This window comes from Entelurus aequoreus, linkage group LG06 (assembly GCF_033978785.1).
Source record: "Entelurus aequoreus isolate RoL-2023_Sb linkage group LG06, RoL_Eaeq_v1.1, whole genome shotgun sequence".
In the NCBI taxonomy this organism is placed as follows: Eukaryota; Metazoa; Chordata; class Actinopteri; order Syngnathiformes; family Syngnathidae; genus Entelurus; species Entelurus aequoreus.
This window is the reverse complement of record NC_084736.1, coordinates 58,880,417-59,021,523: the sequence shown is the minus strand read 5'-3', so window position 1 is coordinate 59,021,523 and position 141,107 is coordinate 58,880,417. Positions and strand designations below refer to the sequence as shown.

The window sequence follows — 141,107 nt, the reverse complement described above, 5'->3', positions numbered from 1 at the left end:
GACTGACTACAAAAACACAACAAACCGAATGCTGACGGCCATAAGGGAACGCCGCCAAATGGAACAGCGTGGATTTATGCTGTTTGGGTTCACATAGAGATTTACTAAACAGACAAACGCATCTGTATCACATTTTATTGCATGGCTCTGCAGCGGCTACATGGACCACTGGAAGTAAAACTGAACATTTTACCTTTGATACCAGTCTGTCTCTAAACATCTCCTCTTTTGTTGTTTTCTTGAAACAGTGTTCCCTTCTCAGATGTAGATGTGATACAGCCAGGACAAGGCGACACAAATTCAACCAAAAGACCACACACACACACACACACACACACACAAACATTCTTGTATTTGTTACCTTCTTGAGACCTCCGAAAAATGCCTAGGACCACCCTTGCTAGATATATAAAGATGTGTATTTACAACAATAATAACATATACATACTATGCAAGAAAAAGGTCACAATTTCACAAGAAAAACGTAGAATTTTGGCAGTATGATAATAAAAGTCAAAATTTTACAAGAAAAACGGAACGTTATTATGATGAAAGTTGGAATTTTACTCAATAACAGTCGCAATTTTACAAGAAAAGCTTAGCATTTTGGCAATTTTATGAAAAGAGTCGTAATTTTACTCGACAAAAGTCACAATTTTATAAGAAAATTTACAACAATAATAACATATACATACAATGCAAGAAAAAGGTCAAAATTTCACAAGAAAAACGTAGAATTTTGGCAGTATAATAATGCAAGTCAAAATATTACAAGAAAAACTGAACATTATTATGATGAACGTTGGAATTTTACCCAATAACAGTTGCAATTTTACAAGAAAAGCTTAGTATTTTGGCAATTTTATGAAAAGAGTCGTAATTTTACTTGACAAAAGTCACAATTTTATAAGAAAATGTACAACAATAATAACATATACATACTATGCAAGAAAAAGGTCACAATTTCACAAGAAAAACTTAGAATTTTGGCAGCATGACAACAAAAGTCAAAATTTTACAAGAAAAACCGAATATTATTATGATGAAAGTTGGGATTTTACTCAATAACAGTCGCAATTTTACAAGAAAAGCTTAGCATTTTGGCAATTTTATGAAAAGAGTCAAAATTGTATTCGACAAAAGTCAAAATTTTATAAGAACATTTACAACAATAATAACATTTACATACTATGCAAGAAAAAAGTCAAAATTTCCACAAGAATAACTTAGAATTTTGGCAGTATAATAATAAAAGTAAAAGTTTTACAAGAAAAACTGAACATTATTATGATGAAAGTTGGGATTTTACTCAATAACAGTCCAAATTTTACAAGAAAAGCTTAGTATTTTGGCAATTTTATGAAAAGAGTTGTAATTTTACTTGACAAAAGTCACAATTTTATAAGAAAATGTACAACAATAATAACATATACATACTATGCAAGAAAAAGGTCACAATTTCACAAGAAAATCTTAGAATTTTGGCAGTATGATAATAAAAGTCAAAATTTTACAAGAAAAACAGAATATTATTATGATGAAAGTTGGGATTTTACTCAGTAACAGTCGCAAATTTTACAGGAAAAGCTTAGCATTTTGGCAATTTTATGAAAAGAGTCGTAATTTTACTCGACAAAAGTCACAATTTTATAAGAAAATTTACAACATTAATAACATATACACACAATGTAGGGATAAATGCGTTAAAATGTAATATCGGAAATTATCGGTATCGGTTTTTTATTATCTGTATCGGTTTTTATTTGTTTTTTGTTTTTTTTTATTAAATCAACATAAAAAACACAAGATACACTTACAATTAGTGCACCAACCCAAAAAACCTCCCTCCCCCCATTTCTCTCTGTTATCAATATTCTGGTTCCTACATTATATATCAATATATATCAATACAGTCTGCAAGGGATACAGTCTGTAAGCACACATGATTGTGCGTGCTGCTGGTCCACTAATAGTACTAACCTTTAACAGTTAATTTTACTCATTTTCATTAATTACTAATTTCTATGTAACTGTTTTTATATTGTTTTTCTTTCTTTTTTATTCAAGGGAAATGTTTTTAATTTAGTTATCTTATTATTTTTTTTTAAAGTACCTTATCTTCACCATACATGGTTGTCCAAATTAGGCATAATAATGTGTTAATTCCACGACTGCATCGGTATCGGTTGATATCGGTATCGGTAATTAAAGAGTTGGACAATATCGGAATATCGGCAAAAAGCCATTATCAGACATCCCTAATACAATGCAAGAAAAAGGTCACAATTTCACACAAAAAACTTAGAATTTTGGCAGTATAATAATAAAAGTCAAAATTTTACAAGAAAAACTGAACATTATTATGATAAAAGTTGGAATTTTACTCAATAACAGTCGCAATTTTACAGGAAAAGCTTAGCATTTTGGCAATTTTATGAAAACAGTCGTAATTTTACTCGACAAAAGTCACAATTTTATAAGAAAATTTACAACAATAATAACATATACATACTATGCAAAAAAAAGGTCACAATTTCCACAAGAAAAACTTAGAATTTTGGCAGTATGATAATAAAAGTCAAAATTTTACAAGAAAAACAGAATATTATTATGATGAAAGTTGGGATTTTACTCAATAACAGTCGCAATTTTACAAGAAAAGCTTAGCATTTTGGCAATTTTATGAAAAGAGTCGTAATTTTACTCGACAAAAGTCACAATTTTATAAGAAAACTTTAAAATTTTGGCAGTATTATAATAATGATCGGAATTTCACTTCACAAAAGTCATAATTTTACTGTAAAAGCTAACTGTTAGAGCTAACTGTGGCTCTCTATTAGATGCAATGGTTTTCCGTATTGGGACCATGATTTCGGTCCTAACTTGTTCACCGGACCTCATATGGAAGGTACTTTTCCTTGTTGATGTCTCAAGAAGGCTAGAAATACAAGAAAACACACACACACACACACACACACACACACACACACACACACACACACACACACACACACACACACACACACACACACACACACACACACACACACACACACACACACATATACAAACCAGCAGAAAAGGCCAATGTTGTCATCCTCCGCTATGGCTGGGGTCATTACTGCCAGCTGGGTCACAATTACCGAAACGTATCAAAAATCTGAGCAGCAAGTCCATGAAAACACAATTTTAAAGGGAATTTTTGCATGGCCAAATGGCTCTACAGTGCAGTTTTAGTTTGCAATATGTAATATTTCTGCCATAGTATAGGGTTTTTTCCCATTGAATAAAATATCAGTACAAAAAACAGCTTAGGTAACAGGACTGTGATGAGATGTTAACCCCTCCTAGTCATTTTCATAGAGGGCAACATCGCAGTTAGGACTTGTAAGAGTAAACAATTTATGAATATTTATGTTTAAGGGTTCATCTCATTGGACTACACAATTGCCCATGCTTTTATTGTTAAGCAGTATATCTGTTTACGTACATTACGTTGTCAAAACCTAGCAGCTCAATCTTCAACGGTACCACAGCTTTTTTAAGGTAAAATGCTGGCGAGTGTGCTGCCAGTTTTTTTTTGTTTTTTTTTTAACCGCAAAACCCATTGTCCTTTTTACAGTGTACAATTTAATTAATAATTTGCTTTAAAGTCAGAGGCAAGAAGATATGAGTATTTATTTCAATTTTAACAAAAAATATTGTTAGGGGTGTGATATTTGTAAGTATATATTTTTTTACATTTACTAAATATTAAAGTTTAAAAGATGCACTAAATTCATTTAGAAAGAAACAATTAAGTACCCCATTAACTCGTCATTTTTTGCGGTATTTCGTGGGCCACTGAAACATTTGTCCCTTAGGCCTTGAGTTTGATATCTTGTGGTATGGTAACAGGACTGAGTGAAAACACAGGTACATGACTTAAGTGTGAATTTTAACTAAATTGTTGTTTTTATAAAGAGATCAACTTAAAGGCCTACTGAAATGATTTCTTTTTATTCAAACGGGGATAGCAGATCCATTCTATGTGTTATACTTGATCATTTCGCGATATTGCCATATTTTTGCTGAAAGGATTTAGTAGAGAACATCGACGATAAAGTTTGCAACTTTTGGTCGCTGATAAAAAAAAGCCTTGCCTGTACCGGAAGTAGCGTGACGTCACAGGTTGAAGGGCTCCTCACATTTCCCCATTGTTTACACCAGCAGCGAGAGCGATTCGGACCGAGAAAGCGACGATTACCCCGTTAATTTGAGCCAGGATGAAAGATTTGTGGATGAGGAACGTGAGAGTGAAGGACTAGAGTGCAGTGCAGGACGCATCTTTTTTCGCTCTGACCGTAACTTAGGTACAAGCTGGCTCATTAGATTCCACACTCTCTCCTTTTTCTATTGTGGATCATGGATTTGTATTTTAAACCACCTCGGATACTATATCCTCTTGAAAATGAGAGTCGAGAACGCGTTAGCTACGGAGCTAACGTGATAGCATCGGGCTTAACTGCAGATAGAAACAAAACAAATAAACCCCTGACTGGAAGGATAGACAGAAAATCAACAATACTATTAAACCATGGACCTGTAAATACACGGTTAATGCTTTCCAGCCTGGCGAAGCTTAACAATGCTATTGCTAACGACGCCATTGAAGCTAACTTAGCAACGAGACCTCACAGAGCTATGCTAAAAACATTAGCTATCCACCTACGCCAGCCAGCCCTCATCTGCTCATCAACACCCGTGCTCACCTGCGTTCCAACGATCGACGGAGCGACGAAGGACTTCACCCGATCATCCGTGCGGTCGGCGGCTAGCGTTGGATACCGCGTCTGCTATCCAAGTCAAAGTCCTCCTGGTTGTGTTGCTGCAGCCAGCCGCTAATACACCGATCCCACCTACAACTTTCTTCTTTGCAGTCTTCATTGTTCATTAAACAAATTGCAAAAGATTCACCAACACAGATGTCCAGAATACTGTGGAATTTTGCGATGAAAACCGAGCTTTTTGTATTGGATACAATGGTGTCCGAATACTTCCGTTTAACTATTGACGTCATGCGCATACGTCATCATACATAGACGTTTTCAACCGGAAGTTTAGCGGGAAATTTAAAATTGCACTTTATAAGTTAACCCGGCCGTATTGGCATGTGTTGCAATGTTAAGATTTCATCATTGATATATAAACTATCAGACTGCGTGGTCGGTAGTAGTGGGTTTCAGTAGGCCTTTAAAGTTTATAAAAAATGGCGGATTTGAATGATTATATTTCATGGTAAGGTCTCACTTTAGGATGCAGGGGAAGCGACACATGGTTTAGTTAGTTTTTAGTCTTCAAAGTGCCTTAAATTATTATTTTAGATTGTATCAATTAAATATTCCGAATTGTATTGTCATACCAGCACACGAGACACTTGAGATGGCATTAAATTTAATACCCCGAGTCTCATATTTAACCCAATGAGTACCAAGAAGGAGACCTTAACTAACCTCAACAATGGCCTCCTTATATTGCATATTTAATCACATCAACGTGCGGGACGCTTTGCTCGATTAAGAAAACGTTTTACAGTTATTTTCATCATGCATGTATGTATTTTATTTCCTGCACATAACACCAATTCGGAAATGTTCTCCAAGAACAAACCCTGAATATATCGATGCATGCAAACTCAAAGTAAAACGTGGTGGATTCAAAAATGTTTATGACTAAAATACATAATAAATGGTATACACAATAACGTTATCACCCATGTGTCAGATTTGACACACAATACTGCCACTAAAACTACATGCATGCTTTAATTACTAGTATTTAACAATATTACCTATAGATTATAAGTTTAAATACCGTATTTTCCGGACTATAAGGCGCACTTAAAATCCTTTTTTTTCTCAAAACTCGACCGCGCGCCTTATAACCCGGTGTGTCTAATGGAAGGAATCATTTTGGTTGATCTCACCCAACTCGAAGCTATTTTATTTGGCACATGGTGTAATGATAAGTATGACCTGTAGATGGCAGTCAAACATAAGAGATAAGTGTAGACTGCACTGTGATGGGTCTCAAGTAAACAACATCAACATTTTAAATGTTCCATTGAAAATATAGAACATTACACACGGTGCTCAACAATCTATCAAAATGTTTTAGTACGACTTTTGTAAGCTATGAAGCCGCACCGCTTGTAGGATTGTAGGCGCATTAAACATACGAGTATTAAGATGGTGTGTGTAAAAGGTAACACATATTATCTGGCGTTTTGTTTCGCAATATTATGCAAAAGCAACTTTTCTTACATTCTGGTACCTGCTGATCTGTATTTTTGGATATGCGTGAATCCTAAAAAATTGCGCGGATCCGCCACTGTAGTCCGCGCCAACAACATAGTGGATAAGCTTTTTCTTTTTCTCTTTCTCCTTGTTATGGGACATTCATCCTCCGCTGTTGCCATTTCTAATATAAAGTAGTGTAAAGTTCTTACTTACATCTGTCAGTAAACTCGCCATGAAAGCACTAAAACATACCGGTGTAGTGAGTTTACATTATTCACCCAAGGAACTTTAGTTATTAGAGAGTTCCGGTCGCACTCATCAGCCACAGATGAGGCGATGCTGCTCCGTTATTGATTTAAGTAAAGTCTGAATGTCATTAAAACAGTTAGCTTCATCTTTTGAAACTTCTTCCACTCCCGTCCTTGCACGCTACACCGCTACAACAAAGATTTCGGGGAGAAGACGAACATAATCTATGCAACATTTTGACCAAAGAACCACCATTACATGTTATGTAGACCACCAGGAAGTGTTTTACATTTAGAAAAAAAGAATAATAATATGACTCCTTTAATGCGCCCTATAATCCGCCTAATATATGAAAAAAGTTTAAAAATAGACCATTCATCTGCAGTGTGCCTTAGAATCCGGTGTGCCCTATGGTCCGGACAATACGGTAAGTGTATCTCTGAATGGTTTCTTGTGAGAGACTAGCAATAGCAACGCTATCTGACTGGTTAGAAAACACAACTCCTTACTATTAAAGATATAAGGCCAACAGCAAAAACACAGAACAATTGCTGTCTAAATCCTTCTTGCAGCTGAGGTGAATACTCCACATACCATATCTTCCTGGATGTGGCGGCCCCGGGAGGACCAATAGGACTTCATGCATGGAGCGACATGTTTTTCTTGCTGCTGGAACACAACAAAAGGTCAGAAAGCAACTAGTATTCACCTGGCACAAATACGATATGTGGGTGAGAAATATTTATCTTGATGCCTGTACTCTTTCATGGAAATGGCGCTCCGGCACGGAATAACCTTCCACACCAATGCACACTATTACCCAGCATCCTGCTGGCGCTTCCCTCCTCGGTCTGGTCTGGGAATGGAAAAAATAGCCGATGCGCATCAATGCCTCCTCATAATTGTCGAAGACAGTTGAAAAACCGAACACACACATCATGAGGCATCTCTTCAAACATTACAAATGTAGCCCGAATAGAAAACGCTCTTAAGCTCACAGACTTTTTTTGGGGCTCTGGGAATCACTAATAAGCCGGAGTTCTTAGAACGCAGATTTCTGGCCGGGACATATGGTACAATACAATCAGCAAGATAGGACGGAGCTAGACCGTTTAGTATCTTATACGTAAGAAGTAAAACCTTAAAGTTGCATCTTAAGTGCACAGGAAGCCAGTGCAGGTGAGCCAGTATAGGCCTAATATGATAAAACTTTCTTGTTCTTGTCTAAAGGTTTGTTCTCCCGGGATGCAAACGGACGACTCCGGACAGGACTTGCAGGTAGGAACATGATTTAATCTTGAACATATCAAAGAGGTACAAAAACAGAAAAGAACCGACGGAACAAGGTGCCGATAGCACTTGAAGCTAGACTTAGCATGAGCTGGGAGGCAAGCAAAACTTTCGTAACAGTAGCGGGAAGCAAACAAAGAAGCCAGGACGAGTGACCGGCAAAGGCAGGCTTAAATACTGTCTCTTGATTAGAACCTGGTGAGCGTCCCGAACACCAGAGGCAGGTGAAAATCATAAGTAGCCATGGTAACAAACTCAGGAGGTGCACAAACAGGAACTAAAGGAGTCCAAAACTAACCGAAAACACAAAACGATCCAGCAGCCGCACTTTGTACCAACTGTAATCTTTTAATGCTAGACATAGGGAGGCCCAAAAATAATACGTTACAGTAATCGAGACGAGACGTAAAGAACGCATGAACAATGATCTCAGCGTCGCTGGTGGACAAAGTGGGACAAATTTATCGATATCACGTAGATAAAAGAAGGCTGTTTTAGTAACACTCTTAAAGGCCTACTGAAACCCACTACTACCGACCACGCAGTCTGATAGTTTATATATCAATGATGAAATCTTAACATTGCAACACATGCCAATACGGCCGGGTTAACTTATAAAGTGCAATTTTAAATTTCCCGCTAAACTTCCGGTTGAAAACGTCTATGTATGATGACGTATGCGCGTGACGTCAATGGTTGAAACGGAAGTATGCGGACACATCGAATCCTATACAAAAAGCTCTGTTTTCATCTCAAAATTCCACAGTATTGTGGACATCTGTGTTGGTAAATCTTTTGCAATTTGTTTAATGAACAATGAAGACTGCAAAGAAGAAAGCTGTAGGTGGAATCGATGTATTAGTGGCTGGCTGCAGCAACACAACCAGGAGGACTTTGACTTCGATAGCAGATGCGCTATCCGACGCTAGCCGCCGACTGCACGGATGATCGGGTGAAGTCCTTCGTCCTTCCGTCGATCGCTGGAACGCAGGTGAGTACGGGTGTTGATGAGCAGATGAGGGCTGGCTGGCGTAGGTGGAGCGCTAATGTTTTTATCATAGCTCTGTGAGGTCCTGTTGCTAAGTTAGCTTCAATGGCGTCGTTAGCAACAGCATTGTTAAGCTTCGCCAAGCTGGAAAGCATTAACCGTGTATTTACAGGTCCATGGTTTAATAGTATTGTTAATTTTCTGTCTATCCTTCCAGTCAGAGTTTATTTCTTTTGTTTCTATCTGCATTTAAGCACGATGCAATCACGTTAGCTCCGTAGCTAAAGTGCTTCACCGATGTATTGTCGTGGAGATAAAAGTCACTGTGAATGTCCATTTCGCATTCTCGACTCTCATTTTCAAGAGGATATAGTATCCGAGGTGGTTTAAAATACAAATCCGTGATCCACAATAGAAAAAAGAGAGAGTGTGGAATCCAATGAGCCAGCTTGTACCTAAGTTACGGTCAGAGCGAAAAATGATGTGTCCTGCACTGCACTCTCGTCCTTCACTCTCACGTTCCTCATCCACAAATCTTTTATCCTGGCTCAAATTAATGGGGTAATCGTCGCTTTCTCAGTCCGAATCGCTCTCGCTGCTGGTGTAAACAATGGGAAAATGTGAGGAGCCTTTCAACTTGTGACGTCACGCTACTTCCGGTACAGGCAAGGCTTTTTTTTATCAGCGACCAAAAGTTGCGAACTTTATCGTCGATGTTCTTTACTAAATCCTTTCAGCAAAAATATGGCAATATCGCAAAATGATCAAGTATGACACATCTGCTATCCCCGTTTAAATAAAAATAAAAAATTTTGTTAGGCCTTTAATGTGTGACTAATGACAGAGTTTGGTCGAAAATAATACCCAGATTATTTACGGAGTCGCTTTGTATAATTGTTTGGTTGTCAAATGTTAAGGTGGTATTAATTAACAGGTGCCGGTGTCTAGTAGGACTAATAATCAGCATTTTCGTGTTCTTAGCGTTAAGATGCAAAAGTTGCTGGACATTCATTGTTTAATTGCATTTAGACACGCCTCCAGGTGACTAAGTAGAACCAAAATAGGAGCACCAGGACAGGAAATGATACAAACCCCAGGGTAATAGCGAAGAAAGTCCAAACTGTCACATGGGATCATGACAGTTAGTTATCTACTAATTATTTAAAAACAAACTGGTATTATGAGTAAACACTGCCAGATTCATTTTCAGGTGCAAAAAAAGACATACAGAGATCTTGCTAGTAAAATTTCGGTCATCTGGACACAACGGGCCCTTTAGGATCTGAACCCTCGGAGCTCCATCGTTGCATCTTGTGTGAAACCTGAACTCTATCAGTATATTTTTGTCACCCACCAGTAGGCTACGGCTCAGCTTGTTCCAAAGAGAGAAATAATGCAACTGTCTGTAAATCCTGTCAAATTGTGTTCCACTGAACACTCTTTCAAGCAAAAAATGAACATTTTTTCTATCCAAACGCTCCTTTCCATCGTTTCCCTGAGACAGAAAAGCCTGCAGGATGCAGATGAACAAAGACAGCTTTGATAAGATAATTAGGTCTATGTAAACCTGGGTGATTAGCACACATTAAAGAGATACAGTATGTCTGCTCGACTTTGTTCATAAACATTTAGTCTGCAGTAATTTATCTTAATTATCATGCTGCTGATACCCTCTAATCCCCTTATTACTGAAAGAACGTCGTCAGCAGCATCTGCCCTTCTCGCGTTAATACAATTGAGTGAATGGTGGATTATATCAGCAGAGTTAGTGATAACGGCACTACAAAGGTGGGTAGGTAGGTCGTTATTGTCATTGCACAAGTACAACAAAACTTTGTTTTCAGCACAAACCCGTTCAAGATGAGACAAACAAACCGTGTACAGGGTTATAGAACAGGAACGGTGATGGGTCACCACAAGGCGCCCCGTAAAAGATGGAAAAAAGGTAAACGCTGGGGGAGGATGAGTAAAAAAAATACAATCTAGACTGGGTTCCTAAGGGGGCCCAGTCTGGAGTGGGAAAAAAACCTCCATAGCAAAGCACATATACATATTACAACATCCATCTCGAGACTTGCAACAGAGGGGAGGGAATGGAGGCTACGGTGGAAGGCTACAGCTCTTCAGGCGCTGCCCAGCCGTCCATCACCCCTAAGGGATTCGCGTCAAGGGCTTTGGATGGGGTGTGGGGTATGTGTGAGTGTGGCGTATAGTTTTTGTGGATGCATGTGTGTGTGTAAGCCTGCCGCATGTCTCTTGGTGTCGTGCAGCCGCTAGTCAGTCCAAAGTCAACAACAACAGGTGTGTGTCCATGGGAGACAAGAAGGGAGTTTGTTGTGTCTTCGCCGCACTGTCCTTCGGGAGAGTCTCGAAGCCAGGGAAACAATCCAAGTTAGAATGTTTTGTATGCGAGTGACAATAACATTTGCTTTTCACTCTATATTGTCTATGACTGGTCCTCAAATTCATCCTGCAGGGCAGACGGTCCGATGTTATCCAAATCACAAGAGTGTCCGCAGTTCTTCCCGCATCCTCCAATCATTTGTGGAAGCTTTGGGGTATTTTGAAGCAACTTCCAATGTGTCGACAAACCAGAGCAACGCTTACTCCAATCAGCAGATGTCCTGTTGTCATAATTCCGAATAGGTGGATATCTTCACGTCCTCGACTGCAAGGGTCGCCAGGCACGGGGCACTCTTTCTTCTCCCAAGATTCCGTCGTGTGTCCAGCAACAACCGCTCCGTCTCGACAAGCAGGTTCCCCCAAACCCAAGATCTTGTCAATTTCGTTGAGGCCAGTTAAATAGTTCCAACGTTTAGATTTGGAGAGCAGTGCAAAAAGAGGCAACAAGAAAGTTAAGACAAGACAAAGAAGAAAGTAGGAGAGATAAGGGAGAGGAAAGGGGAGTGTCCGCCCTCGATGAGTGCCAGTGAGAAATGTAACGCTACCTACTGTTTTCGAGTAACAGGTCATCTAATTCATTACGACAACCAAACCTGTCTACAGCGACCGCTCAAGGAAAACAGCAAAAGAAGTGGCCACTATGCACAGGTGGGCACCCATTTTCATATCAGCTAGCACATAACGTCATATTAGCACATTCATGAAATCCCAACTCTGGCTTCGTGGCCCTGAATTCCTCAGCAAGCCTGCGTGCCAATGGCCCTCTGTCTCAGAAATTGCGTCTGCCCAGCATGACCATGATTTGGAAATAAATGGAGGATGTTCTGTCTTGTGCAGCTGTGAACTAAGAAATGTGTCCCACCACTACACTGCCGACATACTTTTCTGATTGGACAAAGTTGAAAAGAGCTGTGGTTTTCCGATATCAGTATAAGCAGAAAAAAACAAAATATTTGATATTTCATTTTACAAACCCCGTTTCCATATGAATTGGGAAATTGTGTTAGATGTAAATATAAACAGAATACAATGATTTGCAAATCCTTTTCAACCCATATTCAATCAAATGCACTACAAAGACAAGATATTTGATGTTCAAACTCGTAAACTTTATTATTTTTTTGGCAAATAATAATTAACTTAGAATTTCATGGCTACAACATGTGCCAAAGTAGTTGGGAAAGGGCACGTTCACCACTGTGTTACATGGCCTTTCCTTTTAACAACACTCAGTAAAGGAGTAGAGGAGACACATTTTTTAAGCTTCTCAGGTAGAATTCTTTCCCATTCTTGCTTGATGTACAGCTTAAGTTGTTCAACAGTCCGGGGGTCTCCGTTGTGGTATTTTAGGCTTCATAATGCGCCACACATTTTCAATGGGAGACAGGTCTGGACTACAGGCAGGCCAGTCTAGTACCCGCACACTTTTACTATGAAGCCACGTTGATGTAACACGTGGCTTGGCATTGTCTTGCTGAAATAAGCAGGTGCGTCTATGGTAACGTTGCTTGGATGGCAACATATGTTGCTCCAAAACCTGTATGTACCTTTCAGCATTAATGGCGCCTTCACAGATGTGTAAGTTACCCATGTCTTGGGCACTAATGCACCCCCATACCATCACAGATGCTGGCTTTTCAACTTTGCGCCTATAACAATCCGGATGGTTCTTTTCCTCTTTGGTCCGGAGGACACAACGTCCACAGTTTCCAAAACAATTTGAAATGTGGACTAGTCAGACCACAGAACACTTTTCCACTTTGTATCAGTCCATCTTAGATGAGTTAAGGCCCAGCGAAGCCGACAGCGTTTCTGGGTGTTGTTGATAAACGGTTTTCGCTTTGCATAGGAGAGTTTTAACTTGCACTTACAGATGTAGTGACCAACTGTAGTTACTGACAGTGGGTTTCTGAAGTGTTCCTGAGCCCATGTGGTGATATCCTTTACACTCTGATGTCGCTTGTTGATGCAGTACAGCCTGAGGGATCGAAGGTCACGGGCTTAGCTGCTTACGTGCAGTGATTTCTCCAGATTCTCTGAACCCTTTGATGATATTACGGACCGTGGATGGTGAAATCCCTAAATTCCTTGCAATAGCTGGTTGAGAAAGGTTTTTCTTAAACTGTTCAACAATTTGCTCACGCATTTGTTGACAAAGTGGTGACCCTCGCCCCATCCTTGTTTGTGAATGACTGAGCATTTCATGGAATCTACTTTTATACCCAATCATGGCACCCACCTGTTCCCAATTTGCCTGTTCACCTGTGGGATGTTCCAAATAAGTGTTTGATGAGCATTCCTCAACTTTATCAGTATTTATTGCCACCTTTCCCAACTTCTTTGTCACGTGTTGCTGGCATCAATTTCTAAAGTTAATAATTATTTGCAAAAAAAAAAAAGTTTATCAGTTTGAACATCAAATACGTTGTCTTTGTAGCATATTCAACTGAATATGAGTTGAAAATGATTTGCAAATCATTGTATTCCGTTTATATTTACATCTAACACAATTTCCCATTTCATATGGAAACGGGGTTTGTATGTCATAACGGATATTACAGGACATCCATAGTTAGAGTTAGAGTTAGAGTTTGAGTTTATTTCGAACATGCAAGCATACAACAGGATACATCACAATTTCCAGTTTCTCTTTTCAACATGTTCGAAAAGGAGTAGGAAGAAGCAGAGCTTATTTAATCCTACCCCTTTTCTTTACATAACAATTGCTGAAACTTTTTTATTCACTTCCTGTTCTCAATTTATTCACAATAAACTCCATAGGTAATCACAATAAAAAAAAAAAAATACATAATAGTAAGAATTTAATAATAATAATTAGTGAAGAAAGTCATATTTAATATGATGAGATAAGTAAGATTACTTTAAGAATGAATGAATGGATGGATGAAATAAATTGAGAATGTTTGTCATGGTTCTTCTTCTTTGTACTTTGTAAACACTTTAAAATTGAAGAGTTTCTTGAAGTGGATCATATTAGTACATTGTTTGATTGCTTTGCTTAATCCATTCCATAATTTAATTCCACATATTGATATACTGAAGGTCTTAAGTGTTGTACGTGCGTACAAATGTTTTAAATTACATTTGTCTCTAAGATTATATTTCTCCTCTTTTGTTGAGAAGAATTGTTGTATATTCTTGGGTAGCAGGTTATAGTTTGCTTTGTGCATAATTTTAGCTGTTTGCAAATTCACTATGTCGTGGAATTTCAGTATCTTTGATTCAATAAATAAAGGATTTGTATGTTCTCTATATCCAACATTATGTATTATTCTAACTGATCTTTTTTGTAACACCGTTAATGAATGAAGTGTACTTTTGTAATTATTTCCCCATATTTCTACACAGTAGCTCAGATATGGTAACACTAGTGAGCAGTAGAGAATATGAAGGGATTTTTTGTCTAGAACATGTTTTGCTTTATTCATTATTGACGTGTTTCTTGCTACTTTATGTTGTATATTTTTTACGTGAGATTTCCAGTTCAATTTATCATCAATCATTATACCTAGAAATTTGGTTTCATTTACTCTTTCAATTTCTATTCCGTCTATTTGTATTTGTGTTTGACTTTCTCTTCTACTATTACCAAATAGCATTATTTTAGTTTTACTAAGATTCAACGATAGTCTGTTTTTGTCAAACCATCGTTTTAATTTGTTAATTTCTTCTGTTATTATTTGTATTATCTCCTGTGTGTTCTCTCCTGAACAAAACGCTGTTGTATCATCCGCAAATAATACTAACTTTAAATCTTTTGTAACTTTACAAATGTCATTTATATAGAGATTGAATAATTTAGGTCCTAATATTGATCCCTGAGGTACACCACAGGATATATTTAGCGTTGTAGACGTGTGTTCGCCTAGCTTCACGTATTGTTTCCTGTTCGTTAGATAACTTCTTATCCAGTTTAAGACTAACCCTCTGATGCCATATCGTTCTAGTTTTTTGATTAAAATATTGTGATTAATTGTGTCAAATGCTTTAGTTAGATCCATAAAAACTGTTGCTGCACATTTTTTACTGTCTATTGCATTGGTAATTTCTTCTGTAATTTCAATTAAAGCCATTGAAGTTGAGACATTAGCTCTGTATCCATATTGGTTCTCTTCGAGTATTCTATTTTTATTTATGAAACTCTCTAATCTGTTATTAAACAGTTTTTCAATGATTTTAGAAAATTGTGGAAGTAAAGAAACAGGTCTATAATTTGTAAATTGATGTTTATCTCCAGTCTTATAAATTGGTGCAACATTAGCTATTTTCATTTTGTTTGGGAATGTACCTGTTTGAAATGATAGATTACTAATATACATTAATGGTCCTGAGATCTCTTCTATAACCTTTTTTATCGTTTCCATATCAATTCCATTACAATCAGTTGAAGTCTTAGATTTACATTTTTTCACGATTGTAACTATTTCCTCCTGTGTCACATTACTGAGGAACATGGAGTTGGGATTTCGCTCTATGGTATCATTATAGTCCTCAATTGGAACTGGGTCTGGAATTCTTTCTTCCAATTTTGGTCCAATATTTACAAAATAATTATTGAAGCTTTCAACTACTTCCTTTATGTTGTCATTGTTTTTATTTCCGTCTAAAAAGTATTGAGGGTAGTCCCTCTTAGTTCCATTTTTAATAATGCTATTGAGGATGCCCCATGTTGCTCTCATATTATTTTTGTTCCTGTCCAATAATTCACTGTAATATTCTTTTCTACATGATCGTAGTATGTCTGTTAACTTGTTTTTATACTTTTTGTACTTAATTTCTGCCTCTATAGTTCTTTGTGCTATAAGTTCTCTATATAGTGTATTCTTCCTCTTACAAGCATTTTTTAATCCTTTTGTCATCCATGGTTGATTATTCTTTCTCTGTTTATTACTAAGTTGTATCCATGGACAATGTTTGTCATAAAGTATTATGAACTTGTTTAAGAAATGTTCATATGCTTCATCAACCTCTTTTTCATTATACACATTGTCCCAATCTTGCTTTTGTAGCTCAATTTTGAAAGCAGTCATCCTCTTCTCTGTGCACAGTCTTCAAAATGTCCTTTTGTCTTCCATGTTCTTCTTGTAGTGTCCATCATATATTGTAAAAACTGGCAGATGATCACTAACGTCGGTTATAAGTAGACCACTTGTACTGTTATTGTCAAACTCATTGGTAAAAATATTATCAATAAGCGTGGCACAGTGTGCTGTGATTCTACTTGGCTTTGTGATTTTTGGAATAAACTGATGCTGTACATTGTATCAATGAAGTCATCAATAGACTTTTGCTTGTTAGGGTTCAATAAATCAATATTAAAGTCACCACATAAGAACATTTTTCTTTGACCATTATCCATGTAAGTAGCCTTGATCCATTCTTCAAATGTTTCTATACTTGACTTAGGTGATCTATATATACAACTGATGAAAATGTTTTTGCTTTTTTCCTGACATATTTCAATGGTTATACATTCTAAGATATTATCTATAGCAAATGACATGTTTTTTACCACTTTGTAGTTCAGGTTCTTCATCACGTACACAGCTACTCCTCCTCCATTTTTGTTGGTTCTGTTGATGTAGTTTAGTTCATATCCCTCCAGATCAAAATCTATTCCTTTTTTATCATCAATCCATGTTTCTGTGACAGCAATCACTTTGAAGGGTTTGTTGATGTGTTCCAAAAAGTTCTTAATGTTGTTGTAGTTTGCATACAAGCTTCTGCTATTAAAATGAATAATTGACAATTTGTTATCGCATGTAATGTTGCTATTATATTGATCATCTGTATAATAAAAACAATTATTACTGATGTGGGAGAAAAAATTTGTATCTGGATCTATATCATTTTCCAAATCCTGGTTTTTGTAATCTTTGTTGCAGAAATTTTTTAGTTCCATATTTTCTTGTTCAACAATCTTTGATGTTGTTTCAATAATCTCAATAAGTGTAGGTGGATGCAATCCTGAAAGTAGGTCCTCTTGTTTAGTCGTCCCTTGGAACATAGTAGTGTCGATGTTGAATTTGGGTGTTTGTTTTCTGTCAGAGTCCATTATCATCGTTGTTTTGGTAGCTGTGTAAACTTTAAAAATTGTCCAGGTCCTTGATGTCATGGACAACAATTACTCTTGCTTCTGGACCTCCATTCAGCTTGATGTAGATTTTACAGTTGGTGCTCCAAGTTCCCTGGATTTTTCCCTGCTTTCTCAAGTCGCGTGCTTTCTTGGCGATTCCAGCATTGCGTTTTGTGAGATGCTCATTCATGTACACATTTGTTCCCTTCAGCTTCTTTCCCTGTCTCAGCAATGCCATTTTAGATTTTCTGTTTACGAGTTTCACGAGCACGACTGGAGTGGCGTTGTTGTTTCTTCCGTTCAGTGGGATGCATGTTTCGATGGTATTAATGTCAATTTCAATTTCCTTTGATTGCAGAAAGTTGACCACTTGCTGTTCTGCTGAGATCATATCCATTTCATCTGGTTCACCTTCATTATTCACAGCTTTCGCATAGGATCTTGGTTTAATTCGGTGCCCAGTCACGATGATATCATTCATTCGTTTGTCCTGATCCATTTCATCTATGATATTCTTCAACATGTTGTTGTCTTCTTGAAGGGTCTTCATTCGTTTGCCCATTTCAGTGGCTTCATTATTTCTTCTGTTGTTCTGAGATTGCAGATTTTCTATATTTTCCTGCAGACTTTTCACATCTTGTTGGTGTTCTGTTGTTACTTTTCTCAGATATTCTTTCAATTCTTTAATTTCTTCTTTAATTTCTTTCATTTCTTTTTTAATTTCTTCTTTCATTTCTTTTTTAATTTCTTTCATTTCTTCTTTCATTTCTTCAAGTATTTGTATTATCACTTCTTGATTCCCATCATGTCCTGTGTCCAACCTCAAATCTTGTTCCCAGTTGTGTTCTGTAACAGCTGACCCCGAAGGTTTCGGGATTTCAATCTTTCCTTTACCTTTTCGCATCGCGGCAGTCACTGACGTCAATGCCTCTTGCTTGTGTCTTAACGGCAGTTGCTTCTTTAGCGACTTGCGGCACTTTAACTTGTTTTTTCCAACAATTTCGTATCTTGCGCCATTCAGAGATCAAATTGAGGTGTCAGCCTGTCAACTTATATCACTCTGCGACGTCGGGATCACTTTAAAACAGCTGTAAACTCGCCGTAGCTTTTGGTTGCTAGGCAACCGCTTTGAACTGCGGCAAGGCGCCTTTGGCTAGAGTCTAACGGCTCTCCCAACTCGCCTTCTTTCAGCGTATCAGTGCCTCTCAACTGACCAAAATCAGATTGAAGATGCCAGGGTACTCTCCTGTGGCTGTGATCGCAAATCAGTGGTCAAAATCTTCAGATTTAACAAAAAACTCCGGTAGCAAGAGCGGAGCCTTTCTCTTTTGCGTCCTTTCTCATTGACAGGAAGTGACGAATTTTGTAATCATAGTAAGTCATGTCTTTAGTGTAATTCGTGTTAGAATTGCAGTTCAGCTTTGGAAATAAAAAGCACAATTGACTTCAATTTTAAAATACTTTAATGGCCAAAGTGGTTCTTAAAGGATTTCCCATAAAAACGTCCATCACAGAAAATTAAAAATGCATTGAAACAAAACACATTTGTTGAACAAGTTCAGCCCAAAAGTCAACACATACAGTTTTACAACTGTAACTGATTAATAAGGCAAAGTAAACACTGATGTGAGCTCTCAAAGGCACTTCTACATGTAATTATTTTATCAGGCAACTGGAAGAATCACACATAGGCAGATTCTCTTACAAGTTACACAAATACAGTAAACAGGGCACAGCAGTCTAATAAATAAAACTACAAAATATATATCATCTACTGGATTTGTGGAAGAGCTGATTTGTAACATGGCTGAATAATTTAAATCTGTGTGTATAAATATTAGGGCTGTCAAATTTAACATGATTAATCACAAAAATGATTGCTTTAATCATGTATAAACACAGATTAATCATGCAATTTATTTTGACCGCAGGCACATGCTCCTTTACTCGAACTGTGAATTGTTTTCTGAACAGTGATGCGGGTTGCTATAAAGCGGGGGTGTCACACTCATTTTAGATCGGGGGCCATATGGAAAAAATATCTACTCCCTAGAGGGCCGGACTGGTAAAATAACAGCACGATAACTTAAAAATAAAGACAACTTCAGATTGTTTTCTTAGTTTAAAAATAGAACAAGCACATTCTGAAATTGTACAAATCATAATGTTTTTTGTTTTTTTTTACACTTACATGTTGCGGTTAATAGTATTCTATCTTTATTTGTGGTTATTTATACTTTCTGAATAAATTATGTGATAATGTTCATCAGTCAACTCATTGGTGTTAATTTTCAATCTATCAAGAAAAAAAAAATATCAAAATCAAATTACAGTATGTTATTTATGTAGTTTGATCATGTTGTTTATTTTGTACATATGTTACATCATCTACAAAGATACAACAAATTGCTATTGTGACATCCAGTGGACACATTTAGAACAGCAGTTGCTTTCATTCATTCATTAGCAAACTCATCCCGCGGGCCGAATAAAACCTTTTCGCGGGCCTGATCCGGCCCCCGGGCCGTACCTTTGACCCCCCTGCTACAAAGTCAGTGATCAAGTCGAAGCATACTTCAGTCAGTGCAAAGATGAGTGAGGTGACTCCGTGGAACTTTAGATAAAACTGCATTTGGGTAAAACATTTTAAAAATGTTCGCAAATGACATCCTGAGAAAGAAATTGGGTCGGTGTCAAAACATTGGGGTCCTTTTTAAAGTTGATTTAAATTATACATGACTGTAATTTGGTGGGATTAATCAAAATTTAAAAGTGTGATTAATTTGATTTAAAACATATTTTTTAAATATCAATATGCGACTTATACTCAGGAGCGACTTATGTGTGAAATTATTAACACATTACCGTAAAATATCAAATAATATTGTTTAGCTCATTCACGTAAGAGACTAGACGTATAAGATTTCATGGGATTTAGCGATTAGGAGTGACAAATTGTTTGGTAAACGTATAGCATGTTCTATATGTTATAGTTATTTGAATGACTCTTACCATAATATGTTACGTTAACATACCAGGCACGTTCTCAGTTGGTTATTTATGCGTCATATAAGGTACACTTATTCAGCCTGTTGTTCACTAATCTTTATTTATTTTAAATTGCCTTTCAAATGTCTACTCTTGGTGTTGGGTTTTATCCATTCTGATTCTGATTCTGATAAATTTCCCCCAAAAATGCGACTTATACTCCAGTGCGACTTATATATGTTTTTTTCCTTCTTTATTATGCATTTTCGGCAGGTGCGACTTATACTCCGGTGCGACTTATACTCCGAAAAATACGGTAAGTTAAAGGAGCATTTGTGGTCATAATACATTGCGTGGTTAATTTCTGTGTATAAATGATTAATGCAATGCTGTGATTAATCACAGAAGTTAACTCGTTATTTTATTTAAAGATGTACTTCTTAATTGTTTTGATGATCGTGCTTACAGCTAATAAAAAAGTTCATTACTTCAAAGCGCAAAAATGCCCAGAATTTTTATTTGTCTGACTTAAAATCTTGAAATTGATTAAAATGTACACAATTTTCGAAATTACTGAGATACACTTGAGTTCATAATGCAATTCACCACCATAGGTGATTTCTAAGAGATTCTAGTCAGTTCAACCATTTGTCATTGGAGTGTAGGTTGTTGCCCTCAGTCTCTCCTTATTGAGATTAAAATGCACTACAGTACTACACAGCATAGTACAGTGTAAAAAAAAAAGTATCACATTTTAAGGCCAATATACTGTGGTTAAGAAATAATACAGTACATTTAGCACACCTCCAAATGGATGTATGTTTATAATAAATCACCTAAATTGGAGTAAATCCTGCTGTTTCACGGTTGGCAATAGAAGTGGTTAGAAAAACAGATGAAAGATAGAATAAAAACATATAGATACCTTGTGGCACCATCGCAGGTCTAGTGCAAATGTAGGCAACAGAGTAAACAGACATGATGGACATCCTGCATTATGTCCATTTTCCAGCCACGCGGTCTCATAAAAATCATTCAAAGAGAAAAACAGAACCCTCAATAATTTGAGCGAGCGCAGAACTTTTTGCTTTGATTAATAAGTACCTATTTACAAGACTTTTTTTGAGTGGCTCGACAGGAAACAGGCAGGTGATATAGGTCACGTCAGGGTCATGATGACATGTGTCTTTGCCTTTGGCTTCCTGCCCTGCTCCTCTGCTTGTCATACTTGACAGAGACGATAAGGAAGATGAGGAGGGTGACGCCCTGAATCCCCGCCAGGAGGAAGAAGTAGTAGTGGAGCGAGCAGTCGTTGATGTTTCCTAAGGCGAGAAAAAGAGAGGAAATTATTCTATACCTCCGCTGAGACTCCACGCAGGGCGGTTGATGCTTTAGTGGAATGACAACATGACACATGTAAATGGTGCAGAACAAAAGAGGCAGTCTTGGCCTATTCAGGCGCTACTTGTAGTGAAAAGAATACCGCAAAGGAAGGTAAATGACCGCACGCTTGTCATGTTTCTGACAGATAACATTCACGTTTGTAGTTAAATGTCAAAGAAAGACGAGCGGATTCTACGTGTTACTTCTCAGCCTGCCACGCAGCACGACAATCTGAAAACAGAGACGCTTGACCTCCCACTTTGGTGCTGAGACAGGAATCCGAGCATGCAGATCAATGTGAGTTGTGTCGCAAAAATAGTTTTTGATTGCTTTTAAAGGGAATGTTTGTTTTCCAGTGGGAACGGGAGGCTACAAAGGCTTCCTTTTGTAATGTTGAAAGTGATGCTATATGGAACTGAGGTATTGTACATGGTATTATTACCGAGGGATGCTGGTGCTGTTTGTCCTTATAATTCAACACAAACCTGGTTGTTGCCACCTAAATGTACCCCGAGGCGTTGGCTCTTGTTACACATCCAAACTCAACACAAATACTGCTGGGAAAAGCTATTGACTACAAATGTATTTTAAGAGATTTCTGGGACTTTTTTGGTTCATAAGTTAAAGTTAAGTTAAAGTCCCAATGATAGTCACACACACACTAGGTGTGGTGAAATTATCCTCTGCATTTGACCCATCCCCATGTTCACCCCCTGGGAGATGAGAGGAGTAGTGAGCAGCAGCGGTGGCCGCGCCCGGGAATCATTTTGGTGATTTAACCCCCAATTCCAACCCTTGATGCTGAGTGCCAAGCAGTGAGGCAATGAGCCCCATTTTTATAGTCTTTGGTATGACCCGGCTGGGGTTTGAACTCACGACCTTCCAGTCTCAGGGCGGACACTCTAACCCAGGGGTGTCCAAAGTGCGGCCCGGGGGCCATTTGTGGCCCGCAGCTAATTGTTTACCGGCCCGCCACACATTCTGCAAAAATGGCAAAATTGATAATATTGCAAAAATTAAAAAAAAACATTTTTAAAAAGTGGAATGAGGTGAAATCTAACAAGAAAAAGTTGCAATGTTGACACGAAGCTGCCATGCAGGCTGTTTTATTTCTTTTGTCTTTGTTTATTTTTCTTTTTTGCCATTGCTAAAAAAAAAAAAAAAAGACTAAAAATCTATGTTATAATGAATTATTAGTTAAAAAATATCACTTTAAAATGTTTTATGTGGAAAAAATATTGCATATATTGTGTGGTTGCCATATAAAAACATCAAAGTTTTATTCGACAAAAGAGCATAAAACAAACAAAATAATAGTTCAAACGTAAAATCGATAGATATATCTGAAGTCGATCTCGTAATTTAAGTGTTAAAAGTTAAAAAAATAAAAATAAAAATGTATCACTTTATTAGTGGGGGACCTTTTGGATCCCAAATATATTTAGTAGGATTTTATTTAACTTTTCACTGTGATTACTCAAAAATATTAAAGAATTAAAATCAATGGTGTCCTGCATTATGGATCTTTTAAGGCTCTAATGCAGGGGTGTCAAAGTCATTTTAGATGGGGGGCCACACGGAGAAAAATCTACTCCCAAGTGGGCCGGACTGGTAAAATCACGGCACGATAACTTAAAAATAAAGACAACTTCAGGTTGTTTTCTTTGTTTAAAAATAGAACAAGCACAAATGTACAAATCATAATTTTGTTAGGTTTTTATTTTACACATACATGTTGCGGTTAATAATTTATTTGTCATTATCTATATTTTCTGAATAAATGATGTGATAATGTTCATCATTGGTGTTAATGTTCAATCTATCAAGATAAAAATAAGTATATCAAAATCAAATTACAGGATGTTATTTATGTAGTTTGATCACTTTCCTCGACTGATGTACTAATGTGGTTTATTTTGTACATATGTAGCATCATCTACAAAGATACAAATAATTGCTATTGTGACATCTAGTGGACACATTTAGAACAGCAGTTTCTTTCATTCAAACATTTCAGGTAAATTTTTATACTTTGCAAACTCATCCCGCGGGCCGGATAAATCCTGTTCGCGGGCCTGATCCGGCCCTCGGGCCGTACGTTTGACACCCCTGCTCTAATGACTAAATACTGCATATTTCAGTTTTACTATAAAAAACAAAGTTGTCTTTGACAGAAAACCTTTTTTTTTTTTTTTACTTTATATCAACCTCAAGTTGATATAGCCTTAAAAAAATAATAATAATAATAATTTGACTTATTTTTAACAGTTTAATGACTGAGACCCTTTATAGTCCCCGGGAGCCCTAAAGGTTAAAAAAAAAATCCATATATTTTGTTAAGGTTTGAAAATGAAAAATATCAAAATGGCCCCCGCAAGCTTAAATTTTTCCGTGTACGGCCCTCAGTGGAAAAAGTTTGGACACCCCTGCTCTAACCACAAGGCCACTGAGCAGGTGGTAAATAAGCATCTTTAAGTTTAAATGGGAACTGCATTTTTTTATTCTGTCCATCATCCACAAACCCTACGTAAAACAAGAATGCATTCCAAATCATAAATACTAGGGGTGTGGGAAAAAATGGATTCGAATTCGAATCGCGATTCTCACGTTGTGCGATTCAGAATCAATTCTCATTTAAAAAAAATCTATTTTTTATTTAAAAAAAATTTATTAATCAATCCAACAAAACAATACACAGCAATACCATAACAATTCAATCCAATTCCAAAACTAAACCCGACCCAGCAACACTCAGAACAGCAATAAACAGAGCAATTGAGGGGAGACACAAACACGACACAGAACAAACCAAAAGTAGTGAAACAAAAATGAATATTATCAACAACAGTATCAATATTAGTTACAATTTCAACATAGCAGTGATTAAAAATCCTTCATTGACATTATCATTAGACATTCATAAAAAAAAAAAGAACAATAGTGTCACAGTGGTTTACACTTGCATTGCATCTCGTAAGCTTGACAACACACTGTGTCCAATATTTTCACAAAGATAAAATAAGTCATATTTTTGGTTCATTTAATAGTTCAAACAAATTTACATTATTGCAATCAGTTGATAAAACATTGTCCTTTACAATTATAAAAGCTTTTTACAAAAATCTACTACTCTGCTTGCATGTCAGCAGACTGGGGTAGATCCTACTGAAATCCTATGTATTGAATGAAAAGAGAATCGTTTTGAATCAGGAAAAAAATCGTTTTTGAATCGAGAATCGTGTTGAATTGAAAAAAAAAAAATCAATTTTGAATCGAATCGTGACCCCAAGAATCGATATTGAATCGAATCGTGGGACACCCAAAGATTCACAGCCCTAATACATACACATTAGCAAAAGTCAGCTAATAATGTATTCAATGGGAGCGTGTTGGAAATCGTACTCAGAAAGTCTAATACAGTTTTTTTAATGCTCTAGCTATGTGAAGTGAATTATATTTATATAGCGCTTTTCTCTAGTGACTCAAAGCGCTTTTCTCTAGTGACTCAAAGCGCTTTTACATAGTGAAACCCAATATCTAAGTTACATTTAAACCAGTTTGGGTGGCACTGGGTGAAGGTGGGTAAAGTGTTTTGCCCAAGGACACAACGGCAGTGACTAGAATGTCGGAAGTGGGGATCGAACCTGGAACCCTCAAGTTGCTGGCACGGCCACTCTACCAACCGAGCTATACCGCCCCATCATCAAATATGAAAATATTTGATTTAAAACCTACTTTGCAAAAATTTATTTATCCCAGTTATCCAACCCTGCATTTTCTACTGCTTGTCCCTCTCGAGATCTAAACTGAAAAATCAGATTTGAAAATGAATCGACTGTAATCCGTAATAAAGACTGTAATAAAGGAGTTGTACAAAAACCGAAGCAATTTTTTTCCATAAGAAATCATGTAAATCCAATTCATCTTTTTCAGACACCCAAAAACATGAACACAATACACATTTTACAGAGAATAATTATCATTTTACATGCAGAAAACAATGTGACATACAGTGTTACCGTAACTTAAAGAGTAATTTGAGATACGAGCTGTCGCTCAGCTTTTTGTTATGCTTTAAATTGCGAGCATACTTTGAGCTATGAGCATTTTCACTCTCGGTTGAAATAATATTATAGGGTTGCGCTATTAAAGCAAATATGTGTTAATATATTGTCACATGTTGTTGTTCTAGCTTCACTGTAATGATTTTCAAACAGCATTTATTAACAAAAAGTTACTTTTTCTTATTAAAAGGCATTTTATATGTTAAAACTGTGGTCTTTTGAAAGAACACAATTCAATTCATTACAATTCAATGCAACACTACATTGGCCCTAGTGTGTGAATGTGAGTGTCAATGTTGTCGGTCTATCTGTGTTGGCACTGTGATGAGGTGGCAAATTGTCTATGCATTCCGCCCGAATGCAGCTGGGATAGTCTCCAGCCACCCCTGCGACCCCGAGAGGAACAAGCAGTAGAAAATGGATGGATGGATGGACGGGGGCTGCTCTGAGATACGAGTGTTCTGAATTACTAGCTTGGTTGTGGACACAATGTGCTTATAGGTTGAGGTACCACCGTACATATAAATCCATCCATTTTCTACAGCTTGTCCCTTTTGAGGTCGCGGGTGGTGCTGCAGCCTATCTCAGCTGCACATGGGCGGAAGGCAGGTCCAGGTACACCCTGGACAAGTCGCCACCTCATCGCAGGGCCAACACAGATAGACAGACAACATTCACACTCACATTCACACACTAGGGCCAATTTAGTGTTGCCAATCAACCTATCCCCAGGTGCATGTCTTTGGAGGTGGGAGGAAGCCGGAGTACCCGGAGGGAACCCACGCAGTCACGGGGAGAACATGCAAATTCCACACAGAAGGATCCCGAGCCCGGGATTGAACTCAGGACTTTCGTATTGTGAGGCACGATGATGAATGAAATTGATAAATTAGCGTTTAACATCGACAGCGACCAGCAAAGATGGAAAAGGGGAGGGGAGGGGAGAGGGGAGGCCACCTTTGTAATTTGCTACGAGTTACTTTTTTAATGCAATATTTGTTTCTCAGCTTCTTTATCAAAGGGCTGGCACTCATCTAGGGCTGGGCGATATATCGATATACCGTATTTTTCGGACTATAAGTCGCAGTTTTTTTCATAGTTTGGCCGGGGGTGCGACTTATACTCAGGAGCGACTTATGTGTGAAATGATTAACACATTACCGTAAAATATCAAATAATACTATTTAGCTCATTCACGTAAGAGACTAGACGTATAAGATTTAATGGGATTTAGCGATTAGGAGTGACAGATTGTTTGGTAAACGTATAGCATGTTCTATATGTTATAGTTATTTGAATGACTCTTACCATAATATGTTACGTTAACATACCAGGCACATTCTCAGTTGGTTATTTATGCGTCATATAACGTACACTTATATAGCCTGTTGTTCACTATTCTTTATTTATTTTAAATTGCCTTTCAAATGTCTATTCATGGTGTTGGGTTTTATCAAATAAATTTCCCCAAAAAATGCGACTTATACTCCAGTGCCACTTATATATGTTTTTTTCCTTCTTTATTATGCATTGTCGGCCGGTGCGACTTATACTCCGGAGCGATTTATACTCCGAAAAATACGGTACTCGATATATCGCGGGTTTGTCTCTGTGCGATATAGAAAATGACTATATCGCGATATTCGAGTATACGATCTCACACAGTTGCTTTTAGCTGCGGGCATTACACTGCATGCGTTTCCCACTCTTTCTTGTCTCTCCTTCTTACAGAGACTTAAAACAAGCGCACCTTCTTACATACGTCATGTGTGCAACGTCACACGCTCCCGCGGAGCAGAGAGGTAGCGACATGGTAACGTTAGCTGTGATGCTAACGGTGCGGTGCGGGTGGTAATACAAGAGAGAGAAGGTGCGAATCTGGTAACAAATGGAGGAAGAATTAATTCCCAAGAAAAACCATCGTCTGGCGGTGGTTTGGCTTCAAGCGGGAAGATGTTGAACAATTATGCGGCAAAAGCGTTGCTACAAAAAGTAGCACCACTGCTAATGTAGCATCATTTGAAAAGTCACCTGCTAGAGAATGAAGAGTGCTTGAAACTCTGCATGTCAACATCTCCGGCCGGTGCTAAACCAACAAAATGCCGAAGCAACCATTTCCAGATCAACACCGTATGAAAAAAATAGTCAACAACAGAAGGAGATAACGTCCGCAGTAACCTACCACATAGTGAAGGACATACACTATTTGATTTCCTATTATGCAGCTCATTTTTATTTGACAGTTATTGAAATATCTTGTGTGACATCATGCACAAAAGTGCACTTTCTTTGTTTTAAACTATTGTAGTGGCGTTCTGTACAAAAAGTGCACTTTAATTTAGTGTTGTTTTTGATATGTCATCTTGGTGACATCATGCACAAAAGTGCACTTTATTTGTTTTAAACTATTGTAGTGGCGTTCTGTACAAAAAGAGCACTTTAATTTAGTGTTGTTTTGATATGTCATCTTAGTGACATCATGCACAAAAGTGCAATCACAACTTGTTTTAAAATGTCTCTGACAATCTTGCACTTTCTGTTTTGGAAATGACATGAATGTTTGTGCCACTGCTTAATAGCTGTTTAATAAATACAGTTTTGGTAAATTGACTTAGTTGTGATTTCCCTCTCTGCACGAAAGTTTAAAATAAGCATATATTAATGAATATGAACAATAATGTTTTAATGTAGACACATAGAATCATCATACTGCTGTGATTATATGCATCAAGTGTTCATTCAAGGCTAAGGCAAAATATCGAGATACATATCGTGTATCGTGACATGGCCTAAATATATCAAGATTTTAATAAAAGGCCATATCGCCCAGCCCTACACTCAACTGTATTTTGCTCCATTGTAGCTTACTTTGCAGTCATACTTATTTTATTAAAAAAACTAAGAGATTGAGTCACTAACACATGGGATTCTTTGGGCAAAGTACACCAATTGGGGCACATTTTTCTCAAAAGTGGGGCGTACAAAAACCCAGATACTGCTGTAATGAGTTTTATTCCATTAACTGTTGTCTCACAGGCTACCTGACTGTAGCCAACATTGGAATATTATGTTACAGGCTGTGCAGTCGGTGCAGTTTCACCTACAGAATATTGCTTCTATCCTGTACTGTATTTATGTCAAAATAAAAATAGAGCCCCAGGAGCGATGTGTTGTCTTCTTCAGAAAGCGCCTATTAGCTTCAACAAGTAGAACTGTCAAAGCGAATACCGCCAAAGACGAGGAGAAGCAGGTTTGATTTTAATTAGATATGTGGGCAACTGCTGCCTATTCACCGTCATGATAGGCAGGCTTGTGGGGGAAAGGGATAAAAGTGTATAGTTTAATTTCACATGCCCATTTATGACTCCAGATATGATGCTTATTATCTGAAAGGTTACTTAAACATGACATTGTTCACTTCACCTCTTCATATATTTTATAAATGGTTTGTAGAGCTATTTATGTATTTAGTATTATCCCTTAAGTTGTTGTAAAGGTACACACCTTTCAGAGCAATGTATTTTTTGTTTTGTAGAGAAAAATGTAATTCAAAACATTTGTATGCACGTACAACACTTAAGACCTTCAGTATATCAGTATGTGGAATTGAATTATGGAATGGATTAAGCAAAGCAATCAAACAATGTACTAATATGATCCACTGCAAGAAACTCTTCAAACTTAAAGTGTTTACAAAGTACAAAGAAGAAGAACCATGATAAACATTCTAAATTTATTTCATGCAGCCATCCGTTCATTTTCAAAATAATCTTACTCATCTCACCATATGAAATGTAACTTACTTCACAGAGTATTATTTATTTATTTATTTTTATTGTGATTACTTATGCAGTATATTGTGAATAAATTGAGAACAGGAAGTGAACAAAAGTTTTAGAAACGGTTATGTAAAAGAAAAGGGGTAGGATTAAATGAGCTCTGCTTCTTCCTACTCCTTTTCGAACATGTTCAAAAGAGAAACTGGAAATTGTGATGTATCATGTTGTACGCATGCATGTTCGAAATAAACTCAAACTCAACTCAACTCAATGTGCCTGGGTTCAATTTCTGGCCGGGGTTGGATAAGGAAGGGCATCCCGCGTAAACATTAAGGCAAAACCATCCATGTGATTAACACACAGCGTTACCCGCGAACAAGAAAAAGCCTAAAGTGAAAAAAAGTATATCCCTTATGTATACAGAGGTACCTCGCTTTTCCTATACCCCCCTTTTCGTAAGATTCACACATTAGTGACTCAGAGACGTGACTTAGTCTCTGTGCTATTCTTTAATTGAGTACAGCTGATAGAAGTAGACACCATGAGGTCTAAGAAAGTTGCACTTTGATAAAGAAGGTAAGAAACACATTGAATTCCAAAAATAAGTTGTAGCAAAGTACGAAGCAGTAGGGGAGATTCTATGTAACTCTCCTCTACCCCTCTCCACCAATGGCTGTCTTTGCAAAACAAGAGTTTTCAGTAAAGACGTTAAATATTAAAGTATTTTTTCAGCATTTACACTACCGTTCAAAAGTTTGGGGTCACCCAAACAATTTTGTGGAATAGCCTTCATTTCTAAGAACAAGAATAGACTGTCGAGTTTCAGATGAAAGTTCTCTTTTTCTGGCCATTTTGAGCGTTTAATTGACCCCACAAATGTGATGCTCCAGAAACTCAATCTGCTCTAAGGAAGGTCAGTTTTGTAGCTTCTGTAACGAGCTAAACTGTTTTCAGATGTGTGAACATGATTGCACAAGGGTTTTCTAATCATCAATTAGGTAGATATTGCACCAAAAAACAGACATTTGCAGCCAGAATAGTCATTTACCACATTAGCAATGTATGGAGTGTATTTTTTTTAAAGTTAAGACTAGTTTAAAGTTATCTTCATTGAAAAGTACAGTGATTTTCCTTCAAAAATAAGGACATTTCAATGTGACCCCAAACTTTTGAATGGTAGTGTATTTGTGTTTTGCATTGTTTTCTACATGTAAAACTAAAAATATCCTAGGAAATGTAGGGGTATCTTAGATTAGTTGACAATTCGACGTGTCAATGGATGTTCTCATTCATTCAGGTAATTGCATTCTCAGGGCATTAAATCGATCGCAATTGGACTGTTTGGTTTGTCTTAGAAGACTTTTCCCCTCTCATCCAAGTAGGCTTTATCAGTTCATGCTCATAGACTTATTAATTCGATGATTCGATTTTGGGGAATCTGATTAGACTATCAATCCAATAACCCCTAACAAATTAAGTACAGTTGAACCTGTACGAACTGTGGCAGATATTGTTGTAGTCTACCAACAGATTATAGCACTCTTGTTTAACTTTAATGTCAACTTTAACACGACAAAAGCAGTGCTGAGTTCCAACATCGTATAGAAACTTCAGTGAGATGCGTACACGAACATCAAAATTATAAACATTAACATACTGTAGCATGTTATAATATTATATCTTCATCAAATATGAAGGATATGTGTGGCTGGTGGGAGAACATTTGAAGTCTTGTGCTGAAAGAAGTGTTACAAACAAAGTGTAAAGTACCGTATTTTTCGGACTATAAGTCGCAGTTTTTTTCATAGTTTGGTCGGGTGTACGACTTATACTCAGGAGCGACTTATGTGTGAAATTATTAACACATTACCGTAAAATATCAAATAATATTATTTAGCTCATTCACGTAAGAGAATAGACGTATAAGATTTCATGGGATTTAGCGATTAGGAGTGACAGATTGTTTGGTAAACATATAGCATGTTCTATATGTTATAGTTATTTGAATGACTCTTACCATAATATGTTACGTTAACATACCAGACACGTTCTCAGTTGGTTATTTATGCGTCATATAACGTACATTTACTCAGCCTGTTGTTCACTATTCTTTATTTATTTTAAATTGCCTTTCAAATGTCTATTCTTGGTGTTGGGTTTTATCAAATAAATTTCCCCCAAAAATGCGACTTATACTCCAGTGCGACTTACATATGCTTTTTCCCTTCTTTATTATGCATTTTTGGCCGGCGCGACTTATACTCCGGAGCGACTTATAGTCCGAAAAATACGGTACATGTTCCGAGTTAACACAGGTTGCATGGGGAACGGTTTAAATGAAACACACAACAAAAAGTGAGCTAACTTTAAGTTCGTTTTGTAACGGACGGTAGTCAAACACGTAACTTCCTCCTAACTCCCCCAGTCTCGCCGACAAAGTAAAGGATTTTATTGTTGTTTTTCTAATACATTAACCTAATGTTATGCTTAATTATTATGTACGCTACTTTTATTAACTCTGTGAGGGTTACATTACCATTGGGTTCTTAGTTATTCTTTCCCCTCTTTCCTGTCGCGGCTATTTCTACATCCATGTGACGTTACTGACACAATCATGGGGGATACAGTCCCATCAGCTGTGCTCTTAAAAAAACAAAAAAACACAACTAACAAATCAGATTTGACTATGAATCGACTAAGTTTAATACAGCCTTAATAAAATGTGATTTGTGTTATTATTTTTGAGTGTCTGGAACGGATTAATTGGATTTATGTTATTTCTTATGGGAACATTTTCTTTGGTTTTCATACAATTCAGTCTTTGTCTGACATTTTGGAACAGATATTACTAACAAAAACTAAGGTAAACTACATTATAGGGCAAACAAATGGCAGTGCAGTGGTCTCATCGCAAAGACTCTAAATTGTCCATACATGTAGGTGCGAAAGAGAGTGCGCTTGAAAAATACTTGTATGTACAGTCACAGCTTAAACAGTCATGTTGCGTAAAAGTAACATAAACATGTTTAGACAGAAGTAAAAATGCCATTCTTCCTGCTGCTGCATGAGAGACAAGGGCAATAATGCCTCACGTTTACAGTCCAAGTATGTTGCTATTAGCATCTTCGATCTTTTGCTGTTTGATGAATGAATTATTGGCAAGTCACAAAGATCATCTTCTTGGTGCTGACTCATATTGACTGAATTCTCACACGTGTGTGAGGATTGGACTGACAGCAGATGCATGATAAATGACTCCTCTGCAGCGTCAGCAGGGTTCTCACATTTTAAAGCTCATTACAATTTTATCGTCAGAGTGAATGAATCAGCCTGAACCTTTAACTATGAGCTCACTTCTGCATTCTATAATGTATGTTTATATTATTCATTGTCAAAAGCGCAGTGGGGCACTAACGGACAATTGTATTTGGATAAATTAGGCACAGTCGGTATCTATTATTTCAAAAATAAACCATAAAAACATTAGGGCGTGATGGTTGCATGAGTGTCCAGTGTGCACACCCTATAACTTTGCAGAAGCATTTTTACAGCATTACTTTGCATATGCATGTGTGCAAAGTAGCAGCCATAAAATGATCCTTGCCAGTATCAGTTATTTGGCAAAGTAACCTACACATTTCTCAGTAGCAATAACTTAAAGTAATCAACCCACGGCACGGCTTGGATTGTTTCCCTGGCTTCGAGACTCTCCCGAAGGACAGTGCAGCGAAGACACAACAAACTCCCTTCTTGTCTCTCATGGACACGCACCTGTTGTTGTTGACTTTGGACTGACTATCGGCTGCACAACATCAAGGCCGCGGAACAGAGACACACTGCAGGCTTACACACAAACATGCATCCACAAAAATATACGCCACACACATACATACCCCACCCCCCCAATCCAACGCCCTTGACGCAAATCCCATAGGGGTGATGAATGGATGGTCAGCGCCTGAGAGCTGCGGCCTACCACCATGACCCCGCACTCCCTATGTGCTTTGCTGTGGAGGTTTTTTCCCACTCCAGACTGGGCCCCCTTAGGAGCCCAGTCTAGATTGTATTTTTTACTCATCCTTCCCCAGCGTTTTACCTTTTTCCCCATCTTTTATGGGGCGCCTTGTGGCGACCCATCAGTGTTCCTGTTCTGTAACCCTGTACACTGTTTGTTTGTCTAATCTTGAACGGGTTTGTGCTGAAAACAAAGTTTCGTTGTACTTGTGCAATGACAATAAAGACCTATCCTATCCTAGTATCCATACTTACGACTACATTTGTCTGCGTAATACAGTGTTAATTTTTTTGACCAATAGTTTTCGTCTTAGTTATCATCAATAACTAATTTTCCTCTGACTAAAATGAATCAATAACTAATCAAAGCAAATACACATTTGCTAAGATGATTAATAGAAAAATAAAAACGGGACAGAAAGGTTTACAAAAACTAAATCCATTCATATGTAATTTAGTCTTGTAGATGTTTGGGACATAAGCCTGGGTGATATATCGATTTTATGGATAAATTATATTTTTTTGTTGCTTGTGGACGATTAAAAAACAAAAATTCTCCTCTTGCTCAGGCATACTTTTTGCCCCCAGAAGCTTTCGTAGCTTCCGCCCTACCCTCCATCTCCTCAATACCTAGAAAAACATGGCTAATGCTAATGCTAACACGAGCGAGACGTTTGTTCGAAAGAAACATTTTGTCAGTAGTTTTGTTTTGTGGCAACATACATGTAAAAAATTACTGCATGCTGCAAAGTGTGTTTAAAAAAAGGAACACAAAGTTATTCCTGGATCTGAAACTGAAGCTTCCAGAAATGCAACTCTTTACGAGGCAAACAAGACTGCAACAACAAACAAATACCCACTAAAAAGCAGCTTACTGTGGTGGAATCATTTACACCAGGGTATGTGTGATGATACCATGTATGATGACAAAGAAAAACAGTTGAAAACGATCACTAAAGCAAAACCTGCGTTTATCCACTTACTGAAACTATAGTCCTCTCAATGTTTAACTTTAGTTATGTATTTCCATACAATGTATAATACTACATTTTAATTTTGAAACGTTTTTTATTCAAGACAGAAGTTTTAAGTTTGCACTTTATTAATCTCAATGTTCAATCAATCAATCAAAGTTTACTTACATAGTCCTTAATCACAAACATCTCAAAAGGGCTGCACAAGCCACAACGGCATAAAGAATAACAATATTCATATTATAATTTTGCTAAGAGTATGACGTAGTCAGTGTATGCACTGTCATTTCAAACTACTAGTTTTTGATCAAATAAAAGACAAAAAACGCGTCTCAGTCATTTGTATTCATTGGTTTCTTTAAAAAGTAGGGAAACAAATTGGAAACGAATCGTAAATCAAATTTTTTGGTCGGAGGTTTTATTTGTAGGTCATATTGCCTAGGCATAGTGGGGCAAGATTGGGTTGCGTTTTTCCTTGCCCTGATGTGGGATCTGAACCGAGGATGTCGTTGTGGCTTGTACAGCCCTTTGAGACACTTGTGATTTAGGGCTATATAAATAAACATTGATTGATTGATTGAAGATTGGAATATATCGAGTTATAACTCTTACAACGCATGAGAGAGGTGCCTGGAGTGAGTTACGAAGGAGAGCCAATCAGATGCTTTTCTTTGTGAGATAAGGAAGTTGTATTTCTTACTGCCAAAACAAAACTTGTCATGTCTGTGTGATCATGTTTTGTTTTGGTTATGTTCGGTTTGGTTTTTGGACCCTTTCTGCACTCTTGTTTGTTTTGTTTCCATGACAACCCATTAGTTTTCACCTGTCCTCATGTCACGCACCCGTCTCACGTTTTGCACTCGCGCACCTGTCACTAATCATGTCACTGTTATTTAAGCCTGTCTTTTTCTGTTGATCGTCCTGGCGACATTACCTCAGCTCACTTCATGCCATGCTACTTCTGTACCTCCATGCTACCTTTGAAATCTATGCCATAGTTCCCTGCGTTCCAAGTAAGTTTTTGTTTATTGTTCATAGTTTTTTGCCCAAGTGCTAGTTTTGGTTTCATTATTCAAGTTTGTTCTCCGCCTTTGTGCGCGCCTTTTGTTTGTACCCTTTTGTTTGTATTTTGTAGTTAGTGTTAAAATAAAAGATGTCCTTACCTTCACGCCTTGCCCGCGCCAACTTTCCTTTGCATTCCGGGAAAACACAACACCCCAAGGTCCACGTTTTGACAAAACTGTGCATTTAACAAGTACCACATCGTATTATGTGTTCACCTGGGAGAAAGAAGTGGATGAAAGTCGACTAAATTTACTGTAATTTTAGCAGACTAAAAGGTTGTGGAATTTAGTCGTCTAAAACTAAAACAATTTAGATGACTAAAACTAAAAGGTATTTTCGTCAAAAGAAATGACTAAAACTAAATTAAAACTGCTGTCAAAATAACACTGGCATAATAAAGTAATTTAATTATTGTGAGTTTGCTTCTCTGACTAGTAATTCATGACAGCCTTCACCTTCCCTAATAGAAATCATCCACAAGTCAGGATGCTGGAAGTGATTACACAGGCAAATGGGTCAAAGCAAGAATGCTGAGTGCAAGCCAATCACGCCGAAGTCCAGCACAGTACGAATGGCCTTGAACAGTGCTTCTCAATTATTTGCTGTCATGACCTACTGGGTGACAAAAAAAACTTTACAATTGAGAACTTGATACTATTTATCTATACAACACACTGTTAAGTTATTTACCGAGTCATTATCAAGGTAGATGAATAAAATTAGCAGCGATAATATCATCATGCCAGACGACAGTTCGGTCTGTGTGATTCTCACTACACAGAAAAAAAGAGCAAGTGATTCACTTGGTTGTGTATTTTTATAAATCTGACATAGTAACATTGAACATGTTTTAAAAATGTAAACATTGGTCTCCTGTCAAATGTATCTGTTTATTAATTTTCAAAAATAGCTATGACTTGTTTTTTGTCTATTTTGTGCAGAATTTGCAACTATATTGTTAATATTGACTTGAAAAATTATTTTTGTATTCATTTCCAGAAAAAAATATTTTTTGTTTTAATATGGCTTTTGTAGGACAAAAAATGACAAAAAAAACTCCCTAATGGTTGGAAATCCCACTCTTTATGTTAAACATCTTCACTGATGAGCGTATTTGGCGAGCGTCATTTTGTCCTACTAAATTTGACGGTCCTTGAACTCACTGTAGTTTGCACAACTTTTTATGACACTCCTTTGTCTCATTTTGTCCACCAAACTTCTTATACTGTGTGTGAATGCACAAAGGTGAGCTTTGTTGATGTTATTGACTTGTTGGAGGGCTAATCAGGCATATTTGGTCACTGCATGACTGCAAGCTAATCGACGCTAACATGCTATTTAGGCTAGCTGTAGGTACATATTGCATCACTATGCCTTATTTGTAGGTATATTTGAGCTCATTTAATTCCCTTTACTTATGTCCTCTGTGTATTTAAATTATATCTGGATGCACCCCCCGCGACCCTGAAAGGGACAAGCGGTAGAAAATAGATGGATGGATGGATGTCCCATGACATTATTTGTATGTAATATTAGTTAAATTTCTGATAAGTTGTTTGTGTGCGGTTATAGACCACAGCAAACGTTACAAAGCTTGCCTAAGACTGCAATAAATCCATTATAAGAAGACAACCTGTCATTTCCTTTAACTTGGACACACACATCTATACTTTTGGCCATTCTAAGCCAGTCATTTCTAGGAGTTATCTCACCCTCTGAGAAGCCTCCGTTTTACTAATGTGTAGAATAAATATTACATTTACACATTTCTGTCAGCAAAGATTTGCAGCAGTCTGTGACACATAGTCATTTTGATAATAGGCTATTATAGCTAATATAGACACTTACATCATGTGTTGCCTTCATTATAACACTTACATGAGGCTTTTAATTATTTAATTTTTTGGGTATTTTTGGTCCAATATGGCACTTTCAACATTTTGGGTCGCCGACCCCTGTCATAGAGACTCAAACTTTAATAACCTTTCACTATCGGTATATCCTCACTATAATTTAATCGACTCTTTCTTGGTCCATGTGCTCCCCCTCTACAACATTTGATGGAAATTGGTTTTGTACTTTCAATTGAAAAAATGTGTCTTGTCCAACTATTTACTGAGTCAAAATGAGTAGCATATGTCCCTGTGTATCATATATGTATATCTCAAATTGTATACTTTTTTCCCCATAATATTAGCACCTCTACTTGGAGGTGGCGGTGTACCATCCTCTATGCTAACACAAAAACCTTGATGTTCTTGTACATGATTTAACAGGGCATCTTGTGCTGCTGATCAAAGTACAGGACTAACGCATTTGGACATGAGATCATCAAGCTTTGCATGATCAGTTGGGCTCAGAAGAACAGATCACAGCAACACTGCAATGTGCTTGCACAAGGTTATTTTTCAGTCCCTGTGTTGTGAACACATCTTTGTTGATAATTACACATTCAGAGGAATAAACAAAACACTATGATGACAGGATACAACAAAAAGAACTGATGCATCTATCAATGCGGTGCGCAGCGGGCCTGAAAATAGAGTGTGAAATATTTGATCTTGGAGAATAGAGCTGACAGAACTGTGATGTTGTGCCACAGCATTAATAACATGAGATGCAGTGACAAAAATCTGACATGGACTCTAACCTAAGTAGCGGCATTAGAGTTTAACTTCATCCTGTATAACTTTATTTTTAGTTTATTCTAAACTCTATTATCAATTTAAAGTGATTCCTACATGTATGTGCACTTCATGTGTATGTAATGTACTTTCCTTAGTGTGGTTAGTTTTACAGTAACTTCATTGTGGAGAGTATCACTATGCCACCTCAAGTTATTTTTTCATCTCTAATTCAAAAGGAAAATATGAAAATATGAAAATAGAGAAGAACAGAAGAAAAAACATTTGATTATTAAATAACACAGATTTGTTTTGAAACATACATAAAACATTTGTTTAGACTTTCTCAAGAAAATGTACGCATCGTTGCAAATTAAAATTACCATGATGTCATCTATTAATGTCAAATTGACCATGCTCCTAACCAAGGCCCCACCACCACATATACGGTGGAAATCTAGGGGAAACTCTGAGGAAAAAGTCAAATTAACAAATGAAACTATTAAGATACACTACCGTTCAAAAGTTTGGGGTCACCCAAACAATTTTGTGGAATAGTCTTCATTTCTAAGGACAAGAATAGACTGTCGAGTTTCAGATGAAAGTTCTCTTTTTCTGGCCATTTTGAGCGTTTAATTGACCCGACAAATGTGATGCTCCAGAAACTCAATCTGCTCAAAGGAAGGTCAGTTTTGTAGCTTCTATAACGAGCTAAACTGTTTTCAGATGTGTGAACATGATTGCACAAGGGTTTTCTAATCATCAATTAGCCTTCTGAGCCAATGAGCAAACACATTGTACCATTAGAACACCAGAGTGATAGTTGCTGGAAATGGGCCTCTATACACCTATGTAGATATTGCACCAAAAACCAGACATTTGCAGCTAGAATAGTCATTTACCACATTAGCAATGTATAGAGTGTATTTCTTTAAAATTAAGACTAGTTTAAAGTTATCTTCATTGAAAAGTACAGTGCTTTTCCTTCAAAAATAAGGACATTTCAATGTGACCCCAAACTTTTGAATGATAGTGTATACAAATCATATTATCTACTCACTTAAATCAATAAGACAAAGTAGACGTTTTTTTTTGGAAATGTATGTTCTCAAAGGAGTGCTGATTTTCCTTGAGCTGCAGGTAGACAGCAGAGTCTTGGCCTGAAGAGATTGGTTTAGTGGTTGTTTTGTTTCTCCAATATATGAATCAGTGCATACACCATTACACTGCATAACATATGCCAGATTGTTTTTGTGGGTGCTGTTAATAGCCTCCCAGGTGTGTGGAAGCGTCTGGCATCCTTATTGGCACAAGTGGGGGCGATTAAAACCCTAACTTATATGTATAATGAAATTACAGTTGGATTCTGGACAGGAGGACGGATGGTATAAAAGAGGAAAGCCATCTATGTCAAGGTTAAAAAAACATCCCTGAACAGAGGGAGGTGGTCTGCGACACCACCGATCTCCCACATACAACACTGTCCTTTCAACGATTCCTAAAAGACTAGATTAAGAAACATTCTGGTCACAAATGCTCCTTTGTGCCATTTGCCCTTCTGAATGGAATGTTAGCGTGGGTGATTCCAACTATTTTGGGCAATTAGCGGTCGATCCACAGTGATCGTTCTGCCAAACAATACCTCAATGCTAACTAGGGGAAATTGCACTTCAACGACTGTCATTGGCATTGACAGTAGGATTGCTTGTTTGAATCTCAACAGTTGTTTTTCTTAATATGATAGGGCGAAACCCTCCTTACCCAGGTACACCCTCCTGGTATTGGAGTAGAAATGTTTGGCAAGACTATATCTGACCAATCTAAGTGTAAGACTAATCTAAGTCTATGAGCATGAACTGATGAAAACTACTTTGATGAGAGGCGAAACGTCTTCTAAGACAAACCAAACAGTCCATTTGCAACCGATTGAATGCCCTGAGATTCCAGCTGGCAACGTTAAAAAAAGCCCTAATGTCAAAAACATTATGAAATGCCGAGCTATATTTGACAGCGCTTTAACTTCTGCGAGACAGTCAGGTTCAGGAAGTGTTTTAAGACATGACTTCATGTTTTACAATTGTTCTCTGTGAATGTGCCTTTTCCATCATTGACTAAGTAAATGACAGGAGTGTGATTACACAGAGAGCCTGAAGTATAATATCTTGGGAATTGACTTGACCTCCAGAATCCAGTTAAAATGGGTCAATATCAATTTAAAATTTGAAAATGGATCAATTGATCCACACCCACAAATGTCATAACCAAACATTTTAATGCTTCAATGGCTCCAATACCTTCCAGAGCTGCAGAATGAAATTACATAGGAAATCGAAGAAATGTAGTTTTCGCTCGGAATATAGTAGTTTTATGCAGTCCTTAACTTGCTTATATAACTTGATGATTGATGTTGAGGTTTTACAGAACAGTTTAAAGTTGTGTGCTGAAAACTAACCCTGCACTGCTTATATGCATGCCATCTACTTACAGTTTAAGATACATTTTTAAACACAATGCAGCCTGTGTCAGCTTAGTCTACTGTGACCAAGAATTCCGTCATTAAAACACTGACATTTTACTTAATGCAGCCAAAAAACTGCTTCAGCGAGATGTGCGAATGTCATCTTGCTCCGAATGTCTTAAAAAGCTGGGGACATCTGATAGGAGATTGGTGAGAATGGACACTGGTCAAACAAAAGGCCACCTGCTGTCACAGGACTAGAACAGCTCACAAAAGAGCACATTTTAAATTAAAGGTATTTATATAAAGGGGTTTAAAATTAAATGCAAAAAACGACATTTTAGAAAAGGACATGCTTGTTGGCAGGATACAAGGTGGATCTCAACGGATTCCCTTGTGAGAATAAAACCGTATTGTACTGGAGGGCACCGGGGAGTTATTGCACCTTCCAATACAACAACCAGATAGAAAAAGCAATACACAAATCGACATCCAAAGCAAATGGGGGGGGAACAACATAGAATGAATGAGAAGGATCACTAATTTGTGCACACGATCATATATGGATAAATTGATACCAGATATGGAAGAAATAAAAGACATTTCACAACATCTTTATCAGCTGATGACTAGATGAGTGAACACACAAAAGTTCACATTAGCTACACTACCGTTCAAAAGTTTGGGTCACCCAAACAATTTTGTGGAATAGCCTTCATTTCTAAGAACAAGAATAGACTGTCGAGTTTCAGATGAAAGTTCTCTTTTTCTGGCCATTTTGAGCGTTTAATTGACCCCACAAATGTGATGCTCCAAAAACTCAATCTGCTCAAAGGAAGGTCAGTTTTGTAGCTTCTGTAATGAGCTAAACTGTTTTCAGATGTGTGAACATGATTACACAAGGGTTTTCTAATCATCAATTAGCCTTCTGAGCCAATGAGCAAACACATTGTACCATTAGAACACTAGAGTGATAGTTGCTGGAAATGGGCCTCTATACACCTATGTAGATATTGCACCAAAAACCAGACATTTGCAGCTAGAATAGTCATTTACCACATTAGCAATGTATAGAGTGTATTTCTTTAAAGTTAAGACTAGTTTAAAGTTATCTTCATTGAAAAGTACAGTGCTTTTCCTTCAAAAATAAGGACATTTCAATGTGGCCCCAAACTTTTGAACGGTAGTGTATATGAAAAGTTCATCTACCTATATTGACTAAAGCAAAATGTTCTTTTCCACAAGTTCAAATTGGTGATTTGAATTAAAAATATTTTTTCTTTAAACTTAGTACACTTAGAGCCCTTATCATTCAAATAATCTCTTTCACTTTTTTAGATTTCACCTACATTATATTGCTGTTTGTTATAGTGGAACCTCGATTTACGAATCCTTCACTTTACAAACTTTTCGATTTACGAACCACAGACCGAATAGAAATATGTTTTGTTGTACAAACCTTTTTTCAGAGTACACACGTTTGATCCACCCATTGTGTGCCTGCAATGCAGCCATTTTGTGCCGGGCAGCACATCCACTGTGGATGGGCTTATCGATTTCCGTGCTTGTTCAGTCAGCAGAGCAGTGCTGCCGTATGCTACAGTGCTAATTGTTATGTTGTGAGCTTTTTAAGTGGTTTTTTTTAAACTCATCACAACATTTTCATAGCTTTTCTAGCTCAATGTAAGTCTAAAGAAAAGCAATAGACAAGCGGAGTGTGGTTTGAAACATTCAGGGAGTATCCACTGTGTTGTCGACACTGTAACCCTTCTTCCCATCCCTCTTTAATCAGCTGCTAGGCAAGAAGATTAACCAACAACAATTGGATTTCAATTTTTATTCCTAATCATTGTAGTGACGGGGCTGATAAAGTTGATGAGATTTGTAATTTGAAACAGGGTGCACTACAGCAGTGGTCCCCAACCACCGGGCCGATTGGTACCGGGCCGCACAATAAAATAAAATAAAAAATAATAATCAAAAAATAATAATATTAATTATTAAATCAACATAAAAAACACAATATATACATTATATATCAACATAGATCAATACAGTCTGCAGGGATACAGTCCGTAAGCACACATGATTGTATTTCTTTATGAAAAAAATAAAAATAAAAAAAATAATTAATTTCACCCCCCCCCGGTCCGTGGAACAAATTTTCAAGCGTTGACCGGTCCACAGCTACAAAAAGGTTGGGGACCACTGCACTACAGGGCTCGTAACAATGTGTGTGTGTGTGTGTGTGTGTGTGTGTGTGTGTGTGTGTGTGTGTGTGTGTGTGTGTGTGTGTGTGTGTGTGTGTGTGTGTGTGTGTGTGTGTGTGTGAGTGTGTGTGTGTGTGTGTGTGCGTGTGTGTGTGTGTGTGTGTGTGTGTGCAAACACCTTGTTATGTTTGATATAAAGTACTTTATATAGCAGTGATAAGCAAACTACGGCCCGCGGGCCACATCCAGCCCATTGGTCTTTCTGATCCGGCCCACCAAAAAATAAAAACACAATTGAGAAAATTGTGTTATAATTATGGTAAATAAATGGTAAATGGGTTATACTTGTATAGCGGTTTTCTACCTTCAAGGTACTCAAAGCGCTTTGACACTATTTCCACATTCACCCATTCACACACATCTGCCTTGGAGAATTCACACACTGAGGGTGGGCGCTCCCATGCAAGGCCCTAACCACGACCCATCAGGAGCAAGGGTGAAGTGTCTCAGGACCACATTAATTGTCCTGTAATGCCAAGTAATTCCACAAAGTGGCACAATAGGACAGCAGTGCGTTTAATTGATTGCACAGCCCAAGTACACTTTTTCTACTGCTACTGCTCTAAAACAGCAGAACCAATTTGCAACAATGAGTGGGCTAAAGAAAATAAGTTGAGAGCGAATGCCAAGTGTTCAATAAGGAAGGAACAACTAAATACTTTTTTACTGAAGTCCGGTCAAAGGCTGTATGTTTTATTTGCCAAAAAAACGTCACGGTTTTGAAGGAGTACAACATAAACTAATTTGCAGGCTCAGCAAAACATCTTTATCCAACGAACTACCATCCAAGAATCAAGCAAAAAGGGTTAGGGTTAGGGTTGAAGGAGAGTTTCTAAAAGAGTACATGGTGGAGACAGCAGGTGTTTTGTGCCCTGAGAGCAAGAGCAAATTTGAAAAATTAGCTTATCACGCAGGACATTGACTCGCCGCGTGACGAAGACTTAGCTAGCGAGCTCAACGAAAAAACAATCAATCAATCAATCAATGTTTATTTATATAGCCCTAAATCACAAGTGTCTCAAAGGGCTGCACAAGCCACAACGACATCCACGGTTCAGAGCCCACATAGAAAAACAGTCATTTACATGATATTCCTTGGCACTGGATGAAAGTAATGACATTCGGGACCCCACTCAGCTTTTGATTTTCATCAGGGAGATTAATGACAATTTTGAGATAACAGGAGTTTTTGGCCATGGAAACCCTAAAAAGGAAAAAAGCGAGGAGAGGACTTCTTTAACAGCGTGGCGGGAGTTATCATGAGGCACAAACTGCCTTGGAGTAAGCTAGCTAACAGTACCACAGATGGGTCGTCAAATCTGACTGGAAAAAACATTGGGTTACTTAAAAGAATCCAGTAGAGGGTGAAAGAGGACAACCCCCAACAGGAGGTACTTTTTTTTACAGAGCATAATCCACCAGGAGCCACTGTGCAAATCCATATTGCAGCTTAACCACGAAGTGAAGCCAGTTATAAAGCTTTCCGTCAGTTTATTACATTTCTTAAAGAGACTGACACAAACCACCAGGACTTTCTTTACCATTCTAAAGTCCGCTAGTTAAATTTGGGTAAACTATGGCAACGTGTGTGGGAGCTAAAACAGGAGATTATCTAATTTTTGGAGCAACTTGGAAAAAAAACTTTCCCTGAGCTGAGTGACTTTGTGATTTAGCTTTTGCTGTGGTCATACTGGCATGCATGAATGAGCTGAATGTGAAGCTACAAGGCAAAGACCAGTTTGTACATGAAATGTACACAAATGTCATAGTCTTCAAAACCAAGCTAACTGTATTTTGAAAACAAATGTCAAACAAGTCATTCACTTTTTTTCCCAATCTGGCTACACTGAAAGAGGTCCCACATGTGAAAAAATACAAGAAGTCACTAGATGGCCTGCATGTCTGCCATCGCTTCTCTGATTTTGGAAAAATTGACAAGTCACTCTAGCTGGTGTCCTGTCCCTTCACACAAGATCCTGATACGGTGCCACAGGAGATGCAGTTGGAACTGATTGATCGCCAGTGTGACTCTGTCTTGAGGGAGAAGTTCCACCCGCTTAAACTGGATGAGTTTTATGCTTCATTCAGCTCACCGGAATTTCCAAACATCCAGAAGATGGCACAGAGGATGCTGGTGCTATTTGGATCTACCTATATCTGTAAACGGACTTGAGTAATGGACACCTCAGATCTGTTTTGAGAATTGCCACAACACAACTGACACCAAACTTTGATGCACTGGCAAAAAAGGGTGATCAACAACACTGCTCCCACTAAAAGAGAATGTAAGAATCAACCACAACCATGTTCTGATATGATGATGTTGAAAATAGTTGTATTATAATTAAAATGACCGTTTTTGAGAAGTCTACTCTTAGATATGATATGGTTTGAAATGCATCATGTGCTCGCGCGGCCTGCGTGTTAAATTTTAAAAGCCAATGTGGTCCCTGAGCCAAAAAGTTTACCCACCCCTGCTATAGAGCTTTATATTATTCTCTAACTATATTATTAACTATTCTTTCCTCTCCCCTCAGACAGGAGACTACGGTCCATCCAGACCCACACCTCCCGCCACCTGAACAGTTTTTTCCCCTCGGCCATCAGGCACATGAACAATAATAAGATCTGATAGCTCAGTTACAGCTCTTTTTATTACCTATTCTGTGTTAAATGTGTTTTATGTTGCACGATTGCACCAAGAAAAATTCCTAGTTTATGAACCCGTTCTCAAACAATGGCAATAAAAACTATTCTGATTCTGATTGTGTTCAAAGTGTACACGTTTTCGAAAATTTGGACTTTTGTCCAGTCTGGAACCCATCATTCATGTTTACAATGTTTGTTATGGAAATTTTACTTCAATAAACAAACTATTTGTTAATGAAACCTGTTCAAGAACCAAATTAATTTGTAACAAATGTATATGCCACAAACAAGAAAGAGGTGCAGAACTTCTTATTACATGTCGACGATATGAAATGTTTTTTTTTGTTTATTTACCTGCCAGACTGTTGCTTAAATAGTCCAATTTTGCTTTGATTTAAGCAACTCCTTGTGACGGCTGGTTACACCAGGCCGTGCCTTATTTTGAGTTAGTTAGTGTTCTCCTGTGTTTAGTGTTTTAGTTTCTGTCCTTTGGTTTTATTTTGGTGGCTTTTCCTGTTTTGTTGGGTGTTTTCCCGTGGCACCTATACTTCTGTCCCTGAGCACTTCCACGCCTTTGTTTGCTGCTAGCATTTAGGACTATTTAAGTTGCGCTTTTGCTAACTTTTTATTTTTATTTTTTTTTTTATAATGTCCTGCCCAGCTTCTCGGGCAAATCATATAGCAGATGTAGATGCCCATATCGGCTGTTCAGATTTACTTTACAAAAGAGAAGTGTAGGATACTTCTCTTGTTGCCTTACTTGTATTTTGACTTTATTAAATGTATTTATATTATCATTTGGTGCAGCCGGGCCGGAGCAGGAGGGGATAGAAAGAGAGAAAAAGGAAGACAGAGGGGGGAATTGTGGGGACAAGAGGGGGATTAGACAGAGAGACAAAAACAACAACAGCAAACACAACAACAACAACAGAGCAACATCAGCAAATACGACATGTACAAATATGATGGTAAAAGTAATAGCAAATAAGCAGTTAGCGAAAATTTTTAAAAAAAATACAGAAATGACAATGAGCATTATTACACTAAAAATGGAGCAATATGAATACCAATAGAAATAGTGCTATTGATAATAAACAATACCAGTACTTTACCTTTATTATCAACAATACAATTGTTCAAATGCAACAATACATATACGTAATGATAACTTGAGATACGAAAGAATGCAGAAAAATGGAGGGGAAGAAAGAGAAGCAACCTACATTAACCTTGTAGATTGTTATAGTAACAATAGGTTAAGCTTTGTCAGTGTGCCATGTATTATACCCAGTTTACCCTAGGGCAACAACGTTAATATATGTTTGATGAAACGTGATTATGTGCATGAGTGTATGCGTGCATATGTACTTGTATATGTACAGTATGTGTATGTGTGCTTGTACAGTGAATGTATATGTACAGTATGTGTAAATGTTTTGTACAGCGAATGTATATGTACAGTATGTGTATACAGTATGTGTGTTTGAACAGTGAATGTATATGTACAGTATATGTATGTGTGTGTTTGTACAGTGAATGTTTGTGTAGTATGTGTATGTGTGTGTTTGTACAGTGAGTGTATATGTACAGTATGTGTATATGTATGTTTTTACAGTGAATGTATATGTACAGTATGTGTATACAGTATGTTTGTATAATGAATGTGCGTGTGGATGTACGAACTTTGAGTGTGTAAATATGTACTGTATTTATTTGTATATGTATGTGGGAGCGTAGGTACCTATGTATGTCTGTATGTATGTGTGTGAGTATATGTGAATTTGCATGTACAATACATTTGACTCCCAGTGTGTGCGGGAGCCAGAGTACGGCCCCAGCCTCCCCGAGAACCCATCCCACAAACAGTAGGTGTGGTGCCCAGGGAACCAGGGGCCACCGCCCCCACGCAGCCAAGCCGGACAGCGACAGGAACCCCAGAGCCTGGCCCACCGTGCCGCCCACAAGGGCCAGCAGCAGGCCGCAGACAGACGCACCCGGCAGAGGACAAGGCACGAGAAAAACAGGGGGCAGCCAGACCCCAAGCCAGCGAGAGACCACACCCCACACGGACAGAAAGGTGGGACGCCCCGCCCGAGGGGCCCGGAGACCCCCCGCAACCGGACGGGAAGACCGCCCCCGCCCCACCGGCAACAGGGCCCCCACCAGCCCCCCCCCACTTCCGGAGAGCGCGGCGAGGCCAGCCAACGGCCACCCCACCCAAGCCGGCCGCCACAGGACCACCCAGCACGGGGCCACAGGAACCACCCACCCCACCCGCAGGGACCCCAACGATGGAGATGGAACAACCAGCAACCGCCCCGCCGAGTCCCCCCCCTGAGGTAGGGGAATAAATAAATAAATACATAATAATAATAATACTAATAATATTAATAAAATATATTTTTAAAAAATTAAAAAAACAAAAAAGGAAAAAAATAAATAAATAATTAAATCTATTTATAAAAAAAAAAAAAAAAAAAAAAAAAAATGTTTAGCTTTTGCTAACTTAGTTGTCGGGACTTTGATGATCGTGTACGGACAGATATCTATCCGTCCATTTCTGTTCCACACTTTTTGTAAGTTTAGCTGTCGTCCTGCATTCTGTTTGTTTTGTATAGCCTTCCCTGTGCTTCTGTGCCTTTTTTCGAGCTTACATTAAATACTTTTTACCTGCACGCTGCCTCCTCGGCTATCTGCGTCTTCGGAACATGCCACTTATCGCCGCCATGCGACCCGAGCGTCACACTCCTTAGGTTTATTTCTAAGGCCCACAGACCTAATTTATTTGATATTTAATTTCAAATATAAATTATACTGTAGTTGTATTGCTAAATGCATCTTCTTCTGTTAAATATGTTTGGTATTATTTTGTTTCATTTTAGTTATTTGTTCTAAAATATACTATGATTATGGATTTACAGCCTTGAAGTTTCTCAACTAGATGGCAACACTATCGAGACTCAAACTCAAAATATTCAACTCTTAATGCAACACTCCACGAATGCCGACTTACATTTGTGATGAGCAGGTGGAGACAGAGTGACAGCATCAAGCTGTGTGATGCCGGACTAGCAGTCCCCTCTCCATTTTAATGCTCCAGGGACAGCTTTACTTAAGATGAGCAGGGAGGTGTAATCAGACCCCCAGCCTGTGATTAATGTTGCTCATCTATCTCCGGGCCAGTTCAGCTCAGTAAAACTCGGCCCAGTTCACCAGAGAAGCTGTTTACGGAACACCATTTTGCCTGAGGCCATGGAAATGAGTTGAATATTTTCCACCGAGAGAGCGAAAAGGACCTGAAGACTTTAGCACCTAACAAACCATGAAAAACTGCCACAAAACAAACTGTACGATTCCTGACTGTACTTAAAACTTGGGCTTTGTGTCATGTGTCTTTTATTTTTGGCCACGAGGAAGTTGTGTTCCATTTATTCAGCTCACCTTTTGAATTACTTGTTTTTGCAAATAAAATACATTTTACAGACAATCTGGCTTAACTTTAACTGGCCTTTAAATTAAGATAAGATTAGAAACTGATGGATTTATGAAGCGTGAAACATCTTTTTATGCAAATATTATCAAAAGTGCACCCAATTAATCAGCTATTAGGTTTTTTGGACAAACAATTGATGCTGTCACATGCTCAGGGAAATGTGCATCTGGTTTGGCAGCCTTCTCTAGGTAGAAAAGCCATTTATCTTCTGCCAACAGCTCGTTATTCATTCTGCCACTTGGACAGATTTACACAAACCTTTTGTCGTTAGGCTAACATGTCTATTTGCTATGGTAAACCCTCCTTAAAACAACAGGACTGCACAGGGTTTTACTCTCCGTTTTCCACAACTAATTTAGAACCCCCGTAAGTGGACTTTAAATCAACAAAAGTTATGAACATTCTTAAGGTATTTCCTGGGAAAATACATTTTTGCATTTTGAATCGATACCGACAATTTATCTACCCAGTGGTCTCGTGGTTAGAGTGTCCGCCCCGAGATCGGTAGGTTGTGAGTTCAAATCCAGAGTCATACGAAAGACTATACAAATGGGACCCATTACCTCCCTGCTTGGCACTCAGCATCAAGGGTTGGATTAGGGGTTAAATCACCAAAATGATTCCCAGGCACGCTCACCGCTGCTGCTCACTGCTCACCTCACCTTTTACCACACCTAGTGTGTGTGTGACAATCATTGGTACTTTAACTTAACTTAAAGTCCACACAAATGCAGTGGATGTGCAGAGTCTATAGAACTCAAGGCATGCTTGGTTAGTTGTGGTAGAGTGTAGACAATATTGCAAAGCATCTGTTGATGACATATCGATGATACAAGCATCATTATTTCAATTTAACTCCATTGTCATTGTATGTGGGCCTCCCAGGATTCTGCAATGTTGAATCTGGCTAAGGGGTCAATAACGCAAATCACAGCCCTTTCCTCTCTTGGTGGGCTTAATTGACTTCCTTTCCTTTGCTTGATTAGTTGAGAAAATTAACAATTGATTATTATTACTGTACAGTATGACTACAGTATTAGTATTATTAGCGTCCTGACTCTTTACTAAAGGTAACCCTGACTATTGTTACAAAATTAATGTTTTCCCAAATAGAAAACGTCCCCACAGATCTTTGTAGGGTTCTAGAAATTATTTTAAAAGGTATATGAAAAATCATGACTCCCATCAAAATGTATTTTTAAATATGAAAATAGCTGTCTTTCAAATTATGACTATTTAATGCATGCTACATCTCTTACCAAAATCTTTGTGAGATGACATCCAGCCAATTGCCTTGAGGGACACAATAGCCAACAAACCAGAACCAACGAAGGAACCAATCCCAGAGAAAAAGAAGAAGAGCCCCATGATAGCGCTCTGCATCGATTTGGGGGCAGCAGAGTAAGCAAACTCCAGTCCTACAGCAAAGAGAGAGAAAAAACATTTGATTAATTAGTATGAATAATTTTTTTAAAAAAAAGGCTGGTGATTAGTTGATCTGTCAGTATGTAGGTGGTATGGATGAGTCAAAGAAATTAATTAAATTTGAATAAAAATGGTAGATATTGTGTGGAATACATTGATTTATCACATCTTGAAGCACTTAATTATAAATCCAGTGCAGTACAACCAGCAGAGGTGTCACTGGAAGTTGAACTAGACTGTGTTACACTTTTTAGCATTCCACAGTTGTAATCCATATTTGTCAATACATTTTTCGGACGGAAGAACCCACTGGAGATATGGCAAAAATATGTATGGCTGGTAAAGAGCTACTCTCCTATAGTCTGGTCTCAAGGACAAACACATTTCTTGAAAACAAATCATTCTGTTTGCTGTCATAAAATAACGTAAAAAAAACAAAACAAAAGAACATGGAAAAGAGACAGAAGCAATGCAGACTTGCATGAGGGGTAAAAAAAAAAAGGCTTATTTTCCACCACCAGACTGCAAACTGACATTGATAATTTCATGGCACCTCAAACGTGATTTTTCAAATAAGGCCCGATAGCTACATCTGTCTGGAGAGATTAGAGGACTGTGGTTAAATATGTTTGCTTTTTAAGACTTTCCTCGCAGGGGTACACAGCACAAGTTAATGTGATGAACAGCGTTCTCAAAGATACCTACGTACTGTGAAAAAAGGCTACAAAAAGCGTGGGAAAACGGCAAACAAGGTAAACCTTTGTAGATGTTTTCAATAGAACATTTGTATCCCAAGTTATCCCTTGGAGTGCAGCAAACATTTATAGCTAATGCATATTGTAGATAACTGAAAATTATTGTGAATGTGTACACACAGAGACACAGACTTAAAAACTGTGTTTTGTGGGACTCTGCAACAAAAATAATTCATGATCAAATCGAAGTGACGTTCACACCTCCAACACAAATGAAACCAACAACCTGACCTTTCAAGACAGAAGAATAAAGAGGGACAAAGACATGGGATGTAGATGGTTTTCTTCCAAAAGTAAGTGCTAAAGAATGAAAAGATATATGTTCGATACCTTTGTAAACTTTGTAATTGTTATGCTTTAGGTTGGGAGCAAACATTTGCGTTACAATGCTCTCCACCACTAGGTGGCATAGCAATTGTTACAGTGAACCCTGTAACATGAATTAAGGAATTAATTATATTGAAAACATGACCAATGTTTGCGTGTAGTTCACTTTGAAGAGTAGAAAGTATTTTTCTTGTGTAAAACAAAGTTGCATGTTAAAATTGTGATGTTTTGGAGGCTCGGAATGGAACAATTTGATTTGAATTTATTTCAGGGGGACAACACTGACTTGAGATAAAAGTATTTTTTGTTACGAGCTCCATCACAGAACCAATTGAATTTGTAAGCAGACGTAGCACTGTGGTGTATAAAGTATATATCCTTACGGCTTCAGCAGTCCCATTAAACTCTTTCGTATCGTTTCAGTCAGTATTAAGTCACAAAAAGTAATGTTACATCCTATTAATACCTACTTGCTAAATAGTATGGCTGTCAAAAATAACGGATTAGTGGTGGTAACTAATTTATTTATTACATTACAATTGTTCACGTAATTAATGCATGTGCATGGCAATGATCCAAAATCTTTCCTCTTTGAGTTTCGACATTACAGAAAATCCACACTTTGTTAAGATTGTGCTGAAGCAAGTATTCTCAAACGGTGGTATGTGTACCTCTAGTGGTAGGTGGGCTCTATCTAGTGGTACTCCAAAGAATCACTTGATCAAAGTACATGGTTTTATTTTCTTATATTCAACCACAATGTTAATGTTCAAACTATGAGTAATGTTACAGTGGCCAAAATATTGAATATACTTGTTAAATAAAACCTTTGCCTTGTTTTTAATGAAAACTTAGGCCTACTACGCTAGTCTATTTTAATGTTGGTCATTATGGTGATGCTTGGAGAGCCACGTTTTTTCTAAGGTGGTACTTGGTAAAAAAAAGTGCAAGAACCAATGTTTTATAGCTTTGAAATTTTTAAACATGTTATACATTTCAAAATAAATTGCATCTTCTCTTTTAGAAAGCACTCACAGGAAACTACAAAGGTTTTATGACATATTTTAAGCTGCCACTGAAAACAATATAAACATGTTTACATTCTCTGGTAAAACAGGGTATAACTTAGTTCACAGTTATTTTAGATTTAATAAATAATTTAAGTAATCATGAGATAAGATAAGTAATTATTATTCAGTTTGTTACTCTATATGTTTGAGTTCTTGTTTATTATTGAGATTATAAAAAAAATATAATTTTTAAAATAGATACTGGATATATATATATATATATATATATATATATATATATATATATATATATATATATATATATATATATATATATATATATATATATATATATATATACATACATACAGTATATATACAGACTGTATACCCCCATTCTCCGTTCAAAGATCCTTGCTTTATCTCTTAATTTGTCATTGACACACATGTATGCAATTTGAAAAATATACTGTCCTCCTCAACAGATGTCATGGTGTCATCACAATTAGCTACAGTATTTGTCTATTGCTTTGACAACTTACATGTTGCATGAAGTAAAAAAGTGAAACAAACCTGGATAATCAATCATTAATTAACAACTTACTTTGGACTGAAACGCAATAAATGTATTAAAAGGGAGTTGCACTTTTTTGTACTTTTGCCAACCATTCGCAATCCTTATGTACTGTAAATCAAGAACACATATGTCTTTTTTAAAAATGTATTGTAACTTGAAATAAAAGCTAGCAAAGTAAGCTAACAATTGAGCTAATGGGAGTCATGACGTAATTGAGTCTATAAATCCCACTAAAAAGCATTTTTAAAAAAAGCAAACAATACTCAATTTACATTTCGTGACCTGAATAATAACCAAGTAACAGTGATATTACTAACTTATTAAATAATATTAAAAGCGCTAATGTTAAGGACCTACTTTTAGTGGCTCATTGATCACAGGGAGGTAACTATGCTTATGCTGCTATATTGCCATCATAAACTAGTGAGCTGCACTACTGCCTCTGAGCTGCTGAATATTAATTGCAGATCATAAATCATGCCTCTCACCTGGATAGTAGAAGGATGTGGCTATAAACCAAGAAGTTGGACAACTATAACAGCCAACTTCGACCTCAAACTGGTGAGAAAGATACGAAAAGACACTCGTTTACACCCACCTTTTTCTAACCCTTTGCAACGATCTTGATTAAAGGCCTACTGAAATGAAATGTTCTTATTTAAACGGGGATAGCAGATCCATTCTATGTGTCATACTTGATCATTTCGCGATATTGCCATATTTTTGCTGAAAGGATTTAGTAGAGATCATCGACGATAAAGTTCGCAACTTTTGGTCGCTGATAATAAAAGCCTTGCCTGTACCGGAAGTAGCGTGACGTCACAGTTTGAAGAGCTCCTCACATCTGCACATTGTTTACACCAGCAGCGAGAGCGATTCGGACCGAAAAAAGCGACGATTACCCCATTAATTTGAGCGAGGATGAAAGATTCGTGGATGAGGAAAGTGACAGTGAAGGATTAGAGTGCAGTGCAGGACGCCAGGGTGTATCTTTTTTCGCTCTGACCGTAACTTAGGTACAAGGGCTCATTGGATTCCACACTTTCTCCTTTTTCTATTGTGGATCACGGATTTGTATTTTAAACCACCTCGGATACTATATCCTCTTGAAAATGAGAGTCGAGAACGCGAAATGGACATTCACAGTGACTTTTATCTCCACGACAATACATCGGTGAAGCACTTTAGCTTCGGAGCTAACGTGATAGCATCGTGCTTAACTGCGGATAGAAACAGAAGAAATAAGCCCCTGACTGGAAGGATAGACAGAATATCAACAATACTATTATTACTTCTACTATCAGGAGACACCGAATCAAACCCTGGACCTGTAACCACACGGTTAATGCTGTCCCGCCTGGCGAAGCCTAGCAATGCTGTTGCTAACGACGCCATTGAAGCTAACTTAGCTACGGGACCTCGACAGAGCTATTCTAAAAACATTAGCTCTCCACCTACGCCAGCCCACATTTGCTCATCACCACCCGTGCTCACCTGCGTTCCAGCTATCGACGGCGCGACGAAGGACTTCACCCGATCATCGGTGCGGTCGGCGGCTAGTGTCGGATAGCGCGTCTGCTATCCAACTCAAAGTCCTCCTGGTTGTGTTGCTGTAGCCAGCCGCTAATACACCGATCCCACCTACAGCTTTCTTCTTTGCAGTCTTCATTGTCCATTAAACAAATTGCAAAAGATTCACCAACACAGATGTCCAGAATACTGTGGAATTATGTGGTGAAAACAGACGACTTTAGCTGGCCACCGTGCTATTCCAAAATGTCTGCTTCAACCCGTGACGTCACGCGCAAACGCCATCATACCGAGACGTTTTCAGCCGGATATTTCGCGGGAAATTTAAAATTGCACTTTATAAGTTAACCCGGCCGTATTGGCATGTGTTGCAATGTTAAGATTTCATCATTGATATATAAACTATCAGACTGTGTGGTCGGTAGTAGTGGGTTTCAGTAGGCTTTTAACTCTTCATTTAAACGGGAAGATATGAACATCCCATCAGTCGTCATCCCAGTGAGAGCGAACATTGTACAGTAAGGGTTTGTTTTAGTTTGTGGTCTCTCACAAAGAGTGCTGTGAGTTGTAGTCAGTGTTGTTGAAGAAAAAGCGAACAGTGAATTAATGCATCGCTATATTCTTAAAATAAGCAAAATATGTAAATATGAAATTATATTATGAATGTGCCCATTACTAAATAACAAATATTCAGAGTATGTATATACAGCATTGATGGAGGTTTTTGGATGCTTTTTGGAGCGCCTTGTAGGTGCAATCGAGTGACTCCCAATGGCTCTATTGTTGGCTGACTTTTGCTAACATTTATTTATGAGTTAGAGTGCATAAAAAAAGAAAAATATATGTGTGTGTCTTACACAGGAATTGTGTAGGATAGGCAACATTTTAAAAAAAAGTGCAGTTCCCTTAAAGACATTTACATACTGTACAGTAATTGTCAGTTTTATCCAAGAATACAATTATAACTCAGTGTAAAGGGTAATTAGACTACTAATTGATTTCCCCACAAGTCAAAAACAACAGTACCTGCAATGCTGGCAAATATTTCGCTGATTCCTATCAGCACGTACTGAGGCACTTGCCACCAAATGGGTAAATCTGCGGCATAGTAGATAACGTTTCCAAGCACCTGGTCAATTGGACCATTTGTTCGAATGATCTCCAGGCGTTTGGTTTCCAAAATACCTGACAAACAGACAAAAAAAAAACATCAGAACAAATATGAGTAATAGTGGAAAGCAAATAATCAACACAAATACTAACAATTCTTGCTCAGAAAAGGGTAATCTAATATGGACTGATCATGACATTGATTTGTTTTTTCACCATTTTGGAGGTACAACCTGTCATGCTAAAGCCAACCTCAATATTGAGCTTTTTTGATGATTCCTTCTTATTTAATTAAGACTACAACTGAGATTTCATATACAGTATTTATGGCACTCTTTTATTAAAAAAGCAGAGTAGATGTCATCAACCACCGCTGCGTCCTTAAAGCTTTATTTAATAGCTATTATCATGCAACCCAGCAGCTATTTGCAGATAACACCCAGAGGCAGGCTCATATAATAGTTACACTTAATGCTGCACTTGAGAGCAGTTGTAGCCTTGTAATCCGACTATGCAATAATACCAGCTGTCCATCTCAGGCCATGCGGCCACTGGGCTGCCAACGCTAAGTCCTTCACTACAAACACAGCCCTGCTTACCCCCTTCTTACTAAGCGTCACACAGTCCAGCGTGATCTCTAGTATTGGACACCTAAAAGCAGATGAGCTCCAACCAAACCAAAGCAGATTACAACACACATTAAAAAGAATTTTGTAAAAGTACTAAAAAAAGATACTTCAGAAGGGACGTCAACCCTGCAGTCTTCAGCCTCCTCCAGTGCATGTCTAAAGTTTGGAGCCTTTCTACACAAACACAAATCGTATCAGAAATCAATCGGTCTCTGCTTGACAGCATGTTTTTGCCTGCCTCTCTTTACTGCATGGGAGGTCTAACTCTGCTTGCCATGCCTAAGAGCAAACTCCATGAAATCCTGTGAAATTGTGCAGCATGAATTTCATCATGAACAATTCCTGCACATGGGATGAACATCAATGTTACACTGCAAAAACTGAAATCTAAGTAAGATTAAATATCTCAAATAAGGGTGATATTTGCTTATTTTCTGTCTGATAAGATCATTCTTCTCACTAAGCAGATTTTATGTTAGAGTGTTTTATTTGCTTTAAGGGCTTTGGTCCTAAATTATCTCAGTAAGATATTACAGCTTGTTGCTGAGATTTTATGACCTATATTGAGTAAAACATGTTTGAAACTAGAACATCAACTGTTGCAAAGCTGTGTCATCAACACTCACAAGTATAAAACTACTTTTTTTAAAGTAATATTTCTTATTTCAAGCATGAAAAAAAAAATCATGATTTTGACACAATTGTGTCTCATAATTAAAACAGATGACAGCCAAATGGACTTTTCTGTTTTATTTTCAATGAAACAATAGAAAATACGTACTCATAGTAGTACAGTTGGCACAGTACAGTAAACTGACGGTCAATATTTAAACATTTAACATGTGACATTTCTAACAATTTTGAACAGAAATAGTTCATGCACATTCAGATCAATTCTTCAAAATTACAATTTAAAAAATGTTGGCCGGGGGCCGGGCTGTATGTATGCGCACTAATTGACTGAAAGAGCACGCACTTGGCGCGATGATGTCATGTTATCGATGGAAAAATGCATTTTTAGACCATATGATTTGCTTGTTGACTTTCCATTAAGAACAATAAATTAGTTTTTAGTATAAGTTTGCTGGTTCCAAGAAATGTAATGCCGAGCGCATATCATTATATCAAGATAATGGCACTAGCATTTACTTAATTTAAGAATATTTTTCAACATATTGAGCAAAAATGTCTCTTTTTTTTTTTCTACCAAGAAAAGTGCACTTAGTGAGAATATACTTATTTTAAAAGGTATTTTTGGGTCCATTGAGGTTAGCTAATTTTACTTGTTTTGGAAAGTCTTGACAAGCCAAATTTTCTTGTTCTATTGGCAGATAATTTTGCTTAGTTCAAATAAAATACCCCTAATTATTTTTTTAAAAATTATTGTTTTTCAACACTGACTTTTTGCAGTGTAGAGACGCATAGTTGCTGATTTAGTGTTCAATGTGCTGTATATATTCTAACAGAGATCACATCTTTATTATTTAGTATTTTCTTTGGAACAAGACTTTAGCCTTTGAGGTTATCTGTATAGGTCCTGTGGAGAACCTCTTAGGGTCAAAGAGGTTAATACAGCTCAAAAGAGTGTGAGGCAGTTTCCAGGAACCAATGTGTACAACTGAACACATGCACTGCTGATGAACAGTATTTAAGGCTGAACCACTAATACAAGGCTGCATTCATATTAAAAAATGTGTGACATACAGTATAATAGGCACTTTTTAGATATTATTACTGGAAAGCGCAAAGCCAATCATTGTCAAAATATCATCTGTTTGTCCAAATAAACTGAATCCAGGACGCACTGGTTGTGTGTAAACTCACTGTTCTGTGACCAATGCCCACACCACTGCATCATCGTAAAAAAAAGTTCTCTCCCCTCCGAGGAATTGCTTAATGCAATATTCAGAAATAATTTTGCTTGGAGTGAAAGGGCTGTACTTTTACCCCCAAAGAGTGATGTAAAAAAAGAAAAAAAACTAATTACAAGTCACCTGAAAAGAAAATATTAAAAGGTAGTCACATCAGATTTACTTTATACCTTCGCCACATCACTGATGGAAATGATATTTTAACAAGTTAATTGTCACATGCTCGCATGGTTGCTACTGGCGGGACCCAAAGTTGCAAAGGTGGCAGGCGACGCGTAAATACCAAGTTCTTATAATTAGGGACAATTAAGGAACAAAAGTTTAAGGAGCATACAAATAGCTGGTGCACAAAGCCATTATAGACAACGAAGCAGTGTCACAATGAAGACGACACTAGTGGATAAACCCTCCGAATTAGTGTTTAGAGTCCAGTTCTTATAATTAGGGACAATTAAGTAACAAAAGTTTAAGGAGCATACAAATAGCTGGTGCACAAAGCCATTATAGACAACGAAGCAGTGTCACAATGAAGACGACACTAGTGGATAAACCCTCCTAATTAGTGTTTAGAGTCCCTTGATCACTAATCAAGAGCAGGTGCGGAAAACAGCAGTCAGAAACAGTGGTGAAGTCACTGCAAGATAAAACCAAAACAGGAAGTGAAACAAAATTCGGAGTGCCAGACAAGAGGAAACACCACACACAGGAAACAACACAAACACTCACAGATCATGACACTAATGAGTCAAGAACAACATTGTCCCTCACCAGTGTTTCACCCACCCATAGTTCTATTCCAGTTGCAGTTCACAAACGTTCAATTTTTTTTTCTTCGAGCATAAAACGACTGGAATAAATTGGTCTATCATATGTTGTACGTATTTCTTATTCATCAAGAAATAGGCTGTCTTCTCGGCCAATAAATAATGAAGACAGCTTCATCACGTCACATGTTACTCAATGTTGAAGCTTGACCAACAGAGGGGAGCGGTCATTCAAATCAAAAAATGTATATCTGTGATTTTTTTCACGTTAAAGTATTCAAGGATTCAAGGATTCCGACCAGCATGAGACACATGAGATGAATGGCACCAAGTTTAGTACCCAAGGTTCAAGATTTAGCCCAATGAGTACCGTATTTTCCGCACTATAAGGCGCACCTAAAAACCTCCAATTTTGTCAAAAGCTGACAGTGCGCCTTATAATCCAGTGCGCCTTATATATGGACCAATATTGAGCCTACAAAAGGTAAAAGTTTCAATCAATCGCAACTACGGTAAGCAGCCCCCGACTTCATTTTCCCCCGTAGAAGAAGAAGAAGCGCACGGTGCATGCTGGGATATATGACTGCGCGAGGCGTGCCGTTTCATTTCCATTTGTTTGTTTATGTAAAGACCCCAAAATGGCTCCTATTACGAGACACGTTTACGACGCAGAGTTTAAACTTAAGACGATCAGTCACGCAGTAGAACACGGGAATAGAGCAGCAGCGACACTGACTCGATTAATGACGACTTCCACGAGACGGAGCCGGGCATGTTGGATGCCGTATTCGGCCAACTGTTTAATTCGGACACTGAAGAAGAAGAATTCGAGGGATTCGTGGATGAGGAATAACTTCATAAAGTGAGCTTTACATGTTTATTTTGTGTGTTGTGTTGTGTGACATTAACGTTTGAGCAACGTTGAGTTATTGATATATTGCTATTGCTCTGCACTATTTGGAGTGTTACTATATTGTGATTGCACTAACGTCTGATTTACCGTAACAGTATCACTGGTTTTTACGTGTTTATTGAATCAGGGAAAAGTTCCCCTCCACTATGTGATATAAATGTTGCACTACATGTTATACCTTGCTGTAGTTAAAAGATAAACAATACACCACTTCACTGACTTTACCTCGGGGAAAATAATAAAACAGCTGTTTATTCATTTTGGGAGTGAACAGAGTTGTCAGAACGCTGGTTTGTAATCTATTAATAAAGTTTGACTGACCTATCTGACTGTTTTGTTGACATTCCCTTTAGCGCAGCTCCATCTAATGGATGCATAACGTAACCCCAGCCTCTACTGTGCGCCTTATAATGCGGTGCGCCTTATATATGAACAACGTTTTTAAATATGCCATTCATTGAAGGTACGCCTTATCAGTGTTTCCCATAAACTGCCAAGATACCTGTGGCGGTGGGGGCGTGGCTATGGGCTTGGCATGACATCACCATGACATCATCGAGTAATTTGCATAATTTACTACAATGATATGATTTTCTCTAAAAAGGCTCAAAAAATGTATACTTACTAATTAATAACAGTTTTGTTTTAAACGTCCATCCATCCATCCATCTATCCATTTTACAATATAATTACAACACTTTATGTACATATTTATATACAGATTTGAACAATAAGTTATTCACTGAAATATATTTATTAATTGTGGTTCTTACAAAAAATATATCTTATAAAATATAAAAGCTAAAATGTCTCTTAAAGATCTGCCCCTTTAATTAGTGCATACTAAATAATTAAACTTTAGCCTACTACTACAACCATATTATTTACCAGCAACATAAAGTGAAACAGATGCAGAGGTGTCCTGCCACAGTCAGTAACAAATAAACAGAAAACAGTAGTGGTCAAATACAAATAAGGCAACAAGAGAAGTATCCTACACTTCTCTTTTGTAAAGTAAATCTGAACAGCCTATATGGGCATCTACATCAACTATATGATTTGCCTGAGAAGCTGGACAGGACAAAACATTTTTTTTAAAATAAATAAATAAATAAATAAATACAAAAATAAAAAAAAATATTTGTGGTGGATGTAATTCTTTCGTGGCGGGCCGCCACAAATAAATGAATGTGTGGGAAACACCGGCCTTATAATCCGGTGTGCCTTATAGTGCGGAAAATACGGTACCACAACAATAATCAAATTTCTCAGAGTGGCATCACATCAAGAAAGTTTATGATGAAGTTTACATTTTTTGACAGTATCAGAAGAATAAGTAGACTCATAGTTGCTCAATAATCTTTGATAGGACTTCTTTCACACAAAATACATATTGTAAATATCTTAATACTGTAACTGTGTACAGTGTATTTTGACCAACCTTACACTCTTTTGAAATATGAGGCAATTCTTACAAAGTTTTTGCTTGAAGTTGCGAGCACAAATTTGAGTTACAACCCAGCTTCAGATAACTCCACACCAGTATTGCGCTAAGCGAATGCCACAGTGAAAAACCCTTAACATCCCTTGATATCATTAGCTAATAGTAGATGGCTAGCTAGACAGGTTGTCTTTTCAACCAGAGGTCCAAAGATAATGAGCGTGAATGACACTGCTGTGAAGATGAACCAGATGATACTCATTAAACTAAAGAAATACATAATCAAAAACATGACCAAGGTGTGAGTGTCGCTGACTTGGCAAAGCAGTGCGAGTACAGTACTTTATAATGTTAGTGCACATTATACTGATGCATAAGGAGTTCATAAAGACAGCAACGCTAGCCAAGAGCATGACAGTTAAGGTAGTGTGGCAAAAAGACAAAAATCAGCAAAGAAGTCTCGTCTTTTAAGTAAATACTATGTATTATTTATACAATACTTAGTTTCTTCTGTGGGGGAATGGGGGTGAATTAATGACATGTCAATTAATTTAAATGGGCAAAAGTGACGTGAAATAAAAAGTGTTTTGAGTTATGAGCTCCGCGACGGAGCGAGTTGAACTCATATGTCAAGTCATTAATATAGAATGTTGCTGTTCACCCTGAGGGAAAACTGAATGTTAGCCAAGATGTGATGATGATGAAGATATATTTAACTTTGATTGAGGCAAGCGTAATACTGTTATTAGTTTATCAAATGTTGTTGTAGGGTTAGACAAAACGCAATATAATTACTTTGTTAGTCGTGCAAACCTTGTCTGTAAAGTGGTTAAAATAAAAGCTCCAATTGCATTTTGTCAAATTTGGAAAATATATTTTCTCTTGGGTTTACTGCTCAATGTGACGTAAAACATTTTATTTATAAGCCATTGCGCCTAGAGGAAGTGAAATGAGAAGAAAATATATTAGGTTTCCTGTTTGCAGTTATAACAACTACATTTCACAAGCTGTTAGTGTCTCAATATTTTTTTGTCTATCAAACTTGAGAAAAGGCTTGCTGGCCTCTCATCTCTTTTCTCCTGTAGTTCATCCTAAAGATACAGAAAATGTATAGCTTGATGTGAGAGTTCCTCTACATCAAACTCATTCCAGCACGTTTAAAAGGACCATGCTTTGTGCACTGGGACATAGTTAAGCTGGAACAGAAAATGGCTTTTCCCAAACTGTTCCCACTAAGTTGGAAGTATAACAGTGTACCACTCAGTACAACGGTGTTCCCTATACATGCATTCAGTTGTTGCGGTCACATAAACATTTAGTCCACAACAAATAGATTTGGCGCCACCTTGGTTCATAAACACATTGCAGTGCAAGACTGTCTGTGAATGTAGCTTGTCATTACAACTCTGTACAGCAACGCTACTTCTTACCTCACCTCAACTTATCTGCCATAGAATAAAAAGATGTATCATGAGTGGTCAGTGTTGCCAACACTTACTGTCTTTGTCGCTATATTTAGCGAGAATTCAGACCATCTTGATACCATTTTTTTTTTTAAAAAGGACCAGGGACAATGTAGCACTTTTTTTTCCTATTGGAGACTTTTGGAGACTGACATGAAAGCACATATTGCTCTTCTCAACGAACAGTAGGTGCTGCTGTAGGCCCCTCGCCTGACTAAAAGTACTCACAGACTGATCCGTTTTGATTGGAAAAAAACTAAACAAAATAAAAACAAAAAAAAGGTTAATTTGTTTGTTATTCACTTTTTGTCTCCCAAAATGTTATTCCTCTCTTTAGCGCCCATTACAATTAAATACACATGCAACATGGCCACTTATGCAAATTAGATGATGGCGTCTGACCCCAACCAGTTTCCACTACAAATATATTGTACTCTTGTGGGAAACACTGTCTCAGGCTACATTCACAGTGGAGGGTTGCATGTCAAATTTTTTTGTCAAATCAAATCTTTTAATTTACCGTAGTTTTTTCTTTAGAGCGCATTGGTACAGAAACCGCACCCACAACATTTTAGAAGGAAAACAATATGTTTACATGTAATAAATGCAACAAACTATACGCTGCCTATATATACACATTGTGAAATTAGTTACAAATTGTTTTTACACATGTTTATTTACATACCTTAATTGTTTCCAATTGGTGTCTGCAACATACCAGTAAAACAACTGATCATACAAAACAGAAGTCATCGTCATGGACCCATTAGCTGCGAAAGCTAGCTCTCCAATCAGCAAAACAGACTCACTAAGTCCATGGTGACATTTTGGTGGATTTACAAAACTGAAACAATACAAAAAAATTGCCATTTTTAAGTTAATAATACTAACAAAGACAATCATAAACGTGTTAGCATATTAGCTAATGCTAACGATGCAAATTCATTACATTCATTCATTCATTACATAAAGTATTTCTGATCTGATTCTGATTACGATAGCACGTACAAATATGCATGAAAACACTACTAAAGACATCACACATAGGACGGTTTAGTAAGTAAGAATGGTTTTAGTTATATTGTAAAACTCACAAACATTGTTTGAAGTAATAAATGAAGAATTCATACAAGTAGAAATGCTATTGACGGCTAGAAGATCGAAAGGCAATTGTACTTCCGGTTCTTAGCTCAGTCTAAACAGAAGGGCACTGCAGCACCTGCAGTGAGCAAACTCGTACAAAAGATGGTGCCATAGCACAAACAAACCTATAAATTGTGTTTTCTTGTTTTAAAAAAAAAATCTATTTACATTATGACTGTCAGCAAAGAAAACTCCATAAATTGGCCGCACTGTTTTAGAAGCGGCAGGATTCAAAGCCTAGGAAAAAAACAGCTTAAAGTCTGGAAATTAGCGTATGCAGTCATTCACATTAAAAAAAAGTGATTTCTAATGCGAACGCAAACTGACTCGCGTGCGGCTATGACGTCATGAAGTCACACGTGCTGCAGAGTTATAGAAGCAAACGTAGCTCCAATTCTAGTCGGTCTCCAGGACTAGCGCATTTGTGTCAATTTCAAGGATTTTCTGCAATCAAAATCCACATTTTCTGAACTGAATTATTGCGCGTAGAAGATTAAGAAGGAAGAGGGCAACCATTTTGACTTTTGAGTGTTGGCGAGCAGTCAGAGAAACATACAGGAGTGGTGGAACACTGGCCTGAGTTCCTAAAACATTATTTTCGCCTGTTTTCTGCTCATTTGTCAGCTATATATTTTGCAACCCTGGACAAGCGGTTGAAAATGGGTGGATGGATGGATATTTTGGCAAAGAAATATGATGCTTATTGCGGTCTGATGACGTTCTGGTCGGATGAACACGACCCGAGCGTTCACACTGCAGTTGCATCACATACTGTGCATATCCGATTTATATCCACATAGGAAAGATCTGGATCGGATTTGAAATATTCAGAATTGCACTGTTAACATTGACATGAACAAATCAGATTCAGGTCACATATGGAAAAAAAAAATCATAATTGACATGGAGTGTGAACGCAATTGTCCAAAATGACTTGTTAGGATCAAGAACTTGGATACGAGAGGTAAAAGAGGATTCAGTCCAACTCCTGAATGCTTTTGTCTACATTCATCACTATTAGAGCTACTTTAAAGAGAGGAAAGCTGAGCTACAAAAATGACTCAGGAGCATTATTGCAGTCTTTTAAGTCAAAACAATGAGATGGCCTAGCTCCTTCACTAAGAAAAAACAAATACACAGGGTGTCATCCTGTTTGCCAGGGCCACATCGTCTGTGAGTTTGAATCCATGACACAAAGATCCCTGACTTTGTCCTGTCCTTGTTTGTCTGGCCAACTTAAAAGGCAGAGCACAGAGGACATCACAGTTTGTGTACTCACCCGCTGCCACGGCCGACCACATGACAAAGAACATCCCCACTGCAATTCTCTTCAGAGAAGAGGGCAACAGGCCACGCCGCTTCAGAATAGGGTCTACCACTTTGTCCTTAAGAGGAATCAGCAAGAGGATGAGCACGGCATCAAACATGGTGAGCCAGGCTGCAGGGAAGTGGAACGTCATCTAAAGGATCGAAAGGAAATAGATGAGACAAAACTGTACAAAGAGCAATAAAGCGTGAAAGCTGTAGAATATGTCTGCAAATTCTAACACAGTTGAATGCTTTTGTGTGTTTGCCGTTTGACTTGCTATTACTTTGGCACCCCCAGGTGGTGAAAGCTGAGTGTGACTTAAAAATTAAATGAAAACTCAATACTGTATGCTGTTAACTCATCTAGCTCCATTATCATACATTGTATCCTAAGAAAATCATTAATTTGTGCTATTATAATTTATAGTAAATCCAAACATTTATGTTCCCAGTATAAATACAGAAAATGCTAACCACTTAAGATGCTGTCAAAATAATAATTGCAAATGTCATTGAAGGTTGTGGTGTGACTTTGGTTTAGCATAAATATATAATTATTGCATACTCCCATATCTTAATTATTGTGTTGAAATCTGGAGTAACAACTACAAATCAAACATCAACTCTATGTTCTTACTTCAAAAGAAAGCGATTAGAATTGTAAATTATGCGGATTATCATGACCATACCAATGCTCTGTTTATTAAATTAAAAACATTAAAACTGCACGGTCTTGTTGACCTCAACACTGCTATTGTGACGTACAAAGCTCATAACCACATGCTGCCTGGGTGTCTACAGGAGAGGTTCAAACCTAGGGAGAGCCCCTATGACCTCAGAGGTTCAGCTGTCTTTCAGAAAGCAAACATAAGAGTGAGCTTAAAAAATAGATGTGTTTCTGTCAGGGGGGTTCATCTGTGGAATAGCTTGGATGATTCCTTAAATTGTTCCATTCACACATTTAAAAAACACTTTAAGACCAATGTCTTGAAAAAATATATCACTCTTGAATCAACACAGTAGTTAATACTATGATCAATGTTAATTAAAAACTAAATGTGGGATATAATTAATAATGGAAGTATAATTGTTTGTATATAGTATATAATTGGTACAAAGGTTTAACACGTGTACAAGGATATTTCACATGTCTTTACTGTGTATATAATTGAACAGTGTTTATGTTGTGTACAAGGTGTATCTACAATATGTTGTGCAAAGGAAATTTCATAAGTTTTGGAAGCTCATCTTGTATTTGACATTGTTTATAGGGTTAGGCGCAATAAGTGTTCAACTTCAGCCTAAACCCTTTCGGTCTGCAACATTTTCAATTTATGAATGTACAACTGTTTGTTTATGTAAAACTGTTTGTTTATTTTGTTGTCCACTGACCGAAGAAATAATAAACTAATAATAATAAACTAATAATTGATAATATTGTATGTTACAACATAACTTGTGATTTATCATTTCCAAATAGATGTTTTCCTAAAAAAGTCTGCTGCAAAAACAAATGGGTTAGTGTTTGACATAGTCGAGCACAGAGCTGCTCATCTGGAGTCCTCTGTATTAAATCAGTGATTTCTAGGAAGAGGTACAAGTCTTTTCCAGCATGCACAATGGAACATTATGAGTAATATAAATTGGATCAAACATCGGGAACAAGGAAAAACATATTCATATTAGATGGTATTTGAACAGGAGATTGTGGAAGTAAATTGTATCATAAAACGCTTACAAAACTAAAACAATGGCGAGTCTTAAAAAATGGTCATTGTAAACATTTCTATCAAGATAATTTGCAGCAATACTGCACAGTACATACTAACATTCAGTGCACGGCAGATTTTATCTGCTGCAGAAGGTAAAAAAATGACAAGTTGCCCCATTATACTCATGAATATGTATTCATAAGAAGGCCCACAGGGTGGGTTTTGTGAAACAAGGGTGAGAATGCATGAAGAAAATCTGATTTTACATGTTATTGTATATATGAAAACAGCTGGGAACCCACATTACAGTACATACATGTATACTTAAACTTCCAAACATTAGAATTGTTTTAATGTTGGTTGTCGTTTCACAAGATTGTATTTGCTCAGTTGTGCACCACAATTCACGATTCAAGTGGCATGTCCTCACTACAGTAAATGCGATCAGTGTAGGTTTGGTAAATTAAAATACATATTGCTACATTACATTTGGTACAATGTTTAAAGAGGGCCTATGATGATATCCGTGTTTGCTGCCTTGTAAATGTTGGATAGTCGTGGTAAACCATCAAATCAGTTTTGAATGTTTTGCAGTCTTTTTTTAAGATTGACTACGTTGTGACATCATTGTGAGGTGGACGTACCTATTTGGACATTACATATAAGGGGTTGTGGAACTCGTTTCAGGCTGTGATAATGAAATGGTCACTGCCTACATCATTGCTTGTTATTAATTCTCATCTAATGCCCTCTCACTTGCTCCACTGTCTATATCAGGCCTGGGCAATTATTTTGACTTGGGGGCCACATTTAGAGAAAATAATGTGTCTGGGAGCCGGTTTACCTATTTTTAGGAACACTAATACAAAACCTCACAATAACGTCTGATTGAATGCTAAAAACGTTACAACAGACCGCCTTAAAAAACGTAATGTAATTTTTAAATTTTTCTATGAACGATAAAACACTGAATATTGACAAAATATGAATGTCACACCCCAAAAATGCAACAAACAGTGAAATATGAACGCGAAGGGTACAAAATAAACCCACCTACTGATATTTGCTGAATTTCCCCCAGGGATTAATAAAGTACTTTATATTCTATTCTATTCTATCACTAAGCTTTAGAACTTTGTTGTGAAAATCTCCTTCCGCGTCTGTGGAAACGCTTCCCGCCCACACGGCTTGGTGCCTCGTCTGAGCTGCTGAGACGTACATTACCATAGTAACTAATTAGATGACCATGGTAACTAATTACATGACCATAGTAACTAATTAAATTACCATAGTAACTGGTAAATCATCCATAAGCGCAGATTCCAAACATTGAAATACTTTGTATAGTTGAAGACTTACGGTCATTAGAAAACATGACTGCACATCATAATGGCAGCTACACTTTCCATCTTAAAGATCTAAAAAAATGATTTGGGAATGTCCAGCGGGCCAGATTGAAAAACTCAACGGGCCGCATGTGGCCCCCGGGCCTTAATTTGCCCAGGTCTATATGAATAAATATGCGTTAGTATATAAGATATTTTACACGGGACTGTTTTGTCAAGATGGGCCAGTACAAAATTCGATTAGCCGCTAAAAGGAAAATACAATTTACAATTTGAGAAACAAGAAAAGGTAGGATAAATAATGTAATCTAATAATGGCAAGTGCACAGTAACAGCTGCACAGTAACAGCTTTTTATGAGGCTCTCTGTATCACGGTTTCTCAGGTGTATCTAATGTTGTGACCGGGTGAATCTATATAATGTTTATGAAGTTTATTTTCAACCGTGTCCCAAAAAAGAAATAACGGTGACAATCGTGCTCAAGATACATATTTAACAGAGTACATTTTCAAAAGATAATCTCATACTTCTGGAGAGTTGGGCGTGGTTTAATTTGCTATCAGGGAACACTTCCAAAAACGAACATCTTGCAGACACGCAATTCCTTCTAAGTCTATCTGATAGCTCAGTCACAGCTCTTTTTATAACCAAATATGTGTTATATGTGTTTTATGTCGCACAGAAAGTGGTATATAAAAGTGTCCGTAGAGAAAAATGTACGCATTTACACCTAAGCATACATTTTAAACCACACTACATTAAGACAATACATTCCTATAATCACACATTCACTCTCTTACAGCATCACCTAATATGAATATGAATTTGAACAAAATCTATTTTGTTCAAAAACAATGAGGCATCTAATCTCACTTCCCTTCTGGTGTGGAGAAACGTCAAGATGGGAAGCAATCGTTTCATTTTTAGTTTTCAAGGTTAAAAATCTAAACGATTCTTGACAGGAAGTAGAAGTTCCAATACAATCAAAGAAAATGAAAGACTAGGTCCTGTTTGTGTGTATTAAGGTATAAGGAACAACGCATTAATTTCATCAGGTAAATTTGCTCACTATTACAAGAGATGTGCCTGTTTAAAGCAGAACATATGTGCTCCTCTTCTCTGCATCACTAAAGGGGTAGCAGAGGTTATGTCATCATCATATCTTTCAACAACTCAACCTAATGAGTGAAATACAGGTATAGTGCATGAGGCAAACCATCAGATGGAGGCGCTGTTGCAGAGTGCTCCAATCACAGACAGGTTGCTAATCTGCAAGGTATTAGTGTGTTAAGTAAAGTTCTGACTTAATCTCCAAGGCATTACCAACCTTTGCCACAGCCTCCAGCTGTTACCTACCACGGTCACTGTGTCAGTGCATGACCTACTGACTGCCTTAGTTTCAAATGTGAAACAATCTCGTTCAGACTTAGTTTTTTGCAGGCAACACTACAGAGTCTATTTCTCAAAGCACACAATGTGTTGATGGAGAAAATTAACTATTGATTGTTGTTTTATTTGTTTATAAGACCAAATTAAAATTATTGATATACAGTCATACTTTGCAACATCATTCTTCAAATATTGCAAAGCATATTCCAAATGTTTTCAGCCTAAATTAAGTTATTCCTTTATTATTCCTCTTCTGGAATAAGGGTAAACACTACTAAACAACAACACATCCGGCTAAACTTGCCGCTATCTTCACCGTGACCAACTCAAGTTGACCAACTTTTGGCAGAACTGCTTTTTGATGGACGCCATATTCAACTCCTGCCTCATCAATAACACTTTGGCCCAGAGCTAGTGGGCAGTCTAGGGTGGAGTTGGCTTAGTTGCTTTGTAGGGTCTAATTTTTTGGTTTTTCATTATGTTTTACTTTCGTAGCTGAATGTACAAATGCAGCTACTGAAGTAGCAGCTGGTTGCATCAGCTCTGTGCTCTTTTAAAGACTGTTATGTCCCTTTTGTTCTTTAACTGGTTGTATGCCACTAGGCATTCATTGTGTGAATGCCACGTATCTTGTTCTATACAAAAATGCATCTATTTATTATTCTTCCATAGCTTTTTTCATCCCCCAATAGCTCCCATCGTTCATCCGATTGATCTGTTCAAACGTCAAAACGTTCAGCGCATTCAGGACAAGCATTTCCCAAAATTACAGATTTTACACTAATTCATGTATTTTCAGTCTTTTAAATATTACCTCGTCTATCAACCAATTTCAACCATTCCACCATCAAAACATTTGTCGCCATCAGGACAAAAAAAAAAAAACGTTTTCCACAGTATTGAACAATATAATTGGTACACCTCCCACCATTCTGACTTACAGTTAACTGTTTCCCCCCTAAAACTAACCTTGACTGCACGTACATGTTTGTGTATTTGTTGTGGTAACAAACATTTATTAAGTCTGAAATTAGCCCATGCATTTCTGCAGTACTGTTGCAGAAATGCATGCGGTTAACCATGTCATTTTGGCCTATTGCTTTAAGAGTACACAGGAGGAGCAATCTCTTGTAGTTCAATGAATAGTCACTTTTGTAGCTCATATGCATTATATTGATGCTCATTTGTCCCTTATAACTTTTAATTTAATTATTGTTTATTATGTTTGTGTAACATACTAAATGTAAATCTTCATTCCCTGGAAGGGAATATTAGTTTCACATAGCCAAAAAAAGAGTTAATTGAAATGGTTTTGTAATGTCAAACAGCGAGACTTCAGAAGCGACATTTGTAATGATGCTTTCATATCACGTTGGCTGACTTATGTAAACTGGGTGTAATCAATTAGTGTCTAGACAGATTTTGTAGAAACACATTTTTTATCCCTGCTGTAGAAGCACTTGCATTCAGAGGAAGAGCTACATCATGTTTAGATACCAGTTTCACTCAGTATTAACACACAATGTGGATTGTTACAATCATGGTTTGATTGTCAAAGATGGTTGGTAATGTAATCTGTGATATTTCTACCTGAAATTTCTACCAAAAATATTCCTCAACTGATGTACTAGCATATTTGACACAGAATGATCGTAATGTAAGACATTTTTCCATTGTGTTATGTAGTTAGAGATGATGTATGGTTAGCCAAAAGTGTGTGATTGGTTTGAGAAGGTATCTTGACGTGAAAGTCTCTGTTAAAAATCTAATTCTGGACTCCCTGCCCACCGTCTTTACTTTCTGCTGAGCTTTTATGCCATCTTAATAAAACAGTTACAGTAACAATCTACATTTTATGTTGTGAATGCGTTAAACTAAACTAACCACAGAAGTGAAGCTCGACATACCGCTCTGAATGCAAGCTCGGCAGCAGGCTGTTGCTCCAATAAGACGTCTGACAGTGATTGTGGATAAAAAAAGAAATGGTTTTGTCTTGTCGGGAGAACAACTTTTCATGCACTGCAAAAACTGAAATCTAAGTAAGATTACATATCTCAAATAAGGGTGATATTTGCTTATTTTCTGTCTGATAAAATAATTCTTCTCACTAAGAAGATTTTATGTTAGTGTTTTACTTGTTTTAAGGGTTTTGGTCCTAAATGATCTCAGTAAGATATTACAGCTTGTAGCTGAGATTTTATGACCTATATTGAGTAAAACATGCTTGAAACTAGAATATCAACTGATGCAAAACTGTGTCATTAACACTCACAAGTATAAAACTACCTTTTTAAAGTAATCATTTCTTACTTCAAACATGAAAAAAAAATCATGATGCCGAGCGCATATCATTATGTCAAGATAATGGCACTAGCATTTACTTAATTTAAGAATATTTTTCAACATATTGAGCAAAAAGGTCTCTTTTTTTTCTACCAAAAAAGTGCACTTGTTATTAGTGAGAATATACTTAGTTTAAGGTATTTTGGGGTTCATTGAGGTTAGCTAATTTTACTTGTTTTGGAAAGTCTTGACAAGCTGAATTTTCTTGTTCTATTGGCAGATAATTTAGCTTAGTTCAAATAAAATACCCCTAATTTTTTTTTTTTTTTTTCTTGTTTTTGAGCACTGACTTTTTGCAGTGTAATAATTAAAGTAAATTAAGATTAAGATTAGTTTATTTCAAAGGGGACAATGCAATTTCATAAAACACATGACTACACATGGTTAAAAAAGCCAGAATTATCCAGAAGGCTGGTTTTCATCTGTAGTCCCCTGGCCATGATGTAAAAAAGGCAGTAAAATTACAATTTAAAAGACAAAGAAAAGAAAGAGAGAAAAATTTAAAAAAGCACACAATGTATATACAATAGGATAAAATAAAATACAACATCACAACATAACATTTATCTTAGCATCAAAACAGGCTCATCTTTTAGTGCTGGCAGCTGTAGGCGTTGATAAGCCACATTTTAAAAACATTTTTGTGAAGGCCTTGTAAATTGTGACCACACTGCAAAAACTGAAATCTAAGTAAGATTAAATATCTCAAATAAGGGTGATATTTGCTTATTTTCTGTCTGATAAGATCATTCTTCTCACTAAGCAGATTTTAAGTTAGAGTGTTTTACTTGTTTTAAGGGTTTTGGTCCTAAATGATCTCAGTAAGATATTACAGCTTGTTGCTGAGATGTTATACCTATATTGAGTAAAACATGCTTGAAACTAGAATATCAACTGTTGCAAAGCTGTGTCATCAACACTCAAAAGTATAAAACTACTTTTTTAAAGTAATAATTTCTTACTTTAAGCATGAAAAAAAAATCATGATGCCGAGCGCATATCATTATGTCAAGATAATGGCACGAGCGTTTGCTTAATTTAAGAATATTTTTCAACATATTAAGCAAAAAGGTCTCTTTTATTTCTACCAAGAAAAGTGCACTTGTTATTAGTGAGAATATACTTATTTTAAGGTATTTTGGGTTCATTGAGGTTAGCTAATTTTACTTGTTTTGGAAAGTCTTGACAAGCCAAATGTTCTTGTTCTATTGGCAGATAATTTTGCTTAGTTCAAATAAAATACCCCAAATTTTTTTTTATTTTTTTTATTGTTTTTGAACACTGACTTTTTGCAGTATGGCTTTGAATCTGGTATTTCCATAATGTACCTTTTTCTTTGTCCATTTCTAAACGCTATTTTCCCACTTGTGGCTCAAAACTAAATGGTGGAAGCAGCCACATTTTCCCATGCTACAGAATGGCCCGAGGGTCAAAAATGAGTGAGGACGCATGCACGTAAAAAAAATCAGTGCCGGTAAAGGAACATATAGTTAACATGTTATTATTGCGTTAACTTTGACAGCCCTAGTTCTTACCATTTTTTGTGGACTTTTTGTACATGCGCTACAACCACATAATTTCTCCATTGTGGGATAAATAAAGTTTATCCTATCCATCCTAGAGTATAAAGGTAGCTATATGGTTGTTATTTCATGTTTAGAAGAGTCAAATAATATAAAAAACACATATTTAAAAAGGTCGGAAACAGTTTCTTATGCTCTAATTATTAAAATATTTGATTTAGTAATTAAACTCCTACTTTGTGAAAATGTGTTTATTGCAGTCATTACCGGTACCAATTAACCACGATAAACTAGGGACGACTGTAATTGACTCTTAACAATCGATTATGTTGATCCACATTAGCAATGATAACCGCGGTAAAACACACAAAGTTTAGAATTACCGTTTTAAATTAAATTGATCAGAAAACTATCATTGATAACTTCACTTTGATAAACTCACGGACTGACTGGCGCCAGTTCGCTAGCTTAAATGCTGACATGAAAATAAGAGGTATTAACATATTTCCCCATTAAGAAACGACATACCACGATATTAACTTAAATAAACACATTGCTGTCTGAGCAACTAAAATATTAAATTGTACACATTGAACCTACAAGTTGTGCTCTCTTTGACAGAGTGCTCGTTTGATACTAAGGGGCATACGAGACGGAGGTGTCTTTACGGTGTGTTTAAGGACCGCTGAACAGGGTAGGACGCCACAACGACCGCAATAAATAATAATAGATTTTATTTGTTACACACTTATCATTGAAAAACATCTTAAAGTGCTACAGGACACACCAATATTTGAAACAATAAAAGCTTAACAATTAAAACAAATCCAATACTAAATCCATCCATCCATCCATCCATTTCCTACCGCTTGTCCCTTATGGGGTACTAAAACACAATCATTGAAGCATAAGAACCAGAAAACATGCAAATGATTGAGTTTTCTAACAGTGTGTCTATTTATTTAATTATATTAAAAAACAAAACTTGGTCAAAAAATGTATTTGTGTATATGACTACAACTTGAGCAAATTCAAAAATAATTGAACATTTGGTCAATTTATTGTGTATAGTTACCTTGGAGTCAGTAGTGCTGTTCAAGGCAGCATCTGGAATTTTCAAATGGAGCCCTTGCAAAATGTATGTTGTCTGCATCTGCAACACAACGAAGATTGGCACTACAGTGTTAAAGAGTTTACTTGAAGTGGACATATTAACTTAAAATGCATGCTTATGTATGCACCTGCATTTGGCTCTTTGGGTACAATGACAGGAAATACAGTATATATGTCTCAAAGATTCATAGTTGATTTACCTGAAAATACACCATCCAGTATGGAATAAGGGCTAAAAAAACAGGTAGGACTTTCACCAGCGATTTCACTTCCTCCACTTTTTCTTCGGCAAATTTTCCTCCGTAGGTCACTTTGGCACCATCCAATAGCGTTGGTTTATTGTTTCTAAGGAAACAAGTAAAGGAATTAGGTCTCAAGTGGGACTGACAGCATGGAATTACCAAAATAATAAAAAATTATTTAAGCTACACCATAGCATTAAGAGAGAGGCTTATTCTGTCTTTTAGTGAACATCTTACGTACCCTTAAATAACAGCACTTCTAGAGATATGAAAGAAACGTTATACTATAAAGCCTATAATCCTCAACTCTGGAGAAATAAAAAAGAAGACATTCTTGAAAGACAGTAGGATCGGGCCAATTTGAAAATGCAATGTCATGTTTTTTAACAATGTTTTGAGCTAGTTGAGTTATAAGATGAGATACAACTATGAATCTACCATGAATTGATTTACGTGGACCCCGACTTAAACAAGTTGAAAAACTTATTCGGGTATTACCGTTTAGTGGTCTTCTTTCACCTTCGTCATTATCTTCCTCTTTATGCTCTACTTACTCTATACAAAACTCTCTTTGAACCACATCTAAACTACTGTAATGTCATCTGGTGTAACACCTTCCCTAGCTACCTTCACAAATTAGAATCCATGTAAAAGAATCATGGTCCAAGTTTAATGCCCCCACTCGACATCTATTCCATAATTATCATCTCTTAAGACTGACAGAGTTCAATATTTATCACAATGCTTGTCTAACCTATCAAGTCATCCACAGGCTGAATCTTAGGCTCCGTAGCTTGGTGCCTATCTATCATCCCCAGCATGCCCACAACACTCGTAACTTTGATCATCTGATATCAGGTAAACATCGTCTACTGGCTTGTACTGCTCGAAGTGTTGTATGCAGAGGACCAAAGATTTGGAACCGGCTTGATGAGAGACTCAGGATGCTGTATTCATTCTCCAACTTCAAAAAGAAACTGTAATCTTACCTATTAACCACCTATCTCTAATGCCTCATGTGGGGTAGACTACTGTTGGGTTTTGCATGGTTGAATGAATGTATGTACACTACCGTTCAAAAGTTTGGGGTCACCCAAACAATTTTGTGGAATAGCCTTCATTTCTAAGAACAAGAATAGACTGTCGAGTTTCAGATGAAAGTTCACTTTTTCTGGCCATTTTGAGCGTTTAATTGACCCCACAAATGTGATGCTCCAGAAACTCAATCCGCTCAAAGGAAGGTCAGTTTTGTAGCTTCTGTAACGAGCTAAACTGTTTTCAGATGTGTGAACATGATTGCACAAGGGTTTTCTAATCATCAATTAGCCTTCTGAGCCAATGAGCAAACACATTGTACCATTAGAACACTGGAGTGATAGTTGCTGGAAATGGGCCTCTATACACCTATGTAGATATTGCACCAAAACCAGACATTTGCAGCTAGAATAGTCATTTACCACATTAGCAATGTATAGAGTGTATTTCTTTAAAGTTAAGACTAGTTTAAAGTTATCTTCATTGAAAAGTACAGTGCTTTTCCTTCAAAAATAAGGACATTTCAATGTGACCCCAAACTTTTGAACGGTAGTGTATGTATGTGTATGCTTGCTTTAGTACTCTTATTTTGTGTTTATCATATAGCATGTTTTGTGCTTGCCACCATGTTTCAGCATTCCATGCATATACTGTCCTCTGGGCCCCCTGCTAAAAGCTTCTTCTAGCTTATTTGGGGGACCCTTTCACTTACCACCATCCTTAAATGATATTCACTACTATTGTAATTGTTCTATTGTATTGTGAATAAACTTGAAACTTGAAGGTGGTCAATTATACGGAATATGCACTGTACTGTAGAATCTACTAATAAAAGTTTCAATCAATCAATCAATGACATTTTTAAGATATAAAATGAAGGGGCAACACCAATCTGGCTGTGTCATTCTAAAAAATATAATGTGCAAAACCTGTAAATGAGACGTGTTTTGCTTTGCCTACATTACAGTCTAGCACTGCGTTTATTTGTAACACAGCAATATTAGTCAGCTGTGCGTATTGTTAACTATGTGAAACAACTGACAAACCGACAAGGATTATGTCTCACCGAACTAAGTCAGGCTCCATAGGCTTTGAAGAGCAACATGCAAAGCTGAGTATCTTGAACATATCCGTGAACGCACTGCCATCAGCCGGCTTGGTGATGAAGACGGTGCGACCCAGGAGGAAAACAAGAAAGGAAATCCCAAGACACACAGTGGGAATGATGTAGCCAAGCTCAAAGCTGACATTCTGCTGGATGTAGGCCACACCTCCCAGTGACAGAATGGCTCCCAAATTGATGCACCAGTAGAACCAGTTGAAGAATCTGCGCGTGGCCTCTGGTCCTCTATCTTTGACCTATTGGACAAATTAATTAAAAAAAATAAAAAGTGCCTATTTCATCACATTATTTTAAATTGCAGTTCCACTCTGCAAACACAAACACAAAGTAACAACATGAACATTCAGGATAGTTTTGGGGCCGATCACAATTTAGTGAGTTTAAATAAATTCATAACAGATGCGATCACGAGGAAAAATAATGTATATTAATAAATAGACTTCCATATTTAATACACACTATTATGTACTGTTCACCAAGAATGAACGAAAGCATTTCTAAGCCTTTTTTTTGCTATGACTCAAAGGTTAAAATAAAATTGGGTCTGAATTATTTGGGAAACTAATGAAAAATTGTGTAATGAATTTTTTTTACCTGTATAGTTCATTTGGATTTTTTTTCAGCAAATAATAAAGAATGTTAATACGACCAACAATATTAGGTACAAATGTTGTTTTCAATCGGCCAAGCCTATTTATAGTAAACTTAATCCGAAGTTGCATGACAACATCTTTTATTTAACTGCTCATTACAGAAACAAAACAACAAATCTGCTTTTGTCCCCAATGCATTGAGATCATGTAAATACAGTTATTGCTATAATAAATATGGGGAGTAATGTAGTGCTGCAGCTATTGATTATTTTAGTAATTGAGTAATCTTTCGATCAGTTTGTTCGATTAATCGAGTGATCGGATAAAACACTTTACAGCCCTAAAAGCGTATTTTAGGGATAATAGCTGACATAAACAAAAAATTTTCTGCTTTCAATAAGCTTATTTTTTTCTAATGAATGGACTTCATCAACAAGAAAAATCCTCTTTAACATGTGCGCATTGATAAAAAAAAGAATACAAAAAAAACCTGTCTCCTGTTCACTGCCACACAGATCATGGCAACCACAAACTACCGCTCTCATGCGCACTCAACTGCAGCAGCTGTCCGAAACTATGTCCGCATATATATAGTTTTGTATTAAACATTGTTTTTTTAAGTTAGACTTAAACGATTATATGAAGCAACAGAATATAAATCAAAGTTTTAGTTTTTTTCTAAACAAATTAATCAATTAAATCGATTTATTGTTACAGCCCTAGTGTAATGTAATCTTAACCCATCAGTGTTCCCATTCTTTAACCCTGCACAATGTTTGTTTGTCTAATCTTGAACTGGTTTGTGCTATAAGAAATGTTTTGTTGTACTTGTGAATGACAATAAAGATCATTCCATTCCATGTAAGAAACTAGGTCTTATGTTAGCTGTGACAGTTATTGCTCAGTAATGTTGGTTTTAGCAAAGGTCATGTGAAGGCACCCAACAAGTGAGCTGTAGTGAAAGTGTTGTGTGGTTGGTGGAAAACAAGCGTGCTGTTTGCTGTTCTATAGAGCAGTGTTTTTCAACCACTGTGCCGCGGCACACTAATGTGCCGTGAGATACAGTGGCGTTTGAACAGACAAACAAATTTTTTTGCAAACCAGTAATTATAGTCTGCAAATGATGTGCTGTTGTTGAGTGTCGGTTCTGTCTAGAGCTCGGCAGACTAAACGTGTAATACTCTTCTGTATCAGAAGGGGGCAGCCGGTAGCTAATTGCTTTGTAGATGTCGGAAACAGCGGGAGGCAGCGTGCAGGTAAAAAAGTGTCTAATGCTTAAACCAAAATAAACAAAAGGTGAGTGCCCCTAAGAAAAGGCATTGAAGCTTAGGGAAGGCTATGCAGAACGAAACTTACTGTGGAGCAAAGATGGCGTCCACAATGTACATCCGAACATGACATGACAATCAACAATGTCCCCACAAAGAAGGATAAAACAACTGAAATACTCTTGATTGCTAAAACAAAGTAGATGCGGGAAATATCGCCCAAAAGGAAGACATGGAACTGCAACAGGAAAATACCAAAAAAAGAGAAAATGACACCAAAATAGGAGCGCAAGACAAGAACTAAAACACTATACACAGGAAAACAGCAAACAACTCCAAATAAGTCACGGCGTGATGTGACAGGTCGTGACAGTACACCTACTTTGAGACAAGAGCTATATTGATGCATCCAGTTATGGTTTAAAGTCATATCCAACAATTGCGACAATGACTTTTTACTGTCAACTGAGTTTAGTTTTTTAATGATATCTGCTGGTGGTGTGCCTCCGGATTTTTTCAACGCAAATAATGTGCCCTTAAAAAAGGTTGAAAAACACTGCTATAGAGGACATCAATCCATCCATTTTCTACCGCTTGTCCCTTGGACAGCCCTTACAAAAGTCAGGCGGGATGAGTGAGTGAGTGAGAGGACAGTGAGGACCAGCGTTGCCAGACGTACACTTATTATTATAGTTGAACAATAATGTCATGCTCTGTACAATCAATACTTATGAAAATTATATGATGTAAATAAACAATCGATAATTTGAGCCCTTCAATACGCGGCTAATGGCAAACACAAACTTACATGGTACTTTTCATCCAGGTGGGGGCACTGTTTTGCCAGTGCCAGCTTTTTTCCAAGAGTGCAGTCCTTAGTTTATTGTGCACATATGCTGTCTAAAGGTAAATCTGAAATAGCAATGCTGATAGTTACTTTACAAAAGTAATTAGTTAAAAGGCCTGAGCTCACTTTGTTAAAACTGTGTAATGGTTTACATGGGCATGCCCATATAAGTAAGTCGGGTACGCATTGATGTCAGTGTGTTCCTACTTTTAAAGAAGACTGTAAAATACAGTGTTCGAGCGATCCAAAACAGCTTGAATAGCTCACTTCCAAATGCATGCATCGTTTTACAGGTGTATCTGACATTGTAATTTTAAACTACAGAAATGATTCCAATGGTTAGAATCTGCACTTCAGAGTGACATACCAAGCACTGCTTCATGCAGACCGGGCATGGCCATAGTGGCTTGTTTATGTAGCAGCGACAGAGGCAGATTTCTACTACAAAGTTCTGCAGAACAGTGATATTATAATGAATATGTGGATGTGTTTTAACCTTTGCATTTATATTTTTTTGCCTTGTTTGTTTCATTTGTGTTTCTTGCTCGATTATAAAAATATGTCAATTAAGGAGGTGGTCTGCAGTAGTGGAACAATGTTAAATTTTTTACAATATTCAGTGTTTTATGGTGCATAATTACTATTGTAAATCCCACATTCTATATTTGTATGTACATTGTGACTGTCACAATAATTCAGTAAAAACTAAAGTTAATTTCATTTTTTAAGATGGTCTGTTTAGTTTTTTACTGAAAAAGACACTCAGAATGTACATGAAAATACAGAATGTGGGATTTACAGTATTAACTATGAACATTAAAAAATATAAACATTGCTCCTTGACTTCCCAGGCCACCTCCTTGGTCGACATATTTTATAATCAAGCAACAGCAACAAAGATTGGAATCTTTTTTATAGTTTGGATTATGACGTGTTGTAACGTAACACCTGGTGGTCAGGTGCTAGTGTGTGTGATGTAACACTTGGTGGTCAGAAGTGTTTATTATGTGTATTATGCCCAGGTAGCCCAGTTAACTGCCTTGTTTATGCTGTTTTGCAAGACACGTGTCACGTGACTTCACCACATTGACTGGTTCTGACAGAGTCAGGATCGATTGCTTCAGCCTTAATTTACCAGAAGTGAGTCTTGCTTTTTGAAGAAGCACATTTTTTTACACTGATTTTTTTACACATTGAATTTTTTTTACACTGATTTTTTAGCATTTAATTTTTATACACTGAATTTTAAAACAATATATTTTTTATGAAACTGTCAGCATACTTTAATGTAAAAAATTCCAGTTCACAAAATTCAAACGCAAAAATTTCAGTTACATAAATTCAGTGTCAAAAAAAGCTTTTGTAATTTACACAAATTAACCTCTATAAAACGACCTTCTGCAAAAATCATCATCAAAATGATCATCTCTATGATAGCACTTTAAGTGTTTTTAAGAATCTGTAGCAAAAATGTGAGTCTCTCACAAGTTTTTAAACTGAACTCGCAAGTCACAAGTTAATTAGCCCCAAATGATGAAAAAGAGAGTACCTAAAACTGAACCTTGAGGAACATCAGTAGTACAACTAAATAAGTTAAATGATTACTGACTGCATCTGAAGTAAACAGGCTACAGCAACACCTAAATGACATAAATTGCACTACCAAAAAAAATGTGTAATTGCCACAAAGGCAAGGACTTAAAGGGGTGCCTTGAGGAACGCCTCACTTAGGTAAATCACAAGTTTGGAGTGTTCTCGTGTCTTAGCCGGGTTAAAATGTAAATGCATGGACCTGCTAACGTGTTTACAAAGTTCCAAGTTTCTTGATGCAACAGCAGCACTCTAGTGTTGTTAAGAATTTGCAGCACAAATGGTTGTCCCCCAAGTTTTGAACTGAACTCGGGGGCCCGGTATGGTTTCATTCCCGGGCCGGCAGTTGAATAGATCTGCTATACAAGATCTGTAGGGATGTTTTACTGCAGCCGATGGTCCTGAGCAAGGTAATTTCCCTCAAAATATGATATTTTTTAACCTGTTTTGCTACCTTATGCTGCGAGTTTGTAATTTTGAATCTGGCAAAACTGGTGAGGACTATGTAGTCTATGAGTTGCAATTTTGGACTTGTGTGCTGTTGTGGATATTGGACGATTCAGGCTGCCAGTACTCTTTACAGTTTCTCAATAATTTTTCTGGAAAGCAGAAGTGCATCTCTTTCACTACAGTATGAACAGACTTCACCGTTGTAAGGTCTGTGGCGACTTTCTCTTTGCACTTTTTGAATACAGTAGCTCAGTTAAATCATTTAAGCTAAAAATAGACAGATTGCAGGTGGCTTGTGTAATCTGTCACATTCCCACCACTACCGTGTTTCTGTTTTATTCAAAATAAGGAAAACTGCATCCAACAGCCCATTTATGATGTTCTTGGTTGAATCTGTAAAATAAGCATGTTTATGTTCATGATTGGCTGATCAGATAAGTAAAAGTGCACCTCTCTAGCTTTGTGTATTTTTTCAGAAATGTACTGAAACCTAACAAAAGTGCCATGTGGTCATTGTCTTGTAATTACTTGCTAATGACTCGCAAGGACATCTTAAGCAACTGGAAGTTTGTCATCTTCACAAAATAGGATACAATTTGCCAGTGTTTTGTTTGGTTATCCATTCCAGCATCCCTCTTCTACCTGATTGGTTGCAAGAACCTTAGTTACAGGGCACATGTTAATCACTATTTTGAACTGAAACTCAGGCGGGTCAACCACTACAACAGTGATCTCAGGCATTTAATCGATCCCAACTGGAGTGTTTGGTTTGTTTTAGAAGTCTCGCTTCTCATCCAAGTAGGGTTCATCAGTTTATGCTCAGAGACTTCGATGGGTCAAATCTAGTCTCGTGGCTGGTGCCAAAACCCCAAACATTTATACTCCAATACCAGGAAGGTGTGCCTGGGCAAGCATGGTATCTGACCAATCTAAGTCTCTGGCAATGAACTGATGAAGCCTACTTGGATGAGAGGCGAAACGTCTTCTAAGACAACCCAACCGGTCCAGTTGCGATCGATTGAATGCCCTGAGATTACAATGACCTGGATGAATGAGGACATCCATAGACATACTACAACAGTGACCTTTGTTTGGTATTTTACGTGTTAATTATAAGTGTTATCGTCCTACTGTTTACTTATACGAGCAATACAATTGTTTATTATTCTATTGCTATTAATTAATATTGGCGCTAAGGATTTGTGTGACTAAAAGTTATGATTTTAAGTCGATCGAGTATCACATTTTGATTTGAGTTTACAAGCTATTTTCAGATGGCAAGAGCCACATTGTTTCCTACTGTAGAATTACATGGAAAAGTAACTAAATAGGTTTTATACAGAAGAACACAACAAATTGCAAATACAATAATTGTGAAATAACACTCAACTCAAGTTATTTAGAACATTCAGTGAACATGCTTTTTAGTGATTTTTGCCTTGAGTAATCTGTTTACCACAAATGCTTGCCTACTCCACATTATATTGCGCTGTCTGATTGTCGTGGAATGCAAGATCTATTCCTTTCTGTGTTTACTCTCTTTCTTTCCAATATGAAGGCTCTATTTGCAGCTGTGTTCAAACATGATCAAAAGTGTTGACATGAACATAAAGAACCATTATAATGAGCATTGACTGCACAGAGAAAATGGTACCAGGGCCCTACCAGCCCCCATGATTTAATATGTTTGAACACAGACGCAGCTGTTAAGGGGGAACTGCACCTTTTTTGGAATTCAGCCTATCGTTCACAATCATTATGAGGGACAAGAACACATTCTAAAGATTAAAAAAAGATCTTAAGATGTGGCTAATGGGAGTCTGTTACTTTCAAAGCCCTCTAAAACATTTTCAAAAATCTCCATCAATGTTTTATATACATGCCGTAAGTATGTATAAAATGTAGTAACAGACATGTTCATAACAATATGTAATGTCTACAATATATATCATATTTTGGTCATGTTAGGCATTACCAGAACTCATTTTCCTGGGTGCATTGATTTCAGTGCTAATAGCACAGACTTCCTACTTCCATCAGCAAAGGCGAGTGTTCCTACTTGCGGCAACAAACTTGTGTTCGCAAATCTTTTGGACAAGTGAGGATTCACAACCTTATCTTTTTGAAGCTGAATATATAGAGGATGAACGACTGGTTGTAGAAGCTAAACGAGCACGAAGTGAGGCTGAAATGTTGGAGAGACCAAAGCCAAAAGAGTCAGGATCGTCATGACTCGGTGGCGTAAATGTGAAGCTTGCCAAGCTACAGTATGCTAAAAGAGATGTGCTTCTGCTGCACTGAGTAGCACACAATGTTTTTAATCGATGGAAGACAATCCTCAAAGAAACTGCATCACAAAGACGAACTTGTATGTGCTCACAAACCCTGCTGTGGTATAATCTTTTATCCAACTACTGTACCCAAAATCAACTGGAAAACAACGTCCACGGCCAGCTTCATCAAACATGTAACTTTTCATTGAGTAAGTCACTATAATATTTAGAGATGTCCGATAATGGCTTTTTTGCCGATATCCGATACTCCGATATTGTCCAACTCTTAATTACCGATACCGATATATACAGTCGTGGAATTAACACATTAGTATGCCTAATTTTGATGTGATGCCCCGCTGGATGCATTAAACAATGTAACAAGGTTTTCCAAAATAAATCAACTCAAGTTATGGAAAAAAATGCCAACATGGCACTGCCATGTTTATTATTGAAGTCACAAAGTGCATTATTTTTGTTAACATGCCTCAAAACAGCAGCTTGGAATTTGGGACATGCTCTCCCTGAGAGAGCATGAGGAGGTTGAAGTGGGCGGGGTGGGTGGGGGGGGGGTTGAGGTGGGGGGGGGGGGTTGCGGGGGGTGTATATTGTAGCGTCACGAAAGAGTTAGTGCTGCAAGGGGTTCTGGGTATTTGTTCTGTTGTGTTTATGTTGTGTTACGGTGCGGCTGTTCTCCCGAAATGTGTTTGTCATTCTTGTTTGGTGTGGGTTCACAGTGTGGCGCATATTTGTAACAGTGTTAGAGTTGTTTATACGTCCACCCTCAGGGTGACCTGTATGGCTGTTGACCAAGTATGCCTTGCATTCACTTGTGTGTGTGAAAAGCCGTAGATATTATGTGATTGGGCCGGCACGCAAAGGCAGTGCCTTTAAGGTTATTGGCGCTCTGTACTTCTCCCTATGCCCGTGTACACAGCGGCGTTTTAAAAAGTCATGAATTTTACTTTTTGAAACCAATACCGATAATTTTGAAACCGATACCGATAATTTCCGATATTACATTTTTAAAGCATTTATCGGCCGATAATATCGGCAGTCCGATAATATCTAATAATATTGATCATGATACATGAAGCACATCATGCTTGTTATTACATCTAAATTAACAGTCGAGCTCTCTGTGTACAAACAAACATGAAACGTGGGCTAATACTTTGCAAATACTCGAAAATGATTGTCTGTGTTTTTAGTCAGTACAGATTGGTATCTTTATCGCATCGTGTGGTGCATTACAAACTCAAAAGCGATTCAGCTGCTGATGCGGAAGCTAGTTTTACTTGTGCTAATGCTGTAACAGTGTGAGTGTCTCTATGAGCAAGAAGGTGTTTGGTCTTACAATAACAATGTTGGTACAACTTGGTTCTTATGCAGGTCAAAGACTGTAAACAAAGTAATGTTGGCGGTTTCTGGATGCATTTTTAGTGATTTAGACGCAGAATGGATTGGCTGCATTGCTAGCCGCATCCTTAGAGTGTGTTTTTAATATCAGAATGCAAAAAAAAAAAGTTTTCTTGTCTCTTATAAGGACTGTGAACGACAGGCATACTTCCCAAGAAAGTGCAGTTACCCTTAAAATGTTCACACTTTTTGTGTTCTGATTTAACACATTTGTGGTGTAAAAAATAAATGTCTTATTATGTAAGCTAGGGCAATGCTTTTGGTTTATGGGTGCTTGTGTGCGTGTTTGTGTCTAATACAAGTTATACAACTAAATAGCCATGAAAAAAGGGATGTGCGTGTCTAAGTGAAGCCGCATGGTAAAACTGAAACTGCATGTCACATGTCTGCCTCCACCATGTCACACTACATTCCCAAGTATAGAGCCCCATGTCAGAAGATCGCATTGGTAAATACTATAATATTTACACTCCTACTTTCATAACATTTAAATATAAATCCAATAATTGTCATATTTACCTGGTCTGCCCCAAATGGAGTGATGTTTGACTTGACAGTCCCCACACCCAGTGCAATTAAAAAAAGTCCACTGTAGACTACAGGGCCACAATAAGCTGCACGGATAGGGCAAGTGATGTTGCTTGGAGGAGTACTGTTTGTGCTCAGACATTCAGCAGGCTGCACAGGAAACGCTGCCTCTTCTCCGCATATATTTATCCGGGTGTCATCATTTGAAATGAATGGGAAAAATAGAATACCGATAAAGTATAGAATCAGACTTGAGGCAATGGTCCAAAACTTCCCAAGATATGCATCCGCCAACCAGCCTCCAAATGGGGATATCAGGTAAGTCACCCCCATGAACATCAGAGGAGCCTGGCTGGCTTGGGTGCCCTCCCAAAAAAATGGGCTGCTATTTAAAAAGAGAACAAGATTGGATGTGATGCCATAGAATGCAATCCTTTCCAAGGATTCAGCCAGCAAGACAGCGGCACATGCTAGTCTTCTTCCCCGGAAAACAGATGGGGGTGACGCTCTCACATTGCCAGTACCAGAGTCTATAAGAGGGGTGCTCTCGTTGGCATCCTTAGTGATTGCCATCCTCTACTGATATTTATCAATTGTTGAATTCCTTAACAGTTCAGTCCTGTAAGAAACAAGAAACACAACAGGTTAGTTAATATTTAACATTAAGTATTGCCTGTTATGTCAACTCAAAACATCTGAACTGAGAGAGTCTCATCATTTCTTTTTATTCCTTTCATGAAAATGCATATATAACAAGCCACGTACAGTTCACACTTTCATTGTTTTTTTGTTTCTTATACATTTCCATGATCAGAAAGGAGCAGATGGAAGAATAATATGCCCCCTTTTTTTAACACAATTTTTTTAGATGACTTTATCACTGTTCCCTCCACCAACACCCGAACTCCAACATACTTTTTAATTTTCGTTTTAAACATTTTCACAATGACACGTCCAATCAAAATCAAAAATCAGTTTCATATAATGCCAGTCATCTCTTTTTGTAACTCTTTTTAAATTCAAAAATATTCTTGCACCTTTTTAAGTCTTTCTTTAGAGAATTCCATGCTTTCACACCAGCAACAGACAAGCACATTTGTTTCAAATGTGTTCGCGCTCTTGGATGTTTAAAGTCATACGGCCTTCTGTGATTCTCATCTTCAGACGTGAACACGAATAAGTCCTTTGGAAGAACTTTATTTCTAGCTTTGAACATCACTAATAGAGTATGCAATTCTACAATGTCTTATAGTTTTAAAAATCCTGACCCAATAAAGAGTGGATTTGTATGGTCTCTATTAGGGCTGGGCGATAAATCGAATATACTCGATAAATCGCGGGTTTGTCTCTGTGCGATGTAGAAAATGACTATTTGGTGAGTATTCGAGCATACTTTCTCACACAGTTGCTTTTAGCTGCGGGCATTACACTACAGGCTTTTCTCACTCTTTCTTGTCTCTCCTTCTCACAGAGTGATAACACTAGCGCACCTTGTTACATACGCCGCATACTGTCGCGCGTGCAACATCATACGCCCTCGCCGAGCAGAGAGGTAGCGGCATGGTAACGTTAGCTGTGGCAGGTGGTGCAAGCGGACCGATGCGAGTGGTAATACAAGAGAGAGAAGTTGCGAATCTGGTAACAAATGGAGAAAGAAGAATTAATTCCCAAGAAAAACAGCACAGCGGTGGTTTGGCTTCAAGCGGGAAGATGTTGAACAGACAGCCATAATATGTCAAGTATGCGGCAAAAGCGTTGCTACAAAAAGTATCAGCACTACTAATTTGTAGCATCATTTGAAAAGTCACCAGCTAGAGAACAAGAAGTGCTTGAAACTCTGTATGTCAACATCTCCGTCCGGTGTCACACTGAACAAAATGCCAAAGCAACCAGCACTGACCCGAATAGGCCTGGCGTTTTCCATTTCCACATCAACACAAGTATGACAAAAATAGTCAAAAACAGGAGATAATGTCCGCAGTAACCTACCACATAGCGAAGGACATACACAATTTGCTTTCCTATTATGCAGCTCATTTTTATTTGACAGATTTTGAAATATCTTGTGTGATATCATTCACAAAAGTGCGCTAATATTGTAGTGGCATTCTGTACAAAAAGCGCACTTTAATTTGTTTTGATATGTCATCCTAGGGACATCATGCACAAAAGTGCACTCACAACTTGTTTTAAATGTCTGACAATCTTGCACTTTCTGTTTTGAAATGACATGAATGTTTGTGCCACTGCTTATTAACTGTTTAATAAATACAGTTTTGGTAAATTGACTTAGTTGTGATTTCCCTCTCTGCATGAAAGTTTAAAATTAGGTACTGTATATATTAATGCAGTATGAACAAGAATGTTTTTATGTAAACACATACAATCATCATACTGGTGTGATTATATGCATTAAGTGTTCATTCAAGGCTAAGGCAAAATATTGAGATATATATCGTGTATCGTGACATGGCCTAAAAATATTGAGATATTAATAAAAAGCCATATCTGTTAGAATAATCATGTATATATTATCACACAACTTTATGCTTAAGGGCCGTTGCTATAGTTATTATCTGTATTTTTCTATCCAAAAGATTGCCAGCCGTCTCGTATCATTGTTGTGTCCAGACTCTGCCTGCTGACTGCCAAGGCCGAACACCGCCGTGACGCAGACAGGGCAGAGACAAGGCGATATCACCAGCGTCAACACATTTTCATTTTTGTATAATCATATATTGTGTCTAACTGTAGTTGTTGAGATTACCCCCTTCCCTCAGCGACAGCTTCAGTAATGTAACCAGGGACCTCCCAAATAAATAGAGGAAGCGTGCGGGCTGGACTTTTAGAACGTAGTTTGGATCTGTAACTAGAATACAGCCCAAAACACTGTCTCCTCATTGAGTTTTGATTGATTGAAACTGTTATTAGTAGATTGCACAGTACAGTGCATATTCCGTACAATTGACCACTAAATGGTAACACCCAAATACGTTTTTCAACTCGTTTAAGTCGGGTTCCACGTAAATCAATTCATGGTACAAATATATACTATCAGCATAATGCAGTCATCACACAAGTTAATCATCAGAGTATATACATTGAATTATTTACATTATGTACAATATTTACAGTCCGGGGGATGTGATGAGGAGGGTTAAGTTGATATCAGCACTTCAGTCATCAACAAATGCATCATCAGAGAAATGGACATTGAAACAGTGTAGGTCTGACTTGGTAGGATATGTACAGCGAGCAGAGAACATAGTGAGTTCAGAAAGCAAAAGAACAAGTATATACATTTGATTATTTACATTTGGTTATTTACAATCCGGGGAGGTGGCATGTGGAGGGGGGAGGGTGTTAGTCAAGGGTTGAAGTTGACTGGAGGTGTTCTTTTAGTGCGGTTTTGAAGGAGGATAGAGATGCCCTTTCTTTTACACCTGTTGGGAGTGCATTCCATATTGATGTGGCATAGAAGGAGAATGAGTTAAGACCTTTGTCAGTTCGGAATCTGGGTTTAACGTGGTTAGTGGAGCTCCCCCTGGTGTTGTGGTTATGGTGGTCATTTACGTTATGGAAGTAGTTTGACATGTACTTCGGTATCAGGGAGGTGTAGCGGATTTTATAGACTAGGCTCAGGGCAAGTTGTTTTACTCTGTCCTCCACCCTGAGCCAGCCCACTTTGGAGAAGTGGGTAGGAGTGAGGTGTGATCTGGGGTGGAGGTCTAGAAGTAATCTGACTAGCTTGTTCTGGGATGTTTGGAGTCTAGATTTGAGGGTCTTGGAGGTGCTAGGGTCCCAGGAGGTGCATGCGTAATCGAAAAAGGGTTGAATGAGAGTTCCCGCCAGAATCTTCATGGTGCTTTTGTTGACCAGAGAGGAGATTCTATAGAGAAATCTCGTTCGTTGGTTGACCTTTTTGATTACCTTGGTTTCCATTTTATCACAGGAAAGATTAGCCTCTAGAATGGAACCTAGGTAGGTGACCTCATCTTCCCTGGTGATAACAATGTCACCCACTTTTATAGTGAAGTTATTGACTTTCTTAAGGTTGATGAGGGTTCCGTTCTTGGCCCTGCACTCTTTAGTATTTACATGCTGCCGCTGGGTGACATCATACGCAAATACGGTGTTAGCTTTCACTGTTATGCTGATGACACCCAACTCTACATGCCCCTAAAGCTGACCAACACGCCGGATTGTAGTCAGCTGAAGGCGTGTCTTAATAAAATTAAACAATGGATGTCCGCTAACTTTTTGCAACTCAACACTAAGAAAACGGAAATGCTGATTATCGGTCCGGCTCAACACCAACACCTATTTAATAATACCACCTTAACATTTAACAACCAAACAATTACACAAGGCGACTCAGTAAAGAATCTGGGTATTATCTTCGACCCAACTCTCTCGTTTGAGTCACACATTAAGAGTGTTACTAAAACGGCCTTCTTTCATCTCCGTAATATCGCTAAAATTCGTTCCATTTTGTCCACTAGCGACGCTGAGATTATTATTCATGCGTTCGTTACGTCTCGTCTCGATTACTGTAACGTATTATTTTCGGGTCTCCCTATGTCTAGCATTAAAATATTACAGTTGGTACAAAATGCGGCAGCAGGACTCTTGACAAGAACAAGAAAGTTTGATCATATTACGCCTATACTGGCTCACCTGCACTGGCTTCCTGTGCACTTAAGATGCAACTTTAAGGTTTTACTACTTACGTATAAAATACTACACGGTCTAGCTCCATCCTATCTTGCTGACTGTATTGTACCATATGTCCCGGCAAGAAATCTGCGTTCAAAGAACTCCGGCTTATTAGTGATTCCCAGCGCCCAAAAAAAGTCTGCGGGCTACAGAGCGTTTTCTATTCGGGCTCCAGTACTCTGGAATGCCCTCCCTGTAACAGTTAGAGATGCTACCTCAGTAGAAGCATTTAAGTCCCATCTTAAAACTCATTTGTATACTCTAGCCTTTAAATAGACCCCCCTTTTTTAGACCAGTTGATCTGCCGTTTTCTTTTCTCCTCTGCCCCCTCGCCGGGTTATTCCGGTTCCGGTGACCATGGATGAAGTGCTGGCTGTCCAGAGTTGGGACCCGGGGTGGACCGCTCGCCTGTACATCGGTTGGGGACATCTCTGCGCTGCTGACCCGTCTCTGCTCGGGATGGTCTCCTGCTGGCCCCACTATGGACTGGACTCTCACTATTATGTTAGATCCACTAAGGACTGTACTTAGAGGGGGGGTTACCCACATATGCGGTCCTCTCCAAGGTTTCTCATAGTCATTCACATCGACGTCCCTTATGTGGGCTCTGTACAGAGGATGTCGTTGTGGCTTGTGCAGCCCTTTGAGTCTTTTGTGATTTAGGGCTATATAAATAAACATTGATTAATTGATGTAGGACCCAAATATAGGATGGATTTCGTTTTACCCAAGTGCATGGATAGCTTGTTGTCAGGCTAAGGCAAAATATCGAGATATATATCGTGTATCGTGACATGGCCTTAAAATATCGAGATATTAATAAAAGGCCATATCGCCCAGCCCTAGTCTCTATATCCTACTTTAAAAATAATACGAATTGCTCTTTTCTGTAAAAGAAATAAAGGCATTATGTTGCTGTGTATTTCCCCATCTTTATGCACAATAATTTAAATAAGGTAGAACAATTGAGCAATATAACATTCTCATTGTATTATACGGGAAACTGTATTTAACCGTGTTCAAAATAAATAAGCTTTTAGATATTTCCACATGCAATATATGAGCTTTCCATGCCAACTTTTCATCTAGGATGACCCCAAGGAATCTAATTTCAGTCACCTTCTCAATTGTCACATAGTTTATGGATAAACTAGTCTGACTCGAGATATGACGTTTAAACAAAAGCATAACAGTTGAAAACTTAGTATGAACGCTAGCTATGCTAAGTTTAGCATAAAGGCAGTTCCGTGCGAGTTTTGCTATACATTACCGTCTGTCAGACGTCAGATTGGTAGATGTTCTCCATGCGCCTTTATTGTTGCGTGTACCTTCCAAGTGTTTACTTTTGTCAACCGAGAGCTGGAAGTTGACCAAAAGTGTCCCGTCACAACCCCGTGACACACGGCTGTCAACAAACTGTTGGCTGGGTTTGTACGTGGCTCTACAAGCGATCTATAAATGAGCTGTTCCCTTTGCCTGGATCGCGCTAGTCCATCCACATTGTTTGTAGCTCTGCGCAGTCTCGTGTGACGTCACTGTAGAAATAAGGAAGTAGCCCGTCGGCATTTTGCTGTGTTTTTTTTTTGTTTGTTTTTTACTGTATAAACCTTTATTTATAATATGCAACATTTACACACAATCAATAAATAATAATAATCAAAACAAGTACAGAAACAGTACAAAACAGCGCCAGGGGGTTGTAAACCTAATAAATTAACTAAAATAGAATGCAAAAAATATATATGTAACAAAATGTAAAGCCATAAACTCACACAAATTCCGTAAATAATCTAAATTTGGAGCACATCTTCATAGTTTTCACAGCTTTTTGGTTGTTAGAGGTAGAAAGCCTTTTAAAGTGCAGTTCTAATTTTTTTTTTAAAGGCACAAAAAACAGGTCGGGTATTGAGAAACTTACATGTATGAATGTAACATTTTGTCAATAGTATAATGAGGTTGCAAAGGTAAAATTCCTTTTCAAATTTTGTTTTCATACAGTGTAAATCCAAATAGCACATATTTAAAAACAAAGCACACATTTGTCATGACATATCGTCCAGGATGAAACGACATATGCAGCATTTTGGTGATATTTAATTTTTGTATTTAATTTTTTTATATATTTATTTATTTTATAAACCTTTATTTATAATGTGCAAAATGTTGTATATAATCAAGAAATAAAAATAATCAAAACAAAAAAAGTACAAAAACAGTACAAAACAGCGCCATGGGGTTGTAAATATAATAAAGTAACTAAAATAGAATGCAAAATATATATATATATATGTAACAAAATGGGGCGGCATGGCGTTGTGGGTAGAGCGCCCGTGTCAGAAACCTGAGGGTTGCAGGTTCGCTCCCCGCCTCTTACCATGCCGTTGTGTCCTTGGGCAGGACACTTCACCCTTGCCCCCGGTGCCGCTCACACCGGTGAATGAATGTTGAATGAATGATGGGTGGTGGTCGGAGGGGCCGTAGGCGCAGATTGGCAGCCACGCTTCCGTCAGTCTACCCCAGGGCAGCTGTGGCTACGAAAGTAGCTTACCACCACCAGGTGTGAATGAATGATGGGTTTTTAACATGTAAAGCGACTTTGGGTACTTAGAAAAGCGCTATATAAATCCCAGGTATTATTATTATTATTATTAAAATGTAAAGCCATAGTTCCGTAAATAATCCAAATTTGGAACGCATCGTCATAGTTTTCACAGCTTTTTGGTTGTTAGAGGTAGAAAGCGTTTTAAAGTAGAGTTCTAATTATTTTTTTAAAGGCACAAAAAACAGGTGGGGTGTTGAGAAACTTACATTTATGAATATAAAACTTAGTCCATAGTATAATGAGGTTGCAAAGATAAAATTCCTTCTCAAATTTTGTTTTTCACACAGTGTAAATCCAAATAGTACATCTTTAAAAACAAAGCACAGTCATGACATATTGTCCAGGATGAAACGACAGAGGCAGCATTTTGGTGTTTTTTTAAAATATATATATTTTTAATTATATAAACCTTTATTTATAATATGCAACTTTTGTATACCATCAAGAAATACAAATAATTTAAAAAAGTACAGAAACAGTACAAAAACAGTACAAAAAGAGCCAGGGGGTTGTAAACGTAATAAAGTAACTAAAATAAAATGCAAAATATACATATGTAACAAAATGTAAAGCCATAAACTCACATAAATTCCGTAAATAATCCAAATTTGGAACACATCGTCAGAGTTTTCACAGCTTTTTGGTTGTTAGAGGTAGAAAGCGTTTTAAAGTAGAGTTCTAATTATTTTAAAGGCACAAAAAAACAGATATATACAGATTATAAAACGTAGCCAATAGTATAATGAGGTTGCAAAGGTAAAATTCCTTTTCAAATTTTGTTTTCATACAGTGTAAATCCAAATAGCACATCTTTAATAACAAAGCACAAATTAGTCATGAATATTGTCCAGGATGAAACGACAGATGCAGCATTTTGGTGTTTTTTTTTTTTTTAATATATATTTTTGATTGGCAAAAAGGGATAAGCGGTAGAAAATGGATGGATGGAAAAACTAAATTGGCCCTAGTGTGTGAATGTGAGTGTGAATGTTGTCTGTCTATCTGTGTTGGCCCTGCGATAAGGTGGCGACTTGTCCAGGGTGTACCCCGCCTTCCGCCCGATTGTAGCTGAGATAGGCTCCAGCACTCCCCGCGACCCTGAACGGGACAAGCGGTAGAAAATGGATGGATGGATTTTTTTAATTTTATAAACCTTTACTTTTAATATGCAACATTTGTATACAATGAAGAAATACAAATAATTTAAAAAAGTACAGAAACAGTACAAAACAGAGCCAGGGGGTTGTAAACTTAATAAAGTAACTAAAATAAAATGCAAAACATACATATGTAACAAAATGTAAAGCCATAAACTCACATAAATTCAGTAAATAATCCAAATTTGGAACACAACGTCATGGTTTTCACAGCTTTTTGGTTGTTAGAGGTAGAAAGCGTTTTAAAGTAGAGTTCTAATTCTTTTAAAGGCACAAAAAAAACAGATATATACAGAATATGAAACGTAGCCAATAGTATAATGAGGTTGCAAAGATAAAATTCCTTTTCAAATTTTGTTTTCATACAGTGTAAATCCAAATAGCACATCTTTAAAAACAAAGCACACATTTGTCATGAATATTGTTCAGGTTGAAACGACAGATGCAGCATTTTGGCTGTTTGTCGCTCTGCTCGGTCTTGTGTGACGTCACCGTAGAAATAAGGAAGTAGCCCGTCGGCATGTTTGGGTGTTGTTGTTTTTTTTTTAAAATATCACATTCTCGCCACATCTCCGGGCGCCCAAGTTAGTTTGCCGCATGTGCTGGTTCCGAAGTTCGTTAAAAAAAATAAAATAAATTGAGGTTAAAAAAGTAACACGTGTTGCACTGTTACGTGTTTCCAGGGAATGATATAAAAGGCGGACACGTGACAAGCCTCTCCTTGGTTACATTAAATTTAGCTCCGCATGTTGCTCCTTTATTTAAACACTCGCTCACTTAGTATCAGACCATTATTAAGATAATGAAATTACTTTTCCTCGCTTGCCTGGAACCCAAAACAGGGAACCACACCACAGCTGAGCGAATCAGGTAACTACTTTGTAGCTATAGTGCCGTGTGCACTGGTGCGAGACTGCAGTCAGGTCAGAGAAGTACAGCTGATAAGTTAACTATTAAGCCGGGGAACTACTGTTGTAAAAGCTTTTGTTTTATAAAAGGCAGTGTTTTTAGTGTTAGGCACACTAGTGGGTTTTCTGGTGCAGTTCTTACTTCTTATATAAATGGGAGAACTTTTCTTTCTTCTTTCTTTCTTTAGTTTATTTCGAACATGAACACACTTACAGTATAATACATCACACAGTTTCATATCATTTCACTTTACATCATGCCCGAAAAGGAGTAGGAAGAAGCAAAGCTTATTTAACCCTACCCCTTTCCCACTTCAGAGCGTTTACAAATATATAGAATCATTTACTGACCTTTTTATAATAAAATAACATCTGTGAATTAGTATACACAACAGTTTTGTAATATGTAATTAATTAATTCAGTCATTAACATACTGAGATGAAGAATATCTTATTTTTAATAAGGTTGAAAGTATTTCTCATAATTCTTCTTCTTTGTACTTTGTAAGCACCATTAATTTGAACAACCTCTTAAACTGGATCATATCCAGTGTTTCCCATAAACTACCAAGATACCTGTGGCGGTGGGGGCGTGGTCACCATGACATCATCGAGTAATTTGCATAATTTACTACAATGATATGATTTTCTCTAAAAAGGCTCAAAAAATGTATACTTACTAATTCATAATAACAGTTTTGTTTTAAACGTCCATCCATCCATCCATTTTACAATATAATTACAACACTTTATGTACATATTTATATACAGATTTGAACAATAAGTTATTCACTGAAATATATTTATTAATTGTGGTTCTTACAAAAAATATATCTTATAAAATATAAAAGCTAAAATGTCTCTTAAAGCTCTGCCCCTTTAATTAGTGCATACTAAATAATGTAACTTTAGCCTACTACTACAACCATATTATTTACCAGCAACATAAAGTGAAACAGAGGCAGAGGTGTCCTGCCACAGTCAGTAACAAATAAACAGAAAACAGTAGTGGTCAAATACAAATAAGGCAAAAAGAAAAGTATCCTACACTTCTCTTTTGTAAAGTAAATCTGAACAGCCTATATGGGCATCTACATCAACTTTATGATTTGCCTGAGAAGCTGGACAGGACAAAAAAAAAAATATATATATATATATATTTTTAAATTTGTGGCGGACGTAATTCTTTCGTGGCGGGCCGCCACAAATAAATGAATGTGTGGGAAACACTGCATATCAGTACAATGTTTAACTTCATTACTTAATCCATTCCATAATTTAATTCCAGATACTGATATGCTAAAGGTTCTAAGTGTTGTACGTGCATACAAATGTTTTAAATTAGATTTTCCTCTAAGGTTATATTTCTCCTCTTTAGTTGAGAAGAGTTGTTGTGCATTCTGTGGTAGCAGGTTATAGTTTGCTTTGTACATCATTTTAGCTGTTTGCAGTTTTACCAAATCACCGAACATTAATATTTTTAACTCAATAAATAAAGGGTTTGTATGTTCTCTATATCCAACATTATGTATTATTGTAATTGATCTTTTTTGTAACACGGTTAGCGAATGTAGCGCTGAAGAGACTTGAGACTGTACAAAATGTGGCTGCTGGACTTTTGACCGGTGCACCCAGAACAGCCCATATCACCCCCTTTTTTGTAAGTCTTCATTGGCTTCCCGTTAAATTCCGCATTGATTTTAAAATTTTAGTCCTGACATTTTGTGCGTTGCAAGTGGGGCCCCTCAGACCATCACTGACTTGTTATGCCCCTACTCTTCAGGGCGCAGCCTCCGGTCTTCAGGCCAGGGTCTTTTAAAGATCCCCAAAACTCGTTTTAAAACCCGTGGAGACCTGGGGCCGTACTTATCAAGCTTCTTAGAATTACTCCTAAGAAGTCTGCTAAGAGTTGACTTAAGAGTAAAAAAATTATTCGCTGAAAGCTGCACTTAAAAGTTAGTTATCAAGCGTCTAACTCACACTTTCAGCGAAGTGTAGGACTGAATCTTAAGTGTCACACTCAGAGCTGAATTACGACATTACTATGTGCCGTAAACAGAATTTTAGGTGACGTCATTTCTGTGTCCATAGAAATGACCAATCACGGAATGGAATCCGTTGTCTAAGAATAAAGAAATATCTTGGAAATATTTAAGTGGACAATGGGAGTGTATATTTTGACAATAAACTACAAAATAATACAAAACAAACTAGTCCCCGCCGACACTCACGCTACCGCTCCCTCTCTTCTATCGCCCACACACTCACTGACGTCACTCACCTCACGGCCACACACATACGCTACTGTCATAACATTTTCTTTCCAATTCATTAATTAGGCAACTAATTTGAAACTGGTGCGGGTGGCTCTATATATACTAGCCCACTGCAGACACATGCAGAAATCAACAAGGAATCGAAAAGTATTAAATCTGTGACAAAAATAATATCCGCTCTGTCTAAACGATACCGTTTGATCAGCTGCTCGTCATCAAAAAAAACCAAAAACATTGTTCCGTTCCCTGAACGTTCGCGCACGTCTCTCTCGCCTCAGTGCCATCCCCTGCTGGCAACTCCTAACCACTTAAGACACCTCTGAAGGTCTCTTAAATATCGTGGAGAGTAGGAGTGATTCTTAGACTTAAGAACGTTGATAAAAAGCTTTTATTCTTAAGTTTGAGAGTAGGACTAAATTTCACAAATTCTCAGGACTTAAGTGTAAAATGGCACTCTAAGAAGCTTGATAAGTACGGCCCCTGGCATTCTAGGCTACAACTCCCAGGCTATGGAACAATTTGCACCACTCCCTTTGTCATCTTGACTGTGTTTAAACTTTTAAGAAACATTTGAAAACTTCTCTTTTTAGTAAAGCTTTCACTTTTAAAGCACCTTTCAACTATCATTTTTAATCCACTTTGATTGTATCATTTTTATGATGTTGCCCCTGTTGTTTTAAATTGAATTGTTGTTTTACTTCACCTATGTTTTGTACAGCACTTTGTGATTATATCTGTGAAAAGCGCTTTATAAATAAAATGTACTTACTTACTTACTAGTGTACCGTGAGATATTGTTTGGTGTGCCGTGGGAAAATTATGCAATTTCACCTAATTGGTCGGAAAAACATTTTTTGCAAACCAATAATTAGTCTGCAAACAGAGGCATCCAAAAACTGCATGCAAGCCCACGCCCAAACGCATGAATCAAATGATTTGATGCCTTGACACTGTTTTAACACGAATATCCAACATTTATAAGCCAGAAAAGAGGAAAATCATCAAAGGTCCCCTTTAAATAAATTACCCAGACTGTAGAAATAATTCAGATGACTGTATCTCAGGAACTGTGTGGTAACATTTCTCCAAAATCCCTATTGGAACAATTTCTACAAGCAAAAACAGTACCGGTACATGTATGCTGCATTTTCGCTCTGCTTTGACTTTACTTCTTGCTAGAAATAAGCTTGTCAAAGGCAAAGGCAGTTGGACATGTCAGAAGATGACGTGCAATCCAACAATATTGCAATTAAATAGACAACTAAGATGTACATTCCACTTAAACAGCTGATTAATCATCTTCAAAAATACTTATAAACACTTCCTAAGACTCGGCAAAAGACAGGATTAGCATTTACATCCTAATGGCAGATCCAGGGCAGCAGAACCAACTCGCCCTGGCCGGCGAGGCCCTTAATGCACTGCAAAAACTGAAATCTAAGTAAGATTAAATATCTCAAATAAGGGTGATATTTGCTTATTTTCTGTTTGATAAGATAATTCTTCTCACTAAGCAGATTTTATGTTAGTGTTTTACTTGTTTTAAGAGTTTTGGTCCTAAATGATCTCAGTAAGATATTACAGCTTGTAGCTGAGATTTTATGACCTATATTGAGTAAAACATGCTTGAAACTAGAATATCAAATGTTTCAAAGCTGTGTCATCAACAACACTCACAAGTATAAAACTACTTTTTTAAAGTAATAATTTTTTATTTCAAGCATGAAAAAAAAAATCATGACTTTGACACAATTTTGTCTCATAATTAAAACGGATGACAGCCAAATGGACTTTGCTGTTTTATTTTCAATGAAACAAGAGAAAATACGCACTCATAAAGTAGTACAGTTGGCACAGTACAGTAAACTGACAGTTAATATTTAAACATTTAAGATGTGACATTTCTAACAATTTTGAACAGAAATAGTTCATGCACATTCAGATGAATTATACAATAAAAACATTTTTGGCCGGGGGCCGGGCTGTACAGTATATATGCACACTAATTGACTGAAAGGGCACACACTTGGCGCGATGATGTCATGTTATCGATGGAAAAATGCATTTTTAGACCATATGATTTGCCAGAGTGGCTAGGAGACCCAGAGAGTAACAAGCAGTTGCCTTGTTGCCTTTCCATTAAGAACAATAAATTAGTTTTTAGTATAAGTTTGATGGTTTCAAGAAATGTAATGCCAAGCGCATATCATTATGTCAAGATAATGGCACTTGCATTTACTTAATTTAAGAATATTTTTCAACATATTGAGCAAAAAGGTCTCTTTTTTTCTAACAAGAAAAGTCCACTTGTTATTAGTGAGAATATACTTATTTTAAGGTATTTTTGGGTTCATTGAAGTTAGCTAATTTTACTTGTTTTGGAAAGTCTTGACAAGCCAAATTTTCTTGTTCTATTGGCAGATAATTTTGCTTATTTCAAATAAAATACCCCTAATCTTTGTTTTTTTTTTTCCTTGTTTTTGAACACTGACTTTTTGCAGTGTGGATAGTGAGAGTAAGGAGGAATTGTTGGCTGTCATGCTAACAGTGCAGGTGATTCATTGAGTTAAAGGACAGCGTTTGGTTGTGCAGTTCAATAACAAATATTGTTAGAGTGAATCCAGTTTTTTGTGCGATCCGGTGACAATTAATATCATATGCCCTCTATTTTCAGGTCCCACATTGAATCAGCAGGACACACTTGTGAGCTCCATCATGCAGAAGAATTTCAGTCATCTTCTGACTTAGCAAACCTGCTATCACAAAATATTCAATTTGATGGCGCGCTTGCCATTCATCTCTTCAAAGCCGGCAGACTTCTCCTAGGTAAAGTGAATATTCTTCTTTCAATCAGTCGTGTCATCTCATAAACCATCACAGAGCTTGAAACATGTTACATGTCCTTTGTCTGCTTGAACATATCTCATGTATAACCTTCACAACAGACATTCAAGTACCTTTTGGCATTGTCTTTGGCGGAACAGACATTAATGAAGATGTGAAAGTTGAGAAGAGGCGTGCAGTTATGGACAACGTTCTACTTAAAGCAAGGTAATATTATTATTTAGACTCATTATTATTATTTAGCTAGCCAAATTTAGGACTTGCTAAATCAAATCTTGGAAAACAATGGTTATATATGGTTGCTATAGTCAAACATTTTAAGACAGTGACAACTTCATCCTGGAAGTAATAAATTCACTTCACACTAATACTATGGGCCTGATCTACTGCGATCCAAATAACCTGCGCTCGTGTGCAATCTATAATAATGTGTGTACTATTGGTGGGCCTGTTGCGTGTGAACTATTAATACAATTTATAATTGATAATATTTATTTGTTTGCACTACTGGCATTAAGTGCCCTTAACATTCATATTATATTGACCAACCTGTGTGTGATGAACTAATAACACACATCTATTATCTGTACCAACTTTTATGCAATATAAACTGATAATTATGATAAATAAATGTAAAATACAACTATTTTTAATGCGCTACAGGTAGATGGTGGACCATTACAACAGCAGCGCATTCATGCTTCTGGAATGATCCAAATGCAAGAAAATGGTTATTGAAAGACGTTTTTTCATATTGGAGATGTATTATAATAATATATTTTCAAAATTGGCAATAAAAAAAACGCCAGCCGAGACCAAAACACATCAATTGAATTTGTTTTAGTCCGCCCCTTAAGACAAATTTAAAAACATGTATTTTACTTGAATGCACGTTATTTATTTGCTCAAAACTTGGTAACCGTTTTATCTAAAGTTTAGTCAGGGTGTATTTTGAAATTAAATTTGCCTGCGAAACACAACACTTTGCTAATTTTTGCAGTGACGCATGTATGTATTGACATGATCACTGACCATATAACAACCCACGTCGCTTTTCAAGTTAAGGGGCAGTCAAAATATGATATGATTAACCTGCGTACATACATGATTAATGCATATTTTTTTGCGAAGAATCACATGAGTTAACTCGTTATTTTTGACAGTCTTACTTAGGGATGTACAGTATACCGCTACTAATAAAGTACCGCGGTACTAATCAATTGAAAACGGTACTGTACCACCTTTGAAAAATACCGGTTCCGTTTAGCTGCTGTGCGGCGTTGACTACAGAGCGGCTACAGAGCCGAGACGCATGATGTTGAGTCTGTCAAAATGCACACACAAAGGGCATACAAACAATAACATCGAGGAGAGGAAGAATTGCAAAAAAAACGGCATTTCTACTGGTTAACAAGGAGGGGGCGTGAAGCGCAATATGGAGGAATTTGGGCTTCAAAATGAACGATTAAGGTGACACTTTAAACAGGGAAGCGCCGCGCCGTAAGTGTTGCTTTAAAACATGCCTCGCCAAATGTGCCGATTGGTATTACCACCTTTGCTTCAAACTTAGGTAAACATTTAAATAATAAGCATTCAGATCAAACAAGGAGTTATGAAGAGTGACAGGTAATAATGTTGTTACACCTTTCCTGCTGTTCGGCTCCCATAGTCGAGGAGCACAGGGCAGACATTCCCTCCAGGGCTGATGTTTTCGTCGGGGGTAACACCCCTCACTTTACCCGGCAATGGGTCTGCTAAGCTCCGCTTTCGGGTCAGACTGAGGAGGTCGCCGATTTGTGACTAGGATACTCTACTGCGCAGTGCACGCACTACCTCTCTCTCTCTTCACTCGCCCACTCACTCACTGATGTCACTCAGCCAACACGTTGCCATTCTCGCAAACACACTTACTGTACGCTACTTTCACAAGTTAACCAGCTCCGCTGCTGTGCACATGTAGATACATGTAGATTTACGCATACATAAATGTTTTTTGCTTTTTTTTTAAGATTGAGAACTATATTTAATTTTTCTAATATTATTTCCAAGGCTTTTTCTTTTTTCTTATCTCAAAACACCTCTTAAGTTGGGGTCCTATTATGCAAAACCTACTTTTCTTACTTGTTGGTACCATACTTTCCAACCCTCCCGATTTTCCCGGGAGACTCCCGAATTTCAGTGCCCCTCCCGAAAATCTCCCGGGGCAACCATTCTCCCGAATTTCTCCCGATTTCCACCTGGACAACAATATTGGGGGCATGCCTTAAAGGCACTGCCTTTAGCGTCCTCTCTCACCTGAAAAGAAGACTATTATATACTGTATATCTCCGTTATCCATAGGTTTATCTATAACCCATAAAGTAGGCAGGCACGGAGCTATTTCTCAGCGTATGTTTATTCCAGCCGGCACGTTAATACACTGACACACAACATCCGGATTCCCATCATGCATTGCTTCAAAACTACGGCAAGTAGTAATGTCCAAAAACATAACAGAGACGAAGCAGAAGAACGAAGAAGAGACATGGCGACGACGAGTAAGAAGAAGTACGCATGCAAGTTCCAAAATGATTGGAAAAAAATAATTTCAGTTCATCCAGGACAGCTCGAAGGGGAAATGGTATGCTGCCTGCACATTTTGTAGATCAGACTTTTATGTGTGTGTATATGTGTAAATAAATGAACACTGAAATTCAAGTATTTATTTATTTTATATATATATATATATATATATATATATATATATATATATATATATATATATATATATATATATATATATATATATATAGCTAGAATTCACTGAAATTCAAGTGTTTCTTATATATATATATATATATATATATATATATATATATATATATATATATATATATATATATATATATATATATATATATATATATATATATGTGTGTGTGTGTGTGTGTGTGTGTGTGTGTGTGTGTGTGTGTGTGTGTGTGTGTGTGTGTGTGTGTGGGGGGGGGGGGGGGGGGGAATCCTCAATCATCAGGAGAAATCTCCTGATGATTGAGGAAACCCCTCATGAAACAGGCCTGTAGAGATGAAATAGTCTTGTGATTTTTTTCCCACACATACATATTACGCTCTACCACGGTATCGTAATTAAGACATATATATATATATATATATATATATATGTATGTGTGTATATATATATTTTTAAAGTTAAAGTATATATATATATATATATATATATATATATATATATATATATATATATATATATATATATATATATATATATATATATACACTACCGTTCAAAAGTTTGGGGTCACATTGAAATGTCCTTATTTTTGAAGGAAAAGCACTGTACTTTTCAATGAAGATAACTTTAAACTAGTCTTAACTTTAAAGAAATACACTCTATACATTGCTAATGTGGTAAATGAATATTCTAGCTGCAAATGTTTGGTTTTTGGTGCAATATCTACATAGGTGTATAGAGGCCCATTTCCAGCAACTATCACTCCAGTGTTCTAATGGTACAATGTGTTTGCTCATTGGCTCAGAAGGCTAATTGATGATTAGAAAACCCTTGTGCAATCATGTTCACACATCTGAAAACAGTTTAGCTCGTTACAGAAGCTACAAAACTGACCTTCCTTTGAGCAGATTGAGTTTCTGGAGCATCACATTTGTGGGGTCAATTAAACGCTCAAAATGGCCAGAAAAAGAGAACTTTCATCTGAAACTCGACAGTCTATTCTTGTTCTTCGAAATTTAAGGCTATTCCACAAAATTGTTTGGGTGACCCCAAACTTTTGAACGGTAGTGTATATATATATATATATATATATATATATATATATATATATATATATATATATATATATATATATATATATATATATATATATATATAAAAAAAACGTTTCTTTTTTTTGACACCCCTAGTATCTCCAGTTACTGCCAGAACTGTCTTTCAATATAGTTCTTCTACATCAGACTAAAACTCACAACAAATCTAAACTCACAACAAATCTAAAAAAAAAAAAAAGCTGTTGACAACCTGTTAGGCTTGCCACTAACAGTTTGGTCATGTTTGGGGTTTCCTGTGTTTTGGTGTTAATTCCTGTCCAGTGCTATTTCTAGTTTATTTTTCCTGTGTTTAGAATCACTTCCTGTCCCGGTGCTCTTGTTTTGTCAGTATTTCTTGTTTGGTCTCTGTGTTTTGAAGCACCTTTACTTTCTGTTCCATGTCCTGTCAGCACACCTGGTTCTCATTCATTACTTCTTTTTAGTTCCACCTGGGTCCTTCCTTCAGTGCTGGATCATTGTACTTTGTAGACTGTTGCTTTGTGTTCTGTTTTTGTTTGTTCACTGCTTCCTGTGACTAAAAAATTATTGTACTTGCATTTCGGCTGCTATCTCCGCATCCGTGGGGTCACGCTGCAAGCAACGCTCACCAAAACCTTGACACAGCCTTAGATTAAGAACATAGTGTTCTCAGCAGATGACTGACAAAAAATGTTTACTTTCACTGAAATTAGTCAAAATCAGTTAGCTAAATTGGGCATTTTAAGTCTGCATTATGCAAATTTCAGTGTCAATGCATTGACGAGAGGTGAATAGAGTAGCCAAAAAATGTACTCAAGTAAGAGTACCGTTATTTTAGAGCTGGGGTCCCCAACCTTTTTTTGCACCAGTGACCAGTTTAATGTAGGCATTATTTTTCATAGATCAGCCTTCCATGTGTGGCAGATACATAAATCAAAAATGAGTGCATAGAAAATACAACACAACATAATGCTGAATTAGTGAGTGCAAAAAAGCTCTTCAAATACTTTTTTTTTTACAAATTTTTATTAGCTTGTGGGATTCTTTTTTGGCTAACATATTTGATACATTATACGTGATACATTACCGTCAAGGACAAGAGCATAGATGTGTAATAAATCTAGATATCCTTGCAGCTAGTTCCAATTGATTTGTACAGCTTTCTATTTCTATTCTAAAAGTGTTGTATTCGTATTTTGTGCAATATTTTATTTTTTGCAATTGTCCATGTATAAACACATCTGCTAATGCAAACTTGTGCAATAAGGCTATGTGCAATAACACCAACACTTTAACTTACTGGGCCAAGGGGATGCGTATTTTCTTCCTTCACCACACTTACTATTTGCAACAATTTAGCACACTTAAACTTTAGCACTATAGCATTTCTCCATCGCACTTTAACTGCTATAGGGACTTTATTCTTGATCTTTCCTGAGCTGAGGTCATGCAGCAACCTACTGTTTTATATGGCGCTCCATTTTATTTTATTTGTATATTATATCTCAGTCTATGTATTTTATTGTGCTGTTTGTCTCATGTTGGTGCTGTTTAATTTTACTTTTTATTTATTTATACTTACCATCAACCTGCCGGGGACTGCAGATGGAAATTAGCCTTTTGCTACGATCTGTCACATTTGTGTGTGTGTGTTTGTGCGTTTGTGTTTGTGCTTGTGAGAGACAAAGAGACCCTACAACAGCATGTACTACAAAATATGCACATTTTACAGTCACTAACAATATAATAGTGCTGACATCGGGCCATTTTTTACAGTGTGAAGTATAAGTGCGGCTACGTTAGATTGGCTAAACAGAGTCTTGTGACTGCGGCCGCTGGAAGAAGTCTTTCTAATTAGCCAAATGAATGCATCTTTGCAAAGCAGTATTCGAACAAATATTATAATGTAAAAATCTGTAGCAATCAGAATGAATCTCAATGTAAAGGCGTAAAAATAGCGTTTCTTCTTCACAGAAATATGGAATACAAAAGTAAAAAATATGTGGCATTAAAACTACACTTACCACTCTGTACAATTTATCCAAAAAGTTACCTAAGTTAATGTGACAGAATAAATCTGTCACGTTAATACCTACCTCCAACTTGCCCACAAGCTCAGAACAACAAAAAAGTGACACACAGAGTTTTAAAGTTGTAAATATATATATATATGTTTTCTTGTTAATTCTACATGCAGTTATACCTTAACTTACAAGCTCGGTTGATTCTAGGAGAGAGCTCTAACTCAAATGTTTTTAACTCAGATCATCGTCGCCCATTGAAATACATTTAAATATATATTTGCTTGATCCCCACAAAACAGCACAATTCCAATATGTAAAATGCTGTTTAAAAAGAAAAAATGAAGTTTTAGATAAGAAATATTGTGTAAAAAACACTATAACAAAATGTAGTACCAACAACTACAGTAGTAATATGAGATAATGTAATAAGGATTATCAGCATTTACCTTGGAGAGTGGACTTCTAGGGTATCTACTGCTTTGCCGCCATTAGCAGCTTCTCCATATTTTCATGGATAAATGTCCACCATTTAGATATTATTTTAATGTTCTAGGCTGGTGTAAGACTCCTGCTTCAGTGTGGAGCAGACTGGCAGTGCTACGCTAACGAGTGTTCTGGATGCTTGCAACTTAAAACATGTTAGCCGAGACAGTTCTTATCTTAAGCTGCTCGGAAATTGAGGTATTCGTAAGTACTTAAATTATGATTCAAAACAAAGATTTTTGTGAGCTATTTGTGTATGTGATACAGTCATTTTACCCTTGTTGGTACAATTTCACTCCCTGTTGGTAATTGTCGCTGCTTATATACATTTTTTAGATAAGTCTTTAACTGAAATGACTTCTGCAAGGGTTACATGACAAGTTTGTGTTTTGAACAGGTTTGCAGTTGCATTTACGGAGAAAATGAAGCAAGAAGCCATGTTATATTTGGTATGACTTTACTTTTTTCCCATTTCATCTGCAATATTCCATATTTATGACTTTCGTGGCAGGTCTGTGGCCCACATACTGTTTTTCTCCTAACTGACAATTTCTTTCTGTGCCTATTTAATGACAACTATTTTATGTTTGCTTGTATGCATCATCTTTCATGTTCACTCCTAATTTCAATTTACATTCACCACATAAATATGCAACTATTACAAATGCAAGAGATGGTACTTTAACTTCGATAAACTGCCTTGTAGGTCTTTATGCTTTTTTGTTTAGTACACTATACGAGTAGTGAGAGCAAAATGGTTGTCATTTTTTTACATTCTTGACACATCAACAAACACCAAGAGCCTGACAACTTTGATTATAAAAGTAACAGAAGTGCTTTTACTACACAGACAATAGGCTGACTACTTAATACCAATCTGGTATTAAAACAATGTAGTAGTGCTTTATTTTCAGATTATATTCTAACAATAAACAGCCGATCGAGGCTGGTGGCATGCTTTATCTTTGTCGTTTAGGGTTGGCAGTGGGCTGACAGGACTTTTACAGTGGCAGAGAAAAAATAACACGAGTGGATCCAGTGTAATAACAAGGAGTCAATTTACTTTCCATCCACTCGATAAATATTGAAGAAATTCCTATTGTGAGAAACTTGTCATTTGGAAGGCCGAGTTTGTCTGAAAATTTAGTCAGACCAAGATAAATGCCAGACAAATATGATGGAGTGACTTACTCTATAGTCTTTATTTATGAACAGCATGCACAAGCTTTTAAAAGTCTTCTCATTTTAACCTGATGTCTTTTCCTCCAAAGCATTCTCAGAGCAGCAAAACGTATGTCCAGCCTCAAGGTGAGCTCTGCAGGCCAGTGCAGCCCTGACTCACCAAAGCACTCTCGTTCACATTTTTGCTCTGTTGTTATGCTTTCACCAATTCAGAGTTCTATTTGCTGTTAATATTGGCTAGCGTGCTATGTAGGACAATCCAAATCTCTTCCTATTTTTACACATGTTTTCGTGCCAGGAGATTTGTTTGGAAACTGCATAGATTAAATGATAATTGTCTGGTTGCATTTCCCAGGCCATATAATAATTGTATTCTTCATTCTTTTATGTTTTTATGCTTCAACAACAGTCGCTATCGTATGTCATTAAAGATTAGAGGTGGGTAGTTTTCACATTTGAACCAATTCCAATTCCCGGTACCTGAAAATCAAAACCGGTATGCAAAGGTAAACATTTTCAGTACTTTTTGGCATTTTAATAAATGTCAATTAATTAATAATAAAATGTAATGATTTAATGTAACATTCAGAAATGAGCTGCTTATGATAACTGTGCCATCCAGTTGTTATAACTTGTTTTCTTATGACATTTCTGAGTCTCATTTGCAAGTATTATACAGTAGACTTTGCATGCAGTTGCAAATACAAGACAGTAGATGACAGTAGTGTACAGCCTATAGCAGAGTCGCGTATAGAGAGTATGGCCAACTAAACAACTGGCGCCATCTTTGCCACAAAGCGCATGTAAGTATCCGTAAGCATGCAAATGCAGTCGTTCTGATGTTAGTTTTCCTGATTAAATAAATGAAAAAATATCTAAATATAGTTCTAAACATACTCCAACTCATAGACTTACAATAAAACATGCTTTTACTTTGTCTAAATATAATTTTGCAGCCGTATTTGATTCACTTTGCCTAAATATAAAGTAGTCTTTGCCGTGAATGTATGTCTAATCCTATGTTGCGCCCTACAGGAAGTTTTCATACTTTAAGTATTGTATCTTTTATACACTTGCGGTTTGATTGTAACGTGCATATTAGTTGTAGTTTTCATGACCAAATTTGGTGGTGTTAAAATCACCATTTCAAATCGCTAATGCTAATCAATAGCATGTATAGGGCAAACCCAATGTAAATAAGTATGAAGCTAGCGCATTTTGGAAAAGTGAAGCCTTACTTAAAGGCCTACTGAAATGAATTTTTTTTATTCAAACGGGAATAGCATATCCATTCTATGTGTCATACTTGATCATTTCGCGATATTGCCATATTTTTGCTGAAAGGATTTAGTAGAGAAAATCGACGATAAAGTTCGCAACTTTTGCTCGCTGATAAGAAAAGGCCTTGCCTGTACCGGAAGTAGCGTGACGTCACAGGAGCTAGTATTCCTCACAATTCCCCGTTTACAATGGAGCGAGAGATTCGGAGCGACAAAGCGACGACTACCCCATTAATTTGAGCGAGGATGAAAGATTCGTAGATGAGGAACGTTACAGTGAAGGACTAGAGAGGCAGTGATGGACGTATCTTTTTTCGCTCTGACCGTAACTTAGGTACAAGCTGGCTCATTGGATTCCACACTCTCTCCTTTTTCTATTGTGGATCACGGATTTGTATTTTAAACCACCTCGGATACTATATCCTCTTGAAAATGAGAGTCGAGCACGCGGAATGGACATTTAAAGTGACTTTTATCTCCACGACAATACATCGGTGACACACTTAGCTACTGAGCTAACGTGATAGCATCGTTCTCAAATGAAGATAGAAACAAAATAAATAAACCCCTGACTGGAAGGATAGACAGAAGATCAACAATACTATTAAACCATGTACATGTAACTACACGGTTAAAAATTCTCAGCCTGGTAAGGCTTAACAATGCTGTTGCTAACGACGCTAAGGCTAATTTAGCAACTTAGCAACCAGACCTCACAGAACTATGATAAAAACATTAGCGCTCCACCTACGCCAGCCAGCCCTCATCTTCCCATCAACAGCCGTGCTCACCTGTGTTCCAGCGATCGACGGCGCGACGAAGGACTTCATCCGTGGGTTTGGCGGCAAGCATCGGCTAGGCGTAGTAAGTAGTCCTTATTGTGTTGCTGTAAGTATTGTACTTAGCCGCTAATACGCCGATCGATCCCACCTACAACATTGTTCTTTGCAGCGTCCATTGTTCATTAAACAAATTGCAAAAGATTCACCAACACAGATGTCCAGAATACTGTGGAATTTTGTCGAAGAAAACAAGAGGTTTTTGTATCGGGTCGATGGGGTACAACCACTTCCGTGGATTTTGTGACGTCACTCGCATAAATCATATCCAAAGGAGTTTTTCAACCGGAAGTGTGGCGGGAATTTTAAAATTGCACTTTATAAGTTAACCCGGCCGTATTGGCATGTGTTTCAATGTTAAGATTTCATCATTGATATATAAACTATCAGACTGCGTGGTCGGTAGTAGTGGGTTTCAGTAGCCCTTTAACGTTTAAGTGATTTCTATCATTCATACTTGCTCTGTTGGCATTGAAAAAATTAACATTACCCAGAAGCAATTTGGTTAGTCTGCATGCGAACGTGACGTCATTGGCAACAAAGATATCGAAATATGGCACCATTTGATATTACGTGAATCGATACCCGGTAGTACTGGCGAATTTCGGTTGGTGCCTGTAATAGTTCCAAATTCTGCACCAATCCCTACTCACTGATCTGATACAATGGTACTAAAATATGTGATCTGTTCACTTGGTTAGTAAATGCATTACGTTACATTAAAATTATTACATTTTTCATTACATTCTTTTCAATTTTGCCTAACTACCATCACAAAAACATCTATCCACCATTAAATGTGACTTAATGAGCGATTTTACATTGCAACACATTCAAGTTCCTTTTCAAAGATCCCAATCGTTTCCCAAACCAGGAGTAACTTCTCTTCTCTCTAGTCTGCTCACACTAACGTCCAATGTCTTCAATGTGATTATGTTTAATAAACCTGAAATCACTTGGTGCAGAGATTTACCTTTTTTCCCCCTGAAATAAATTGAGTATCTGCAGCTCAGGGTCAGCCTCATAAATGTAGTGCCTTGCCCCTGGGAATTGTCAAAACTATTTCAGAGATGTCCACTTGGGATATCGGTGGGGTTCAGCCATTGTTACCCAGTCTAGCCTCCCCTACATACTGTAGAATAGGTCATTGACATTGAAACATTTCCACTACCCAACACTATCCATATTTAAAGCCCAATTTCTTACTTGTGTGTTGTTTTGCCATAACTTATCTGTCCTTCACAGTTAGTGTTCACAAAGAAAAATCTATTTTTTCCCCCCAAGTTCCGATCTCTCTCTTTTTTTTTAAAGCCTTTGAGAAATCTAAAAATTTAAAGGGCTTCTTTCCTAGCCTTGTGACCTATTTTGTTACACTTGGCTGCACCAGTTAGACAGTCATAAACATTTCTGTACTATATTCTATCTGTCCCCAGCAACACACATCAGCCATATAAGGGCTATAATTCAAAAAACAACTTGTCCAGGATATACCCTGCCTTCCGCCTGAGTGCAGCTGGGATAGGCTCCAGCCCCCCACGAGCCCGAAAGGGACCAGCGGTAGAAAATAATTGGTTGGATGGAATTCTGATTAAAGTGTTTATGCTAAAAGACACCAATTATTGAATTTATATTGGTCTGTATCTGCATTTATTTCAAAGGTATTGAGACAGACGTTTCAGAGGATTTCGACTGGACTGAATTCTTGCAAAGTGCAGGTACCACTTTTTACATCACCAGTATTGTTGAAAATATTTGTAATACTGCATATTAAATAATGCATGCAAAGTAAATGGTTTCACGAAAAAGTAAAACCATGATCTGTTGAAAGTGAGATAACCATTTGATAAATACTGTATTTTTGTCAAATGTTGATTATATTGTAGTATTTTAAAGTTTTTGGTTACAACCACGCTGGTACGCATACAGCATGGCTGTTCAGTGCAGCCCGGGGGACATTTTTGTCCCTAAGCTCTTTTTAATTGGCCTTTGACAAGTTCTGAAGACTAAAATAATTGAATATTAATTAACTATATTATATATAGACTTAGACTTAAACTGTATTTATCCACAAGGAATATTGTTTGACACACTGTAACTCAATTGTAAAATTATGAAAATCTCAGGAGCTACTATGTGATCTGCTGCCACTCTTTCAGCTGCACATTAAAAACCATGTGGTTGCAAAAGCAGGCGCAAAACGTCCACAAAGAACGAAGCAAAAACATATGAAAACGAGGGAAACATTAAAATAACACAAAAAGAGTGCAGAACTGATGCAACCTGCTGTTACCTCAGCTGTGCCATTTCTACATACAGCCACAAGACTCAAATGCAACGAAAAACAAAAAATAATGAAATATACATATTGTGCACATACGATTGCACCACGCATAGTAAACAACAAAACCAAAACACCATCTGAGCACCCAGATACACCGCTGCGGCCTCAGCGATGCTCCACAGTATTGTCCGCGTGGCGGCCAGAGACAAGAACAGACCCAACAAGGCGACCAAGAGAGCCAATTGTGTCCTAGGCTGCCCACCAGCCCCTAGCCAACAACTAGTCGGTGCAGATGAGTGAGAAGATGAGTGTCCGCGACACATGCTCATCCAGCCGGACCCCACAAAGCCCGTCCGTCCCGCCGGAGAGAGCGCAAACTTCCCCCATGCCAACGCTAAATGCCAGCTTGGTAGCCCCGTCCCTTCCTCCTCATCGCCATTGTACCCTACGGTCTCTGACTCTCTTCACACGGACTCTGGTGAGGAGAGTGGTCTCCTCCGATGTTGATTGTGACATAATCATTTGTAGCAAAATAACACTTCAGTTTGCATTGATTAAAGCAAGCAATGACAGACTGAACATCAACACATAACTTAAACTATTTCAACTTTAAGCCCCCCTCCAGACTGTAGAGACAATGCAATATGAAGTATAAGAGATAAAACATCGAATATTAAGGGTATGTGAAAGTTGGACTCCTATCTTGATTCTTTCCCTGACAACCTCCTTAGTTTTGTTATCAAAATTAGAAATATCAAGCAGCTAAATGCGCCAAATATAGGGTAGTATGGAGAGTGTTTTGCATATATTACCCATCATGCACTATAATGGATTGATATGTGTATTTTTTTAAATTACATATAGGTGTTTTATAATATCCAGAACTTTCAATGAGCAGGTGTGGTATGTGCAACCGTGTGTTGACTTTATTTGTTGGTTATAGTTCATTTACACCATAAGTGAGGAAAGTTATTTGGATTAGGTCATATATATTGATGCTGTGCTCGTTTCAATTGAGACTACCGGTAAGCTTTTTAGTCAATGACTAGTAATATGGTCGATCTCCACATGAAGGCGGCAAAGTCTTCCCAATATCATGCCAAATTACTTTCCAGGGGATTAAAATTCAGGCCACAAAACAATGCGGTTCAATCTTTTTGTTAAACTTTTGATGTCTCACAGGCCGCACTGAAGACTTCGGCAGGGTGCACTTGGCCCACGGGCCATATTTTGGACACCCCTTGGTTAGAGAATTTCTAATGTATCAAAGTGGCCCCGTGCATTTTTGTCGTGTTCGGCCCTAAGTGGAAAACGTTTGAACACCCCTGATAAACAGTATTAAATACTGCGTTTATGACAGTTTTACAGTTTAGAGAAATACATGTGTCAAAGTGCTCAGTGGGACTGCGTGGCGAAGTTGGTAGAGTGGCCGTGTCAGCAATCGGAGGGTTGCTGGTTACTGGGGTTCAATCCCCACCTTCTACCATCCTAATCACGTCAGTTGTGTCCTTGGGCAAGACACTTCACCCTTGCTCCTGATGGCTGCTGGTTAGCGCCTTGCATGGCAGCTCCCACCATCAGTGTGTGAATGTGTGTGTGAATGTGGAAATACTGTCAAAGCAAGTGTAACCCAATAATCATTTATTTATGAATGTTGTGGGGTGTAAAATAAGATCCAAATCAGCACCTGCCAGTTAAAAACGTCAGCGTGGATGTCAGCTATATGAATCTTTGAGGTATTTTGGTTTAGTTTCTTTCTTCCCTAACTACTTTTTCTCACAATATATTTTTAGATATAAATATTGTCAGAACCAGTTTGCACTGAGAACAGATCAGATCAGAACCAGTTATCTATACTGTGGTGCATCATAAAGGTGTACAAACCACAACATACTTTGTAGCAATACTTTTTTTCAACTATAATTCAAATGGTGTATGCATCTTAATGCATTTTTAACTTGGACTCAGCAAGAGGAGGTCCACTCTAGTACTTTGGTGCTGTGTAGAGGAGCACTTGATTAATAGCGCTCTAGCCTAAGGCCATTTGTCACCACATTTTACAACTGGTGCAAGTCATACTAATTGCCCACATACTCTTCCCTTAGTTCATTTTGACGACATACAACATAAGTGTTCTTTTCTCCTGATGTGTTTAAGAAGGCTACCATAATTTAGATTGCTTTTATCTTTAAATATAAGCTATCATAATTTTTAAATGTATTGTTGTGCAGTCTATATTTATTTGATCAATTGTCTTTGTTTATTTCTCGGAGAATACTGTACTCCGATGTTTTGCTTTTAAATGTAGCAATTTGGATTAATGGAATTTATGAAAGGAAAAAACAGTTGTGCTTCTGAAATAATTGCTGCATTTATTTGGATGCTGCTAAAGAAGCTTTTAAGCCTTACTCTTTCTTCTCGTTGGGTAACTTGTTGCTTTCATCTGGATTAATGGTAAAAATGTATTTATTTGGTCAATGCACACTAATCAGTGGTACTCGCTCTATACCCCATCGCTCCTTGAATATATTTAGTTGGTCATTCATCCTTAGCTTGTAACAAATAATTATTAAATTCCATATTCCTACCGAATTGAGGTACTGTGGTGTGTTTAATACTGCAGGTGTCCTATTGTTTTCTATTTCCAAAGTGAGAGATTTAAGAAAAATATGTGCATCATTAGTCAAGTATGGTCTTTGTTCCACAATAAGTGCCCTTTTAAACATGAGATAAAATACCATTCGTGGTATTCAACCCCATTTTGTATTGCCTCAATATTTAGGTTTTTTCAAAAGAATTTGCCCCAAAAAATAAGCGGCACTTCATGTCAAAGTGAAAAAATTGTGTACAAGCTAGTGTCAATTAATTACAAACATATACTGTTATTTCTGGTCTATTAGCCGCTACATTTTTTCCCCACTTCAAGCCCTGCACTTTATACAATGCTGCGTCTAATTTATAGATTTTTCCAGATTTATGAACTTCACACGGCACCAATAAATGTAGCCTCTTCACATCTGATCAACTAAATTGCCGAACGGGTCACAGTGGACCAATTAAGTAGTTCATATTAAATCTAATGCCTTCACACAATCATTTATTTAGCAATTTAGCGCTTTGTCCACTCAGCCTCATCATTGAGGGGACACGTTGAAATGGACAATGTGCCACCCCAAAGCCAAAAGTGATCGACCCAGCCTTCAAAAACTGAAATCTACCACCACTAACAGGCCACGAAAGGCCTTTGTAACCTTTTTTTTATGTTTCAATGTGTACACCTGCGACTTATAGACTTGTGCAGCCAATATAAGTACAAAATAGAATTTTTCCAAAAATTAGGTGGGTGTGGCTTATAATTCTTTAGCCAAGAAAGTGCGCTGATTGATGCCTGCAGTGCTACAGAGATCACCGAGAACAGAGTACATTAACTGAGTACTGTTAATGTGTCTTGAGATTGTAGTATATAAACACCTGTGTCTGGGAGGTCTCTGTTCTATTAGTGTTCTTACTACAATTGCAACATAAAGATAAAAAGGGTAAGTTAATAGTTTAGGACAGGAAATGGCTACAAGAAGATTTCCCTTTCACTGGGTATCCCATACAAGTCAGTTACATCTATAATGAAGAAATGGAAGGATATGGTATTATTTTAAATTCTGCCTACTGCTGGCTCTCACACACTGATCAGACAAGAAGAACACTGGTAATGGGGACCACAAAGACACCCACAACCTCTCTGAAGGAGTTAAGAGTTCAGTGGCCCAGATGGGAGAGACTGTACAGGCTACAACTGGTGCACTGGTGCTTCAGCAGTCTAAGGTGTATGAGAGAGAGAGAGACACTTTTAAAAAAAAAGCTCACATCAAATTTCTATTTGAATTGGCAAAAATGAAAAGGTTCTTTGGTCTGGTGAGACAAAATGGAGCTTTTCTGTGAACACTAAGCACTGCACATCACCACAAACATACCAGCTCCACCGTGAAGCATGGTAGTGGAAGCATGATGTTGTGGGACTGATTTTCAGCCGCAGGCCCTGAAACGATTGTAAATGTAGAGAGGGAACATGACACAGAAAAATATCGTCAAATCCCGAAAGGTTATCTGTTTCTACTACTTTGGAGAAGATTTAGTTCCCAGCAAGCCAAAGCTCCACAGAGCTGCTTCAAAGACAGCATGGTAGATGTTCTAGCCCAGATCTAAAATCAACAATTTTTGTTTTGACTTGAAAAGAAAGTTTGAGCTGTTCCCGTGAAGCAATGGGGAAAATTTGCAGTGTTCAGTTGAGCCAGCCTATTTAAGACATATCCATACAGTCGAAGTGTTGTGATTCTACTAAATGTTGACCTAAAGCAGGGATATACCGCTGAATTGATTTGGGAACCAAATTTCCAGAAAGCTAAGGACTTGGGGACCGGACTTCTCTATTCTCTATGCATTCCTAGTTTATTCCTAAGAACCCGCATCCTCTACTGTAGACATTTAATATTGGTCCATTCATTTTGTCAGAGTTACAAGAGCACTGCTGTTTCTTTTAGGACCTTCTGCAAAAAAGCTAGTCAAATATCATCTGTATAACAGCACTCTAGTGTTTTTAAAATCTGCTGCAAAAATGTGAGTCTCTCACAAGTTTTTTTGAACTGAACATGCAGGCCACCAGTTGAACAGCCCAAATGATTAAAAAGAGAGGACCTAAACTGGACCATTGAGAAACACCACTAGTATAACTAAATAAGCGCAACAAATGACTACTGTCTGCATCTAAAAAAAACAAGCTACAGCAACAACTTAGTTACAATAACCGTATTAAAAATAAAAAAATAATGCTGCCGAAAAGGAGAAGACTCAAAGGGGTGCCTTGAGGAACGCCTCAGTTATGTAAACCACAAGTTTGGACCCCAGTGTTCTATCAAGGGTAAAATGTCAATGCAAGGATCTACCGATGTATTTACAGTGGTCCAATGCAACATAGAGGAACTATAAAACAGGAGCACTTTAGTGTTTTTTATGAATTTGTGGCAAAATTGTCTCCCAAGTTTTAAACTAAACTGAGGGGCCGGTATGGTGTCATTCTCGGGCTTGACTTGGTCCCCGGGCTGCAAGTTGAATAGCCCTGACATAAGGGGTCATTTATGGCGGACTTAAGGGTCACTTATGCAGTTTTTTTTACATTACCCTCTACATGTTTACGCACACACATTTGTAAAAATCTGTTTTCACTTTGACATTAAACATTATTGTCAAAAAATCTAAATCACTTTAACCAAGATGTAATTTTTAAAATCAATAAAGACCTGACATATCTAAGTGGTGTGAACACTTTTTATAGGCATTGTATCTCAAAGGCCGTAAAGAAATGTTCAAACAAGGCTGACAACACTTGTCAGCGATTGCAAAGAAAATGCAGTATTTTAACCTGATGACAGCCGCTTCTTTGTATTATTGCCACAGCGCCAAGATGTCTCTATTGCCATGACACAGGGTGTCGTTATTTTGTACTTGCAAATAGTGGGATTGAGGAGAGACAGGTGGACTTATTTGAGCGGTTCAAGTGAAGACCACTTGTTATGCATACGTGGTCATATTCTAATTAAAGCATGTGGGGAAATGTCAACAAAGCCTTTCTGAAGTCTATGGCAAACACAGACCTTATTTTTCATCGTGAACTGCATGAGCGATAGAGAGTTGAAGGATTGCTGCTGGAACATTAGGATATTTTCACACTTTATTTCTCTCTTGATGGTTTTGTCACTCATTTTGCAAGGTCTCTGCTACAATTCCGACTGCCATTATTTCCCCGCGTCTTATTTTAAGGTCAGGACTTTGGTCTTTTACCTGAGCGTGTGTGCTTTTCTTATGCCACGTGAAATCAATGCAAGGATGTTGAAGACATCCTGGAGAATTAGCGGCTCCATTGACAATAGGCTCTGAGGATCGGGGTCAGAGACCAGACTCCACGCTGTCACTTTTAGAGCGGCTTTAATAGCATTAAAGATCTGCCTCAGCCTCCTGATCTGGATTTAACTGGCAGCAGGGGATTTTGCTTGCCTGTCATGGAACTCATAGCATTTGCTTGTGTGGGTGTTTGCAGTATCATGGTGTGCTTATTTACTTTTATTAACGAACACATAATTAAAACACTTTATAAGGTTGTGTAGTAGCCATTTACTCATATTTTTTAACAAAAAATGTGCTTTTACAAACTGTAATTTACATAAAATCATGACTGCTTTCATAAACACTAATAAACCTGGGCTGGGATGTCTTTTGACTGGGGTTGTCCTGATACAACTTTTTCCACTTACGATATGATCGATATTAGAGCCTTAAGTACTGGCCAATACTAATTTTGATCCTATACGAAATCCGAATGAATCATACATACTTTTATTATTTTGCATTGTGGAATGTTGTGTGAAATTACTCAGAACAAGAGTAGAAATGAAAAACACTAACTTATTAAGTGTCTGGAACAGATTTACCCTGTCTTTAAGTTGAAGTGGCGAGGTAATAGGTTTTTTTTGGCAATGCATAGTGGCCACAATAAGTTAAGCTCATTACACAGTAAGTTGAATAATGCGGACATGATTGTTACTGGATATAATATGCCTCTGCCTTTGATACTTGTTTATGATTATGGTTATAGTCAGTTTGTTTCGAACCTGTATGCAGTCATAATATATTACATCATACAATTGACATATTGTCATTTCTCTTCACAACATGTCCAAAAATAAGTATGAAGAAGCAAGGCTTATTTAATCGTAGCCTTTTTCCAATGTATTGCAATTGCATATGACAACATCCTTATCTCAATCACAATTTACATCAATGAAATACAAGTTTTCTTAAATAGTTAAGTCAATTATGATTTCCATAATGAGATTAATATCTAATTTACAATAAGGTTTGAGACGTTTATCAAAATTATTTTTCCATGTACTGTATGTTTATATTGATAACCTCAACGAGGCAGTACAAATAAAGGACACATTACACACAGGTTACCGTCTGTTTGAACTGCTGCAATCAGTAAAACTGTATAGGGAGATACAAATTAAAACTAGCAGATTGAAAAGTTGTTGTTTTTTTACTACGGGGTTAAATTCTCCCAAATTCTTGGAAATATGTGCAAATTTAAAATGAGACCGTGCCATATGTTTCGGTTTTTGCATGCAAAATACAGACTCTTGAAATAACAATCAATGCAACACTGTAACGTGCAACATCTTTGAATGTGACGGAATGTGTGTGTCTGAGTCAGTTTTTTATAACTATTATTCGTTTTATATATTTTTATTTGTATGCACTGATTGACTTCGTTTTTAACCATAACAATAAATTGATTATCCTCTATTCCATTATACTAGGGTTTAGACTGCAATATTGTTTAATTATGGACACTTATTATGTATGTCTGGCTGTGTGCTATTATGTGTGTAGCTGTTGTGTAGCTGTTAGCTCCTAGTAGCCTATAGCCTACCAGGGTTTACATTTTATGAATAACTTGACTAAAAGTATAAAAATGTTGTGTGCTTATTGGAGGACATTTAAATGTTAACTGGCTGTCCAGCTCTACATAAGTAAACACGCTGCTGGACTGCTTGTATCGGAGCTTTAGACTTCAGTTGCAGTAGTTAAATGGCAGGATTGTGTTGACGTTCGCGTTTGAGCGCTGCTCAGAGATCAACTGTCTAATCAAAACGTTTGTTTCGTGTGTAGACTAACAACAATATGTAACAACAATAAATAAATCTATATTGCTCAAGCGACTTAACCCTCTGACTTAACCCTCTGACAAACAACAACAAATAAATCTATATTGCTCAAGCGACTTAACCCTCTGACAAATACTACTTCAACCAGTAGCGGGTTGGGCTCCTAACACAAATTATGCTCGCAACTCAAAGCATAACAAAAAGAGGAAAGACAGCTCATATCTCAAATTACTTGTAAATTTAGACCGCTGTAGAATAAAAGGAGTCTCGGGAGAGGATAATAGTGGGGCTCTGTTGGTGTGTAGCAGCAAGGCATACATGTAAGGGCAGGGCATATCAATCCATATATCGGTAGTGTCGATATCCTACCAACATTGTTAATGTTTACAAATTCAGGTAAGTTCATGAGGACTTTGAGGGCAAAAACCAAAGAAATGTAAATGAGTAGTAGATTGTTTTTTTTTTGCTTGTTTAGTTATTGTGTACTATTGACTTTGTTTTGATTAAACTATACCAGTGGTTCTCAAACTTTTTTTGTCATCCCCCACTTTGGACAAGGGGGAGTTTTCAAGCCCCACCTGCCCCCATCGCCCCAACAGAACGCTAATGCCAAGCTTAACATTTTCAAATTTATCGAACATCAAGTAACATCAAGTTTTATACATTCAAACTCAATAACATAAAATAAAATCAAGTTCAATAATAAATAAAATAACTTTGCAGCTGTGGTATAACTTGCATCAAGTTCAATATCAAATAAAATAACTTGCATCAATTCAATAATAAATAAAACAAAAGTGTTATAACTTGCATCAAGTTCAATAATAAATCAAAAAAAGTGTTATAACTTGCATCAAGTTCAATAATAAATCAAAAAAAGTGTTACAACTTGCATCAAGTTCAATAATAAATCAAATAAAAGTGTTATAACTTGCATCAAGTTCAATAATAAATCAAATAACTTGCATCAAGTTCAATAATAAATAAAACAAGTGTTATAACTTGCATCAAGTTCAATAATAAATAAAACAAAAGTGTTATAACTTGCATCAAGTTCAATAATAAATCAAAAAAAGTGTTATAACTTGCATCAAGTTCAATAATAATTTAGATAAAAGTGTTATAACTTGCATCAAGTTCAATAATAAATAAAACAAAAGTGTTATAACTTGCATCAAGTTCAATAATAAATCAAATAAAAGTGTTATAACTTGCATCAAGTTCAATAATAAATCAAATAACTTGCATCAAGTTCAATAATAAATGAAAATAAAAGTGCCACTTTGCAATCTTTGCCAAAAAAAGGAGGACAGGGCAAGGGAACATGAGTTTTACAGTACTCCAGCATTAGTGGCTGCAATGAGCCTGTTTTGCACTGCACAGCTTTTCAAATCGGGGTTGCATGCTTGACACTGCCACTGTTAAAACCTCATTGAATTCGGGGCTAAGCTGCCTTGACGCGAGTGTTTCCCGGTGAATGACACGTTGTGTCCAATGCGCATTTGGCGCAACCCTCTTTATTAGAGCCTGCAGCCCGTTTCTTGACTTTGCCATGCGCGCCATCAGAGCAAAAGCCCACACAGTTTTCCCATTTAAGGTCGTGTTCTTTGAGGAAACTGTCCATTATCTTGAACAGCTCATCAGCAGTGGCTCTATTTTTTATGTATTTGCAAAACAGCAAATCCTCGCACAGTGACTCGCCATTCACAAAGCTTCCGCTTAGCCCCGCCCCCATTAGTTACTGTTGCTATGTCTGTCAAACTTTCGCTCCTACCTAGAAATGTAAAGCCTACAGGAAAAATAAGTAATTTACATTTATTTATATAGCGGATTTCACAGACAGAATCACAAAGTGATTTCCAGTGTGTATAGAAAATGAAAGCATAGTAAAAAAAAAAAAATCAAAGATTATAATAATAAAAAAATAAAAAAAATCAAAGTGAAATTTCCTCCCGTTCCTCGCGCCCCACCTGTCATGTCTCTATTCCCCACCAGTGGGGCGCGCCCCACACTTTGAGAAACGCTGAACTATACCATGTAAAGGAATAAAGAAGTAGCTTAAATTACACTGGCAATAGCACTCACCATAAATAAATCAAAAGATTTACAGTTAATACATGTAAACTGTATCGACCGATCTCACTCATGGATCATCGGTACCAGAATCGGCAGCAAGAAACCCTGATCGGAGCAAGCAATGTTTTTAGGAATCACAAAAATTCAGCTGCAAAAGGTATTGAAGCACAACATTTAAGTCACTCTCCAAATTTTGATCACGACGGTACATGTCCCTAATCCACCAGACAGCGTTCAACCAATCATTACTAATGTAGACACACCCAGTGTAGCAGACATCAGGTGTGATTATCTGTTCCTGTTAGTGCCTGTTTGTGTGTGTGTTTGTGCGTGTGTCATAATAATCATAGTGCAGGGTCGGGTTATTAGGATTTACGCCGTTTGAAGGTCAGCTGCTAAACAGTACAGTCATTGGCACCCTTCTCCTGCGAGTCTCTTAATAATGTTTTGGTTGCACTCCAATGTCGGGCGAACTGGGCAAAGAGCTGACTCAGTAGAGTTCCCTCAAACAATTTGACATCATTACTTGTTTTCCAGCAATGTAAGTCTTTCCCTGGCCACCGTTAGACTGTGGCCATGTAGTTATGACTACAGTGATTAGGCCACGCCTTTTAGTGCCTTTCAATTTCCCTTGCTGAGCATTACAACTCTGATCAGGGAATAGCGCAAACACATCAGTCACTGCCGTCTTATTTTCTTCCTGACCTTGGTTGATGTATCACTTTCATTACCTGCCAATGTACTTGGGATGTTCATTATGCAATGTTTTGTTATTTTAGCACTGCATGTTTTTCCTTGATGTCTGGCCTCTCTCCAGGTATACGTGGTGAGCATGTGGAACGGCTCCATGTTTTCCTGTTGATCTGTGGCCTCAGAAGAGTCAAGGACCCTCTGTATTTAGTGGAGAGTTTTTCAGGTGCAGCCGACATTTAAAAATCACTCAACATTATTTTTGGTATTTAGGAATTTTAATGTGAAATAGTTTCTATTGTTGTTGTTTTATTTTTGCAAAGCTTTTCTGTCTGTATGGTTTATTCGAGCTAGTGGTTGAGGCAGTGTCCTCATGAATTAAACATGGCACTAGATCTCTGCGGTGGAGTATCATCAAATTGAAAATGTATGCCAAAGTGCAGAGCTTTTTCTAACAGCTCATAAAGGATCCACGGACCCTGTTTATGAATCTTTTCTCATGGCTCATTTACTGTTAAGATACAGTAGTACCTTAGTTGTCATTCCAAAACGTTCAATGAGAACCAAATCGTACAGAAACCAAATCAAATTCCCTCACACCATTTTGTAAATCTAATTAACTCGCTTTAAACACCCAAAAATATTAACACAAAACAGGTCTTTTGTACAATAATTTTAGTTTTACATGCATAAAGTAATGCAAAATACATATAATTGACAAATGAAATCATGATTACCATAGACACCACTTTAGTACTTTGCTACAAGTTATTTCTTGGATTCAGTGTTTCTAATCTTCTTGATCAAAGTGCCAGCACTAGTTTAAACCCAATAAATAAGGACAACAGCTGTGCTCATAAATGTACATCAAATATTGTAACCACATGCATGTGCTACAACACATCCCACTGCCGTGACTCCGCAACCCCTTAGCAGTACACCACAACTATCATTTTATTGGGCCAGAATGTAGGTTATTTTGCAGTCATAACTAGGCATGGACACCGAATTTGGTACATACTTTTATAGGCACCGATAGAATTCCGTCTGTTCCATCGGGTATTAATTCATATACCTTTGTACTCGTAACGTCATTTCAACCTCGGCTCAGACACATGCTACTGATTTGCATCGGCAATTTTAACACCTCTAAACTTGGCAACAAAAACTACAACTCAGATGCAAGTTACAATCAAAGAGCGAGTCTGTAATAAGTTCAATACTTACAACACTTTCTAGACCACAACATAAGGCTAGACTGGCACATTTATCTTCGTAGCGAGGCAACAGTAATTTATACACTACTGCCTTTTAACGTCTTGGAATTGTGACTGCATTCAAAGTCTATGTAATACTTGCAAATGAGACTCAGAAGTATAACAAGAAAACAATACATAACAAATGGACAGCACAGTTATGATAATCAGCTGCTCTTTAAATGTTACATTAAAAATTGTATTTTATTATTAGACATTAACACTAGTTAGCACACAATAGTACCAAAAATTGGTACCTATGAGTACTGGTATCGATTCCCAGGCACTGGGAAATGCTACCTTATCAGTTCAAATGTGAAAGGTATCTATCCATAGTCGTTAGCAATAACAATAACACAGAGAATACACCACTAACAGGTGGGATTCTTTGTTTGGGAAGTTTTTAACAGGGCACACTTTTTAAATTAAACCATGCAAAAAGTGGTACCAATGTACCAATATAAATGAGCTTTTACCTCAAATTGCTAAAATGCAACAGATGTTGTCGCTGTTGGTCCTGCAACCCAGCCTCCAATGTGTAAATATGTCTATTGTCTGTCTTTCAGAGTGGCACAGTGAGAATCCCCAAAATGTTCTCGTTATAATTGGTCCAAAGGTAAGTACACATCCTTAAAATGTTTATTTTTTGTGTTTGTTGTCCAACATACACCAGGAGTATCTTTCTCTCTGCATTTTGACTCTATGTACAATTGCTACTGCTAACAGACATGCCCTGGAGCTTCTGGCTGTGGCTAATTGGACACAGTAGAGATACCACTTTAACTATTTACAGTAGCTGTGATTGTTGTCAGCACTGAGCATCTCCAAACAGGCTGAAAGTCATCAGCTGTAGTGCCTGTTCCCTTTTGTGTCAAACTGGCATCTGCTTATTGCATATTTCAGATGGGCACTTACATAACTAGTCATGTATACAGTATAGCTTTGTGTCTTGATCTGCACATGCACTGACATTTGACATATGATAGAAATTGCTGGTTCCCCTGTCTGCCATCCTCTTTCAGTTTTAGCCCATTGTCTCATTCCTTTAACTAAATCAGTAAATAGACTTATGATATTTGGGCATTTTTTAAACAATTAGCACACATCCTGGCAAACAGCAGGAAATATGTGTGTACAGTGTCTTCATCAAAGTACCTTAAAGTATTTGCCTCAAATGAATGAGACATGGCGCAGGGCTTATCTACAGTATACTTCTGCAACGTACTCCTTTGTGTTTTGATCTTGTTTGATAAAACAATTCAGTTGAAGCAAAGACACTTGATTCATCTCAACACTTCTAAACCACAGTGAAAGTCTTTATTGTTTGTTTGGTTCTCAGATAAACAACAAGGCACATATTTTATTAAAAGAAAGACGTATGTGTATCGTTTTCCCACAATATTTGTGTGACTCTCACCGTTAAGCATTGTCTACATTCAATAATCAGATATCAGTAAATCTAAAACTAAAGACTAGTGACTGTTCCAATGAGACATGCATTGCTCAATAAATTTACGGGAGGAAAATTCAGGTCTCTTTGTCAACGATGACACATCAAACTGTCAATTCACAACTGTTTCTTGAGTATTGCCTTTTATCTGTTGCAGTCATTACAGTCCATAAAAAAATATTTATTATTATTACAATTTACATATTGTGGGCTTCAAAGTGGAGGGGAAAACAGGGATGTTGAACCGGGACCCCAAACTCAGAATCCCCTGGGCTTTTGTAAGCAAACATTTTGAAGATGTTTGCTATTTCATTTGAATATGTAAGTTATAAAAAATGTCATACATCTTAAGATGAAATAGATATAGCCATTAAAGTTCAATATGAAGGTTGCTCGGATAAAATTAAGAATGTCTCCTACAACCCCTATCAAAAAATGCAAAATGGTTTATTGTACCTGGATAGCAGTAAACTTGGCTACAAACACTTACTTCACACACAGCACATTTTGAAACAAGAATGAAGTGATAGACGAAAGGTAAACATATAATAAATGTATATCTGGCAGCATAGGAGAAAGTGATGTACAAGTTTCACTTTTGCATCTCATTGCACATAACTGTGGTGCATTCAAGGACCCATCGATTGAAGTTAGAAAGAGAGGCGCTAAAGGGGAGGCTTAACCCCCAGAAGATGCAGTAATAATAATATTACAATGATATATTATTATGATTTGTATTACCCACTGATGATAATTATATGTAAATCAGGTAATCTATACTTCACACTCTAAAGTAAAGGAAAACTTGACAGATTAGATAGAATAAAGTAAAACACGTTATTGCCATCAAACATGAGAGCTTGATGGAAAATACAGATGGATACTCTGTTTGGTGCAGTTGAAATACAATATATCTTGTGTGACCGAAATATCTTCCCTGATGTCAGCAGGCAAGGCATGGCAGGGCACGTTTATTTATACAGCATAATTCGTACACAAGAATAAGGAGAGTTTATATCAGGGGTCCCCCAAACTTTTTGACCCGGGGCCACATTGGGTTAAAAAAATGTGGCCGGTCTATATACAATCATGGTCAAAAGTTTACATACTGTTGTTAAGAACATAATGTCATGGCTGTCTTGAGTTTCCAATAATGTCTACAACTCTTATTTTTTTGTAATAGAGTGATTGGAGCACATACTCGTTTGTCTCAAAAAACAACTCCCCTTTACCACCACCATGCTTGACGGTGGCCAAACAGCTCACTTTTTGTTTCATCTGACCACAGAACTTCCTCCAGTAAGTTGTATTTTTGTCCATGTTATGTCAGATGAAACAAAAATGTCACTGTTTGGCCACAATACCCAGCAATATGTTTGGAGAAGAACAGGTGAGGCCTTTAATCCCAGGAACACCACACCTACCGTCAAGCATGATGGTGGTAATACTATGCTCTGGTCCTGTTTTGCTGCCAATGGAACCGGTGCTTTAAATGGGACAATAAAAAAGAGGGATTACCTCCAAATTCTTCAGGACAACCTATCATCAGCCCGGAGGTTGGGTATTGAGCGCAGTTAGGTGTTCCAACAGGACAATGACTCCAAACACACGTCACAAGTGGTAAAGGAATGGCTAAATCAGGCTAGAATTAAGGTTTTAGAATGGCCTTCCCAAAGTCCTGACTTAAACGCGTGGACAATGCTGTAGAAACAAGTCCCTGTCAGAAAACCAACAAATTTAGCTGAACTGCACCAATTTTGTCAGGAAGAATGGTCAAACATTCAACCAGAAGCTTGTGGATGGCTACCAAAAGCGCCTTATTGCAGTGGAACTTGCCAAGGGACGTGTACCCAAATATTAAGATTGCTGTATGTATACTTTTGACCCAGCAGATTTGGTCACATTTTCAGTAGACCCATAATAAATTCATAAAATAACCAAAGTTCATGAATGTTTTTTGTGGCAAACAAGTATGTGCTCCTCCTCCGCAACAGCATTCAAACACTTCTTTACAAACTCCCCATCAGTGAACGCCTTTCCACAGCTAGCAATTAGTTCAGCTACCTTGAAGCTGGCCTGAACAGATGACAAGTTTGCCAGTGTTTGGCATTGCATTTTACTCTGCTAGGCAGCAAATTCACGGTTTAGCATAGCCAGCTTTTGTCCTCTCACTTTGCCCAGCAAGCTCGCATACTGCCCTCCGTGGCAAGTTTTATAGTGTCGCCAAATGTTAAATTCTTTAAACATCGCCACTGTCTCTTTGCAGATTAGACAAACTGCAAAAAGTCAAAAGTCTACCCTGGGAAACTATTTTACGTTTCACCAACGAGTTCGCAATTTTTTTCCTCTCGTGCACTAATTGACTGAAAGAGCACGCACTTGACGTCACGCTAGCGATGAGAAAATGCATTTTTAGACAATATGGTTTGTCTGAGCGGCTAGGAGACCCCAAGAGTAACAAACGGTAGAAAATGGATTAATGAACGGGCGTGAAAAAACAGATTAAAAAAATAATGATACAAAAATATATATATATATATTTATTTTATTTTTTTTAACTTGGGACTTCCCGCGGGCCAGATTTTGGATGCTGCCGGGCCGTAGTTTGGGGACCCCTGGTTCATATGATTATTTAAATGTTTACTCTATAATCAATTTCATGGCAATTTTTTGTAAAAAATAAACTTAATGTACATGTGTTCTAATTGTGTTTATCCCATATTTTAAAGTCAAAAACCTAATTAGGGTTTTTACATGTTTTTTGCATCCATGCAAAAAACTAAACTACTACAATTAACTAATGAATCCATCCAATAGTGGATTAAGTGCACGTAAACATACCAAGTGTGTGTGTGTATTGCAACGTTGGGTTTAGGATGGGATGAAGGGTCCTTCAAAAGTCTTGTGTATGGAGCCCTAGAATTTGGTGCTACGTCCCTAGTTGTGATTGAGATCCTGCTGGCTCTACTATATACACTAATTCCCAATATATTATACATATTAAATTAGGATACTAATAATAAAATTGCAAGTTTGTGCAATGCTACGGTATAATCAAAAAGTTGCCGCTCGCTTGGCAACATCTTTGACCTAAATTGATATGCTGTGACTTTTTCTGGGGGTATACTAATGCACACAAATCCCACATTGCAATAATCAGATTGGCCATCCACCCGATTCCTGACCCCAATCTCTGAAAAATAGAGGATTTTCAGAAAATGATTTGCTCTCGGTAAAAATCATTAATCTTGCCATTGTTTAGTCTGTCCTCCTTGCATTCTTAATTATCATGAAGCTTTTGTGTCTCCCAGATTGATCCTGTCCTGACTGATGCAGTCGAAGCTGTTGTTAGGAGGTAAGTGCCCACTCAATTTTCAGACCCAGTTGCACACTTCATAGAAGCTGCTTGAGCTGTTTTACCCCCCAAATGTTAGACTGTGTGCAACAAATGGCACAAACAGCTTCAGATATCCTTAAGAAAGGAGAACTGAATGCACAATTTGGGTGTCTTTTTTCAAATGATCCTTCTTGGTAGTGATATTTTCGTTGTTCACCACAACTGTGGTTGGCCTCTCTGGTTAGGAGGTCACCTGAGCTGATTGTGCATGTTGCATGTAGTGCTGCCATATTTCTTGCCCTGAGCTTGTCGCTGCTGCTCACCATCATTCACGCCTTTGTGAGCCCTGAGTCACGCCAGAGTTGAACTCTGTGCCTGCTTCTGCAGAACAGCAGGGGTCTTCTTGGCCCAGGAGAGGAGCCAACCGGAGCTTCACGCTGCCATGAAAAGGTGCTTTGCTATGGTCAACAGTTCCATCTCAGAGGGCATGTCCGCAGCTATCTTGGAGGTAAACATCTCCAGGCCTCGTGGGTAAAAGGGCAACAAATCTCCTGATTAAATCTTTTACTATCTAATGCATGATCAAACATGAATCTGTGATTTTGTAAATAACTCACTCAAAGCCCAAACACCTAAGACAAAATTGTTCAAGCTTATCCACTCCTGTCTTTCTATTCCTGAACAAGCAAAATGTGCAAATCCACCTAATCTCTTCCAAACGCAGTTGATTAAGACAATCCACTGTTGGCTTAAAGTTGGATTAGCATGTTTGTCTCATGCTTGGAAGTATTAGCAGACACAGATTCTTAATTCTGAAACTGAACAATGACAAGAAGATAGAACAGTCAAATTATTGTAATTATTCTCAGCGTCACCCTGTCTCAAATTTACATGGCATTATATACAGGCTACCATTTACAGTACATGTTGCAGTACTACCGAATATGTGCCGTTTGCTTCTTGTAACCTTCTGAAAATAAATTTACAAGTTAGGTTTTTTTTAAGTTCAAAAACTGATAGTACACACATTGAACTACTCAAAATGTACATTGGCCCATTTGAGGCCATTTTATTTCATTTTTGTACAAAGTTCCTAAGACGAAGATTACTCATTTGAGTAACAGGACTGAAAGTACCAGGAAAGAGTTTTTAGCATAGAATTAGGAAATGGAAAAACTATAACCACATGACATTTATGCTAATAGCATGTTGACACAAATAATGATTTTAAGGTAACAGGACTGTGCTTGATTTTAACCCCCCAGTCATAGTTTAAATATTATCAAATATACAGAAAAATAAATGAGTGATCTTACTAGTTGTCCTTCCCATGGCCTGTAGATGCTTAGAATGATTGCAACTTCCTGTGGACCATGTGATCTGTGGAATATTCAAACACTTTTAGAGGGGATAATGTGTTAGGGTAACAGGACCTAGTGAGCATTTAGGTGAGACTATCATGTGAATTTAAGCTATTTTGTTTGGAATAACAAACATTTCTGAAGGATTTAAACTATTATAATTTATTAAGTTGCAGGGACAGGCGATAAATGCTATTTTTATGCGTTTAAGGCAGTATACATTTTTTTATTAAACATTTAATCAGATTAATTTGCAGGACACTTTGCCTTATAAAAAACAATACAGTTAATGTTATAATTCATTTGCTGTATGTATTTTATTTCCTTGGGACGCAAATGGCACTGATTTAGTGGAATGGCCAAGATTCTGCAGACAAATTATACTCTGCACGCATGGCAATGTCTAAGATAGGCAAACAAAGCTTTTTTTTTTCTTTTTTTTTTTTACATAAAAAGCTTGCATTGTTGCACATAAAGCTCAGGGTCAATTTATCAATCATGACTACGTCAAGCTAGTTTATTGAAGAAACAACAAATGAATCACGCTGCCAGAAATTATCTTCTTTCTGACTTTTTGTGAACCAAAAAATACTATGTTACATCAAGAGGTGTTGGTTGTATTGTATATTTAATTCATTGCTGTGAAGGACGCTAGTTTTGCTCTGCTTTTTAAGTACACAAACAAACAGCCAGTTAAAGGCCTACTGAAATGAAATTTTTTTATGTAAACGGGGATAGCAGATCCATTCTATGTGTCATACTTGATCATTTCGCGATATTGCCATATTTTTGCTGAAAGGATTTACTATAGAACAACGACGATAAAGTTCGCAACTTTTGGTCGCTGATAAAAAAAGCCTTGCCTATACCGGAAGTAGCGGTAGAGGTAGGATTCCTCACAATTCCCCGTTGTTTACAATGGAGCGAGAGAGGTTCGGACAGAGAAAGCGACGATTACCCCATTAATTTGAGCGAGGATGAAAGATTTGTGGATGAGGAACGTTAGAGTGAAGAACTAGAGAGGCAGTGCAGGGTGTATCTTTTTTCGCTCTGACCGTAACTTAGGTACAAGGTCTCATTGGATTCCACATACTCTCCTTTTTCTATTGTGGATCACAGATTTGTATTTTAAACCACCTCGGATACTATATCCTCTTGAAAATGAGAGTCGAGAACGCGAAATGGACATTCACAGTGACTTTTATCTCCACGACAATACATCAGCGAAGCTCTTTAGCTACTGAGCTAACATGATATGCAGATAGAAACAAAATAAATAAATCCCTGACTGGAAGGATAGACAGAAGATCAACAATACTATTAAACCATGTATATGTAACTACACGGTTAATAATTCTCAGCCTGGCAAAGCTTAACAATGCTGTTGCTAACGACGCCATTGAAGCTAACTTAGCAACGGGACCTCACAGAGATATAATAAAAACATTAGCTATCCACCTACGCCAGCCCTCATCTGCTCATCAACACCCGTGCTCACCTGCGTTCGAGCGATCGACGGAAGGACGAAGGACTTCACCCGATCATCCGTGCGGTTGGCGGCTAGCATCGGCTAGGCGTCTGCTATCCAAGTAAGTACTCCTGGTTGTGTTGCTACAGCCAGCCGCTAATACACCGATCCCACCTACAACTTTCTTCTTTGCAATCTCCATTGTTCATTAAACAAATTGCAAAAGATTCACCAACACAGATGTCCAGAATACTGTGGAATTGTTCGATGAAAACAGAGCCGTTTTTATGGTGACACATTGGGTACGAATACTTCCGTTGCCGTCGTGACGTCACGCGCAAACGTCATCATACATAGACGTTTCCAACCGGAAGTTTAGCGGGAAATTTAAAATTGCACTTTATAAGTTAACCCGGCCGTATTGGCATGTGTTGCAATGTTAAGATTTCATCATTGATATATAAACTATCAGACTGCGTGGTCGGTAGTAGTGGGTTTCAGTAGGCCTTTAAACGACAGAGATCCTAATCCTACCAAAGGTTTGTGTGTCTTAAAAGACGTGCAAACTTCAAGCTTGCGCAAGGCTGATTTACCAAGCACATGTGCAGAGGATTGTGTCTCTTAAATGAGCAAAAAAGGGCACTGTTCATTTAGCCTGTCTGTATTCATGTATATGTAAAATATATACTGATTATTAGACCGCCCACAAAAGTAGGAGGGGAAGTTGCAAATATAATAATAAGCGCTTGCAATATGATTCAGCAAGGCTGAAATTGTTTTGCGGCCACTGTTTTGCTTCTATGTTTAGCTCATCTAGGAAGTATGTGCAAGCTGGCACAGTTATGCACAAATGGCTGTGAGAAAGGAGGCGGTCACACCGATTGAAAGAGAGAATATTCTGTCTTTGCCCGTGTCAGTATATTTGGACTCTCAGAAGTAAATATATTGGAGGTTAATTTGTGTCTTTATTATGAAAACAATTTTTTTTATACTGAATTTATGTAACACATTTTTTTTGCTAAGAATTTTGTGAATTTTTTACATCAAATTATGCTGACAATTTAAAAAAATGAAAAAAATCCATCCATGCATCTTTTTCCGCTTATCCGAGGTCGGGTCGTGGGGGCAGCAGCCTAAGCAGGGAAGCCCAGACTTCCCTCTCCCCAGCCACTTAGTCCGGCTCCTCCCGAGGGATCCCGAGGCGTTCCCAGGCCAATCGGGAGACATAGTCTTCCCAACGTGTCCTGGGTCTTCACCGTGGCGTGGCGTGGCGTGGCGTGGACATGCACTGAATATAAATTATAATAAAAAATGTTTTAATTAAATTGGATATTTACACAAAAAATGTATAAATATAAACAATTAATTTACAAAAATTCAGTGTCGAAAAAGCTTTTGTACTAATAACACAAAAATAACTTCCATATTTAGACATATTGTCTATTCAACAGTATATTTTTATAATTTTATAGTTGCTGGATAACGTAAGGGGCTGATTAAAACAAATTGTATGGAATCGTTCTGGTGTCTTAGTTTTTTTAATGGATTTAATTTTTTGAAAAAACTTTTCCCAACATGCCTTTCCATCACAACATCGCGGCGCCTCCCACCGCGCACAATCAGCCTGCTAAAAATAGATTATGTAGTTGAGATTGTGCTTCTATATAGCCCAGAAAAGGAGGGCAAGATTATATTTGTATGCCATAAATGTGTGTCTCCATGGTGACACGCAAAATCCTCATTTAAATAGGGCGGTCTATGTCACTTTTGCACTTGTTATCAATTGTACACGCAGTCTTTTTTTGTTGTTTTTTTCCCTGTCCTGTCCAGCTACTCAGGCAAATCATATTGTTGATGTAGATGCCCATATCACCAAAAATGATTCCCAGGCGTGGCCTCCGCTGCTGCTCACTGCTCCCCTCACCTCCCAGGGCGTGAGGGGGATGGGTCAAATGCAGAGAATAATCTCACCACACCTAGTGTGTGTGTGTGACAATCATTGGTACTTTAACTTTGAACTTGTTGCTTTATTTGTATTTGACTTTATTAAATTGATATATATATTATTATTTGGTGCAGCCGGGCCGAGGCAGGAGGGGATGGAAAGAGAAAAAAAGGAAGACAGAGGGGAAATGCAGGGACAAGAGGGGATAAGACAGAGAGATAACAACAACAGCAAACACAACGATAACACCAGAACAACATCAGCAATTAGGATATGTACAAATATGATGGTAAAATTGATTGCAAAGAAGCAGTTAGTGAAATAAATAATAATACAGAAATGACAATGAACATTATTACACTACAAATGGAGCAATACAAATACCAATAGAAACAGCACTATTGAAAATTAATAATAACAATAATTACCTCTATTATCAACAATACAATTGTTCAAATGCAACAATACATATATGTAATGATAACTTCAAATACAAAAGAAAGCAGATACATGGAGGGGAAGAAAGAGAAGCCAACTATATTAACCTTGTAGATTGTTATAGTAACAATAGGTTAAGCTTTGTCAGTGTGCAATGTGTTACCCGGTTTCTTCTAGGGCAACAACGTTAATATATACTGTATACTGTATTTTTCGGAGTATAAGTCACACCGGCCGAAAATTCATAATAAAGAAGGAAAAAAACATATATAAGTCGCACTGGAGTATAAGTCGCATTTTTTGGGGAAATATACTTGATAAAACCCAACACCAAGAATAGACATTTGAAAGGCAATTTAAAATAAATAAAAAATAGTGAACAACAGGCTGAATAAGTGTATGTTATATGAGGCATAAATAACCAACTAAGAACGTGCCTGGTATGTTAACGTAACATATTATGGTAAGAGTCATTCAAATAACTATAACATATAGAACATGCTATACGTTTACCAAACAATCTGTCACTCCTAATCGCTAAATCCCATGAAATCTTATACGTCTAGTCTCTTACGTGAATGAGCTAAATTATGTTATTTGATATTTTACGGTAATGTGTTAATAATTTCACACATAAGTCGCTCCTGAGTATAAGTCGCACCCCCGGCCAAACTATGAAAAAAAACTGCGACTTATAGTCCGGAAAATATGGTACATGCAGTCTTAGTAGATCACATGCAACACACCCACCAATTGTACACACAATTTTTTTTTGTTAGCACTATATTTAGCACATGTTATTACCTGTTTAACGCTGTGTGCTCCAACAGGCCATGGATCTGGGGCTACCTGTGTTGGCCAGGAACATTCCGGGAAATACTGCTATAGTGCAAAACGAGGTCACAGGACTGGTGTACTCTTCCCCTCAGGTATATTGACACAAAACACATTTTATAGAGGACAATTTATAGTTTTCCATGCAGAAAACAATGTGAAATGTAGCCATTAAAACAATGTTCACCATGTTTTTATATCCAGATAGACAAACCAGAGTACAGTATGATGCAAAAGTACAATAAGACAAGTAAAAGGCAGCTGAAGTAAAGATACAGCAAGGCCACTCTCCGCTAGCGTGATGTAGTGGCATTAAGTCCTCTCCATGGGTGGTGTAGGAAGGGCGGGTTTCGCCCCATGTGATCGGAGCCAGGCTGAGCTGGAGTGACTTCTTGCTCTGATGAGCCGTTTTGGTCCGTAGAATGCAGTGCGGATTCGCCACATGTCAAGTAACCGTGCCTTCACTGAGCATTGATCATGTTTTAATTGGTCTGACCCAGCTGGTCCCCGTGACAGATGGTGGGTAATGATCTGCAATGTTTGTTTGTTTTCCATTCTAAGTAAGATAATGGTAAGTGGCAGTTAATATAGGACAAACTGAAAAGGTCCACTGGACTTATTTGGACCTGGAGAAAAAAAAAATCTATATTCTTTTGAAGTATGAAGCTTTTATCTGTATTCTACTTTCATATCTTGTAATCTGACTCGCTACTTAAAAAACATCTTCAGGGTACTTCAATGGCAGGCTTCAATGGCGTCTGGCAGTAAATGAGATTTATTTTGCCTCTATCCCTGCCAGGAGTTTGTGCATCAGTCTCAGAGGCTGTTGTCAGATCATCAGCTGAGAGCGAGAGTGATCAGGAATGGAAAAGTCTACGTGGTGAAGCATCACAGTCTGAAACAGGAGAGAGAAACCTACCAGAGGCTGGTGAACATGCTGCACTAACTCCTTTGTTTACTTCCCTCATGTCCACACAAACACGGGTATCTTTTTCTATATGCTTCCGTATTATTATTATTTTATTTTTTTGGTGTCTCCTTTGTTACTATGGTTTCTTTTGTGATCATGCCTTTATCGGAAGTCACCTTTTATGCTTTTATTTGGTCTGTGGTCACAGCACCACTTGTTGCTTTGGCTTTACAATCTGAAAATCATGTGGACAAAAACCTGTATATACACTATATTGCCAAAAGTATTTGGCCACCCATTTAAATGATGAGAATCAGGTGTCCTAATCACTCGGCCCGGCCACAGGTGTATAAAATCAAGCACTTAGGCATGGAGACTGTTTCTACAAACATTTGTGAAATTTCCTCGCTCTTAAATATTCCAAAGTCAACTGTCGGCTTTATTATAAGAAAATTGAAGAGTTTGGGAACAACAGCAACTCAGCCACGAAGTGGTAGGCCACGTAAACTGACAGAGAGGGGTCAGCGGATGCTGAAGCGCATAGTGAAAAGACTTTCTGCACAGTCAGTTGCTACAGAGCTCCAAACTTCATGTGACTTTCCAATTAGCCCACGTACAGTACGCAGAGAGCTTCATGGAATGGGTTTCCATGGCCGAGCAGCTGCATCTAAGCCATACATCACCAAGTCCAATGCGTGGGATGCAGTGATGTAAAGCACGTCGCCACTGGACGCCTTCTCTGGAGTGATGAATCACACTTTTCCATCTGGCAATCTCACGGACGAGTCTGGGTTTGGAGGTTGCCAGCAGAACGGTACATTTCGGAATGCATTGTGCCGAGTGTGGAATTTGGTGGAGGAGGAATTATGGTGTGGGATTGTTTTTCAGGAGTTGTGCTTGGCCCCTTAGTTCCAGTGAAATGAAATTTGAATGCTCCAGGACACCAACACATTTTGGACAATTCCATGCTCCCACACTTGTGGGAACAGTTTGGAGCGGGCCCCTTCATCTTCCAACATGACTGTGTACCGGTGCACAAAGCAAAGTCCATAAAGACATGGATGACAGAATCTGGTGTGGATAAAGTTGACTGGCCTGCACAGAGTCCTGACCTGAACACCTCTGGGATGAATTAGAACAGAGACTGAGAGCCAGGCCTTCTCGACCAACATCAGTGTGTGACCTCACCAATGCGCTTTTGGAAGAATGGTGGAGAATTCCTATAAACACACTTCGCAACCTTGTGGACAGCCTGCCCAGAAGAGCTGAAGCTGTAATAGCTGCAAAAGGTGGACCGATATCATATTGAACCCTATGGGTTAGGAATGGGATGGCACTTCAAGTTCATATGTGAGTCAAGGCAGGTGGCCAAATACTTTTGGCAATATAGTGTATTTTAAACCCAATAATTGGATTTTTGATACATACCTTTTTCATGGGTGACTATAGTCTATGCATAAACCTCAGTATCAGTATGACACCGGTCAATATAGTATCTTTCATACAACCCACTTTACTGTATTTTACAATACCATACTGTAAACATGTAATATTGGTGCTTTGTTCTAAAGGGATCGCTGTAATGCAATGGGAACATAAACATGCTTTTTTTCCCACAGTAATATGTTATGCATTTGGAAGTGTACTATTTATTTCAGATGGAATGTATTTATCAGTTTGTTGTTTCTCTTGTTTCCGCTCTGCGTATCTTATGTTTATTGATGACGTGCAAGGGAAGAGGTCTGCATGCTTAAAAAAAACAAAAAATCCAGTTTGAAAGGTCACAATGATTCTGTCTCCCAATGCACGTCTGCAATACAGTATCTGCTTAGAAACCCCTTTGTGTAGCAAATGTAAAAATATATACACAGGGTATGTATATTTCAAAACAAAATTGCCATAATTGAGAGTTGTGGTGAGCAGTTAACATACACTTACCGTATTTTTCGGAGTATAAGTCGCAACTGGGTATAAGTCGCACCGGCCGAAAATGCATAAGAAAGAAGGGAAGAAACATATATAAGTCGCACTGGAGTATAAGTCACATTTTTGGGGGAAATTTATTTGATAAAAGCCAACACCAAGAATAGACATTTGAAAGGCAATTTAAAATAAATGAAGAATAGTGAACAACAGGCTGAATAAGTGTACGTTATATGAGGCATAAATAACCAACTGAGAACGTGCCTGGTATGTTAACGTAACATATTATGGTAAGAGTCATTCAAATAACTATAACATATAGAACATGCTATACGTTTACCAAACAATCTGTCACTCCTAATCGCTAAATCCCATGAAATCTTATACGTCTAGTCTCTTACGTGAATGAGATAAATAATATTATTTGATATTTTACGGTAATGTGTTAATCATTTCACACATAAGTCGCTCCAGAGTGTTAAGTCGCACCCCCGGCCAAACTATGAAAAAAACTGCGACTTACAGTCCGAAAAATACGGTACAGAGAGTTAGGGTTGGGTATCGAGTATCGATTGGAACCGGGACTAACTTTCCGATTCTCCCGGAATCGTTCAAAAGTTTAAATTTCGATTCCTATTTTTGATACCAGTCCGCCGACCGGAAAAAAATATGTCCGCCGAACCGGAAGAAGAAGCCGCTGAACACCAACGAAGAAGCGCCCACCGCCGGAAGTGTTAGCATAGCCGAGCGAGTCAGTCAAGCTCAAGCATGGATAGCGGGCGTCGGCGGTCGAACGTGTGGCTTTACTTTACAAAAAAAAATGAAATAACCGCGAAATAACAGAGCTCCATGTCCATCAAGAAACGAGTGGAGAGAGAGCTGCAGATGTACCAGGACGTTCCACCGATACTTATGTCTGACGACCCTGCTGCATGGTGGTGGAACCAACAAAAGACTTATCCTTTGCTGTCATATCTCGCTTTCTCCTATTTATGCGTTCAAGCTTCTTCCACACCCAGCGAACGTGTATTTTCCACAGCAGGAGACACAATCTGTCCAGAACGCTCTCGCATCCTGCCTGAGAAGGCGGATATGGTCATTTTCCTAAACAAAAACTGTCTCTGATTTTATACTGTACCTGTTGCTAATCTGGACTGGGTTTTTGCAAGTTGTTTCTTATTGTTTATTTGCTTTTCTGCACCAAGTTAGCCCATCAGTGGGAGCACGGTAACATTTTTAAGTACCTGTCGCATCATACACTTGTGTGTGTAAATGTGTTTTCATGAGGTTTCCTGCAGCATCATACACTTATGTGTAAATGTGCTTTCATGAGGTTTTCAAAAATAAAGCTCTCTTGAGGAAAGTGTACCCCTGGGAAAATGTATTCATAATTTACAATATTTTTATTGAAGTTCATAGATTTGATATTTATATTCTAGTTGTAAACAGCCCTGTGAGGAATTTATAGTAAAGTTCATAAAAAGTTAATAGAATTAAAATTTGATGGAGAATGTCAGACTATTTCATTCAGAAAGACTGTAGGTTAGCTAGCTCATTTAAAATATCCTAAACTTTTTTTTGACCCTGCCTCTTAAAAGAATCAGAATCGAGAACTCAGGAATCGGAATCGAAACAAAGAATCGGAATCGTTCGAATTCAAACGATACCCAACCCTACAGAGAGTGATACTGTGTTCCTTGACGCCTTGATGTGTGTGCCACTTTAAGAAAAAAAAGGTGACCGATACAGTTGCTGTGTTATTTGACTGTGAGGCACCAAACTGGGTTTCAGGAAACATTTGTTTTGGCTCAGGAGTGACCGCTCGTACTGAAAGAAGTCGGCGGAGTGGCGTTCCTCGTTCGATGTTATCATCGATGTCAATGAAACTAAGAAAAAGGAAAAATTCCGAATTGTGGAATCATTTTGATTTTAATTGCGACTAAATGTTCTCTTCCTGTTTACGTTCTGCACAGCTATTCCTTAAAAAAAAAAGATTGTATTTGCGTACTATCAGCACGGTGAAAGAGGGGTTAGTGCGTCTGCCTCGCAATACGAAGGTCCTGGGTTCGATCCTGCGCTCGGGATCTTTCTGTGTGGAGTTGGCATGCTCTCCCCTGTGACTGCGTGGGTACTCCGGCTTCCTCCCACCTCCAAAAACATGCACCTGGTGATAGGTTGATTGGCAACACTAAATTGGCCCTAGTGTGTGAATGTTGTCTATCTGTGTTGGCCCTGCGATGAGGTGGCGGCTTGTCCAGGGTGTACACCGCCTTCCGCCCGATTGTAGCTGAGATAGGCTCCAGCACCCCCGCAACCCTGAACGAGACAAGCGGTAGAAAATGGATGGATGGATTGACAGTTTAATTTCTGTATCAAATGTAGTGACTTTTTCAATCCAGCAGATGGCCCCTTTATGAAACAGCAACACTGTGTCATTGCATTGTCAATACAGCTGCCAAGCACTCACTGAGATTTACCCATCTGTACTCATGAGCATGAACATCATATTCATCTCTAAATTGTTGTTTTTTCTTTTTCCATGTTGGAATGATTTTACTGCCATCTTGATTTTGCACAAGTTGGATTTCGTTTTGGATTTTGTCTAATTTACAAAAGATCGAAATACATGCACACATGGAAATGAGTGGCTCTGCAGCCTCTAAAACAGTGGTTCTTAACCCCACCAGTTTCATATGCGTATTCACCGAACCCTTCTTTAGTGAAAAATAAAACTTTTTTTGGTTTTTTTCAAATTCAAGACAAAGTTCTATGTTTTTTTTACTGGTGCACAAAATGAACCGTGCATGAACATCACCTTGTTCAAAGAACAAAACCTACACAGTCCATGAACTCACAACAAATTACACACCTGCAAATCAGATGGAAAATCAGAGGGAACATTGTTTGGGGGTATCAATAATACGCCGATAGGGAGAAGTTTTTATTACACGATGAGTTGGGTGTGGCTTGACGGCGGAGGCTCCACCGAACCCCTGAGGCCGACTCACCGAACCCCTAGGGTTCGATCGAACCCACGTTAAGAACCACTGCGCTAAAATATCTCATCTTGACCAAGCCCAACGAACTACTGGTTCGTAATCCGATCGATTGAAGGTATCTTGGGCAACATTATCAGTTTTTTAACAGTGCTCATTGGATCAATGCAAACATTTAAGGAACTC

General features: G+C 37.6%; 2 protein-coding genes across 3 annotated transcripts in view; one reads left to right on the top strand and one right to left on the bottom strand.

Moving 5' to 3' along the window:
- Positions 1-19,642: 19,642 nt before the first annotated feature.
- slc15a4 (solute carrier family 15 member 4) lies at positions 19,643-92,301 on the bottom strand. The gene is made up of 9 exons (XM_062051093.1): positions 92,113-92,301; positions 86,118-86,745; positions 77,102-77,394; positions 74,959-75,103; positions 74,721-74,798; positions 65,304-65,484; positions 55,717-55,875; positions 50,326-50,484; positions 19,643-21,615 (listed from the first exon to the last, which is right to left on the bottom strand). Exons 2-9 carry the CDS (start codon positions 86,697-86,699, stop codon positions 21,464-21,466), a joined length of 1,749 nt encoding a protein of 582 aa, XP_061907077.1. The 5' UTR covers positions 86,700-86,745; positions 92,113-92,301; the 3' UTR covers positions 19,643-21,463.
- Positions 92,302-95,228: 2,927 nt separating this feature from the next.
- Positions 95,229-141,107, top strand: part of glt1d1 (glycosyltransferase 1 domain containing 1) — a 46,879-nt gene continuing 1,000 nt past the window's right edge. Inside the window, exons 1-12 of one of the 2 annotated variants that reach the window (XM_062051090.1) lie at positions 95,230-95,471; positions 100,460-100,611; positions 100,731-100,836; positions 107,338-107,389; positions 108,212-108,248; positions 111,900-111,956; positions 123,131-123,229; positions 124,826-124,875; positions 129,021-129,064; positions 129,434-129,554; positions 135,089-135,187; positions 135,892-141,107. The exon at positions 135,892-141,107 is cut by the window's right edge and continues 1,000 nt beyond it. In XM_062051090.1, coding sequence (XP_061907074.1) covers positions 95,404-95,471; positions 100,460-100,611; positions 100,731-100,836; positions 107,338-107,389; positions 108,212-108,248; positions 111,900-111,956; positions 123,131-123,229; positions 124,826-124,875; positions 129,021-129,064; positions 129,434-129,554; positions 135,089-135,187; positions 135,892-136,038 — 1,032 coding nt within the window. In that variant the 5' untranslated portion in view covers positions 95,230-95,403 and the 3' untranslated portion in view covers positions 136,039-141,107. Of the gene's footprint in view, positions 95,472-100,459; positions 100,612-100,730; positions 100,837-107,337; positions 107,390-108,211; positions 108,249-111,899; positions 111,957-123,130; positions 123,230-124,825; positions 124,876-129,020; positions 129,065-129,433; positions 129,555-135,088; positions 135,188-135,891 lie in introns of both variants that reach the window. The other variant, XM_062051091.1, reaches the window with a different exon arrangement.

Coding starts and splice junctions, on each gene's coding strand:
- slc15a4 (XM_062051093.1), bottom strand. CDS start 86,699: ATGGCAATCACTAAGGATGCCAACGAGAGCACCCCTCTTATAGACTCT. Junction 75,104..77,101: donor ATGGAGCCTGACTTAGTTCG/GTGAGACATAAT, acceptor TTGTTTCCTTAG/AAACAATAAACCAACGCTAT. Junction 55,876..65,303: donor GTGGTCGGCCGTGGCAGCGG/GTGAGTACACAA, acceptor TCTGTTTGTCAG/GTATTTTGGAAACCAAACGC.